The following is a 142,817-nucleotide window of genomic DNA, read 5'->3' on the forward strand; positions in this document are numbered from 1 at the left end:
TTCCTTATTAGATAGGTACTGCCAGTACCGCTACTGTGCTCCTGGGTATGTTGAGGCCGAAGGGGAAAGCCCCGCCACCGGAGGTGGGCACGGGGCGAAGGGAGGGTGGGAGCACCTCCCCGGACCCCGCACAGGCCCACCGGCACTCCCTGGGCTCCGTCCTGGGCAGTGCCGTCGTTCGGCCTGAGGCAAAGGCCGAAGCACCGCTGGCACATTCCCGGGAACGGCTGGGGCTCGCAGGCTTTGAGTGAAGCGATACCTGACCGTGCCAGGTGCAGGGAGAGAAGGTGGCAGGCGGGGACCGGGCAGGGTCCTGCGGCCCCTGGGGCTATTCCTGTTCGGGGAATAAGTGGTCTCCACCCAGGTCCCGCTGTGCTTGACCAGCGGCCGATTGAGCCCACAGAGAGAGGCAGGGAGCCGCGCGTTTGGGAGAGGAGCGGGCCGGCAGGGCCGTGCGGCCGCTCTCCCTGCCAGGCCGGGGGCCTGTCCGTCTGCCGGGAACTTTATTGTCCGCACCAAGTCCATACTGGGGGTAAAACACCGCTGCCGGCCCGTGCCCGGCCGGGGCTCTGCTCTCCTTCGGCCCGCGCCGCTCCCGGGCGGCTGTGGCCGTCGCGCTTGTAGGATGTTTTCACGATGGTTTTCTGTATTTTACAGAGACTGCATTGAATGTAAACTCGCAGGGAAATCGCGGGGAGAGCCCGGCCGCCGTGCTTGGCTGCGCTCGCCGGGCGCTGTCGAGCGGCGGCCCGCGGCAGGGCCGGTCCCGCCGGCAGCAGCCCGGTCTCTGCCGCTGCCGGGAGCGGCCGGGCCTCCCGTGCGGTGCCGCCGGCCTGGGGAGGCGGTGGCCATCATCCCCCGCGGGCTGGTGAGTGCAGCGGGCACGGCTCCTGGGGAACTGCCACGCACCGCGCTGCGCGCTACGGAGCAGCCGGGCACGCAGGGATCGAGTGCCCCGGAGGAGCTCTGCCTCCCCGCGGGCCCGCTGGGCTGCCCGGGCCATGTGCAGGACCGGGCCGCGCCCCGCACAGCGGCACTTGGGACGGCAGGGGCTGAGCAGGAGCAGGAGCGGTGCAGACCCCCCTGCAGCCAGCTCCGTGGGCACGAACACCAGCACAGGACCGAGGGGTGCCCGCGGTGGCTCATGGCTCCTTCGCCCCGGGCCGTCACCTCCTCCCGCGGCTCCACCTGCCCCAGTCGCGTGGGTCCCTCACAAAATCGAGCGGCCGAGCGCCGCACTCTTGGCAAGCGCAGGCTTTGCGCGTTGTGTAAGGTCTTTCCCCGTTATATAAATGACGGCAGGAGGAATGCGCACGGAGCGGGACGCGCTCCCCGGGACCGCACCTTGGAGCGGAGCCTCCTCCGGTCCCGGGGCCGCCGCCCGCCGCGGGGCTGCTGCGGGGGCCAGAGCCAGGGAAGGGGGGCTCAGGGCTGCTGAGCCGCCGCCGCTGCCCTTTCGGAGCGGCCCCGGGTTTATGCAACGCTGGCGAGAGATGAAAGCAGAAGAGCGAGGGGTGTTTTCTCCCTGCCCGGAGCGGACGTGGAAGCAGCCTGCCTCTGTCGGGGAAGGACAGAGTTTGATCCCCGAGGCTGAGCGGACTCCCAGCGTCCCTCTGCTGCTGCAGCCCCCGGGGCAGCGCCAGCTCTGGGGGATGTTTTGCCGCCGCAGCTTTCTCGTCCTCTCCGGTCCTTTGCGCAGGCCGCAAAGGTCCTTTGAAGCCCTGGCCGGGCTCGGAGGGTGGCAGAGCCCTGGGCGCCGGGGGCGCTCCCCGGCGGCACGGCACGGCACGGCTCGGCTGCCCTCTGCCTGCGGGCCGGCGGGAGCGCGGGGACAGCCGCCCGCAGCGGGATGCTGAATGAGGGACCCCGTGGGCTCTGTCCCGGCTCCTCTTGTCCTGCCGGGACCGGGAGCGGGCAGGGGGCGGTGGCTGCGGGCAGGACAGGGCCAGGCTCCGTGAGGAGACACACACAGAGCTCTTACCTTGAGCCCTCCCTCCCGCCCCGGCCGGAGCGGCTGTTTAGTACCGCCTGATTCCTGGTATTCTTGTCAGTGTTTTAAGTGGTGAAAAAGTCATTTCCAGTCCCATGGTCTGCGTTTCACCCTGAACTCATTGAAAAGAGAGTACGGGGTCAGGACTGTTTATTATACAACCAATTAAAACAGGAAAATATGCAAAGGCTTCATTCAGCGAGATCCGGCTATTGTTAAGCCGAAAACGATATTTTTGCTTCAAAAATAAAAAAGTACATTTGTTACTTAAAAAATCTCCGCTCTGCGTGTGTGACAGTCGGGAGCGCGGTGAGGTCCGGCGGCCCCGGCTCGGGCCCTGCCGGCCTGTGCGGCCGGAGGGCGGCTCGAAGGGGCGGGCGGGCACCGGCGACCCCCGTTCCCCGCCCCGCGGGGTCCGCTCCTGCCTGTTGGCAGGACGGGCCGGCCTGCCTCAAACGCGAGGGATCGGCTCCGTGCAGGCGGGCACGGGCAGCCGGCGTGGTGTTTTGGTCAACCCCAGACGGCGAAAAAATTATTGCGAGGGCTAAAAAGCTCGACGCTGTAGCGGGCTCGGGCAGGGCCGGGATAGCCAGGCTGGAGAGTCCCGCGAGGCGCTGCAGAGCCCAGTGTGGAGCCCCGGAGCGGTGCCGGCAGCCCTGGGCACACCGCGGCGGCCGGGACGGGCGCAGGGAGAGGGGACTCAGACGGGGCTCCGGCTCTGCGGCTCCCCTGCGGCTTCTCTATCCACCCATGCGAAATCCACCAGAAGCCCATCCCTGGGTCTGCGGAGCATCGCCGCCCTGGCAGGCTCTGCTCTGGGGCACTGTAACATCTGCCCCGCAGCCCAGGACAGGGAGGGCAGGGGGCTCCTCCCGGCGCGGCTCGGCGCCCGGGCCGCCGCGGCACCGCCGCCCGCCCCAGGTAGCCCTCGGGGATGTGCTCAGCAGCGGGCCTGGGAAGCGTTCACCAAAACAATCGCTCGGGCTGGCCTAATCCAATGAGTTTATTTTAGTCCTCGAGCTGTATTGAAAACATTCGCTCTGCTTCTTGTGGTTGTTTACAGTATGTCGGTCTCAACATCACAGCCGCCCTTCTGGAAAAGTCTTACAGGATTGAGGCAGAGGGAAACCAACACAGAAGTGACTCGGAAAGCATGATGGCAAATGATTAATCAAATCAGAGACAGGAAGGCGGAGGTAATCAATGAGTTTTCACTTATAGTTTACTTGGATTAACATCTTTTTCCTTTTTCTTTCCGTGAGTTTAGAAACCACACGGGGTTTTATTGCCCAAATAAGCAGCTGCAGGATTTGGTGGGCTGGTGGGAATTCGTTCAGAATCAGCTGCATATTTCCTGAAAGAATAATTCGGCTTTCGACAAAACCTCGTGGTTGTTCCCGCCCCAGGCACACGGCGCCTGGCACCGGGCAGGGCTGCGCCCCGCGGGACCCCGCCCGCTCCCCTGCGGGGACCTGCCCGCTGTCCCGGAAAGAGGCAGGCGAGGAGCACAGATCAGGAGCACATGGGCAGGGAAGGAGAGCCCTGCTGTCCCTCAAGTTGCACAGTGAGCAAAAAGCCTGAGAAATCTCATCAGGTGCGATTTGAAAGTGAAACACCGTCTGTCCCTGCTCTACCTTTGAGAGAGGGTTTGTGAGCTGTGTAAGGCCTTTTCCCGTTATAAAATGACGGCAGGAGGAGCGGCGCCCTGCCCTGCCGTGCCGGAGGTGCCAAACTCGGTTTTCCCTGAGGGCACATGCGGGTGCGGGCACACAGGTGGCTCCTGACACCGGCGAAAGTTTCTGTCTTCCCAGCTGATCCCTGCAAACCCTACGGGTTTGCTGGCAGATAAATTGTTCGCCTACTTTCGTTTAATTTCTTTCTCTTTCCGAAAGGAACTTTCCCCCCACCCTACAGGAATAACAAATTCGGAGCGATCACGAAATAACGGGACCAAATTTCGCTTTTGTCGTTGAGAGTAACCATTTTCGACGACATGAGGCAGCACGGGGACGGGGTGGCCCCGAGCCACGGGCTGGCCCTCGAGGGACATGTCACTGACAACTGATGGGCATCTGGCGTTTGGCTGGGGCAGGAGAAGGAAAACCGCGGAGTTCAGTAAATGGGCTCGGGAGAGGAGAAGGTTCGTGGTTTGTGGGCTCTCGGGGTAGCCTCCACTTCTTCGAGCAAGCAGTGCTAGTCAAGGTGAGGGTTTGGAGGCACGCTGCCGGCCCCGCCGCACACAAGGGTTACTGACCTGTTGTTTAAGATATGTCGCCCGTTTCCCCGTTTTCTGCCCCGCGATAACTGATTCTTTTCGTTACTATCGTTTTGTTCCTCAAAAACCCAAACAATTAATAAATGCAGGGAGAAGCTGGGCACAACACGAGGCTTAATGTTCTCCGTTATCAAAACGGGGAGGAAACAAAAAAGAGTCACTCGCTACTGATCTCTTTTTTTTTTTTTTTTTCAGGTGTTGCTTCTAACAAGATGTTCAGAAAAAAATTAAATCAGGCACATGTTGACCCGCGCTTTTTCTGCTCCTGGCTTTGGAGGCGATATCGCTTGGTGCTTATCAGCCACAACGTCTGAGGCATCTGGTACGTGGCTCCTGACTGCTCCCCGCACCCGGGTACGAGTGGTTCTTGCGGCACGAAGGTTGCCCCGCATAGAGCCCCCCGTCCAGCCCTCATCCAGCCCCACATCCAGTCCCGCATCCAGCCCCGCATCCAGCCTCTCATCCAACCCCGCATCCTGCCCTCATCCAGCCCTCATCCAGACTTCATCCAGCTCCTCATCCAGCCCCGCATCCAGCCCCGCATCTAGCCCCGCATCCAGACTTCATCCAGTTCCTCATCCAACCCCGCATCCAGCCTTCATCCAGCCCTTCATCCAGCCCCACATCCAGCCTCATATCCAGCCCTGCATCCAACCCTGCATCCTGCCCCGCATCCAGCCCCGCATCCAACACCGCATCCTGCCCCGCGTCCAGCCCTGCATCCAAGCCTGCATCCAACCCTGCATCCAGCCTTCATCCAGCCCCTCATCCAGCCCCTCATCCAGCCCCACATCCAACCCCGCGTCCAGCCCCGCCCAGGAGCTGCTGGCAGCCCCAGCGGGGAGTCAGAAGCGGCACCGGTAACAGCTCGCAGAGCCCAAACAACGAAATCCCGAGAAATGCTCGCCGTCGCTGGCTGCCTGGCTACCAAAAGTCCCCCCCGGGCCGGGAGGGGTTTCGGGGGGATGCAGGTTGCAGGAGCCTGAGGTTTGGGCGGCCGCAGTTCTGCCTTGCGTGTTCTCCCCGAGGTTTTGGGGCCGTGCCCGCCGGGCAGCGCGGAGCTGCTGCCTTCAGCCCCTTCTGCCTTCAGAGCAGCCCCAGAGGGGCAGGAGGGACCGGAACGGCCCCGGGATCTCCGCTCGTACCAGCGGGAGAGGGGCTCCCGAGGCTCTTCAGCCCATCCCGTTAGATCCTGCCATGGATCTGATGTTCCCTGCCGGGCAGCCAGGGCAGAGGCAAGGACAGGGGCAGGGACATGGGAAGGGGCGGCCTCTCGGTCCCCGGCCTTACGAGTCGCTTTTCTGCTTCCTATGAAGCCTCCGAGATACAGGGATGTTTTCAAAAACAAACAAACAAAAACAAACACCCCCCCCCCCGAAAAAAAACCACCAAAAAAACCCAAACCCCACAAACAAAAAGCAAGACCTCAAAAAACCCCAAAATCCAGGAGATTTCAAAAGTTAGCTGTATGACTTTTTAAAATACACATCAGTGATGATACCTTCTGTGGGGCAGCCTCCTGCCCGGCCTGTTGTAGTTCCAGTCTCAGGGAACAGTCCTCTTAACCTACTCTTTTCCCCAAATCAACGAGTTTGCTTTGGAAGTCTCTTGGCTCGCCTTTTTTGATAAACCACAGTTCATTTCAGCCCAGAGCAGCCAGTGTTGTCTGGGACAGTCACCAGTTGCCTTGGAACAGAAATGGGAACCACTTGTTTAAACATCTTAATGTCCTAAAATCTCTAAGAGCCATCACAGAAGGGTTTGGGTTTTTTTGTTCCCTTCCCGAAGCGAGAAGGGAGCGCGGGGATTACAGTGAAGAATGTCTGCTCCGGCTGCTGCAAGCACCAGAAGATTTTGGTTTGCCTTTTTTACCCCCCCACCCCCCCATCAGTTTTTCCATTCCTTGAGGAAAATTTTTCGGTATCTGAATCAAAGCGCATGATTCCAACTTTTTTTTTTTTCCCTGTTGTTTTGTTTTATCTCGGCCCTTTTTCGTGTTTTCATTTAAAAAGTGACAGATTTGGTAGAACTCTCAAGTGTTTCCCATTAGAGGCGGGGAGTTCACCAGTGCGCCTTTCTGATGTTGCACATGACACGTCTCGGGCTTTGAGGCAGGAGCACACCCTGAGCATTGCGCTTGGGCCGGTGCGGGGCCATGGCCGGGGCAGGGCCGAGCCCGATCCGGCGCTGTCACCGAGCCCTGTCCGGCGCTGTCACCGAGCCCTGTCCGGTGCTGTGGCTGTGACCCAGCCCTGTCCGGCGCTGTCACCGAGCCCTGTCCGGCGCTGTGGCTGTGGCCGAGCCCGGTCCGGCACTGTGGCCGAGCCCTGCCCGGCGCTGTGGCTGTGGCCGAGCCCTGCCCGGCGCTGTGGCTGTCACCGAGCCCGGCCCGACCCGGCCCGGCGCTGTGGCTGTGGCCGAGCCCTGCCCGGCGCTGTGGCTGTGGCCGAGCCCTGCCCGGCGCTGTGGCTGTGGCCGAGCCCGGCGCTGTGGCTGTGGCCGAGCCCTGCCCGGCGCTGTGGCTGTCACCGAGCCCGGCCCGGCGCTGTGGCTTGGCCGAGCCCTGCCCGGCGCTGTGGCTGTGGCCGAGCCCTGCCCGGCGCTGTGGCTGTGGCCGAGCCCGGCGCTGTGGCTGTGGCCGAGCCCTGCCCGGCGCTGTGGCTGTCACCGAGCCCGGCCCGGCGCTGTGGCTTGGCCGAGCCCTGCCCGGCGCTGTGGCTGTGGCCGAGCCCTGCCCGGCGCTGTGGCTGTGGCCGAGCCCGGCGCTGTGGCTGTGGCCGAGCCCGGACCGGCGCTGTGGCTGTGGCCGAGCCCGGCGCTGTGGCTGTGGCCGAGCCCGGACCGGCGCTGTGGCTTGGCCGAGCCCGGCCCGGCGCTGTGGCTTGGCCGAGCCCGGACCGGCGCTGTGGCTGTGGCCGTGGCCGAGCCCGGCCCGGCGCTGCCCTCTGCCGGCCCCGCTCCGCCGGGAGCCGCTCCGTGTCCCCCGCCCCGAGGCTCCGCGCGTCCCAGCGCCGCGGCCGAACCCGCCCAGCCCAGCCGGGGGCGGGAGGTGTTTCCCGGCCCGCGGGGCGCTCTCCGTGCGGTCTCGCAGCGTGGGGAATTCCTGCTCCAGAAACGCGCGGTTGCACATTTCTGCTTTTGCCGGCTCCCTTCCCCTCGCGGATTCTCCTTGGCTGCTGCCCGCCGTCTGTCGCTGTTAACCTCTCTCGCCCTCATTTCTGACAGCAGCCTTCTACCATTGCTCTGGTGTTCCATGCTTTTAACCACGGATCTCTCCTTGAAGGAAAATTTCCTTCATGTAACAAGTCGTTCTGAGTTCTTGTGTTTTGGAGTGTGCCCCGTATGAATTTTAATAAAGTGTTGTGGGAAGCAGCACTTGGTTAGCAGAACTAGAAGGTGTCAAGTGATCTTCATGGCCAAATTTTCCTGTAAATACATGCAGGATACAACCCTTCTTTGGCAACTGAGACTTTACAAACACAGAAAATGTGTGTGTACACACTTACTGACATTTTTGGTAGTAAACCTTCATTTTATATTACTGAGATCCATAAAAGTCACTGTGTAGTCCATTGAGCTTGAGCAAAGGGACATTTGTAATTGCAGAATGTGAAGAACAGGGTATGGGCTAAGGAAATATCCCTTTCCATACATTGCTCGCATCTGTTAATGCACGGACACAGGATTGTTGCTAGCTTATAGCAGCAGTTTGTAGTTTATGCAACAAAATCACCAGGTTCTGTAGTTTCCAACATCACGAGTTTAAGGCATTCACAATTTGTTAGATCCCACATGAATTCTAAAATTATTTATATGACCAGCTGTTGTCCTTTATTTGAAAAGGAACTATTTATAAAGTATCAGGAGAAGCAGGTTTGCTGTAGAAACTGGAGGAATGCAAGGAGCAGTGAAGTGATGCTGCATTAGAAGGAAGCCCTGGATTCCCCGTGCTGCTGTGAGCTCCCTGGCTGGCAGCTGGCAGCGGCCCTGCCCTGTTTCAGTTCTGCACAGGGGCTGGGCAGGGATTGTGTGGGACTGCAAGGGAGTCCCACAGCCCCTGGGCTGGAGTGGCCGAGGAAATGCATGGAGATGACTCCTGTCCTTGTGTCTCAGCAGCCAGCCGGTGGGAGGATGAGCTGTGACAGCCCCTGCCAGCACAGAAATACAGACTGCAAATGAATCCCCCCTTGGCTGCCCAGCCTGGCCGTGGTGAATCCAGAGCTCAGTGCTGCGGTGTCAATGTGCCAGCTCTGATGGCAGGGTGAGAGTTTGAGTGGCAAGGACTGAACTGGGGCAGCTCTCCTCAGTGAGCAAACCTATCTGCCTTGATTTCCAGGGTTGTTTTTCTCTAATCTTTTAATTTCTGAGCTGACAAAGACTAGAACACAGCTGAATTTTGGACTCACTGAGCACCCACAGCTTGAACCAGTGCAGTGGGAAGATGAGGAGCTGGCAATTTCTGGGAGGAAGGTGCTCACCTTGCGTTGGGAATTCCAGGAGTGGGAAATTTTTTTTGTGGTTTATCTTTGTAGCTATGGTTATATTTGTTTATTTGTTCAAGCAAGACTGAGGTGTTTCTGCAATACCACAGCACACAGAGCAGCCCAGCTCCTGAGAGCCCCCAGACAAAATACTCCTGTGATGTTTGCAGACTGTTGGCCATCCAGACTGAAGGGCGCCCTGCTCCCAGAGAACTTGCCAGGGCTGATGCTGGCCCAGTGCAAATCAGCACAGCAGAAATGAACCCAGTGCACCCTCATGGTGCTAGGATGGATTTCTATTGACATGTTAATTAATAGCACTTTTCCCTTTGTCCTGTGCCTCTCACATCACTGTAGCGCAGAACACCTGTCATGATTTAACTTTTGTGCTTCTTCCCAGAGAACTGAATGAGATGGACTGTTTTCTGGTGATCACTCAGTATGTTCTGGCTGGCAGTCAGAAATAAAACTCATCCACCTAAAGAGCCCTGGTGTTGCAGGAGCAGGGTGGAAAAGGCAAACCCCTGAGCACGGCTGTGCTCTCAGGCTCCTTGAAGGAGGGTGCCTGTGGATCTGGCACCAGTGGATTTGACACAATGTGAGGACTGTTTTCCTGTATCACTCACATTATAGTTGAAATGTGAAATGAGCTCCATGTGGCAGCAGCCAAAGGAAAGAAAAAGGGAAAAAAAAAAAAGGAAGCACTCTCCAAAAGTTTCGGTTATCCCTTGAAGCTATATTACAACATCTACTGCTCTAATTGAATCAGTGTGAGAACTTTTCCCCTCCATTTAGATCATTCCTGGTCTCTGTCCACTCTTCCCTGGAGATGCACACATTTGATACAAAGATGTGCCAGGGACACCCACGCCTAGGGTAGGATTTAATGTACAGTTTACTGAGTTAGGTGCTAAGAAGGAAATGCAAATTCTCACATGTCTTTGCCAGAATCCATTATGATGTTCCCCCTCTTCTCTCCCCTTCCTTATAGACTCAGTACCCAGGTGAGGCACAGGAGTTTTGTCTGAGCAAAAGTCTTAAGTGTACTTTGAGGATGCAATAGGTGAATGGATCATTTCTAGGCAGTTTGTTGGGATGAATCAGAAGCAGTGGTGGCACCTGTGACAGGTGTTAGCAAGGCTGATGGTGATGAAGAGGCATCGTGGTCTCAGTGCTGCTCAAACCCTCCCACCCTGCTAGCCCTGGGCAGGAGCTGCATGGGAGGGCTCCTTTTCTACCCATGAAAGCACAGCCCAGTCAGCATTGTGAGCTCTCATTTGTTACATTTAAAGAGCATTTTTAGCAGCGTGGAGAAAATCTCTGCATGTTTCAAAGTATCAATAATGTTACATAACCCAAAAGTACTTGACAGCTGAGAAAGCAAAAGCCCTGGGTGCCCAAATCCAGGTCTGCTCCCTAAGTGTTCACATGTGCCAATCAATACGTGAGCCACAGAAACATATGGCTCTTGTATCAAATACATGGAATCAACTTGAATTATGAAGACTTTGAAAAGGTCCTCAGTTTAAATGTACACGGCTCTCTGAAATGTCCAGCCAGGTTTAATGCAACAATTAAAACCAGATAGATTGTCAGGATTCATAGAGCAGGCGTAGAATTAATTCAGTATGAAAGAAATGAATGACTGGGAAGAAGACAGAAGAGCAGAAGCAGCAGGAAAAGAATGAGTGGAGGGATGAAATGCTAATATGGGGGGAGAGGGAATGGAAGGGGGGAAGAAAGAAGAGAAATTAAGGATAAAGAAAAAGATGAAGAGGGATATGAGATAGGAAAGAGAAGGAGAGCATCAAGAAAAATAATGACACTTTATTGTGTAATCTGTCAGCTTTGACTTTAGAAAAACTGAGCCTGCAGCATAAAGGCTGCTACTTACATCTTGAAAGTATGTGGGAGGGGTTTGGGGTTTTTTCATAGTTTTATATATATATATTTTTATATATATATATATATGTGTGTGTGTGTGTGTGTATTATGTATTTTTATATATATATATATGTATTATATATATATGTTTTATATGTATATATGGGGGGGGGGGGTGTCCATGTAATTATGTACATAAAATGACACAGAAATTTCAGTCTTCCCACTGTTCCCCGTACTATCAGTTTTCCACCCTGCCACATGTGCAGCAGCAGTATGCCCTTTGCCATGCCATGCTGTGAGCCAGGGCTTTCTGTTTAGTTTGCTGTTTGTTTCTGTCCTGCCCTCCAAGAGCTGGAAGTGGGGGTTCTGGCAGCCCCTAACTTCAGGGCTGTCCCTTGGGTTGTCTGAAATTGCTGTTTCCCCCTCTTGATACTCATTGACATTTTGCACTGACTGATCTGAAGGATATAAAATGTTTCATTGTTGAATTGGTTGTTAATTGATTTGGTGCCATTGGTTTTGACTTGCCTGTTCCTGTGCATGCAAGCTGCTAGTAAAATAGCACAACTTTTCATGGTTTTTAGGGTTAAAAGAGTCATTGAGTGATACTGAAACTATCTATTTGATGTCCTCCCCAAGATATGAGGAAGGTCAGACTCCTTTAGCCTTCTCCCACACATTGGAGAGTTTCCTCTTCTCCATAGGTATCCTCAGGTCCTCCCATGGTTGTGTTTACCCCTCATCCCTCCAGAGAGGGCTCCTTTTTGAGGAGTCCAAGGATTTTGTAGTTCAGTGATGGATATTTTATTTCCTGGTGCTGTTGGAAGTGGCATTTCAGCACTTTGTCAGGGACCTGTGTGCTTCATTCCCTTGCCCTGTCACAGCTGGCGTTGTTCACCTTTTCCAGGGTACAAAGTGTTCTAGCTCAGGCATGGATCCCAGGTTCATTAACACTACATGGTTAATCTGTCATCTTTCTAAAACCAAAAAGGCCTCTGGCCAATGCTGGACCAATTCTGGATGTCTTTTCTGCTGTTTTGTATAAGAAATCTGAGCTAAATTTTGCTATTCTCCCTTATCATTCCCCTGTTTCATTTCTCATAATTCTAATAATCCTGTTATGAAGACAAGAAACAGAAACATGGATGTTTAACGCTTAACAATGTGTTATTGTCTTACTGCTTTTGGAAAAGGGAATGGAAGAGGAAAAACCTCACATAGGGCTATAAACAAAACAGAAGGAAGTGAGTTCACTATCCATGGGAAAGCACAGCTCTCCTGTGAAGGAGATTTTTGTTTCAGTCAAGGGGAAATCCACCACTGGTCTGGTACTGAGCAGTTTTTTCAGCAGGCTGCAGTGCTGAAAAGAACTTGTCAGGAAACCCCACATATGTGGGCCCTGGGAGTGTTTCTGAGGAACATAAGGCCCCTGGAGTCTGAGGCAGAATCAGAACTGCATTGGAGAACTGGGGATGAAATAGTTAAAAGCTCCTTAAAAATTCTACAAATTTAGTGATCTTTGTAGGAACAGCAAAACCCCAGATTACTTAATGTCTGAAGTTTGAAAAAGCACAATTATAACTGAGCACCCTCCTTTTATTCCCTTCCTCCAGAAGATGGCAAAAGTTAGCTGGGCTTAACACAGGCAGAGGGAGGGAAAGGTTGCAGGGCTGTGTGCCCCAGTTTCAGCTCAGCAGCTGCAGGGATCGATCCTGCCCTGCCCTGAGTGGGGCTTGGAGCAGTCAGGCTCTGCAGCCCCAGCCCTGCTGAGATGCAGCTCGGGGCAGCAGGGGCTGCAGCTGCCCAGGAGCCAGGCAAGCCCCAGCTGTGGCTGCACCTTTCCCTTCCTCTGGGGGTGGAAATGGTCACTGACATCTCTATAGAGATCACAGGCAGAAATGCAGCTGGGAGAGGTTTAAATTTTATACAGCAAGTGTGGAGACACAAATTGCAGTATTTGTTAGCGTTCATGGTATGACAGAACTTCTGCTGAAGAAAAATCCCTTGAGATTCACTCAAGCACCAAAGAGATTAGTTCCCACTAAAATAGCAGATATTTTGGCTAGGACACGGTGGAGGATTTGCATTTACAAAGGAACCATGACTGAAAAAAGGCAAAAAATATATAACAAGTGTATAGAAAGAAACATCAGATTAAATACAGATTTGGCAATTAGGATTTTTTTCTTCCATCTCAGCAAGGTACTCTAGAAAAAGGAAAGAAATACTATTAACAAAATCAAAAGAGGCACAAAATAAGCTTTTATTTCTCCTGCAGTTAGTTTTGTTCCTATATTTAGCTTCTCTGGCAGTTTATAATTGCAATATTAGGAGAATATGAGTGTATTTGGTTAAAGTAATACACTGAAGTCAGGAGGCTTCCTGCCAGCAGAAAAGGAGAACTGGGGACTGCTTGTTTAAAGGTTGCACCTGAGGTGGCTCAGCTTAACCTGATGCTTATCCCATAGTGAAGTTCTAATTTGATTTCAAGCAAATTTGTCCTCACAACTCTTTGGCCTCAGGGTTTTGACAGCTGCTGTAGCTGCTGGATCGATGCTCAGAGAGGATTTATGCCCATGGCCTTGGGAGGGAAGGGGGCAATGGCCAGTTTGGAGGACGTTTGACAAAAGCCAGCACACCAGCCAGCTGTGCTAACAATTCCTCTCCTAAATTCTCCCTGAGAGGAGGCAGGCTGTGGCTCTAATTTATAGAAAGCTCCAAATCTCTTCTTGGAAGGGCAGAGGTTGGGAAAGACATGGAGCTCTCACCTGTGCTTCCTTCACATGGAGCTTTGGGTGTGGATGGGATGCTCCCATTTGAACACCCATTTTCTCCTTTGGACAGTGTTCAACAGCCCAGCCACACTGCTTGTTCCACAGTAAAGTCGTGGTTGTGTCTTCTGTTAAGAGAAAATGTTCGTGTCACAGTTCACTTCTACAAGGTCATATCCTTATTCTTCAGTCTGACTGGGAAATGTAAATGAAGTGATTCCCTGGCCCTCTGCTCCCTGTGAAAATGCAAATACATCAGAACAAAACCTTGATTTTTTTTTCCAGTTTGAAGTCTCTTAAAATGTCAAAATATTCAGTTTCCCATCCAGAAGCAGGAAAAAATTATGTTATCTCAACATTTTTGGCCGAGCTGAGTTTTCTGGGTAAATTCAAATGTGCAGAAGGAATATTGCCAACTGTCTGTTTTTAGCAGCATAAGAAACAATACCAACCACGGAGAAGAGCCTGCATCACTCCCACTGGAATGACTCAGCGATGCTCCTGTCAGGAGCCGGCTCTGATGGGCCAGGAGAGCCCCGCAGTGCCGGGGTGTGAGCTCCATCCCCGAGCTGCGAGCTCCATCCCCGGGGTGTGAGTCCCATTCCCGGGCTGTGAGCCCCATCCCCGGGCTGTGAGCCCCATCCCCAGGCTGTGAGCCCCATCCCCAGGCTGTGAGCTCCATCCCCGGGCTGTGAGCTCCATCCCCAGGGTGTGAGCTCCATCCCCGGGCTGTGAGCCCCATCCCCGGGGTGTGAGCTCCATCCCCGGGCTGTGAGCTCCATCCTTAGGCTGTGAGCTCCATCCCCGGGGTGTGAGCCCCATCCCCGGGCTGTGAGCTCCATCCCCTTGGGCGCTGTGAGCTCCAATCCCGGGCTGTGAGCTCCATCCCCGGGGGCGCTGTGAGCCCCATCCCCGGGCTGTGAGCTCCATCCCCGGGCTGTGAGCTCCATCCCCGGGCTGTGAGCTCCATCCCCGGGCTGTGAGCTCCATCCCCGAGGTTTGAGCCCCATCCCCGGGCTGTGAGCTCTATCCCCGGGCTGTGAGCCCCATCCCCGGGCTGTGAGCTCCATCCCCGGGCTGTGAGCTCCATCCCCGGGCTGTGAGCTCCATCCCCGGGGGCACTGTGAGCCCCATCCCCGGGCTGTGAGCCCCATCCCGGGCTGTGAGCCCCATCCCCGGGCTGTGAGCTCCAATCCCAGGGTGGGTGTGAGCTCCGTCCCCGGGCTGTGAGCCCCATCCCCGGGCTGTGAGCCCCATCCCCGGGCTGTGAGCTCCATCCCGGCTGCGTCAGCGCTGCTGGCCCTGCCTGTGCAGCAGAGGAAGCAGGCACACAATGGCTACAGCGGTAGGAAGCTTTCCAGCCTCCCCCCGGCTTCCTCCCCAGCAGGGGTATTACCTGCCTGCCCACCCCTCTCCGCTGGGGTCACCTTCCTGTGATGCCCCTGCTCCCGCAGCTCCCTCTGGGACACAGCGAGCCGTGCTCAGAGCCCCGCAGGAACCGGGCCGTTCCCCTGTGCTCTGCTGCAAGCTCTGAAGGAGCTGCTGCAGCGTTAATGGCTCTGCTGCTGCCAGATGAAAGGAGGGCAGTACTCAGATCTAATAAATCAACAGATGTTAAAGCGATTTCTGCCTTCTCTCTTACATTGCACATCACCAGGAACGTGCTAAAGTGCTTTTTTGTACTGTTTAGCATCTGACATTTCAGCACATCTTGTGAGTGTGCTTTAGGAGAATGGAATGTTACTATATTTGTACTTGCAGATTTGGAATGAGAATAAAATCTGGAGAGATGCAATGTGCACATGGGATGTTTTCCAGAGGGGTTGAGGCTGAGGAAACCCAGCACAGTGAAGTTTGAGCTGCCTTGACACTTCAGGCTGCAAATGCATGGAGTCAGAGTTTTGAAATGGAACTGAAAACTGTACAAACTTGTAGCTGCTTCTCCAAACCCTGCTTAATTGTGGGATCACAGATGCCATTGTAAAATACTGAAACAGTGGGTTTGATTTTTGCAGTTACTCTGAAATATCTTGTTCCTTCCTCATCTCCTCAGCTGGGTGATGTCCCTCTGGCTGGTGGCTCCAGTGGGGCTGTTTTTAGGGAAACCAGGAGGCTTTTACTGCTGAGACCTGGCAGGGCTCTGAGACAGCCGCTGCACATCAGCAGGATCTGCTCTCAGATCCCTCCTTGCCCACGCAGTGAGGTCCCTGCAGCCCCTCAAGCCTTCAGGCAGTGCAGGTGTGTGTCTGTGTGTCAGGGCCTGAGGGCACCAACAGGCTCCAGTCAGCCCAAAGAGCCTCCCCTGGGCCCTCCAGCCATCCCTGTCCAGGGCCCAGGAGCCTCTTTCTGCTCACCCTGGAGCACTCAGTCCTGACCTGAGCTCCAGGACAACTCCAGCCATGCTCACAGCTGTGCCACAGACTGACACTGTGGATCTGCCTGGGACACCTGCAGGCTGGAGCAGGGAGGAACCAGCACCTCGACTGCATTTTGACGTGGAAGATGGGTCTTGGGAGATGGGCCCAATGCTTAACTCACCCCAAGAGAAATTGAGCTCTGTCCAGAGGTGAAGAGACGCCTCTACAAAAGGTGCAGAAGCTCTTGCCTTGTAGATTTATGCCCTAAAAAGCAGAGACAAAATTGCAGAGGCAAAACTGGTGAGATCCTTCTTCCCCTCCTCTCCTGTATTTCTCCTCAATTGACTTGTTTGGATGTTAGCTTTCCTTTCTAGGTTCATTTCTCTTCTCATGCCCAGGCTCTGCTTTGTCTTTTTTAAGAGTTATGTCAGTGTTTCAGGCATCCTTTGCCCGCTTAGCCCCTGTGCTGTGCTGGCAGGGCTGTTCCCAGCCCAGGCTGCCTTTGCAGGTAGCAGGGTTCTGAGGCTGAACTGCTTTTCTCCTCAATCTGTGAAGCTAAAACGAGCACCTTAAACAAGCCCACAGCTTCCAGGGGTTTTCCACTGCAATTCAGCCACTTCTCAGGCCAAGGTACAGGAGGATGTGTCCCCTCCTGAGGTCCAGTCCCATCCCAATGCCCCTGTCCCCGAGACGCAGAGGCAAACTAGGACAATGCTGCACAGGGGCTGTGGCCAGTCTGACCTCACCAGGCGAGCGTTAGTGTTAGGGCAGCTGGAAGAACGGAGCCCCGCGTCCCCAGCGTGGTGTGACCGAGCCCGGTGCAGTGTGACCGAGCTGTCCCCACCCCGGTGCGACCAAACTGTCCCCATCCCAGTGTGCCCGAGCAGTCCCACCCTGGTGTCCCCGAGCTGTCCCATCCCGGTGTCCCCGAGCTGTCCCACCTCTGTGTGCCCGAACTGTCCCATCCCGGTATGCCCGAGCTGTCCCACCCCGGTGTGCCCGAGCTGTCCCATCTCTGTGTCCCCGAGCTGTCCCACCCCGGTGTCCCCGAGTTGTCCCATCTCTGTGTCCCCGAGCTGTCCCATCTCTGTGTCCCCGAGCTGTCCCACCCCGGTGTCCCCGAGCTGTCCCATCTCTGTGTCCCCGAGCTGTCCCATCTCTGTGTCCCCGAGCTGTCCCACCCCGGTGTCCCCGAGCTGTCCCACCCCGGTGTGCCCGAGCTGTCCCACCCCGGTGTCCCCGAGCTGTCCCACCCCGGTGTGCCCGAGCTGTTCCACCCCGGTGTCCCCGAGCTGTCCCATCTCTGTGTCCCCGAGCTGTCCCATCTCTGTGTCCCCGAGCTGTCCCATCCCGGTGTCCCCGAGCTGTCCCATCCCGGTGTCCCCGAACTGTCCCATCCCGGTGTGCCCGAGCCGGCAGTCCCGGCCGCCGCCGCCAGGTGTCGCCGCGGGTCGCAGGGGGTGCCCTGCGGGCGGTGCCGGCGCTGGGCCGGGGCCGGGACCGGGGCGGGCGGAGGGACCCGGGGGAGCCCCGAGGGGCCCGGAGAAGCTCCGAGGAGCCCTGGGGAGCCCCGAGGGGCCCGGAGAAGCTCCAAGGAGCCCGGTCCAAGCGCACGGGCTGCACCGTCTGCACTCCCACTGTCACTGTGTTACCTGTGCACACCCACTGTCACTGTGTTACCTGTGCACACCCACTGTCATTGTGTTACCTGTGCACACCCACTGTCCCTGTGTTACCTGTGCACATCCACTGTCACTGTGTTACCTGTGCACACCCACTGTCCCTGTGTTACCTGTGCACACCCACTGTCACTGTGTTACCTGTGCACACCCACTGTCATTGTGTTACCTGTGAACACCCAATGTCACTGTGTTACCTGTGCACATCCACTGTCATTGTGTTACCTGTGAACACCCAATGTCACTGTGTTACCTGTGCACACCCACTGTCATTGTGTTACCTGTGAACACCCACTGTCACCTGTGCACTCCCACTGTCACTGTGTTACCTGTGCACATCCACTGTCATTGTGTTACCTGTGAACACCCACTGTCACCTGTGCACTCCCACTGTTACCTGTGCACACCCACTGTCACTGTGTTACCTGTGCACTCCCACTGTCACTGTGTCACCTGTGCACTCCCACTGTCACTGTGTTACCTGTGCACACCCACTGTCACCTGTGCACTCCCACTGTCCCTGTGTTACCTGTGCACACCCACTGTCCCTGTGTTACCTGTGCACACCCACTGTCACTGTGTTACCTGTGCACTCCCACTGTCACCTGTGCACTCCCACTGTCACTGTGTTACCTGTGCACTCCCACTGTCCCTGTGTTACCTGTGCACACCCACTGTCACCTGTGCACTCCCACTGTCATTGTGTTACCTGTGCACACCCACTGTCCCTGTGTTACCTGTGCACACCCACTGTCACCTGTGCACTCCCACTGCCAAGGCTGCAGGCCAAGTCCCGAGGGCGCTGTTGCCAGCTGCAATGGAGCTGAACTTTCAGCTCCCTCTCTTGCTGAGGAGAAATCAAGTGTTAAAGGGCAGCCCTGGAGAATTGCTGCCCCTGGGTGTATCATTCCCACGGCTGACGTCCTTAGGGTTGCTGGCACATTCTCCACGGGGACTTAAAAAGGATCACTTACAAATACCCAATTGAATGTTCACTGCCCTTGCCCTGGGTGGAATCAGGCCAGATAATAAATACATGCACAATCCTTTTGGAGGAATCTCAGCTCAACTGAAATCTTGTGGGAATGAGTTCCATAAGTTAATTATGTGCTGTGTAGAAAAGAATTGTATAATTTAGAATGTTGCCTTTCAATTTGCATTGAAGTCATGTTGTTCTTGTATTATTAACAGAGGGTAACCAGTCAGCCCAGAGCTGACAGCAGGACTTATACAATAGGTGTTGGTGCCTAAACGTATGAGGCCTAAACAGGACTTGTGTTACTGCCTACTCTTGTTAATGTCCAGACTTTCTCTGGACTCACTTTAAATTTTGCTGTGAAAAGGTATTACTTTTCTTCAGCTTTGTGTATTCTACTCTTTCCATTTCCTTCTATAGCTGTGTGTTCAAACATCAGGACAGCAAAGAGCCAAGCTGCTATCTCCTGTCTTGAATGCTTCTATCAAGTCTTCTTTGACTCACTAGTTCTCTCTCCCGGGAAATCCCATCTTTCAGCCATCATTTGAAATTCCCCAGGCCCTGTGTCATCAGCATGTTGAGAAGGTGAAGAAGCTGACAGCTTCAGGGCTGGTGTTTCACTCTGAAGCAGGCAGGGCTGTAATCTCCCTCCCTTCCACTTAGCACTGCTCACGATATTTTTCCACAAGCTAAGGAGTAGCTGTTATAATAACAACATAATTACAGCTGTACAGTGCTCACATACCTGAGGTTCCTACAAAGACTTTATTGTTTCTCTGTCCTGTACCTCAAGCACCCAGGCTCCCTGCTGCCTTCATTGGCCACACTCATTCCCATGACAGCTCTCCAAAGCTGTTTGCAGTCATACCCAGGTAGATTTTGTACCAGCACCATTAGCTGTGAGCTGACAACAGCCGTGCCTTAGTGCTTTACTGAAGTACAATTATCTCTTAAAATGCCCAGACTGGGCTGGCCTTTATTTTATCCCTGTAATTGAAATTTGGCTTCAAGTGTAGAGCCAGTAAATAAAGGCAAACCCCAATCCCTCAGCAGTAGTTCATTCACCCATTGTCCAGCAATGTCTCCAGTGATTTATTTGATGAGTGTTGCTTGGCTATGGAGGAGATGGAGTGAGCAGTGGGGTGACAGGAGCATCGATGAAAGGGCAGGTTCAACTAAGAAGCAGCTAAAAAATTTGGAGAGTGCATGGGAGATGAGTGTGTGTTGGAGATTGGAACACACATTTCTCAAAGGACTAGGAGGGGATGGCAAAACATGTATTTTTAAATGAGCTAGCATCCAGATTTTGTTACCCTTATTTAGGGTTATCCCAACAGGCCAACTCTCAGACTTTATTGAAGTTTGCCCTCGTAATGCCTAGATTTTCTTCCTCTTTGGATTTTGTCCAGGCAAAGTAGGGAGCAGCTATCAGTGAGTTTCCAGTAGTGCTCTGAGTAAAGGGAATGGCCAGGACATACGAAAATAAGATAGCATTGCTCATTTCAAGAAGTGGCAAAATCTGGCCTGTAGATATCACTGCTATTTTCCCACTTATCCAGAGCACTGGTCATGTGCCAGCAGAAAAAGCTGCCAACTAAAATGTTTTCAGAAAGGAAACACTGTTGGAAGCCAGGCAGTAAATGTTTTCCTTCCCCTGAAATTTGTGCTGAACATATATAAAGAAGGAAGAATCAGGAGTGTCTAGTGAGGTTTAACATTCTGTAATCATATGGATGAATTTGTTAACATTTTCACACTTTCTTCTTTAACAGATGAACATTGTAACGAATGGGTTTTAGTTAGAAACAGTACTTAAACACTGAAAATGAGAGACAGTGCAATGCAGTGGGATAAATCCACTAAAAAGGCAGTAGTATAGCATTAAAATGCCAACACCATGAATTCTTTCTCGGTTTAAAATTCCTTTGCTGCTCTGCCACTTTCTTTGTTTCTCTCTGCTCCTGTTTTTCCTTGTGGCTGAAAACATCAGATGACCACGAGGGCTGAATGTGCAGCGGTGCTGCCTCCCAGGATGTGTGGCTGCAGCCTCTAAGCCCAGTGTTCCAGCAGCCAGGATCCACGTGGCCAATTGTTTTGCAGACACAGTGGTGGCGTATTTCTGCTTTTCTGAACTTGTTTTTCAGGCTCAGTGGCCGCCTGCACCGTGGAACTCTCTGCTGAACAACAGAAATGAAGCACTTGTCGGGCAGCAGCAGCACGTCAGGGTGAAGTGGAACTCGCAAGACTAAAGTTTACACGAGGCCACAACAAAATCTACTGTGCCATTCTGTGAGGCAACAAAGGTAATTTGTTATGCAACATAATGAGGACTTGTGTGGGATAGGCAGCAGTGGCTCTTGGTTACAGGGCACTGACATCAACAAGCACATGCAGAGCTCACATATAAGAGAATTGCTGTACATGGCACAGAATTCACAGGCTTGGTTGTTGTTACAGGGGGTTTTTCCATCTCAAAACTTGCAGAACAAACAAACACATGGAGACTGGTCCTGCAGTCTATGTTATGGGTAGGACCTTCCTCGTTTCCTTTTGGGTCGGTCTGTGTCTCAGACTTGACCGTCAGCCTGGGGGCCACGAGGGCAGGGTCACAAGTGTCACCCATTTCATGTGGCTCTGACACATTTGGCAAGCCTGCCAGCCCACACAATGACAGGGGAAGGGCGAGGGCAGCGGGAGAAGTTAGACATGGTCACAATGCTGTTTGCTGCTGCCCAGAAGTCTGTGATGTGCAATCCCACATGCCCCACTGCTGCTGCTCCCACATGCACTCCAGAAGGCAGTCATCCCTCCTGGTGGGAGGCAGGGGTCCTGCCCCTGCTTTGCAGCCTATCTGCAGTGTGCAGTGTGTGCACACAGCTGGGAATGGAGCCCTGGCCTGGAGAGCAGCGGGGCTCATCTGCTTTGCCATATCACCGCTCAAAGCAAATCTACCTGCTGCTGTGGTAGGGCCTCTTGCTCATGATGACTTAGGCTGCTCTCTGTCTCCAGAGCTGCAGCTAGACCCAAAGATCCTGTTTGCTGGCATTCCAGTGCTGTCTCACAACTGCTTGTGTAACTCACTGCTGGGTATGTGTTCTCCTGGCCCACGCTGAATGTTTCCCTTGTCATCCAGCTGAGAGAGTCTGCAAGCAATCTCTTCCTGAGAGCTGCAAGGGAGAGAGTGGGCTCAAGCTTCACTGATGAATTAATGCAGGAGAAATAAGGAATCAAGACTGTGCCACATGGCCTGCAGAGGACTGAGCTGAAATTGTGTTGGTAACCTTTGTCCTGGCAATCTGTGGGGCTGGTTCTGTTTCTTCACTGTACCTGTAACACTGTACCTTGCTCATGACACTTTGCAATAGTCATAGTTAAACAGTGTAGTTCCATGAGTGCTGTGTTAATCTGGAGTAAATGCTTGCTTTTTACCTCAAAACCTGGTTGGCCAGACCACGTCAGGGGAAGCTGCTCCTGCAGGAAAGTCAAAGACCCCCATTGCCTGGTGCGCTGTGCCTGAAGCATCATTGCCAGTGGCAGGATGTTTGAGTTCTTCTGCCTGTGCCAGTGACTCAACAAGGGCCTGATGTGTTTACTCCTGCTCGAACAGGAGCCCAGCTTCTTAGCACAGTTACAGCAGCAGTACAAATAAGGGTAAGCCACTGAGTTACCACTACCTTGGTCAAATCCCTTCTCAGTGACTTGGGGTGTACAGGATGATCATCACTGTGAACTTGCTCTCTGGTGCTCCAGGGTGTAACCAAGCACACTGAAACAGCTGAAGTGGTGAAACAAGCACTGTTCTAGTGCTTTATGATGTAATGTTGGACATGACACTCAGGTCAAGATACTCAAAGTAGAACGAGACTGAGAAAAATGTTGCTTTTGGTGCTGGAGAGGGACCTGTAGTGTGCCAGGTGCCTGCCATTCAGCAGTGGCCTCCTCACATTAAGAGGCAGATGGGTTTGTCTGGCCCCGTTCTCTAATGCAATTTTTTTCACAGCCTCTTGAACAATAGGGATCTAGTCCTGACTGAAATATTTTAGAAGCCACCGTGACAGAAATACTTCACGATGATACTGGTTATTTTAATTTAAGACATGCTGATTTAATTACCAACCAAAGTAATTAAATTAAGTCTAACCAAATTAATATTGCATCATAAGAAGCACTAAGATTCCATACTGTGAGGATAAGAAGCAAACCAACCAACCCTTTCATGCAGAAGATGCTATCTGGCATTTGCATAGATATTGTGTATGTAATTAAAGCCATCCTTAACGTGTAATGCTCCTATTGCAGCCCTTGCTATTTTGTAGCAGCTGGTAGATCCTATAATGAACGAGTATAAAAATATCCCAGGGACTCTAGAAAGCATTGCAGTGACTTTGCAGACACTGACCCTCTTAAATTCCGCAAGCATCCTTGCTGTTTCCCAGGGAAACACCTTTTTAGCCTCAAGGAAGCGCCGATCCCGGCAGTGAGGGCTCGCAGGTGAGCCCCGGCCGGCGCTGTGTGCAGCGAGGGCAGAGCGTGCACAGCGCTCCCGCAGAGCCGGGGCTGGGCCGCGGGCAGGGGAGCGGCAACTCCGGACAGCCGCGGGCCGGGCCCTGCGGAGGGGAGCGGAGCCAGCCCCGGTGCCGGCCGAGGGGAGGGGAGCCGGCCCCGGTGCCGGCCGAGGGGAGGGGAGCCGGCCCCGGTGCCGGCCGAGGGGAGGGGAGCCGGCCCCGGTGCCGGCCGAGGGGAGCGGAGCCGGCCCCGGTGCCGGCCGAGGGGAGCGGAGCCGGCCCCGGTGCCGGCCGAGGGGAGCGGAGCCGGCCCCGGTGCCGGCCGAGGGGAGCGGAGCCGGCCCCGGTGAGCGGCTCCCGGAGGGTTCGCGCTCGGCTGCGCGGCGGAATTGTGCAGCGGCAGCGATCCCGTGGCAGACGTGCCCCAGGCTTGTCTTTCCGCCTGAGTGCGCTCCTTGCGAATGTCCTCTGCTCCCTGCTCGGCAGCGCTGCTTTGGGAGCGTTCCAAGGTCAAGGCTGTTGGCAGCGAGCGCGGTGAGCGCGGGGCTGCCGCTCACGGCCAGGCCCGTGCTAAGGGTGGTTAATTCCATCCACCTGTGCAGTACCTGGTGCACGGCAATGTTTTCCCCGCAGCTTGCTGCTCCTGCCTAGCAGCAGCACGGTTCTTGTGACTTTGGCTGAGCTCTGCTGCCTGTCCCCCAGCATCAGGCACGGCAAAGTGAGGAACTGCTCAGTAATGTTCAGCTGAATGAAGCATCACACGTGGAACTTGCACTGTTGCCATCAGCAGATTGCCAAAATGAGAATGAGTGCAACTATTCAAAAGCAGAATTAACAGGGATTTTCACAGGTATGCATTTGGACTGAGAGCTGGTATGGTAGCAAATGGATGTGTGAAGTTGTGTGTTTTAGGCCTGTACTCATGTTTTCAAGGTGCTGCGTAAGGGTCAAGTTCATCTGGGTTGGGATGGTGGAATTTGCTCCTTGGAACGAAGCCTGCTGCCTCATTTCTTCCTTTGTGGATGGGGTTTTATTGCAAATGGTGTGTCTGTATTGCTTCAAAAGTCAGCGTTGTGCCAAACTGCACCTATAGAAAAGCCTTTTCAAGAGTCAGGAATTTTGACCATCACAGGATTAAGAGAAGCGGGAACTAATAGATATTCCTTTTTCCTGCTTGCAGCAGATGCTGCAACAGATGACTGTCAGAGACAGGGTGGGTGTGGCTGTCAGAGACTGACAGGTGACCAGCCAACTTTTGTTGACCAAATGGGTAGTTTTTATATTGTAATCTAAAGCCAGGTTCAAAGCGGGTGTGTTTGAGGTATTTGTCAAGTGTTAAGGCTTGATAACTGCTGTGAGTAAGATGAAACTTTGAATTAACCACTTTGAAAGTCATAACAGGTCGAGTATCTAATGAAAAACGAAAGAATGAAATTAGTGGGAACAGGAGAGTTCCCAGCAGGGCAATGACAGCTCCCTGGGAGCAGCGGGCAGCCCTTGCAGGGGCAGCTCATGTGCTCTCTTCTCACAGCTGCTTGTGTCTTCTCTCCTCCCGAGACTGCGGCTTGGCTTTGCTCTCACTCTGTTTGTTGTCAGTACAGGCTGATTTGAATATTCCAAGTGAAAACAGTTACAGTCTCAGGATCTGCCCCCGGGAGAGTTTCAGCTGTGTTTTCAGAAGTGGTCATGCAAACAGCTCTCTCCTGGTAGTTAGTCACCTCCTAGCCCAGCCTTTCTTATTTCTTAGCTACAGAGCACGAAATACTCTGAAATCTGCAGCGCTCACACCATGCAGAGCTCGCTCCCTGGAAGGGAAACGTTTCAGAGCGATGTACAAGTTTTCCCCAGCTCTTCCTTTTCCAGGAGCTGTGGTTGGCACAGGGTGTGTGTTCCCCCCGGGGCTCCCAGGCAGCACTGCCCCTGGGGCTGAGCCCTCTGTCCCTGGCCTGGCTCAGCCCCTGGGCTCCCCTGCAGCTCCCTGCTCATCCTGAGCGCTGCTGCTGCCTCAGGATGGCCACTCTGGGGCTGCTCCTCCTTTTCCCACGGCCAAAGCGCAGTGCTGAGCACCCCCATTCCCACAGGCACCCCGTGCTGGGGCAGTGAGAGCTCTTGCTGCTACTGCAAGGCATCAGCCTCGCGCTTCGTGTGTATTTGTGAGGGGGGTCTTGGCTGCTCTGGGGTTTTTTTGTGAGGCTCCAGACCTTCAAAGTTATGTTAAGAAAATTTCAACTGTAAAAAAATTCAATCCACCCCCGGTTTTGGTCTATATTAAAAAAATAAAGAATTTAAATTAATAATATAAAATTAAATATTATTTTTGCCCTAATGGTTGCACAAAAAATTAGAAATTAGATGCAGCTGTACCATAATAGTGTAGGCAGAAATTAACTGATAACTAATAAGGAAAAAAAATCGTACTTAAAAAGTTATTTTCATTATTTACATGCTAAGTGTTGCCAATATCATCTCTTTAATGACTAAATTCAAGATGGTAATACTGCTTTCTCCTCCAAATAATGTTATAACAATATGTAAAATATCTTTAATACTGTTAGTTCATTAGAATTGGGCAAGCATAGACAAGCAGAAAATGCAGAACAGCATGAAACCAATTCCTTGTGGACTTCACAGGACCATCAGGACATTCTCACTGCTTATCAGAAAATATGTAAATAGCTCCTGGCTCCCTTGCTTGCTCAGATAGGGAGGCAAGATCTTTTCCATAAGCCTTCTTCCAGGAAACTCACCCTTCTCAAGGTGTGTGGTGAGAAATGATAGTAAAACGAAAAAGCAAGAAGGATAAAAGGCAACACTAGATAAAGACAAGAATACAAAGGGATCCTGGGAAGCAGAGAGGGAGGGGCGTGGGTTGTCAGGATCTGAAGAATGCTGAATACACTGATAAGGTGAGATGAAACCTTGGCCAGGAGTCTGTAAGTTAGGCTGGGCAGACAAGCTGTCTGCAGGCTGAAAAATCCAGCTGTGGCAGTGGACACACAAACAGGATTCCTTCATGGCAAGGGCAAGAAAGTGAGCAAATGGGATTTGTTTCTGCAGTAGCTCAGTACCTATTTTTACCCCTTCAGGGGATGCTGAGGTGCCACAGCTGCATTGAGTGCATGGGACCAGCCTTACTTGGAGGTGTCATCATCTATACAGGGATGCATCATCTATACAGGGATGGCTGGTGGAGGGTGGAAAAAGGGAAGTGTTGGCTGTGCTCTGTGGCAGGAAATTGGAAATTTGGATTAAGGAACTATCTCAGAAACACTCAGTGAAGAATTAGAGCCAGCAGTGCCTTGCTGCTGGATGTTCTCTGAAATTTGACACATTGGCTCCCTTGACAGAGATGGTCATACCAGAATGTCCAAAGGAAGCAGAGTCCTTTTGAAGCAGGGTTTAACCTACATGTGCCATAACAGCTACTGAGAAAGTGCTGGCAAAAGTCAGTCGTGGAGAACTGTGCTTCCAAATCTGTAAATTCTGATGCAGATATAAACTCAAAAGCACCCACAGTCACTGAGAGTTACTGGTGCAAAACACTTCCTAAGGTCCTGACAGTTTTTCCTAGTTGTTCCTTCTCAGCTGCTTGGGTTTTGTCACATCTGCCATTGATCCATACGGGTGTTAGGAGAGGTGCCTGGAGGATGCCTCAATTCAGAGTATTGAACCACTACTTCTAGATACAGAGCTAAGTACTGTACCTTTTGTTCTGAAAAAAACCCAACTGAATATCTCCTTTCTCCTTGAGGAAGCAGTTGTTAAGAAGTCACAAGTACATTGGGAAAAGAAGCCAGCCACTGCGTTTTAGCCTGGGTAAGTTCACTCATCCCACATGTGCAGTGGGAAAGGAGCTGGCAGGGGTGGGAGGGCAGGGGCCATGCAGGGAGCACCATGAGTTGGCAAGGGAAGGGGATGTCTTCCTGTGGTGTGGGTTTATGCCAGGTAAAATTGGGACTGAACTCTGACTTCCCAGCTCCTGTGACTCCAGGTGGAAGCTGCATGCACAGCGTGCCCCAAGCCCTCCTCCACAGGTGAGGGTGAGTTTGCAACGTGCTGATATAACTGGTGGGCACAGGTGCTTGTCCAACGAGAGGGAACCAGCACCCTGCAAGAAATGAAAAGGAGCTGCTGCTACCTGGGTTTGTTCTGTGTCACCGGGAGGGACAGCTCTGCTCCTTCCAGAGAACAGGAGCAGGGAAGAGATCAGGCACTGAGGATCCCCAAAGTGCACTCATGTGCAAAGAGAGGAGCCTAGAAAAGGAAATTGCAGGGGGAGGGCACTTCAGGTTCCTTTGTTCTGTGACATTGGTTTTTCTGCCCTGCTCAGAACCTTATTTGTGGCTAGCACAGCTGTTGGAGAAGGTCTGGAGTTGCTACTGTTTATTGCAAGTTATTGCCCATATCACGCATTAAAAGAATGTCAGGCTTCAAAAATGTAATGTTGCCATGCTTTTAGCATATATTCCAACTTTGCAGGTTTGAAACTTCTTGTTAAACCTTTCTTGCAAGTATTAAAATTTACAAGAGATCATTAACTCAAGTTCCTCTGCTGCTGAACACCACGCTTGCTGCTTATGGCAGACAATAAAACAGGAATGCAATCAGCTTGCCCTGTGGCATGTTCCAGGTCTCCTACTAGGACATTTTTTGGATTCAGGCTTTTCTCAGAGACCACGTTTGACTTTGGTTCAGCAGTGGAGGCCACTCCTCCTGTGGGGTCTGCTCACTGTCCTCCTTTCAGCTTCCTAGCTGCCCCATGTCTGCTGGCAGATGCCTTGGGGCTGCAGAGCTGCAGAGCTCTGTGCTTCACCCCCCGACACGTGGCCAGGTGTGACCACTGGGTTTGCACATCTGTCACCACTGCACCTGAAGTTACAGGTTTTCATTTGTCAGAATGTCATCTCCCGAACAGTGGCCTGAACCTGGGGAAGGCTGGCACAAGGTGCTGCTGAAGTGAGGAGGAGAGTGAAGGCCTTTTTTGGCTGGAGGTCAGCCAGACACCTCCAGCTGTGTGGGCAGCTGGTTCCTGCTGTGCACTGGAGCTGGGCAGGCAGGGCAGGGCAGAGCATCCCTGGCGTTGCAGGGTGTGCCTGTGGGATGCCCGTGTCAGCCGCAGGGCTGCCCACAGCAGTTTCTGTGGCAGTGGGGTGTTTGTGAGGAAGGCAGCCCCGTGGGTGGCTCTTGGCTGCAGGCCATGCTGGGAGCTGGCTGAGGAGGAGGAGGAGGACAGGGATGGAAGGAAGCAGGGATGGCCTTGGCTGGCTGTGGCGGAGCCGGGCCCTCATCCCCCACATCACCTGCTCCTCCGAGGGAACCGAGGCTGGCATGAAAGAAACCAGCAGATTTTATTGCAGTAATCACCTTTCCTCAGAGAAGGAGATAAAGGAACAGCTGGGTAACATTTGGCATGACTCAGTATTTCACTAGCAAGTGCAAAGCCATGGCTGAAAAGATTATGCTTGTAAACTGAGGGGGCTGGCTGCTCCTCTGCCCAGGCCAAAGGTACAGCGTGGCGGCGGGGCACTGCCAGGCTGCCTGTGGCAGTGGCAGTAGCAGGTGGCGGTGGCAGTGGCGATGGCAGTGGTGGTGACGGTGGCAGTAGCAGGTGGCAGTGGCCGGTGGACAGCGGTGCCCCGGGAAATGGCCGTGCCCGGGCTGAGGAGGAGCTGTGCGGGCGGCACAGGGAGGGCAGCGGGCCGCGCCGGGCCCCGCGGTGTCGCTGAGGGCCCGGGGCCGGGCCGGGGCAGGGCGGGAGGAAGAGGCGGCGGCCCCGGGGCGGGGCGGCCGGGCCGTGCTGGGGCCGCGCTGTCGGTGCGAGGCTGCGGGAGGCACGGCCGGGTAGGAGCGCGGCTCGCGTTATTGCTTTGCTGCTTTTGTGACCTCCCCCGACCCCTGGCCGGGAGCGGGAGCCCCGCGGAGCGCTCCCGGCCCGGCACCGCCCGGAGCCCCGCCGCTCCTGCCCGCTGCCGGGGCCGCACTCGGGCGCGTCCCCTCCCTGTGGCTGCTGGCGCTTCCCATTCTGTGACAATCTCCGCAGTCCCAGGTGAATCCCCACTCCCTAGGGTGCTTCTGGGGTCTCTTTCTCTTTTCGGAGTGAGGAGATGAGAAGAGGGCTGGGGATTGAATAAGATCAGATGCTACTGCATCAAAAAGAAACCAGAAAAAAAAAAAAAAAAAAAAAAGCAGAAGAAAGAAGAAAAAATGAAATCAAACCCACCAAGGAGATGTGACTACCTACGGTAGCTAATTTACCAGAAAGCAAAGGGAACGGGGCCTCCCGCTGGGAAACTTTGAAACCTCAGCGAGGTCTGGCAGCTGCAGGCAGTGGGAAGTGTGGCTGGCAGCGTGTGCGAGGCTCACACCTCCTGCCCGCCGGCATGTGTCACACCGGTTAGGCTGTTAATGGCAAGAATTCACCGGTTAAACAACATTTCATCTTTTTTTCCTGAAATGTTTTCCACGTGTGCTGTCCTAAAGTGTAACCTCAAATTTTTTAAATGATGTAAAGCGTTGATGTTGTCTGTCTACCTCAGCAAGGTGCTTTCCTTAGCTGTGATTCATCACCCTGTTTTTCTGTTCCAATTAAGCTGCTCACTTAGAGCACTGAGACAATCAGTGTCTCATCCTGTGAGCTGGGCTCAGCATTATCAGTGACTTTGTCCTTTGGAGTGGGTTCTTGGTAGATCCGAGGTGTTTTCAGTTTCAGGCTATTGTATTTTACTGGCAATTGTGACACGAGGGAGGTCAGTGATCTGGTAAAGCTCGAGCACACTGGGAGGGGTCTGATAAGAGTGGAGCTTTTATTGCAAATACTTGTGTGCTTGGATACTTGCTTCTCGGAGCCCACACATCCCCTCAGAGAGCTCAGGCAGCTGCCGAGGCACAAGGATTTGCTGTTAGGGCTGTCCACTGCCCTCGGATCAGGGTCTATGGTAAAGGCTTACAATGCAGAGTTCCTGTAACCGTTTTTGTACATTAAACATGAGGGTCAGTGAGTTAATCTTTGATGTTGTCAGAGCATTCCCTGGGAACTCAGTCCCTCTGGGCAGTGAGTGGCCAGATACTGGAGCTGAGATGCTCAGGAGGGGAAGAATCCCCTTGCAATTCCCAAGCATGGAAGGAGTCTGGCAGTGGTGGGTATGGCTGCTGTTGCTGGAGCCTCCAGTGTCCTCTCACTCCACTTTTATGAGCAGCACTTCAGGAGTGCCCAGAAAGGTGAGGAACAGGCATGATCACCAAATATATTATTTTGCAGAAAAATTTAAAGTGAAGCACATTACTTTTGTCAACGTTTGCAGTAGATTTTCTAAAATTGTGACTACTTTTTGATTGACAGCTTTGACTCAGGTGCAGCCTGGCTTCCCTGGCCAGGCTGCATCCTGCAGTGGTGTCATCACCTCCCCTCTGAGTGATCTCACACCTCGTGGGAGGTGTGCTCTGGCAACTGAACCACAGCTCCGGTGAGGCACCACTTCAAAAACAAGGTCTTGTTGAAAACAAAAACATAGTAGGTCTTGGTGTTTTTAGAAATTAAATACCAGACAGAGTGAGGGCCTTTAATGGGAAGCTTTTTTTTTTTTTTCCCAAGGAGAAAGACACAATTTTCAATAGAAAAACATCATGAAGGGAGTTTTTTGACTAGCCCTGGGCAGCAGTTCCTAAGATCCAGTATTAATAGAGGGATGAGGAATTAAGGCAGTCAGTCTTGTCCATTTCTTGCCTCGACAGCATCCATGAGTGAAGCACTGACTGCCAAGTTGCCCTGATGGGGCACTCCCTTCCCTAGGAGTGGGTGGATGTGTAAATCTTTCTGCTTTGCCCCAAAAGTCTGCGTGGTACAGGTGCATACTGCAGCCCTTTCTCGCCTCAGTGGGTTTGGTGCTGGTTGCACACCAGTTGCCCAGCTCCTAGGCGAACGGAGCAGTGAGCAGCCAGGTTTGTTTCTCACACTTTTGAGGCCTGTATCAGAGTTTTTTTGGCTGTGGAAGTTCTGCAGGGGTGCTGTGTGCTGCACCAAGTGCTGTTTCCAAGGAAAAGTGCCATGAGCAGGTTCGAAACTTGATAACCATGGGTGTCCTGTTCTACATAGTGGATTTTAGTTCTTTCTTATGTAGTGGTTGTCTAACTTGGCAATGAATTTTAGCCAAATATTTCTGGCTTGTCCTTCAGGAGTTACATTAAAGTCTGTCAAACAGTGTGGCTGGGAACCTTCCTGTGCAGCATCTGGGTATGAGCAGTACTGGAAACAGGATCCTGGCAGAAACCAACCTTGTCTCTGAACCATTGTGGTTTCTCTAATGAGATCAGTTAGCCACCTGCATCTCTCTGGGCTGTAGCTATTTTAGAAATTTTGTAAGCGTATAAACAGCCTTCCTCCCTTCCATCTTTTGCTTTATTCTCCATTTCCTTCTCTTCCTCTCCATCCTCTCTCACGGTGCTGTGTCCTCGCAGACGTTCCTTGTTGCTGGTTTGAGGTGAGCATTGTTCCCCAGCTGTGAAAGAGCTTGCTGTGGGACAGAGAGCCCTCAGGATTTCACAGCAGCCCCTGAGCAGCACAATCAGCCAGGCTTTGGCAGCACCCTGGGTCTCATCTCTCACTCCTGAGCGTGGGTGGTGGCTCAGCAGAGCTCGGCTGTGCAGCCCTGAGTGCAACATCAGATCTGCTTCTCCAGGTCGTGAGCACAGTGGGCTTCATTGAAGAGCTGTGAAACAGTGAGGCTGAAATTCCCCGCTGGGTGTGGGATCCAGGAACTCACAGGTAATGCTGGACTAGTAGATTTCTTATTACATTGCATGGAAGTTGCTCAGATAGAAGGAATTTATGGTGAAGGCCTAAATATTTGGGATTATACTTTGTATTTATTGTCAACAGTCAAAACAAGATTGGCACTGAAACTTCTGTGGGAAGGTTGTGAACTATTAATTATTTTCAGTCTACCTGGCATAACATGAAGGATTATTAACATAACCAGTCTTACAGGTGATGATAAATTCAACAAGCATTACTTCTACTTTTTTAAGAGGTTGGTTTTCATTCTTATTAATCTTTCACAGAGATGTCTTATTCTAGCTGACACAAATTCCTTTTAGAGCTGACCTTAACCTTGTAATTTGCCAGGAAGTTAAGATATTTATTTAAAATCATTTCCCCTCTTTATATAGCAACCAGGGTTTTCCTTTTATCTTGTAGAAAGCAAAACATCATGACATTATCTCAGTTCTGCAGTTACCTAACGTTAAATTCTGTGTTTTATCAATCCATCTTAAGGGGAAGAACGTGTCTGTTAAATCTTTGTCTTCTTCAATTAAGCACTTCACTAGTAGGCCAGGAGGAAAATAGTTTTCAGTTGTTCCTATACATTTACCTTCAATATTGAGTGTAGCAGCCTGAAGCACAGAGGTCAGCCTGGGGATGGCTGTGGGGCTGCTGGAGGGCACGTGCACACTTTGGAGCAGCTGCTCTACCTGCAGCCTCCTGTGCAGGTTACTCTCAGCTCTGACTGGCACTGTCATGCACATGGGGGCATGAATTGTGAGCAGCTGAGCTTCTGTGGCTCTGGCTGACTCCTGCTCTGGAGAATGTGTGTGACTTGCTTGCTGGAACATGGCATCCAGGCCGAAATGAAAGCCCAGCTGAGTGACCTTGCTCGTTTTTCTGCCCCCTCTGCATGTGTTCAGGGCATTTCCGAGCATGGCCTGCTTTGCTGTGCAGTACAAAACCATATGGACTCCAACAGTGTCCTGTGGGCTCAATAGCCTGTCAGAATGGGGCAATGAAACACAAACTCATGAGAAAGCAACAATGCAAATACCTGTTATATTGACTGAAATGTATGTGTGAGAACAGTTAGCCTTCTAATAGTCTAAATAGAGAGAACTTGTGTGTGTGTGTGTGTGTAGGAAAGAAAAAAATGTCATGCTCTCCCAGTGTTATTTTTATTAATAGTAAGTATATTTATCTTTTCCCCCAGTGAGCAAGTGCAGTTAAAGTAAATTAATCTGGTTTTGCTTGTTACCCACTTGGTCTGGCACATCAGAGAGCGAGGGTCACTTCCTATGGCTGGAAGTACTCAGGCTGTTTCACACTGAGAGCACTGCTCTTCTGGTGAAAACACACCTTTCAGTACCCCACCCTGAGAGCTCTTTTATCACTGCCTTGCTGAACTTCCCCTAGTCTAAACAAAGCTTGGGTGCTACTATTTGTGTTAGTTGTTTTTGTTTGAGACACAATGTTTTTTTAGTTTCTCTGAAATCTGCCCCGTGTCTTCTGATACAGATGGTTTTGTGGTGCTTGATGTCATCCAGTCACAGCATCACAGGATGGTCTGAGGTGGAAGGGACCTTACAGGACCTTACAGATCACCTAGTTCTGACCCCCAGCCATGGGCAGGGACAGCTTCCACTAGAGCAGGTTGTTCAAAAAAGAAAATAAAATGAAATAATATCTGTAATGAAAAATATTCTTTATCCTAAACTGAATTGAAGCACAGCCCTAGTGCTCAGAGCAGAGTGCAGGGCATACCCTACAAGCACCTGTGTTATCTTCACCTGTCTCTAAGTCTTTTGGTTTCAGTTAGACAGACAGAAATGTGTAGCAATGTAAATAATTGCTTATATCCCTCTTTTCTACATGCCTCCACAATTATAATGCTGTAAGTATAAAAAAGAAATGGCTGTTTCTTGTCTTGACTTTTAAGTCAAGTAACATTTCAATGGCAAAGAAATGTCTATGCTGGCATTCATCTTTTGTGATGTGGTCCAGTGAGTAACAGTGTAAACTGTATTTAAACATAGCAATTACAGAGAACAAAGGGATGGCTGAGGGAAACTGGACTTGTCCATGCACATTACAGGGCTCTTTCAGAAGGCAGCAGAGTGTCCTCTCGACTTTGGTTCCTGAAATACAGATTTGGATGAGTTTCCTTTGCCCTAATGCTTAGCTCTCAGTGAGGGCTGCTTCCTCAGAAGGGCTCAAACCATCCTTGACACTGTAGGGAATTTTCTTAGGAATGACCTAGTGACTTCCTGAATTCCCCTCTCAATTTTTTTACTTGCATTCTTCTTTTCAGCTTTTGAGCTGCCTGTTTTACTTGCTCTGTTTTTGGTGGGTGAGCCAGGAGCACGGAAATCCCATTTTTCATTCCCCAGCTGCACAGCCAGTGTGTTACAGTTCCACCTGTGCTGGCAGGGATTTCCTGCTTTAGAAGATTAATTAGGGTTGAGAATTCCGAGTTCCTCTAAAAGAAACGATTTTCCTTTCCTGTGTGGAAGGGAGATTGCAGTCTTCTGAGGCTGTAAACTTGTTTAGACCCACTGATGTAGCAATTGGTACCAGTTAGAGATACTGGCTGGGTTCAATTCTGTTCCATGACATCAGTGTAAATCTAAGCAGCTGCTGTTGTTGTCTTTACCTCTTTCAGAGGTAAAGTGGTTCTTGCAGGAAGTGTTTTTTGTCCAGACAGAAGTTTGTCTCTTGCTCTCCCTTCTCTCTGAGTCAAAAGGGACCATCTGTATTGTACTGTATCTCCAGAAATGATTGCCCTTGTTGACTTCAAACCTTAGTCCTGCAAGCAGAAGTGGTTTCTAACATACCTTCCCAGTTTGGATGGCCCTAAGGATTCATGTGCACACAGTTTTCACTTGTTTTCTTCTTTTTTTTTCCCCGTTTTTTTTTCCTTTTTTCTTTCCCCCTGATGAGGTGGTCAAATGGCCAGCACTTCTGCCTCAGCCACTTAGTTTATCCTGGTGTAGTTCCAAAGCCAGAGGGTGAGGAAATGGCCTTTTTCCTCGGGAATTTTGCTTTGCAGTTTTTTTGGTCACATACCACATGAACTTGCTTGTTTCTTACCTTGCTGTGAAGTGTATTTGAACATCCCTTGTTAAGGAGGGCTGGAGTCTGGCTTCATACTCACTTTGCTGCTTTGGGGGAGGCAAGATGGGACATTCCTAGCTGGCAATTCCCAGATTTCCAGAGTGGCAGATCTTGGGGTGTTCTTCTCTGAATCCAGCACAAGTGAGCGCAGAGTCACGGAGCAAGATGTGCAGAGAGGGGTGACAAGGGACAAGGAGGGACAAGAGGAGGAAGAGGAATAAAGGGGACAGTGTGTCATCCAAAATGAATAGGAGAGCATGGGGAAACAGGAAGGAGCTCATGAGGGATGTTGAGGTTTCTGCTCTTGTAGGCAGGAGCTATAAAAACCTATGTATTCATCATATATGTCTCATATGACTCGCTTTGAAGGCTGGTAAGATTCTCCATGAATAAAACTCTTTGTTCCTCTCTCTGACCTGTCACACTTAATCTTTTCAAACAGTTACAATTTAGCAGTAACTGTAAGAAGATATCTGAACTGGTCTCCTGATTCCAACAGAGCAGTCAGAGGTTAATGAGAGCTGGGAGAAATAAACAATTTGGGCTGCGTGTGCCACGGATGCAGAACCTGCTGGAGATGGCAGGGCAGCAGAATCTGGGGTTGCTCAATACATTTTCAACAGAGCCCAACAAACCCAGATGTGGCATTGTTGCCTTGAGACTACTGTGGATTTGAGACTAAGGAAGAAAGCAATTCTTAATAAACACTTGGGAAATACTATTCAAGAGATTTAATTTTTCTCCCCCTTCTGTTTTATGTCAAGGTGCAATTTTGGCCACAAACCAGACTTTTGTGGTTTTTTTCTACTGTGTACTTCATCTCATGCAGTTTTAAGGAATTAGACTAAAATATGTCAGCTTAGACTAAATTGTCAGAGAATTAGAAATAAGGAATTAGAATTAGGAATTAGACTAAAATGTCGGAGAACATTTTTTAAAGTTTGATGTAAGAAAAATAATTTGATAATGATTTCAAAATTCTTGCTGACAAAACCTGGAAAAATGATTTGACAAATGACTAGCCTCTGCTAAATACCTTTACAAAGGTCACACTCAGCCAGTTTGGAGAAAAAATGTGGAAAGAAATTGGGTAGTTATTATCAAATTAAGATAGTTCTTTAATAAATTTCTCTTTAATATCATTTACTGGACATCAGATAGGAAAAAAAAGGCAAAAAGATGACTTGGAAACCTAGGAAAATTGTATTTAACTAGGTAGACCATAAACAGATGGGATGAATTGGAAAAGGGCAAAATGTACAGAAGCTGACATATGCTGGGGGCAGACTGGCTTGGAAAGAGCGTTGGACTCAGCAGGATTTCTGTGTGGGTAAGGTTACAGCCACTGCAGACCCAGAGTGCCAAACACAGTGTGATTTTCTGGGCATTGAAAAGGCAGGTTGCTAATTAAGACACTCAGTGTCTGTCAGGAAAGCTGCATGAGGCGAGCACAGTCACTGGGAGCTGGCAGTGAACCTGCCATGCACGATCAGTTTCTCTGGGTCTGCACTGAAGGCACTCCAGACAGTATTTCATGTTGGGACTCAGGTGTTTATTATTCCTTATCAGTAAAACAGTCTCGCTGCTGGGAGTTCTGCAGCTTTTCATCAGAAGGCACAAAATGGCCAACAATCTCTTGTTCCAAAGTCTTTTAAGACTAAACTATCCAATTAAGAACTGACACCTGGATTATTTTCCCTTTTAATCCAATAACTGATCCCTGGAAACCCGCCATGCAGACTTTTCTGCCCAATTACAAAACATCACCCAAACCCATGAAGAAGAAGGAAGAAGAATGTAAAGAACAACCTGCCTCCACCTTAAAACCTCCATCTTGCTTCATATTTATTTCTATATTCTAAGGCCCCAAACTCTAAGTTTTCTACCCTGTGATATTACACACTTCTAACCAACCACACACTCCTAATCCCAGTGCTATCAATCAGTTTTGGAAACCTTCTTCCCAACCTCAGGTCAAATGCAGTGTTCTCTTGTGGGTCTGTGCCTTTCAGCACAGAAAATTTAAAATTCTTAGCATCCAGGATTCCAACAATGCATAAGCCTGCCCTTGCAGTGATGCCATGCAGTGATGCCATGCAGTGTCCGCTGTAGCCCTGGCTGCAGCAGCCCCTGGCATGCTTGGGTGCCAGCCCTGGTGAAGGCAAAGCCTGTCCCTGATGTGCAGAGCACCTGTGTGCCATGGAGTGACACTCCAGTGTCAGCTGGAGCAGCAGCACCAGCCCGAAAAGCAGGGACAGGGCCTGTCCTGGGGTGAGGCCAGGGAGCAGCAGTGGTGCTCAGCTGGGGTTTCTGCAGGCAGTGCCGCAGGTGCATGGGCAGGTGTGTTTGAGAGGTGAGTCAGCCAGCCCAGAAGGATTTATTTTAAAAGTCTTTGCCCCAGACAAGGTGTGCAGCATGGGACACGGGCTTGTTCTCTTGAGCTAGCTGTAGAAGCACTGCCGGGTACATCAGAGCAGGGTGTGGAAAACCCAGAGTGTCACATGCTGCAAGGGACAGCCCCTGCAGGAGCTGTCACCGGCTGCAGGGAGGAACACAAAGCTGCTTTTGTTGAGTTCCCTGCATTATCATTCTAATTCAGCGTTTACACAGTGCAACAGCCCCACTTCTATCAGATACTAATTAGGGTCTGTTCACATTTTTCCATCTTTTGAAGGAGGTTATCACCTGATCTTTAGCAACTTGAAATAATCAGTTTTTTAATAGAGTTCATATGGCCAAGCTACTATGGAACTGCATGACTGTTCCCCCAGCTGTTGTTGTCGGGGAAGGAGAAAACAACAAAACAAAACCATGCTGTTTTTCAACGCATATTTTATGGATAATTGAGCTGAGCATCATCAGTTCTTAGGTTTGAAAATTATTAAGCCACAAAGTGTATTGGCATGTTCTTTGATAGAAAACCTGACATGCTGTAACAGGACCTTGTTTTTCATATCTGAGTGTATTTCTTTTTAACATATATCTGTGATAATGGCAGTTTAAGATGTGACTAAGATTAAAACAGGCGAAGTATGCATCTCTCTAATACTTTATTCTGACTTTTTCTCTGAGGAATATTTAGCATAAGAGTCAAGATTTAAAAGTTAAATAAACATATTTAAATTAAATTATCAAAGGAGAAGACTAATGGTTAACAATAGTGTTTGAAGAGGTTTTTTTGGATCTATTATATGAAGGAATTAGCATAGGATGGATTGGAAGTTTACAGGTGCTATTTCAGGAATTGAGACTTTCACTGGGATGTAGAGTTTTCCTGAATTGTGACTGCTCCAGGTATTTGCTCTGTTGTTAATGGTGCTTGAGAACAAAGGTGCTTGAGAGCTGATACTTGATGCTTTTTTTGAAACGCCTGAGTAGTCCTCACCACCATAACAGAAAATTGTGCTTGACAAGGGGAATTCTAAATGTAGTTTAATGGCACGGTGAGAATGTCCTTGAAGTTTCAGTTTCAATGATTGAGTGTTGGTGTCCATTGTGTGGGGGCAACGGGAAGGCTAGGAGGGATTTGTGTGGGCTGCTCTCCTGTGGTGGGCTCACATCAGAGTTCAGCTTTGGCAGCTCTCTGCTAAAGGGTGAGGTCTGGGTGGATCCCTGAGCTGGCACAGGTTTGCCAAAGTGCTCTGCTCCGAGCTCTGTGAGTGAGCACACAGCAATAAGGATACAGACCGTGTGCAGTCAGCTCTGTAAACATTTCCATTTGCCAATGTGTACAGCTGCCATCACCATCCAGTGCTGGCCCTCTGTCCGGCTCAGCTGTTGTCTGTCTGTGCCCAGACACGCGTAGGATGGTTCATTCAGATCAGGCTCCAAAGGACGAGGCTGGACTCTCTGATTTTTGGTCTTCAAGGTTGTTTATTATTTCTTATCTACAAAGTTTTCTCTCTGCCCAGCTGGGATCTGACCAGCAAGGCAGCCAAAGGCACTCTGACTGCCCACGGGGCAGTCGTGTCTTTTTGTAGTAAAAACTACGTAAATCATATTTACCTTTTGTCCCCAATACCTTTCACCCTTGTTGGCAAGTGCATCTTCACCATGAACCAATCCACAAATGCCAACATCACACAGAAAATGGATGACAAGAAGAAGAAAGAAGAACCACGAGACAGGCCCAAATTCCTCCATCTTGTCTCCATAACCCCCCTGTACCAAAACCTTAAAACCTGTGTTTCACCTTGCAAATATACTGTTTCTACACCATTTAAACCCCAGTGATTCTCATATCCTCATATGCAGGTGGCACATCCCTAGAGGGATCAAAGTCAAGCCACCAGGCACTTTTGGGAACATTCCAGAACCTCCGAGCCCTCCAAGGGCTCTCTCGGTAGCTCTGGACATTGGGAGCGATGTGCTGAGTTTCCACAGCCCTCCTGCTGGATGGGTGTGCTCCCAGCTCCTGGTGGCATGTGGGATGTCTGCAGAGAGGGCTGGGAGCCTGCTGCTGCCAGCCACTGCTTCATGTGTGTGACACAAGCTCATGGTGTGTGACAGGCTGAGGGCTGGCATTTCTGGCTGTGCTGAGAGCCAGACTGCTGGGAAGTTGCAGGAGGGTGGGTTATGCACATCTGTACGTGTGTGCAGTATGCACACCCAGGAGCCCCTCAGGAAAGCCCTCCTGGCTCTGTGTGTCCTGCTTTACCCCATGTGCTGCTGCTCTGGGGGCTGTGCCAGGTGCCTGCCTGTTCCCCTGTCCCTGTGGAGAGGGATCCAGGCAGGAGCTGGGCAGCACAGTCCTGCTTTGGGTGGGTGGAGGGGGAAAGGGAGAGTGCAAAAGCATTTCCTTTGCTGTCATCACATTCCTCTCTGTGAAGCAATATACAGAATAAATAGACTCCACAACCTGATGAAGTTATGAACCAGGTTTCTTAAGTAAAAGGTTAAAATTCAACACGCAATTCAACAAGTTAAAATTTAAATGCTTAATTCATATTGCTAACTCAAGTGAACTCCAAAAATCTCTATTTCATCTACACTAGGAATTTATACCTGGCCTTCAGTGCCCTCAGTGCCCTGGATGAAAAATAAACAGCTTTTCAGATGAACTTTTCCGGTCTTGAGAAGTCTAGACACCACTGGTGTTTCTGAGTGTCCACTTAGCCCTAACATTTTTAGAAGTCGGGGAATCAGTTATTTTATTAGTCTTTCATCAAAAAAAGGTTATTTCACAGCATAAAGAAGAATTAAGCCTACAGTGAGTTACCCTTTCCTAGAAAAGCAGCAGTGGCTGGCCAAAGCTTTCTCCAAAAGTGTTCGTGGAGGGGTTTGGTCTTTCCAAAAGTTCTTCTGTGGGGGAACTAAAAGCAGCAGGGAGTAGCATTTGGAAACCCTTTTCCAAATCACTCCTTACTGAGCACTGGCATTCCTGTGCTGGCTGTAATGCAGTCATTACCCATCTCCTGAGCAATCTTCAGAGCAGGACAGGCTCCTTCTGGCATGGGCTTTGCTTTCTGCCTGTCCTGATTAGCCCAGACAAAGAAATCAGCCTGTATGAGAAGTGCCCAGCAGTTTTTGTGTAGCTGTGACCTGATTTTGCCACGGTGGGTGTAATTTCAGTTCCCGTGCTCTCTGTGGTCTTTGTGCTGATGGTGCAGGTGTCCCAGCTGGGAGGCCTTGCTGCTGGGAGCTGAGATGTGGCCATTGCTCCTCTCCCAGATGTGGGAGAGCAGGCACAAAAGGCTGTGCTGTAAGCAGGGCAGAGAAGGCTTGGAGGAGGTTGTTCACTGGCATTTGTGCTTTCCATGTATTGCCCAAACAGGAGCATATTTCTTACCTATTGCAGTGACTTGGATCTAAGTAGTGTTTAGTGCTCACATCCTCAGCTGGGCTGCAAGTTCAATTGCCAGGAAAACAATTATGGAAAGGAAACAATCCAACTCAAGCCACAGCTCTCAGCCCTGTGCAGTTAACAGGCATCAAATGAAATAATTTATACTTGGAAAAAGTTATAGAAAATACCTGAGGTTACCTTCTTACTTAACAGCTCTGCTCAAATTTATTGCCCAGGCATTTTTCAGAGTGGAATTTGGTGTTGTTCCCTGGGAGTTCCTTGGATACTTGACCCTAGGTCAGTCTCTCCTACAGAAAACCCTCATGAAAGTACAAATGCCAGTGGAAAATCCCAGAAATTTCCTTGGGCAGTTCTCCCTTGGGACTAATGATTCTCAGTCTCATGGAGGTGATTCAAGAGCCATCTTCATCCCAGTGATGTGATTAACCATGTCCTCTTTTGCTCAGTTGGCTCAGAACTGCCTTTGCCCCCCTTGAGGAGCATCCCAGACAGTAAAGCAGAAGGAATTATTGGCATATGCAAGCAGTGGCCATGCCTAAAGTGACACTAAATTCCAAGGAGATTTCCTTTCCCAGATTAAAAAGAGCTGTGGCTCCCCTTGGGAAAAGATGTGATAACACATATTCTCAAAACTGGGGTGGGGAACACTGTTGGGCAATGATGGGAAGACAAGGCTCCTATAAAACATCCTTGGTGGGAGAGAAAACCCCCAGCTTGCTTCCTTTGGAATTTGTCATCTGTTCCTGAGAGGATTACCAGAAGTGCAGCTCCCCAGGGCCTGGGCTGTGGGACCAATAGAGGCTTTCAGGGAAGGCCATCTCTGAGAGAGCTGAGTTTGCAAGAGTTTTAAAATCTGCCCTGGAGATGGGGCAAGAGGAAGATTACCAGCCAATGTTTGGTGGGAAGTGCCTCATTAATAATGAGTTTTAGGTGCAGAAGAACTGAGGAAGATGTTTTTCCATTATCACTGGGGGAAGCAATACCAGTTAGGTCAAGGCTTGCAGCAGAAACATTTACTGGAAGTGTTTATATGTTACTTAATACCTTGACATGCATTATTCAACTTGTGTAATATCAGCTGGGGTGGAGCAGGGAGGAATGGCTTTGGCAGGAGAATTTGTTTGCTCCCCATGGAATATTTTCCTGCTCGTAGCTACCTTCTTTGGCAATGAGATACATTCCAGGAACAGAAAAAGTGTTCTTGAGCCACATTTTTATGAGCTGCTGGAATGCGCTCTCTTGTGAAGGTGACCTAACCTTGTCCAGATGGCTGCTCCTTCTCTGAGCACTGCCACCCTGTCAGTCTCTCTCCAGAGCAGAGCAGAACTGCAACAAAAGCCCGCAGTGAGCTCTCTGCAGTCAGGGAGGGGCACTGAAATGGATGCACTTCTCCTCCTGGAAACAAGCCCCACGTTCCCTCGCAGGGGGAGGCAGCAAGGGCACTCTCCTGAGCAAGCCTAAGGACTTTCTGAGCTGTGCCCTTCTGCTGGGGAAGAGTTCTGCTCCCATGAGCAGGGCTGCAGTCACACAGTGAAGGAGAGGAGAAGGAGAAATAGACTGGGGAGCGTGAAGTTCAGCAGGCATCTCTGCTTCCCTCATCCACACAGACAGCAATTTCATGATTCACCTGCTGGATGATTTTGTTTTGCTGACAAAGCTGTGATAAACAAAGACTTGGCATCATTTGCATAGTTGTTTAATCTGAAGGCGTGTGAGTCATATAAATGAAACTTTTGACTTGTTGTGATAGATTGCCAGGCAGAGGGGGTGAAACACACAGTTTTTGATTTGGTTAATCAGTACCTGGAAACTCCATAAAAAGTGATTCAGCACAAAGCCTGGAGTTTCCAAAATAGTAAGGCAGACTAAAATGTAAGGCAGACTAAATTTCTAGTTTTGAAACAAATTATAATATACTTGTATTCTTATACTGCAACGATTTTGATTTTTTTTTTTTTTTTGTGATGGCATCGTGCCAGACTTAGTCATTTTAACTTTTATGGAGTAAAAATTAGGATGATGCATCTGTAGCTCGAAGAAACTGTCTAAAATATAATTCCTAGAAATAACATGAGTCTTCCTGATTCAGTATGACTGGATGGTCTAGCAATGAAAGGCTAGAAAAATGTACTTCAAAAAATGTAATGGCATTTTCTGAGTATTCCAGGAATCTCTTCTGCACTGGTTGTGCAGTGCCCGTTAATATATCTGCTCTGAAATGTGCTTTTTTCCAAGGATGGGACTCATGGCTCTGGATTATCAGAAGTTTAGTAGAACTGTGAGATGAAATAATTTCTGTCTGCTGCAGCAGAGAACTGAACATTCTTGCTTCTCAGCAATTTCAGTGTGTGCTTGTGACTCTGTTTGCTCTGATTTAATGTAGGACAGTTTTACTGAAAAATAAACATTGAAATTAGTTGTACATGAAGTAGTATTAGACTTGAAACATTGTTAATAAGACATGGAAATGCCTTTTGAAAGCCGATCTGCTATATATATGCATTTTTGTTAGTCCTTTTAAAAATAGAAACTCATCAGTAGTATTAAAATTACAGCACAGTCACCAGAGGGAAGAAGTTAGAATCTGAGATTTTAGATAGAGATTCAAAATAATAGTCCATTTGTAGGTAGAATTGGTGTTTTTGAGGAATGATGATGCATATAGTATTTGCCATTTTTCTAGTGCTTATGGAATTTTTGAATTTCACAACAGCTTTTATAGTTTGCCCTGCTATGTAGGTATAGTGCTGATAAGCAATGAAATTATTGCTTTGATCACATTTTCCATGGGCTAGTGAAATGTTAATGCAGTACCTGTGTCTTATGGTAGCAGCAATATATCACATTTGCTTTTCCATCTTTCTTTGGTTTGCACATCACGTGTAACTCATGCCAGGTGGGTTGGAGCAAGTCTTTCCTGGTTTGCAAAGTTACATGGCCAAATCCTGAGGTGATGCCCACTGTGCCCTTCAGGACAGTAGATGTGTTTGACCCAAAGAATAACTACACCAGTGTCCTTGGAGGGACAAAGACTCTGTTTTCTCTCTTGTGGCAGTTCTGACAAAACAAAGTCTTGCTAACTGTGACTTACACCACTGTGGCTGGACAATGATATCCTCAAAGAAAACTTGACAAAACATAAGTTGAAAGTCTCCTCAAGGTGAAATGCTGAAATTGTACAGTGTTTCATATCCACAGTTATTAAAACGTGTGACAGCCTCAATAGTGTTCCTGATCATTGCTGGTTTGCACAGTTGTCACATCTGCTCTGTTATCAGAATTGCCTTAACAAGAAGACCAGCTAGAAAATAAATATGCAAAGAGGCTGAGAGAGAGATGGATTTCCTGTAATGAATCTCTTTCTAGTCTTTGCCTCTGGCTGAGAATAGTAATATGCCATTAACCCAAGAGATGTAAAACATGCTGTGCTGTGCTTGGAAGGGTGTCAGAAACTCCTCCTGTAAGGATGAGAAGATATTTTATTGCTATTCCAATTGTTGGTTAGCCTAATCATAGTAAGCATTTCTGAAAAAGGGAACCCCTTGTGAAGGCTGATGTTTGATTTTGGTAATTAGCAGATTGCAAAGAGCAGATTGCTGGTAACACAGATGTGTTGAGGCAGGAGGAGCAGCTGTTACACTTGAAGTGCTGTCTCACACATTACAACCTGCTGGACATCGAAGCCTATTTTTAGTAAAAGAATAAATAAGCTGGCTGTGCCCTACTTTTTGTCAAAATGTGTCATGGGACCTTTGTATTTGATTAGAAAAATCAGTAGAAATAACACAAGGGAACTCGGTGCCTCATCTAAAAACTGACATTTCTAACAAGCCAGTTATGTTAATAAAATGTTAATATTGGCTGTGAGTTCAGGCCCACAAAGTTAGCAGAGGAAATGATAGCTGGTGGGAGGCTTGTCTGTGTGGGCTGTGAGGTTACATGTGGACAGAAGTCCTGCCCTAGTAGGCATTGGCCTTTTGGATGAAAGAATTTGTCTTGTATTGATGGAACTGTTTTTACAAAGTCTGGGTTAGGAAAAATGAAAGACTATGTAAAGTGATTTGTGTATAAAGGGAGAATGTAGCAGGAAAGCCAGCTGGCCACTTCAGGATGCTGTTGATTGTTGTAAAGGCCTTACTCTTCCTAATTCTTAGTGGTTTTTTTAATTTTCACTTGCTGGTACAGATGGAGGCCCGCATATCTCATGAAAAACCTGTCCTGTAAAGTGTGACCATACCCAGAGACCAGAACAGATGCAGAAAAAGATACATTGGCTGTGGTATGGAATTAGTGACAATAAGTATTTCAGTCAGTTTGTCTGCAGAGTAGTGCTATTAAAAATTTGCTGCTTTATTACAATGGAATTTGCATAAAGTGATCAAAATGCCCCCAGAGTGGCTGCCTAGGAGCTCCTGCCCATGGGGTTTCTGTGCTTTGGAAGCTGTAGGACCAAGTGCCTTCTGGCTGTGGGGTGCAGCTCCCAGCCCTTCCTGGCACAGCTGCAGCCTCAGGGCAGAGGGACTCTGCAGTTCCCCTGCCAGGACCCAAGTCTGGGGAGCTCTGTGGGATCACCAGCACAGCCAGGGCTCCAGGAGAGCCTTGCTGGGTCAGACCTCCCTCCAGCTCAGGCCTGCTGCTGCTCACCAGCTCCCACAGCTTGTCTGAGCTGGGAAAAGCACAGGCAGTGAGCCCAGCAGAATCACAGCTGACTGCTGGGGATTCTGGTGTGCCACAGTAGCCTGGGAGGTTGAGGAAGAGGCCCTGTGTTTAAAGTGGCTCTGTGTTGTTTAAGCTAGGTTTAAAATTTTAAAATGAGAGGCCTCAGACATGGAATTCAGCAGGAACAGAACATCGATATGCCAGGATGGTGCCAGGGCTGCTGCAGCTGGATTTGAGAGGCTGCTGCAGCTGGCAGAGGGGTTTGCCTCTCTGCTTGCTGTATGCTCTAGGTTCTCAGAGAACTCTTCTACTGAATTTTACTCATGTTCAATAACTTGGTTTAGCAAAGCACTGTTAAAAGCTGCTTGTTCTGGCTGCAGGCTGGTGCTCCATTAGCCAAAGCCAGCATCCCTTTTCTCTGACAAGTGGTTTGCAGTCCGGTACTGCTTGGGCTGGCTGCTGCTGCTGCTCTGCTGCTGCTGCTCTGCTGCTGCTGCTGCTGCTGCTGCTCCTGCTGCTGCTGCTGCTGCTCCTGCTCTGCTGCTGCTCTGCTGCTGCTCCTGCTCTGCTGCTGCTCCTGCTCTGCTGCTGCTGCTCCTGCTCTGCTGCTGCTGCTCCTGCTCTGCTGCTGCTCTGCTGCTGCTGCTGCTCCTGCTCTGCTGCTGCTGCTGCTCCTGCTCTGCTGCTGCTGCTGCTCCTGCTCTGCTGCTGCTGCTGCTCTGCTGCTGCTGCTCTGCTCCTGCTGCTGCTGCTGCTCTGCTGCTGCTGCTCTGCTGTTGCTTCTCCTGCTGCTGCTGCCCTGCTGCCCCCCTGCACCGGGACAGCTGAGATGCCAAGGGCAGCTTTCGCAGACACCCAGGCTGGAGCTGCGTGGGCACAGGGACTGCAGCACTTGCTGAGCACCTCTGGGGGAGTGTCCTGCTCACAGCCCTGAGGTGCTGTGTCCTGCTCACAGCCCTGAGGTGGCACGTCACACCACGTCCCTCACCGTGCCATTAGCATTTCTCCACGCACCCCCAGAGGTCCTGGTGGCAATAGCCAGCTTGGGTTTCACAGGCTGGGCTGTCTAACAGCTGCAGAGATGGAGCAGGTCCAGGAGGCCAGCTTTCATTTATCAGCTGAGCTGGTACAGGACCATGCTACCCATACACTCTATCCTCTCTGGCATATTGTTTATGTGTGTTGCAGCACTTTAACCTAGGGCATGAAATCACATATTGGGAATCTCTTAGTGTTTTCCCTACAGGAGGTTAAATATAGGCTTTGACAGTCAAACCTGATTCTTGGGATTTATTGTACTGAACACATGGTTTGAAATAGTCACAGCCTGTATTATTCACTTGTTTATTAGCACTTCTTAAATTTCAGTGACTAATGACTCTACCTTCCAAATGGTACCAACATGCTATTTTAGGGAATAGGGGATATATTTTTTCTAGTCTAGATGAAGAAGGGCCTTCAAAGGGGAGATTAAAGTTTTGTTAACAGGCAAACTATTTTTTGGAGGTTACAAAGCAAACTGGCTTTTCTCTAGTGACTGCTGAGGAGAGTGACATGTTATTTGTCATACACAAGATGTTCTAAAGCCTTTTATTTGGACAGCAGTAGGCAGCAAGCTGGCAAAGGGATGACCATGCAGTGCAGTGGCCATTATTCTCTCTACTATTGCTCACAGTTTTGAATATAACTTTTTTTTTTTTTTTAAGAAAAGAATTACTGATGAGAGATTCTTGTGTCATTCTGTATTCACCAGAAAACATTCCTGTGCTTTAACCGCCCAAAGCTCATTTGGTTTGTAGATGTTGCCATTGTATCACAGTGTCAGACAGTAGCAAGTTGCTGTAAGTGTTTAAATTTTCTAATGAGTTCTTTCTAAGCATCTCCTGCCCAGTATTTTGCTGTGTTCTGGATCATTGTCCTTTAGATTTATTCTTTTTTTTTTCAAAATGGCTTTTTCTGCTTCAGGCCAAACATCCTTAACATGGCATTTCCACTTGCCTTTTTCATGTCTGGGTCTGCTGCCACAGTTGTGTGATGTTTGCAAATACAGAGACAATTTAGTTCCTTTCTTCTGATTAACTGCAGTGACACAGGATTCAAAGAGTGTAAACCCAAAAAACTGAAAATGACACATTTTCAAGCAGCCAAGAATGTGCCCTAGGTGTACAGCTGTTTCACATGCAAAGACATGACTCAGATCCAGCCTTTTCAGACAAAGCCCTTTCATTATACTGAGAACACATGTAACAATAGCCTGGGGGGCAGAACAATAGAACATTTGTTGTTTTGTGAAGGGGGGTGGGAAGGCAATCTAAAGATAAGGAAATTGAAAATTAAAATGATATTTGAAGTCTGGTGGATTTTTTTTTTTTGCATACCACATAGGATATAAAAATGGGTCTTTAAGATGTTTCAAGGCAAGTTCCTTATCCGTGTCACACACACTGTCTGTAACAACTCCGTGTGTGACAAGAGCATGAATATCATGCAAGCTGATCAACCATAATCTGAAATAACTTAATAACTACTGGCTGAGGTCTCTTTATTCCCCCTGCTAAATACTGACATTGTATTTGGAGGCATAATACAGAAAATGGAAAGGAAGTTTGAAATCAGGGATTACAACCCTGGAGAAAAACTCAGTGTGCTCAGGTATCACTGAAGTCTATTCACAGAAATTGTCTGTACAAGACAGTTTTAAAATGCTTTATGTGTGATAGACACTTCAATGCATCATCGGTCAATTGAAAAAGATGGCAGTAGAGTAAAGAGTAAACAGATTTTTAAGGCTCTGGATTGTAGCCCTCTGCTCAGTCCATTCACATCATGGCTTATGTTTTGCACAGACTGCACTGGATCCTGTAGAACAACCACCTAATGTCACAAGATCCAGAGTAAATAGCTCTTTTTAAAGAAACCTTATCAAGCCTTGCCAGTCACAAACCCATTTGTCATCAGTGAGGCCAACTACTGAGCCAAAGTTTCGGTGTCTAAGCCAAGACTATCTGGAATATTTAATGTCAAAACCACAAGTGTCAGAATGATTTGAAAAACTGCAGAACTGGGACTTTTTACACTACTGGATTTCATTAATACCTTATTTCTTCAGAAATATGTTTCAATTGCAATGTAAACTTTAAACAGGAGAAACAAGGGGCTGAACGTGCTGAACTTAACTTTGTTATGTAGAACACAATCCATTTGTATGAGTGGCACATTTGCCTGATAAACCAGTTTCGTTTGAACTCTACTTTTTTTTTTTTTTTTTTTCCAGGAAGAAGGGAAGTCAAGGGAAGTTACTACACTCTGTGGTGTGAAGTAGCAGCATGATGTTCAGGAGCAATGCCTGCGGTACTGGGCAGATTAAGGAACTGGTTAAAAGCAGGAAGGGGAGCTGTTAATTGACACAGGACAGACAGGCTGTGAAGGCAACTGACACACGGTAGGCAAGATTTCTCATTAACTTCTGCCCTTCCACTGAGATTTGCCTAGAGGTAGCATTGCATGATCACCATTCATGCAAAAATCCCATTTGCTGAAGTAGTAGGGGAGATCATTGTCCTTCCCAGAGATTTCCAGTTAATTGATGTTGTGGTTGGTTGGGTGGTTTATAAAAAACAACAAAACATTTCCTTGATATGTTCTAATCCAAATTTAATGGATTTTTAGTGCCTTGAGAATTGGCAAGTGAAGTTGAGGAAGTAAATCCATCCATCCCTTTTCAAAACTGGAATAACTGGAAAAATGAACAGACTAAAATAGACAAGCTTAATGATACAGCATGATTATTAGCATAGGGATGTTAAAATATGCATAATATGATCATACTCTTTGTGGACAGGGATGTGCTACGCCTCGCCCTGTGTTCACTGAAGGCGGCAGGAATGTTGCTGCTGATTTCAGTGGGTGGGGACGGGCCCGCTGCATGCAAAAGTTGTTTCATTACCGGTTACATTCTACCTTGCCTTCTTTAGATTGCTTCTTTCAAGCCTTAGAAAACCCCCTTTTCTAGGTACTAGTTCCCGTGCAATTATTCCTGACCGCTCAGCACCAAGACTCTTGAAATGAGGACGTATCGGGGAATTCATTGCCAAGGCTGCTATAATGAGCTCTTCCCTGCTGATTTCCAGAAGGCGCTTCGGGAAAGGTGCTCTAGGACGAGCCTCCGCAGCGTGCCCGGGGCAGCTGCCCGTGCTCGCAGTCCGACCTGGGGGTGCGGTAGCGGCTTCCGGGGCGCTGCGAGTGCGAGCCGCGCCCGGGGAGCGCCGTGCGGAGCGAGCGGAGCTGCGCGTCCGTCCGCGGGCCGGCGGAGCGCTCCCGGAGCGCCGGGGCGGCTCGCCAGGGGCTCCGCGGGGCGGGGGAAAGGCGGCCCCCAGCCCGGGCAGCGCCGGCCGGAGGCGCGGCCAGCTCCGGCGCTCCGGGGAAGGGGAGCGGCCGCAGGGGCGGGACGCGCCGCGCCATTGGCCGCCAGCCGCGGTTCCATAGCGAAAGCCCGGCCCGGGTTGGCGGCGGCGGCCCGAGGGCGAAGCCATCGCCTTGGTAACCCCGGCGGAGCGCAGCGCCGGGGCCGGTGGCGGCTGAGGGAGCGCTCCCCGCTGGTCCAGCGCCGCCGCGCTGGCTGGGGCGGCGCGGACACGGCGGCGGCCGCTGCCCGGGCAGGTGGGTGTGCGGGGCGAGCAGCTGAGTGTGCGGGGTGTGCGGGGCTGGCCGTGTCCGGGCAGCTGGGTGTGCGGGGTGTGCGGGGCTGGCCGTGTCCGGGCAGCTGGGTGTGCGGGGTGTGTGGGGCTGGCCGTGTCCGGGCAGCTGGGTGTGCGGGGCGTGCGGAGCTGGCCGTGTCCGGGCAGCTGGGTGTGCGGGGCGTGCGGGGCTGGCCGTGCCTGGGCTGCGCTCCGATCGCGACGGGACAGGACGGGGCGGACCGGCGGCGCCGCTCGGTGTCGGTGTGGCTGCGGCGGGGCTCCCCTCGGCTGCCAGCCCGCTGCTGGCCGTGCCTGCCGCCCCGGGCGCCGAGCTGCGCAGGAAGAGGGCTCCGCTCCGCTCCGCTCCGCTTGCGACACCGCGGTTGCTCAACTGCGCGGGCGGCTCCGCGCCCTCCCCGCGCGGGGGAAGGTTCCGGCGGGACGCGGCCGTTTGCCGGCGGAAAGGGGCCCGGGGCGGCCGGCGGGGCTGGGCTGGGCTGGGCTGGGCTGGGCTGGGCTCGGCTCTGTGCGGTGCGGCGGGCGGGCGCCTTTGTGCCCGAGCGCGCCGGGAACGGCCCCGCAACAAGTGGGCCTCCCGCTGCCTTGGGCTCGGCGGCGCTCGGGAGAGCCTGCTCCGCTCCCTGCTCCCCCCGAGCGTTCGCCGGACAAGCTTTGCGCTCTGCCTGGAGCTTTTCTGGTTTTATTTTTGTTGTTGTTGTTGTTGTTTGTTTTTTTTTAACCAAGCTGAGAACTTTCGGTGATTGCTCTGTGAATTTTAAGTGGCGTTTCTATTACTCGATACTGCCGGTTGTTTTCAGCTGGGTTTCTGAGCGTTGTTTTCCTTGGGAACCGCAGGAATTTGTATGGCCAAGCAGTATTTGGGAAATGTGTTTGCAGTCAGCTGCTCGCGCTGTGCAGGGCGGCGCACAGAGCGCTGGCTTTAGCGCCGCTGTCATCGGGCGCTCTCCTAACAGCCAGCCACACTGCCACAGACGAGGAGCGGCTTCTCTGCGAGGGGGGAATAAATCTTCATTAGTCCCAAAGAGTTCCTGAAAGAAAAACGGAAACCTCTCATGCCAGACTCGCTGGCTTGTCTGGCTGCAAGACATGTGGGCTTAGACTCGTGCTGGACACTTTCCAAGCTCCGGAAAACCGAGTTTTTCTTGGGGTGTACAGAATTTTTCGTTTGTTTTGGTTTGGTTTTGGTGTGTGTTTTTTTCTCCCGAAGTTTATGCACTTACAGTTTTCTTGTCACTGCATACACTGAAGTTTTGTTCATTTGGAATTGACAAGTGTAGCCATAACTGTAAATATTGGATACTAAGTCCTTGCTGCCCTTGTTGTGTTGATATTGAGCTTCATTCAGGCTTAGGAAGCTCCTGAAGCTGGAAACCTCAGCAATATGTAATTTATGTTCTCAGGATCATAGTTCAGGGTTTCAAGTGAGATGAATGTATGAAGGATGTCAGAGAAATTTGACTGGCCTCTGTTTTGCAGTATTAGCTAGAGACTCCCACAGCTGTGTGCCTTCAAAGATTAATTAAAAGGTGGAATAAAACTCTAGTGCATGCTTGCTTTTAGGGAAATTGCATATAAAGGAATATTGAACGTCCATATGCTTGGCAGAGGGCTGTGAAGTCTGAGGAATGCTTGAAGGTGGCTGGGAATCAATCACCAGGTCACCTGGAAACTTTGATCTGGAAGCTTCCCTTCAGACTGATGGTGGTTTCCAGGCTTTGGAGTTTCATGGCAGCAAGCAGTGCTTCTCAGGAGAGTCGGGGTTCAGGAAAGGATTACTGAACAAAAATTCTTTGGTAACTAGCTTACTGGCCTTTTTAAAAAGAATATTAGGCATATTGGTCACATCAGGAATGTTTTGATACGTATTGCCCTGGAAACATGCTTTAGTGGGGTTTTTAGCATTGATTAAATATTTTGGGGACGTTTGATTATTTGGCTTTTGTGTGGTTTTTTTCTTTGAATAAAAGAGACCTCCTCTATACGTGGTCCTAAAATAGTTTAGTTGTTTGTCTATTTAAGTATCTATTTTTCTTGAGTAAAAATCACTTCCTTTCAGCCAGGTTTCACTTCCTTGGAATATCTGATGTCATGAATTCACTGGTTCTCCAATTGTCTATGGACTTTTGGCAGAACTCCAAATTCTAATGTAGGAAAGCCTTCTTAAAAAAAAAAATCATTCCTTGACTCTTGTGATGTAGTGAAGAGAGAACATGTCCTGTTCCACTACTCCTTTCCCTTTAAAGCTTGTATATGTCTGTTATATGCTATATTTTGCAAATAATTTAAACCCAAAATCCAGTAAGACCCCAAGCTGTCAGGATGCTGTATATAGGAGGAGGGTGCAGAGGAAGAATGTTGTTATTTAGAAGTTGGGTGGAAATGCAGGCTGATGCTTTGGCTGTTTAATTAAAAGCTGCTGTTGTGTTTCAGTGACCGGGGCACACAGTTTAAGTGCATTTTCACAGGTCTAAAGATACACATGGAAGTGTTGCCCTTGGTTCTCTAAAGTGTTGCCATCAGTTAACTTACCTGAAAATAAATGCAGGGCTTGTTGGACTGCAGAATGTGATGCTGTATTTATCCAAAAGCTGCTTTGATTTTGCTGGACTTTCTGACTTGCCACTCTTGGGAGCGTTTCCCCACTGGCAGTTTCGGTGGAAGCAGTCCAGGACAGAAAAATCTGAAATAAGCATAATTCACACCGTTGCATAGAAAAACTTGCTTGTTTGTTTTGGTGGAGGTTTTTTTTTGTTTGTAATTTTTTAGTGAATGTGTGTTTTCCTCAAACCAGTACTCTTGTGTTGACACACACGGTGTTACACATTACATCTCAAATCGTTTGCCTCCAAGTATGAGGACTTTGAATCGTGGAGGCCAGAAATTCATACTAATTCATTCAAATACTAATGCCTGAGTGCATGAAACACTTTGTTTTGTGGCAGCTGTTAGTCCTTCTAGTCACTCACATGTGAAAGTTTCCATGTGTTTTGTTTTGATAATTAAATCACATCTGGGGGCAAAGATCGTCTTGGGTTAGAAATGTAACTTTTTTTTTTTTTAATTTATTTTAGTAAGCAAGCAGTTTTGCTTTGGTTAGGTAAAGTGTGTATTTACAATCCAGAATGAACGGCAGGTAGCTGTTGAAATAATCACAATTCAGGGAAACATCAAGGTGAAGGGTACCTGGATGTGGATAATGCCTGAAGTATCAGGTATTTTGTTGGCAACATCGACCAAATTGTGTTAGTCTATCAAATTTACATGGGTAAATCTTTTAATCCCAGCCTTTGGTGGAAGGAAATTCAGGAATGTGGTTTCATTTACATACATTAGGAGCTGCAGAGGAGGCCCTCATGTGCAAATGCCTGTGGATGTGTAGGTACCAGCATAATTGAATTTACATACTGGCTTCAGAAGATTCAGGAAACAAAGAGTGACACCGAGGTGTCAAGCCCAGCTTCCTTTGAGAAGTGGGGTTGGGCAGTTCTGCCTCCCCACTGATCATTTGTGTGTGGCCATTGTTACTGGTTTGATTTTGGCTCTTTTCTGCAGCCGGAGCTCCATCCCAGCCTGCTCCAGGCACAGACTTCTAGGAGCTGGCTGCACACAGCCGAGGATCCGGGCTGTCCTCACCTACCTTGGCCAGTTCCCTGCTCTGGCTTTTGGCCCAGCCCTCCTCAGTTCGTTGGAAAGGGAGAAGGGCACTTGCATCCATTTCTTACCTTGGGTGTCCCGACTTGGAGTTGGGAATGAGCTGAACTCGGGAGTAACTTTGTGTCTTTGGAGCTACATCCAGGTATACAGAAGTGTGCTTAGTATTTCAAAGTGTATAAGAATTAGGAGTACTAAACTTCCTTCTGACACAAAATATGTACATTTGGTACTCACAGCTTACTCGTGTTTTTTTCAAGCTTGTTAAACACGTGCATTTTTCATAAGTAGTATTGCATGCAATTGCAATCTGCATTGCAATTTTTGCTATGAAATTGAATTGTAAAGGGTGCTTTTCTGTTTCTAGAATATCCTGCTTTTGTTTGCAAAAGTAGTTACTCTGATTTTTTAGAACAGCTTTGTGAATTCATTGAGTTTCTTAAAGGAACTCCATCAGAGGTATTGATGTCTAATTTTATGCCTGTGTAGCTCAGCTTTATATGCTGCTGTAAAACTGAACAGTTTTACCTCCCATATTAGGTTGATAAATAATCTTTTAGTACTTCACTACTGGCTGTATAAATACAATTTTTGTTCCCGTTTTCCAGAAACTGTGATGATTTGGAGTAAAGGCTGTGTTGGGGGTTTAATTTTTGTGCTGGTATGTGATGTTATGTTTTGTCTTTTGCATCAATTTACTTGTAAGGGGAGGAACAGTGGCAGCACTGTTACTCCTAATTTCTTTTAATGAGACACAAGTAATCAGTGCCTTCTCATTGCTGTCTCTTTGGGTTCACTTTTAGGGGCTGCTAAAGGTTTAGGTTGATTTTAAATTTCTTTTCACAGTGCTCTTCTGGCGCTTTTCCCCACCATATTTGTTGTATGCAAAGCAGAAAGCAGAGGCATTAATTTGGAACTAATGGACAGTTTTAAGTGATGTGTACTCCATCAGAGCTTGCACTGCTTGCTCTCCCTTTAGGTCATTCCTGTTCTCTCCTTGCCCCCAGGCACCATATATCCACTGGATTTAAAAAAAATAAACCTCAGTGAGAGAATTGAGAGGTGAATTGGAGGATGTAAGCTTGGAGTTGGGCAGAATGTGGGCAGGAGCTCGTGTGGCTGGCAGAGGTAGATAAAGAGTTCTGTGGAAGTCATGTGGGGCTCTGTGGGGAAAGTTATCTGTTCATAAGAATTTGTAAAAATGCTGCTGTGCCTCTGGTTTTATGGTGCAGTGCTGCTATGAGTGCTTGCTAACTCTCGGTGTTTCTGGAAGTCCTTTGTGTGCAGGAAGGTATCAGGGCAATGAAATAATTAAAAAATAAGCATTAGAATAGCCAGTTGTGTATGGAAGGTGTCATGTGGACTGTGCAGTCACTGGTGGTCTGTACCATTAACCTGACACTGCCAGAGGCTCAGAGTCCTGCTGGCAAGTGGTGTTGTGACAGATTTAGTGGGGAAGACCTGTGCTAGTGTGCAGCTCCAGAGTATCAGAAGCAGTTTAAAAATCAGGGTAGGTAGGTGGTTTGGAGAGCATTGCACAAAATCTCTAGAAAATAGAATAGCTGGTAGCATTTTTTAGTGCTTGAGGTTCTTATGGGAGCTAGCTCTCAAGCAATTCCTTTTTTTATCCTTGGTAAATACAGTTCTTGAGAGATGCATTTTGATGTTGTTGCATCATTTTCTAAGAAGCAAAGGTAACATTTTTGAAATGTGCTGTTATTTTCACTTAACAATTGGATGTTTACGAGTTTAGCATGTTCACAGCAGAAGAATATGAAGCCTACATGATTTAAAAAACTGATTACATTGGTGTCACTACAAGTAACAGCCAAAAATGCTGCTTTTGAGTCCTGCAGAAGGATGGTTTTTAGTCAGTGGTCTCATTGCTGTTCAGTCCTCCAGAAGACTGCAGGTTGGTCTGCAGTTTGCATGTACAAACCATTGATATAGACACAGCTACAGGGGAGAACCAGGTCACCAAAGGCCAGTGTTGCCAGCAGAAACTCAAAAAGCTGAGTACAAAGTTGACCTGGTAGAAAGAAGCACATAAAATGTTATTTGAAAATTGCACTGAGCACTGAATGCCCTTCCTGCTTGGCTTCATGTCTCAAATTCCTTTTCTGGTTTTGAAGAGTACTTTGGTCCTTTTGCCTGTACTTTTTACCACTTCATCTACCTTTCAGTATTCCCAACTTTTTTACTTTTTTTTTGTACTTTATGGCACAAAGTTTACTACTCCTGGGTTAGTCCTTCTGCCCAGATCCTCCTTTTTTTCCCTCCCAACCCCCAAAGAATTTAAGTGTGTTAACCATACGTGACAATGTTATTTACTCTCTGCTGGTGTTGGGATATTTTTTGCATTTGGGGTTTTTTGTGGTTTGGTTTTGTTGTTTTGTTTTTTTTTTCCAGTTCTCTTTTTGGCTTAAATAGGTGTTGCTGAGGAAGGTGAGGCCTTTGGGATTTTCACACCACCACACACACTGTGTGTTGGAGTTTGAAAATCTCATGGGGGTCTTTGTATTTCTGACCTTTAGTGCTGAGCATCTTACTTTGTTTCTGATACAGGGAAAGAATTTCTGAATTTACTGTTTGGTTGTCTGTATGCCCTGCTAAGGATGCAGTTCAAGACATAAGAAGTTGAAGGAAGATTGTCCAAGTCCTAACCAGGGATCCTCTAAACAAGGAAGGGTCAGTGCTTGGTGTACAGCAGCAGTGACAGGGACAGTGCTGGTGTGTGTGTGCTGTCCACAGGAGCACGGGCAGTGGCAGCCCCAGCATGGGAGCAGACACAGCAGAGTGTTGGTCCTGCTACTAATTAATGGAGATGGACAAGACTGAATCCCCAGAAAGGGGTCCAAACCTAGTAGGAAATAAAATTTGAAATGCAGAATCCTAAAATGATTTGGGTGGAAAGGTTAAAGATTGCACTCCACTGCCATGGGCAGGGACACCTTGCACTATCCCGGGTTGCTCCAAGCCCCTTCCAGCCTGGCCTGGGACTCTTCCAGGGATGGGGCAGCCACAGCTTGTTTACAATTTTACACTAGAGCAGCTTTAGAGCCACCTGAAAGGAGCTTACAGCCAGGGGAAGGTCAGCCTTTTCCCAAGCACCAAGTGAGAGCAGGAGAGGAAACTGCCTCAGCTGCACCAGGGGAGGTTTAGGTTGGATATTAGGAAACATTTCTTCACCAAAAGCAGTATCTAGCACTGAAACTGCCAGGGAAGCGGTGCTCTCACCTTCTCTGGACGTGTATAAAAGAAGTGCAGATGTGGCACTCGGGGTATGGTTCAGTGCTGGGCTTGGCAGCCCCGGGTTAATGTTAAACTTGCTGTTAAGGTCGTTTCCAAGCGAAATGATTCTATGATTTTATTCTGTCCTATGGCAGGTTTAAGTGAAATTGAGGAATTGTGGATTGAGCCACAACAGCAGGAGGTGAGGAACACTCGTGCACTTCTGCTGAATTTATTTACTTGTGGTAATGACTGAGGTGTGTCAGTGTCTACAGAAGAGCTGTCTTATTTCTCTTTTCATGGGAGGAATCTGGGATGGATGCTGACCAGAAAGTGAGTAGTAGTTTCTGAACCCTCAGGGTGAAGAAAAACACCATTAGTCTGGCAGATTGTCAGCAGCAAATGGTACATTAATTTTTGGCACAAAATTGGCTAGCAAAAAAAGAGACTTTCCCTTCTGTTGTTAAAAATAAAAATGAGGAGGGACTGATTATCTATGCTCAATAGCTACTATTGTTCTGCTTTTTAGTATCCATGTAAGACAGAATACAATGCTTTTGACAAAAGTCCTTTTATATTTTATTAAAAATTAAAAACCACTTTATAATATACTGATAATCTGCATCTGATTACATATCTAACTTTAAATAATTTTATTATGTTATAAGCTTTTACAAGCTGTGTGCAAACAATTGCAAAATTTCCCATGTGTTTAGAGACAGAGATATCGCTCATCAGATGTGTAGAATACTGAGAGTCTTCATGCTAGGCCAGTTTTACTTCCCCAAGCACTTCAGAGGGTCTTTTTTACATCTCCTACTATTGCTAGTAATGTAGGGAAATAATATTTTTTCATAGAAATGTTTATTTACACTTGAATTAGGTGACCTCTAGCTATGTTGAAAATTTTAGTAAGCTCAGAATAATGACCTAACTCTATTTTTATCTGAGTAATAGTAACAGCAGTGACATTTTCTTTACTGAATTGTTGCTTTAGCTATTAGGATGTGGTTATTAATTGTTGTGGTGTTGTTGTGAGGGTCCCCAGCATGAGGTGAGAGATGAGAATTGACTCTAAGTTCTTAGAAGGCTGATTTATTATATTAAAAGAAAATTATACAGTAAAATTACACTAAAGAAAGAGAAAGGAGACATCAGAAGGCTAGCAAAGAAATGATAATAAAAAACTTGTGACAGACCAGAGTCCCAACACAGCTGGACTGGGATTGGTCATTAATTAAAAACAATTCACATGGAACTAATTAAAGATGCTCCTGTTGGTAAGCAACTTCTAAGCCACATTCCAAGCAATCAGGTAATTTTTGTTTACATTTCTTTTCTGATGTTTCTCAGCTTCTCAGGAGAAAAATCTTGGCGAAGGGATTTTTCAGCAAATATGACAGTGACATTAGAATACCATTTCTTTTTGTACCCAGTGTCATTCTGCACAATTAGAGTCCAGATAACATAAATGCATAACAATTGTTTATTTGCATTCTGCAGTCTGTTTTGATTACTGGGAGCTCCTGTTTCCTGTGGGTGCTGTAAATAAATCTGGTACAAGAAGAGCTGCAGTGAGAGGGAAGAGCAGAACAGTTTTGCATAAAAAGGAAAAGCTGTCTGTTTAGTAGAGTTCTCCAATAAAAGCAGGTTTGGCAAGAATGTGAGGATGTAACTTAACCAGTTGGAAAGAATGTTAAGACCATAATAAAGTCTTTTGGTCACAATTTCTTATATGAGTAGTCAATGGAGATCTGCAGCAGCTGAATGCAGATATTGGGTGCTGTCCTAGTTTCTGGCACTGCAAATATGCTGGGTTACAACTCACTTTCTAGTAAACCTGCTGGGCACCACAAAATGACAAAAGTCTTGATCTGTTCCTACACTTTGAATAAAGAACTTCTTTCTGTGCATTTGTTCTCATACTCCATCTGGTTTAACTGAAAAGCTTCAGCATTAATTTACATGGATGGGAAATACTGTGAGTAAAGCACTGGCTGGGGATTTGTAATAATTAGGTTCTATTTCCAAGTGTGTCACAGGCTCTGTGTGAGTTCAGAGACTCTGGCTTATCCTGGTGTGCTTTTATCTGTGCATCAAGGGTGGGGCAGGTTTTTTCCTTTGGTGTCTTTGCATGGTGTAAACTTGAATGGATGTCCTTGAACAACTGCAGTGGGTGTGATACTGAGGGACAGGACTTAGGGACAAGTTGGACTCCATCACCTTGGAGGCCTTTTCCAACCCTAATGATTCCAAGTTTCTCTGCTGCTTTTAGGATAAATGCAAACACTTAATTGGAAAGTACTTTGTAGCAGCTCTGGTAGTTGAAATCGATGACAAATAAGTTTTATGTGCTTTATAATAGGATGGGGAAAAGGTAAATGTATTTTTAAGTGGCCCCATTAAAACAAGATCCATTTAAGTGATCACATACAGTTGTTCCAGCTGATGCATAGGCTCGCTTTGGTGACTGTCAGTGAAAATGGTTTTGTCAAAAGAAAATCTCCTTTATTGTGTTTAAAAAAATAAAGGAGAAATTATTCTTAAAAAGTAGGTAGAGGCAGATTGTAGTGCAGCAGCTGAAGTATTTTTAAAGCATCATATCATAAGATTAAAAAGTGAGAGTCTTTAGTGAATTCTTGTCATGGGAATGGAAATTTGAGTGATTAACCCCTTTCTATTTATAGCTGTTTTCTGAGTTATTTCAGTTCCAGTTAACTTCTAGGTAAATTTCATGAGAAGGCAGAGCAATTCTTGCCTTAGTCTGTCTCTGCAGCTCATCATTTTAGTGTCCTCAAGTTACTTTCTTTTTAATGTGAATTTCAGAAACCACAGTTAAATTTTCAGATTTATTTGTAGTTTGATAACTTGTCAGCTTTTATTATGTGCAACTACAGGATTTATAGAGGCCTTCAGAATTTGGTGGCTCCTTTTGTCTTCCCATCACTACTTGCCAGTTTTTAAAATCACTGCTTAGGGGTGAATTCCTGGGGCTATTGCCTCAGGAGAATGAGAGGTGCAGGCTCTGTGTGCTGTGCTGATAAAGCTTGAAAGAACCAGACAATAGACACCAATTTCTGTGAAAGTTTTCCACTCTCTTGATGCCCTAAGTTGCTTCTTCATTACTGATTTAACTGGGACCTTTTGGCCAGGAAAGTAGCACCCTAGTCTTCAGGTGGTTTTTAGCTCTATTTGTGCAGTGATAAAGGGGTTCTACCTATGTAATGACAATTTTCTTGAAAAAGAGGCATGGCTAGACCCCTTATACAAGAAGGGTTCTTCAAAATGGCAGTATTCCTGAAACCTTGGGCTTGAGCACCTACATTTTGGTGATTCACAGACCCCAGTTAAGCTGAAGAAAGATTTGTTGGGATGTGGTGGCAAATGAAATGGTTTGTTGTTAAACTTTCTGTCGTTCTGTGATGTACTTTTTTCTTGTATGGGTGAGAAGTAAAATAGGATTTTAGAGGGGCTTTGTTTTCTTTCTGGCTTATCTTGGGAGAAAATTTGAAAGGAGTTTAGGGAAAGATTTTTTGAGCTTTTCTGCTGTCAAGTATGGTGCTGAGAAATTTCTATTTTGGTCAAGCCATCATTGTTTGTGTGAAAACAGAAAAGCCTTTGCTTTCAGTTGCAAGAGTCACTTTTTTGGTGTCTGATTTTGTCATATTTTAATAATTGCTTTCCTAAATATAGATGCTGCTGCTGTTTGTGTGCCCAGGTTGACATCCCCTGTGTCCTCCTGCCCTGCAGTTTGGAGGAGAAGCAGCAGGCTGGGTGCAGAATGCAGCGAAGGTGTCCCATGAACGTCTCCAGGGATCAGCTCTGGGAGAAGAAGGAGCTCGTGTGCACTGATCAGGGACAGGCTGGGTGTGAGATGCCTGTTGGCAGGCAGTGCTGTAAATGCTGGTGTCACGACTGAGTGACAGCAGGAGGATTTAATCCATGGACCATAATGTGTCTGCTGCCTGTGCTGCATCCCCCCACGGCCTGCATGTGAAAGTGCCCCAGGAGGTTCCATTTCTGGGCAGGTCACAGCCCCAGCCCTGCCCAGCCTCTGCTCCTGCTCAGAACCTGCAAGGGAATTTCTCTCTGGAGGGCTCCTGGCACCACAAAATCCCTCTGCTTCTCTCAGAAAGAAGCCTTGGAACAGGTAGCTGGTGAATGGAGTGAAATCTTTGTTAATGAGGGAAGCCAGAAAATGGCAGTAGTCTAAATTCCAGAGCTGAGCGCTGCAGCTGAGGAAAATAGAAGGGTTTGGGTTGGTTGGTTAGTTTGTTCTTACATCAAGTATTCTGTAATGTTAGGTGCTATGTCCAAAGGCAGTGTAAAAAATGTGAATACTATTCAAATCTGACTTTTGGATCCAAATTCAGGTTTAAACTGTTGGTTTGAGGACGGGAGGATTGTATTTTGTATTTGTTTTTCTTTTGTGGTGTGTTTTTGGTTTTGGTGGGTTTAGGATTTTGTTTTGTTTGTTTATTTTTGTTTTGTTTTTGTTTTTGAAACCAAGCACTCCCTTGCTTCTAGCCTGGGATAAGTTCAGATTTGGAGTTCTAAATTACATAGTATTATAAATTATCATGCTGAAATTATGCTTCATATTTTAAATATTTTTTCTATGAGGCCTCACTACCTGATAGAGGAGGGAGTGGGGAGCAAGAGCAGATTAAAATGCACACTTCTATTATCTGAAAGAGCTAATAGATTTGCTTTTGAGTGTTGGATATAGCTGGAGGTAAACTGCTTTTATTAGATGCTTGTATTTTTCCTTCTTCAGCACAGGAACTATTCTTAGTGATTACTACTAGTTTCAGGTAACATTTACTGTGTGCATGTTGTTAGTGGTGGAATGCTGTTATTATTTATTGTGTGGTAATATTTGGAATCAAAGAGCAAGTTGGACTGCAGCAGCATGTCTGTAAAATACACTTAGGTATTTCTGTGTTGGTTCATAGTCCCTTGCAATCCACACTTGGGAGTTTGTTTTAATCATAAAGATCAAAGCCTTTCAAGTGATACCTGGAGCAGGGTGGTGGGCAGCACCTCCACAAAATGGCTCAGAATAATTAATAACTGACAAATTGTTCAGTCTTGCTTTTGAATTCTGTGTTCTCATTTCTAAAAATTCAAATATGAGCACAACAAAAAGCAGAATTTGGGAACTAAATAGAAGTAAATTTGTGTAGTTTCACCATATTAGGCATTTCACAGAATGTAATTGGGAAGTGAAACGTGGGGACATGCAAATAGTGAAGAAAATAGGCTGCACAGATCAGAAACAGAAATCACAAGTAGTGCTACTAATTATATTTCAAGTAACTCAGTAATTGTGGTGGTGGGATCTTCACAGAAACAGGATGAGGACTCACTGCTGTATTTCTCTGTTTAAAGTGCAGGTAAATATTTATTCATGTAGTAATTTTTGGGTGGAGCCAGTTGGTGTTTTTGAGTGTTTTTATGTCTGTGACACACTGGTGAGTAGAAGATGCATCAGCAATAAGGGCCATGTTCAGGTGTTCCTGAACTCAGAGGAAGTGCTTTGTCAGTCCTTATGCTCCTTGGCCTTTCAGAGTTTAAGGCAGTCAGAGAGAAGGCATGAGAAAGGACATCATAAACTTTAGAATGGATGAAAATATCTCATTAAACAAATATAAGGTTTCTTTATTGAAAGTAATGGTGCAGGGGTAATTTTGTTCGAGAGCAAGTCCTTGTGTTCTGCCCAGTAATTAACTCTAGATTCAGGAGCAGCTTAAAAAACAAAAGTATGGGATGTGACTGTGTTGTGATAGAAGCCCAAAGAAACAGAAACAGGAATTGCTGTGCTGCTGGCTGTTAATGCCCCTGCCCTTGCCCCTGAGACTCCTGTCCTCAAATACTGCTTTAGATGGGATGAAAATCCATGCAGAATCAAATCTTTTATTATTGCTTGCAGCCTTTTGTAGGACGTGGAAAGCTGTGGAGGGCTGCTGAGGGTGTGCAAGGATGGCAGCCAGGCTGGTTGGGGGTTCATTGACCCTGCAAACATCTCTAGAGGTGTTACAAGGGCCTGTGCAGGATGCTGGGTTTGTCTGCACCTGCCTAAACTGCTGCTCAGTGCTTAGGCTGGCTCAGCTCAAGCCTTTGACTCTTACACTTCATGTGTAGGTGAGGATTTCTGGGAAGAGGAGCACTGCTCTGGGACCACAGCTTCCAGTTCTTCACTGCTCTCAGCCACAGAGGAAGAGAAGCTGCATGGCTGGCGTGGAGGTGGAAGTGATCAGTGGGCCCTGGGAGGAGTTACATCTTCACATGGATGAGTCTGTTCAGGGTGATCCATTCAGGTTTTTGTCCCAGCTCTGAGCTGCTGAGCCAGCTCTGGGTCATCACTTGTGCCCCGTGCTGCAGCGGAACTGGAAACCAGCTGGAAAGTGTTGCTCACTTGACTCTGTGTTTGTGGAGCAGTATAAAGCAGATCTAAGCACTTGTTTGTGAGTCATCTGAAATAACAAACACATTGCTGTTTTCACAAAACCGTCACAGCCGCCTTGAACTTTGTGCTTTTTGAACCGTGGTGTAGCAGACAGAGCCTGTCCTCCCGCCCAGAGCCTCTCCTGGGAGCTTCTCTTCCTCTGCACTTGGCATTAGGAGTGATCAGCACTGGCAGCCAGCCCTGAGTGCTGGGGGCATCGCAGGGTCTCCCTCAGCACAGACTTTGCCCATCTCCATCTCAGCACTCTGCCCTCAGGTCAGGGAATGTCTGGCTGCCTGGCACAGTGTGAGAGGAAAATTTGCTCTCTAGGAGCCTCTTTATGTTAAGCTTCCCTAACAGTGATGTGTTCCCTTCTGCTTTGCCCAGAGGCAGTTCTTTTGAAGGTGACAGAGCAGGAAAAAACCAAGTGAAACATTCTCGGAAAATAAAAATGAATTATTTTTGTTTAGGTTTCTCTTTGTTGATCCTAAATAGTGAAGGTGATTCCTTCCTGTCTGGAACTATCTGTTCCTTGCTGCTTTAATGGAGAGTCCTTCATTTTCCAGTGCCAGTACATGCCAACAGTCTTTTGCTCTTAAGTTTGACTTTATTGTAAGGCAAAAAGATTATTTGCCTCACATCCAAGTCCAATCAGATTGACTTCTAATATAGAATTAGTAGGAGGGTTACTGGATTACTAAACCTTGAGCACCATCAGGCAGGCTACATCACTGGGAAGGAGGGACACACCCTCCCACCCTCCCAGATAAATTCAAATGTCTGTAACTGACACCCTGTTAAAGAATCACTGTGTTCAAAAGAAACACTATGTTCAAAATAAAGGTGAAAACTTGCAAGGTGGTTTTGATGTTGTCTTGCAGTTCTAAACTGGAAGGGAACTCAGCAGCATGTGTAACCAAGTAAAAACATGATTCATTGTGAAGTGTATTAGTCTGTGCTTGTGTGAGTATAAATGAGTTTTAACCAAGCCTATTGGGCACTGAAGGGGATTTCAGAGGGGATTTCACTGAGGCAGAGCTTTGGGGAGAGTGAACAAGATCCCTCAGACTGTGAGTCACTGTGGTGGGAGACAGGGCTCCTGCCCTTAGTCACCCACTGCATAATTGTAATTATGGTATTGACTTCTTGATGGAGGCATAGCTGAATCTAGCTTCAAATCATGTTTTCATCTGTTTAACTTAAAGAATAATACAGGAAAATGCTGAGTGGTCTCTGCTTTGCCCAGCTTCAGGAATAAGAAAGGACACAAACTGACTTACAGTTCTGACATAGATGTCTCTTTTGAACTCATTTGGCGCTCTGCAATTTCTGTCTCTGCCTTTTTTTTCTTTTTCTGTGGCTGTTCTTGAGCAATGGGAACTTGTTGCTCTATGCCTGTTCAGTTTTGGTTAAAAGATTTTGTACAAGATAGTGGGTTTCCGATTTCAGAGAAGTCTGAGGCTTTTCAAAGGATATTACTGGTTTCTGACCAAGCACCAACACCTGGGAAAGTAGAACACACCATCGTCAGTATGGTGTTTTGTCACTTGATGGTCCTGCAGAAATTGGCCTTTCAGAGGTCAGAGCTGGTCTTTGCTGCTGAAGGGACTCTGGGCCCTGCATTGCTGGGGCAGTGCTTGTGTCCAGCTCTGCTCTCTGGGTCAGCTGGCACACACCACTGTGTAACAGACATGAAATGCTCCTTGCAGAGTAGGACTGAACTTGCATCTTCAGCCTGGGCACTCAGCTGTGCAGTGAGCAGAAGCTGGAAGTTGCTGTCATTTAGGCAGATGTGCACTGCTGTGAGCTTCTCTTCTCCTCACTGTTTTAGTTCCTGGACTTGAGCTGTGATGGCTTAATTATTGGCAGTGAATGCTCTTGAAGAATTCTGTGTCTGTTATTGTTGGAACTTCAGACTGAGCTGCTTTATATGTTTCAGTATTTTTTAAAGCTGAAGATACTTGGTGTATTTACTGATCCTTCATACTTTTTTGTCTCTGACTTGATGAAATGGCGAGTTTCTTCATTGCTACAGCAACCAATTCACTTTGGTATTCACTTGTCCAGTCTTCAGCACTACTGAGAGCATGAAATGCTTAAGGCAGCTTTGAGGTGACCAAAGCTCTAAGCCCCAGCTGTGTATCACTGTCCTAAACTTCTGCTAGTCTCTCCTGATGTCTGCCTCAGTGCTTTCTTCCAGAGTAAGAGATTTAATCACAGAGAAGTACCCAAGAAACTGCTGTGTTATGTCACTCAACTCAAAGTTCCTTATCCTGAAGTAAACCTGGAGCATCCTCTCTGACAAATGGATTTTTTGTGTACTCTGGAAGAATTGATGGAGCAGCAGCCTGTCTGATGGGCCTAGAAATTGTTATAGAGCAGAAGACAATAGGGCCACAATTAGCCCAGTAATTTCTGTGTGGCACCTTACATTGCTTATGAATGATATTTTTTTCTCTTCTCTTTTTCCTTTTCTCTGTCTTTGTGAGTGGCTTGTTTCCTTCGCTCATAATTGTTTTTCTTGAACATTATGCCACACAGGAATTTTAGGCAAAAGTTTCTTGTAGTTCTTCCCCCTTTCTTTTCTTGTGATTAATTTTTTTGGCAAGACATTCATAAGTGTAGGTGAAGAGCTCTGACAAGTTTTACTGTATTGTCACAGGCATTTTGATTGCCACCACACAGTTTATGATTGCTGAATTGCCTCATAAGATTGTTAATGTTTTAGAAAAAAACAAGTTAGGATTTACATAAAATCAGTATCTATGTAATGAGGGTGTGATTAAAGGATTCCCCAAAATTATTATTTTGCCAAATGCAATTTCTCATGCAGAGAAGCTGGAAAAGGATTTCTGTTGGGTCCCTGGTGGGTGCTGTCAGAAGAAGTCATATGGGTGTGGGCCCAAGGTGGTTTGGTGGTGTGTTTTTGGCTGAGGTCACACCCAACAGACCCAGAAGAGAGGCTGTCTGTAGTGTCCAGCTGCCAGTTCTGTTTTTCCCATGTTCCCCAGAGAGGTGCAGTGGGGAAAAGAGATGTCCTCAGAGAGTGCAGTTTGGGAGGCAGTTCCTCCAAGTCCTTCTGTGCTTATGCAGTTCCCAAAGATGGTGCTGGCAGGTTTGTGACGTGGTTGGAGTCCTCAGCGGCTGCTCACAGTCAGTGAAAGGCCGGCAGGGTTTGTACCCTGTCTGCTGGGTGTAACCAGCCTTTAGAAGATTCTCCACTCGTGGTGTGAAGGTGGGAAGTGTCGTGGCTGCCCATGTGTGATCTTCAGCCCTTCCATACCACCTCTCTGAACCCCTGCTCTGAAGAACAGGAAGGGTTGGTTGGTGAGAAAAACAAGGCTGCCCACTCTCATCCTCTAGTGAAGGGTTTGTTTCTCATGCTTGGCTGCAGCAATGGGTGCTTTGTTTGTGTACTTCAGAAATGGTTTAAGGTCTCCAGGGCTGGCTGATCCCCCACAGTTGGCTGTAGAGGACCAGCCTGTTGACAGTGTGATGTCTGAGCTGCAGAGATCCAAAGTACTGTGAGAAAAGGGGGGAAACAGGACAGGGTGCTGTGACAGGAGCTATTCACAATGCAGGGGTTTGTTTAAGCTGTACCATTTATAGACCCTGGGTAATTTTTGGACACCCACCATTGGTCATCATGTGTCCAGTTAGCCGTTGACCTCTAGAAGTTTGGAATATCCAACTGTAAGTCAAAGAGTGTCCTGCTCCTGCCATGGGGTATGGTTCAGTCACACACTGTGCGCCTTGTTTGAGGGGCCACAGGTCATGCAGGATTTCTTCCTTGGGTGGAAGTTCTGTTGTCATGCCTGTTAGCTATAGCAGGATGCATTTCACGCCCCCTCCTAAGATCCTGCCTGCTGGCCAGTAGCCTTTGATCGGGATTTTTCTGATTCCACCAGCACAAATATTGACGTGGCTGTAAAACATGAATTCCAGGCTGGTAGTTCAGCCTTGCTTCTGTGAGATTCACACTGTTACTTTGTCATTGCAGTTCCCAAATCACATAATACTGGCTTCATTTTTCTCTAGTCTTTTTTTTTCTCTTGTGTGTGTTCCCTGCTGTAGGCTCCTAGACATTAATTCTGAGAAGTTTTTGGACTAGCTTATGCCTCTGTAAATAAATCAAATAACTCAATGTGTGTGGATTGGCTTCTTGGACACCAGGTGAAAACCCATTTTGGGACACCTTTATGCACCAAAAGGTTGTGCATGGAGCAGTAACTTAATTTTTTTTAGACCTAAGTACATGAGGCAGTGTGAAAAATGTGTATTTTATGATTGGCTTTTTGCCAATATTAAAATGAATATTATATGTGTTGTGTTAGAAAGTTATGCTGTATTAATTCTCTTACGTTGTGTGTTAAATATTGTTTTAGGTTCTAATAAAATGTTAAAATAGAAACTCTGCTATGTAGGATATTTTTTTTTCCTAAAGAAAGGACTTAGAGAGAGATAGCAGTCACAGGGCACCTCATTCTTTCAGAGAAAGAGAATTTATTGCCCCATTATCAGAAGAAACGAACTTCTTCCCACCTTGCTCAGCCGTGATGACGCCGTCAGGATTCAGAGAAGCTGACACTGCCCAGCCAGAATCCTGTGTGTGAATGGAATTGATGCATCATGTTTGAGGTGGATGAATATGCAACAGGCTGTTGTTTTTAAGGGTTCATCCTCTGTTAACTTGGGGCCTTTTTTGGGCTTGTGCTGCCCAGAAAAGGTACCGGACATCTGTAACTCTTTGTTTCTGTTGTCTCATATTGTCTTAATCCAAACTGTCAAATTATTATTACTCTAATTATATTACTATTTTTATAACCATTTCATTACTATCAAACTTTTAAAATTTTAAAAACAAGTGATTGGCATTTTTCACAGGCAGTAAGTATTTATCCCTCAAAGCCACTGAAGAGTCTGAGTTGCTTCAGAGGGCTCCACCCCACGTGCCAATTCCCAGAGGAATTCTGCTCTGTGGGGGAGAGGCAGGGGCAGCCCTCCCTCCCTGCTGGTCACTGTACTGTGATGAGTTCTCACGAGCGCAGTGGGACCTGCCTGGTGTGGTTTAGAAAAAAGAATTGTTTATGGGAAGTTACATTGTTTATGGTAGTTACATATCTTGTGCTTTGTGGCTTGGCCTACAAACCTGGAGATAGCATCAGTTGCAAGCTGACAGCACTGCTTGGTGCTCAGGGGGATCGAAGTAGTTTTTGTTCACTTCTCTTTCCTGAGAGCATGATTTGCAGGGTGGAGCTGAGGAGGATGATGCCTTGGCTCTGTTGAGATGTTTTGCCCGGTACATCTGCAGGGTGTTGGTTGGTCAGAGACATTTGAACCTTTTGCAGGTTGAACTGTGAACAGGAATATGGGATCACTTGTGTCATCAGCTCAGCTTCTCCATAGTAGAGCTACAGATGATATTACACTCTTAAAAAAAACCCAAAACCACCAAAATACTCCCAGACAAACAAAAAACATCCACTAAAATCACCTTACAGCCCAGAGGAAAATGTGCTTAAGATAAGAAGGCAACTCTGTCTCCATTTTTTTGGCTTTATGCGCACTGGACATCTGCTGGTCTGGTTCAAATTGAGTGTACAAAAATTTGAAAATATTTATAGCAGCTAAGAATGCTTTTGACTAATTCATGATCATAAGACTTATTAGAATAAATTGCATATTCAAATTATTACTTCCTTTTTTGCCTTTCTGCTAGCAGGGTGTTTGTGGATTTGACATTAATTTGTTAGATTAATCACATTGTGCAGTGGGAATGTGGCGCTGTCGCATTTGAAGGCAGTAAAAAATAGTGTGATTATTTAGGTATTTCTGCAGAGAAAGTTGGTGCAGCTTTAATACCAAATACAAATTGCTGATTTTCTCATTTGGTAAATTACATTATAATGTGTTTTGCTTTTTTTAGATCACATTGAGGTCATCTCGTGGAATCTTCTGAAAAATCAAGAGTAATAGGAAGAAAATGTTTAATAAAAGTATCTTCTCTACGCAGTCAAACTGAAACAGGGAAGGTTCATTGCAGTAAGTATTACAGGGCTGGGGTTTTCTGGGGTTGTTTTCTATTGTCTTTTGCTTCTAAAGTCAGCATGGTTATTAGGCTTTTATTGTATTTGGCTTTGTATAGTTGCATTAAAAATATAAATGGGTGACTCTCTACTCATTTCAGCTGATCAGCCGGTAATGGACTCATGGATTGAACCATGGAAGTAGCTGTATCTTGGGAAATTGGGATGGGTTTCAGGTTTTTCTCTTGGCTGCTGTGTATGCTGCCTGTGGTTTTGAGCAGGGGGCTGTCTGGTATACATGTGATTACATATAAGCCTCTATTTGCTGGAAAAAGTTAAAGCACTGCTTATATTTTCCAGGGAATTTGAACATACACTTGTTTTTTTCGTCTGTAACTCTCCAGTCATGGCTCTTATGGCTGACTTTATTTTTGTTGTATCTGTTATTTGTCCTGTATTGCAGTCCCATCAGTCATCAAATTTGCTTAGATTTTCAGTTTATGAATATCAGAGACATCTTTCCTTCACTGTTTGTAGTTCACTTCCAGCTTTTGTGAATTCTGGGCTGACACGTGTGTCTCATTTCTGATAAAAGGAGCTTCTCTACCTACTGCAGGGACTGTGGATGGCACTTTTTGCTACCAGATAAATAAACATTTATGTCCTGATATAGTGTAATTCTTAATTTCTGTATCCTTCATATGCTTGAGATGGGAAATGTAATAATTTTTCTGACACTTTGCATCAGATTGTCAGATGTTTAAACATATTCTCCTTAGAACCTGGGCAAAAGCTGCATTTGTCTGATGCATTTTAAATTCATATGTCTGATGTAAAATGTAATATGTAAAATGCATAGTCTGATGCATTTTACTCCTGCTGTGTGAATGTAACTCTGCAGGAGACACTGGAAATAGTCCTGAATGCCTGGTTGGGAGTGAAAAAGATCTGGCCATTTTAGAACTGAGAAGTGTGAGAAGTCATTTTACTTTACAAGAAGTATATTTCAGCATATTGCTCTATTACCAAGAGGAAATGACTCCCCTTAGCTTCTTCTTTGAACACAGACATGTACAGGGTGTCATAGAGCGTCTGTGGAACCTAAACAGACAAGAAAAGCTTTTCATACTTGGTGTTTTTAACAAAGTGTGTTTCACTGGCAGAATAACATGTTTGGATTGATTGATTTCCTGTCTTAAAGGAAAAAATGTATAAAATTTTCAGTTCAATGTGGATTTAAAGCTGATGTGCGTTAGTTCCCTTTCTCTAGGTACTTGATAGAAATGCTACAATTTTTAGTCAGCACATTTAAATTTTCATCAGTTCCTGATCCAGGCCAAATGTCAAGTGACTGGTAAATACTCATGTGCAACATTCTTGGGGCACCTGATTCTGAATTCTGACCCCTGAAGTGTTCAGGAGTGTGTTATGTGGAGTTATTTGTCTTTTACTGCCTTATTAGATTACACAGTGGAAATATAGGCACCTGTTCACAAGGTCCCAGTACAAACAAACAAACCAGCCTATTTGCTGCCTGCACACTTAGCTTGACAAGTTAATTCTTGACTCTGGTAATCAAGTTACTGAAACAGATAAACAATAAAGTTACAACTGAGCTCCCCAAACAAATAAAATGAAGAATGTCCACTGGAGACAGCTTTTGTCAGTTTAAATCATTGTTTTTAGGCTTATGCCACACACAAAACTTGCTCAGGTGTTCAGTAGTCAGTAAACTTGTGTTTCTTCCCTCCCCCCCTTTTTTTTTTTTAAGAGACTCAGAGAATTCCATTGTTACAACTTAAAATTAATTCAGATTTTTCCTTTTTGGAGAAATGTTTTGCAACCCATTTGCTTGTTTTTAGTTGGAGTTTGTGTATTTTGCAATTGTTTTTAGTTTTTTGCTTGTTTTTAGTTGGAGTTTGTGTATTTTGCAATTGGAATTTTAAAATTCCAGTTAGCATTAAAATAAAGTCCTCTCAGCATCTCTATTCACAGTTAAAAAACCAGGTGGAGTTCTTGTGAAGTTTTAGAAGCAGATGCTGACTCTCACAGCTGGGGAAAAGTAACCCCAGGAGCAGTCAGGCCCTGCTGAAGGGATGCTGAAGGCTCCAGGGGTTGCTGCATTTCTGGGCACTGTGGAGCCTCCATCCATGGAGACTTGCAAAATTATGTGTGCAGACTCCTAAACAACGTGCTTTAACTTCAGTGTTGGAGCTGAGCTTGGAACCAGCTGATTCCCAGAGATACCTTTCAGGCTAAATAGTCTCTAATTCCTACTTAATCATAAATATTTTTTTGTCCTTGTGATGAATGGCCAGGGCTACTTTTAGCTTTATTACCTTTATCTTCATGACAAAAGGGATTTCTAGGATTGTGTTTTTCTACCAAATGGCATTGTATTTCAACTTGTCTTTATAAATAAGTTTCATGAAAAATATATATAAAATATATCTAAATATTTGCATTAGAGTTGTTGGATTTCCTTCAGTGTTTGCTCAGTCCTTGACCAGTCCTGTCCATGTAACAAATGGCTGTGTGCAGCCACCTCTGAATCTGTCATGGGGGCATTGAATCTGGTGTTGGAAGAAAAATAACTGCAAAAATCCAGATTATGTAAGAAACAGAACCCATCAGGAAGAATGCCTGGCCAGATGAAGCATGTAAAATCTATAATTTTTTCCATTAAAGGGCATCTTTCTACTTTGTAAGATCCATGGCATCTTTGTATTGAAATAAACAGGGCAGGAGATCGTTCTCCTTTTTAATGCCTCTATTGAAAATGAGCTCTGGTGGGAAGAGCCGATGGGTCGCGCTCACGCCGCCGCTGCTCCCAGGAGTGGTGAGGAGGAGGAGGAGGAGGAAGAGTGCAGCTGTGTCTGTTGGTCTGCAGGCAGAGCTGGGGCTTCCATCCTCCCCAGAGCACCAGGACATTCCCCCTTTTTCGGTTTGACATTCAGGGTCCTCTGTCCAGCCGACGTCTTTTAGGTCAGGGTGAGGGGTAAAAAGGATCTCAGCGGGCACTGGATTCTGTTCCTCATATCTAGGCATTGGTTAGATCTCTTAATTTCATGTTGGCTCGTTGATTTTAGGGGTTTTTGCTAGATTTGGTGAGGGGTTTCCTCATTTGCATGCCATCCTCCAGGCAGCAACTGGCCCAACCTGTGAACTCTGCCACCTTTAAAAAAATGGGTAACTTTTCTCCTCATAACATGTATGAGACTTAAGCACAAGCTGCTTGTGTGTTTTGGGCTGTGTGCCCTCCTTGTAGGTGAAAATTTCACTCCTCCTTGATACTCAACTGCTTTTAATTATTTCACTGGTTCACCTCCCTCTGTAGATACATGCAATCTGTCTGCTGGAGAATAATCCCCTTTCCTAGAGGTTTTGATCAAAATACCAGAAATAACTAAAAGGTGAATCTTTTAGTCCCTGTGTGAAAAGGTATCCACTTATAGGAAAACCTCCGTTTCTGTTTTTAACTTTTTTTTACAGTAGAATGTTATCTAGATGTAACATCTTAACAGCCAGCTCCTAGTGAGATGTGATGGTCTAGGTTCATTTGTATAATTCCAAAGGAGAGGAAATATGAACTATTTATATATTTAAATGTCTTATAAGTGGAATGTTTCCTTTGTGTTTACAGTGGAATAAAAAATTATTTTGAGTGGTAGAACAGGCAAGGAGATCCCAGAGAGCAGAACTAATCCTGGTTTATTATTTCTTAGTTTTGTTGTGGGACTGTTAAGAAGTCAGGTACAATTCTTGTTGAGCAATGAGAGGACAGGGTCTCTACAGTTTACTTAACAATAAAGTTTTATTTACAGTTTACTTAGTACAATAAAGTAATAAAAGCTCAGATTATTAATGAATCTTTTCAGATTCATGACAGTAGTTTAATAATAGCTTGGGCTGTTAGAAAGCCAGGCCCTTAGGCTGTGGTTTTGCCTACAGTTTGAAGTTATCTTAAGAGCTGTCAAGTGGCCAGGCAGCCCTGAGGCTGCGAGGAGCTGTCCCTGTGCCACTCCTCTTGCACCCTCACTGTGCAGCTCTAGAGAAACACCTTACTGCCTGCCTTCAAATGACATCTTTGTTCTGCTTCAGCTCCTCCTGCTCCTTTCCCATTCAGTCTGACTGTCCCTCCTCCTCCTTCCCTTGTGCCCCCTCCATTCACCTGTTTTTGTTTGCTTGTTTAAAACATCCCAGTGAGTGTGCCATCATTTCAATGTTTATTCTTGGGACTCAACATACCCTAACATTTCATGCTGGCCTCCTGATGCTGTTTGGTTTTTGCCTTTTTTCTTTTTTTATTTTCTTCTTTTTTTTTTTCATAATTTTTTAACGTGATCTCTCCATAACTGCCCCTGAAGGCCGTCAAATAAAGATCTGCTCTTATGTTACCTCCTTGCTAAAATTATCTCGAGTGTCATTTCCAGGCTGGGAAAAAGGCAACACTCCCTCTAGTTCATGAAGTATCTACAGTGCTGTGCAGGGTCAAAAGGGCTGAGAGCTGACCAGTTCTGATCTGTTCCCAAATCTTTAGTCTCACCTTTCTGCATAGGAGCAGGACCTCCAAATGCATTGCCCCTCCTGTCAGGGCCCACTCTGCCTGCTGCTGTTGAAGTTTTCCAAAATATCTAAGAGAGCTGTTTAGAAATGCTTCTAAAAGTGATTCTACCAGATGTTTTCTCACAGCCCAGTTGATACAGAATACTGAATAACTGGCCTGGGCTTTTCTTCTTTGAGCTTTTCTCCTTTTTCTCTCCCAGGCTCTGTTGGTGAAGGTGTCAAATGAACTGTTTCTCACATGACAGTGCTTTTCTGAGCTGCCGTTTTCTTCCATTCCTTTATAGTCCTTCCTTCTCAACCATGCAGAACTGCATTCCAATCGGCTGAAAGGGAATGTTCTCCCATAGTGTCCCCAGCTTGTGTGTGATCCGGTGATTGTGTGAAATTACACAGCAATACGGAAATGTGAAAGGAGTTTTTCTTCTCCCTGTGACCCAGTCTGCTCGCACAATTGAAATGGATGGCCTGAAACTGTTTCCATTTTTATGTGACTATGCAGTGATTTCAGGGCAGAGCAGAGGATGGCTGTGGAGTGGCTGTGGGAAGCTGCTGTGTTCCCGTTTGCTGTTCCAGAATCACATGCTGCCTGGGCATTGGCAGAAGTCTATCCGAAGCTGGGATTTAAGTTTTATTCCCTTGTTCAGCTCCTCATGGATAGTCTTCAGAGGGAGCAGCAGATGTGTGTGCTTGCCTGAGTATAAAGTAACAGGAAGTAAGATTTGCCTTCTTGTTCAAGCAAAGTCCATAAGTTCTTCTGAGCCTGGAATACCACTTCTCTATGTGTAGACTTCTTTTCCAGGAAAAAAAATTTCTGAAGGCAGTCTCATTCACAGCAAGTTTTTAAGTTATACTTAAACTGAATTGTAGAATAATTCTTGTAAAAAGGGATGACTAGAGGTAATCTAATCTAACCATCTGTTCAAATGAAGTTACTTTAAATTAAATTAAATTTTAATTCGTAACCAGTTAACATGCTTGCATTTTTTTCATATCTCTGAGTCCTGTGTAAGTCAATTGCAAATTTAGGTGCTCAGCATTTCTTGAAAACTGGGCCACTTTTATTTAGAGGCATTAATATTTGAGTAGAAACTGCATTCGTTTTGGGTTTAAAATCCTGACTTCAGTTTTTAAAATTTGGTGAATAATTACTATGGGTACACTAGAGGAATAAGGCTACAGGAGATGAACAGGCAAAATAATCACAGACCTGGGACAAAAAAAAACCCAAATGAAATTATCTTTGTTTGTGGAAAATTAGTGAGGAAAATGAGACAATCTAGACTTGATGGCTGAGAGACCACTCTTGGTACCAGTGTGAGCACTGTGAGGGATGGAGGCCTTTGAAAAAGGCCTTTTATGTTTTCTGTACATAGATATTTTTAGAAAACTAAATGGTGATATTTTTATTCTGATTTCTGGAGAAACCCTGACTAAATGGACATTTAATTTTCCATTCCATAGGGCCAGCTCATGTGGCAGTTGAACTGAACTAAACTGCTGGGAAATATTTATAGTACCACATGATCTTTAAAAATAGCTTTCCAGTCTACTTTGTAGATGTCTGGAATTCTTAAAATCTTTGCTATTGTAGGTAGATACCCGTGACATTTGGGGAGTGGAAATATCTCTGCTTTGTTGATTTAGGCATTTGTATTTATCATCAAGTTGTATTTTGGCATTTGATTTAGGCAAGTTGTATAAAATCAAGTTGATTTAGGCATTTGTATTTATCATCAAGTTGATTGTATTTTATTTTTAGATTTGGAAGCAGTTTGGATGGAAATGCACCTGTGCAGCTGTAGAAGGCCAGAACCTTAAGTGGGTTCACTCTAGGGCTAAATGAGAATTGCCGTGGAGGGTCTGCAGGGTTTCCATGGTCTGAGTGGCACACAGACCACCCTGGAGTTACCAGTGTTCTGGTTTTAAAAGGGTCATTACTGGTCCTGTGTGAGCAGAAAACACAGTTCTTAGCAGCTCAGTCACTGCTGGAACAGGCGGTGCTGCTCCTGTCGCATGAAACCTTTAAACAAACCTCTGCAGCTCCTGAAAGGTGCCTGTGCTCAGCTGGGGCTGGGCTCTGTCTCCAGGCAGCACTGACACAACCAGAGCACACAGCCTCAGGCTGTGCTAAGGGAAATACAGGCTGGATGTTAGGGAGAAGTTTTTTACAGAAAGAGTGATAAAGGTCTGGAATGGCCTGCCCGGGGAGGAGGTGCAGTCCCCATCCCTGGGTGTGTTTATAAACAGACTGGAGTGGCACTGGCTGCCAGGGTTTAGGTGAGGTCTTGGGGCTGGGTTGGATTTGATGATTTGAAGGTCTCTTCCAGCCTGTGGTTCTGTGATTCCCGTTCCCCCCGGTGTCACCCGTGGCGGTTCCGTGGGTGAGGGCCGCGCTCTCACCGCGCCCTGCTCCGCTGCCGCTGCCGGGCCAGGCCGCTCGGGCCGCGGGCAACGGGAGGTGCTCGTGCCCGGGGCTTCCATTGTGTGCCCGCGGGTGGGACGGGACCGCAGGAGGGGGGAACGCTGAACAGCGCTGCGGGCTGCCCTCAGAGAGAGCTGCCCTCAGAGAGAGCTGCCCGCAGAGAGAGCTGCCCTCAGGGGGGGTGAAGGGACCGGGAGCCGTGAGGGGATGGGAACGGGAGCCGTAAGGGGATGGGACCGGGAGCCGTGAGGGGATGGGAACGGGAGCCGTGAGGGCGTGAGGGGATGGGACCAGGAGCTGTGAGGGGATGGGGAGGGAACGGGAGCCGTGAGGGGATGGGACGGGAGCGATGAGGGGAGGGAACAGAACTGATGAGATGAAACGGGAGCGATGGGAAGAGGGAACGGGAGAGATGAGGCAATGGAACTGATGAGGGGATGGGGCAGGAGCAATGAGGAGAGGGACAGGGCTGATGAGGAGATGGAATGGGACTGATGGGGAGAGAGAATGGGAGTGACGAGGGGAATGGAACAGGAGCAGTGACATGGAACGGGAGCGATGGGGGCAGGGGGTAGGAGCGATGAGATGGAAGGGGAGTGATGAGGGCATGGAACAGGAGTGATGAGGGGATAGAACGGGAGTGATGAGGGGATAGAACAGGAGTGACGAGGGCATGGAACAGGAGTGATGAGGGGAGAGGGTCGAGCTGGTGCCCAAAGTGGCCCTGTGACAGCCTGTGGCAGTCCCAGGCAGCCCCCAGACACTGCCCTGGGCTGCAGAACAGCTCCCAAGAATTTGGTTGAGGAACAGAAGAGGATGTGGTTCTACAGAGCTGTGAACTGGCCCTCATCTAATGCATATATTTGTCTTGAGTGTCTTCAGAAGAAATCAGACTTTTTCAATCTTTTTAAAAGACTTTTTTTCTAAAGGCCTTCTAAGTTTCGTAGGATATAAGTCTTCCTGCATAGTCAGACTCCTTCTCCATCATTCTACTAGGTTCTTTCCCCTTGTTTCTTCTCAAATATTTCATCTAAAGCTTGCTCATCCTTTTATAGTACTAGATGTTTACATGGTTAGAAAAACGATTACAATGGTTGTGTTGTGTAAGTTCTTAGTGTTTCTCCTGCTTAGACTACGTGATGTGCTGCTGCCATTTCCTAGAAAAAGACTGGTCAGATTGTCATCTCGTCTGTTCTGCACAGTGAGATACTGTTCAAACACTGTTCTTGTGTGTCTGCATGGGCTGGCCCTTTTCACTACTGCAAGACTTCTGGTTTTTTTTAGCCCCTTGACTGCCACATGACAGAGCAAGCAGTAGATAAAGAGCTGTATTGATCACAGTGATGATTGTCTTGGATGTGATGCTCAACAGTTGTAAAAACTTATTACATAAAGCAAAAATCTGGATGAGCAGAGTGCCCTTAGTTTTTGCATATCCAAAACAAGTTTGCTTCTGATACCTGTCCTTTATGTAAATATTCATAGGTATAGTGAAAAAGAAGAGTAAATCCAACTTGAAGAGCTGTAGATATTTTTGTGCCCTTAAAATGCACCCGTGTTTTGAAGATGGGTGGTGGAAAAGAAACTTACTCCTTATGGAAAGTTACTTTTCGATATATAAATGATCTTCCCCTCCAACCTTTTGCCATATGTTTGGGATGATAGCATACTGATTTCATCCTGAGAGAACTGACCACATTTCAGGGCTGGGTGACATCATTTCAGATGGAAGATAGCTCTTCTAAAGACTTTTCCAAAGGCTTGGTGCTCAGGAGAATAAATACTATGAGAGATAACAGGGCATCAAAATTTTCCTCTGACACTGCATTATGTGTACATTTATAATTACCACCTTCTTTGCAGCTACTTTTACTTATGTTTGATTAGTATTCTGTATTATAATTCAAGATAAAACATTGAACATTGCATTGGATTTTATGTTGGCGTTCTTTTAACAACAGAAAAACAGATCTCAGAGGATGACTGATAGGGGATTTGTGGTGAGTTCAGAAGTAAAGGATTTAATGACACAGTGTGAGTTTTCATAATTGCTGCATTCTTCAAGAAGTTGGTTTTAGAAGAATTTATCTGATGCAGATAAATGTTGAGTGTTGATGACAATTAAAGTGGATTTTGTACGTTTAATGTCTAAGTCTTTTGCTGATATGATAAATTATTTTCGAAGGAAAGTTCATTGCATTGTTATTTCATGTCTCATTTTTTGCAGTGCTCCAGACAGACTCTCTGTGAGCATGTTCTTGGGCAGCTCTCAGCTTCAGGGTAACCTTACAAACTCCCTCCCATGCTTGTCCTTTGTATCTCCTTGGTCAGCACTGCCTGATATTTGCACCACCTGGATTTAACTCCTGTACATGTGCAAGTCAACTACCCAGGCCAGGTAAAATTGATTTAACTTCTGTACATGTGCAAGTTAACTACCCAGGCCAGGTACAATTGATTTAACTCCTGTACATGTGCAAGTTAACTACCCAGGCCAGGTACAATTGATTTAACTCCTGTACATGTGCAAGTTAACTACCCAGGCCAGGTAAAATTGATTTAATTCCTGTACATGTGCAAGTTAACTACCCAGGCCAGGTACAATTGATTTAACTCCTGTACATGTGCAAGTTAACTACCCAGGCAGGTAAAATTGATTTAACTCCTGTACATGTGCAAGTTAACTACCCAGGCAGGTAAAATTGATTTAACTCATGTACATGTGCAAGTTAACTACCCAGGCTGGTAAAATTGATTTAACTCCTGCACCATGTGCAAGTTAACTAACTACCCAGGCCAGGTACAATTGATTTCTCCAGCTCTGGCTGCAGTGTGGGAAGCCCTTGGAGCTGGGTGGTCCTGGGCTCTCAGCAATGTCCTGAAGGAGTCATGATGGATTTGAGTTTGGCACAAGATAGTCTTGCCTGCCTTCAGGAAAATGGGTGGGTGGTTTAGAAAGAGAGCACAGCCCCAGTGTGAAACCACAGCCTCTGAAATCCTACTGATCCTTAGTCTGAAACTCTGGGGATGTTCTGGGTGCCTGGGTTTTGTTAACTGGTACTGTGCAATGCTCCAGTGGTTCTGCTGGTGGCCAACACTTGCTGGAAGTGTTGCCTACATTTTTTTTCCTCCACTACTTTTGTACCTGCTCTGTATGACCTGGACACATGATTTTAGGGGGAAAACATGAGGGGGCTGCAATTCGCATAAAAATATCTGCAGCTTACTTTTGACTGTGTCTGTCCTTAAAGTATTTTAGAAATCAATGAAGAAGCAGCCTGCTTCTGGAGGCTCTTTTTCCTCTTTGTCAGTTTTTTTCCTTTTTTCCTTTCCAAGTCTTGTTGATTAAATGAGGAGATGTACTTTTGTTGGGAGGTGAGGGGAAGGCTGTAAGGTGTCCTGGCTTCTGGAATGAGGCTCTTAGCACCAGAGCAAATTCTTTTGTCTGCCTAGAGATGGAAAGTCCTTTAAAAACCACAACAGCAACACCCAATTGAAAAATCCTGTTTTAGGGCTTCTTCTTTGTATGCATTAAATAAATAAATACCAAGATGAGTGATAAATTTCCTTCTTCTGCAGATGTTCTACTCATCTGTGTTCCATTTCTTTCCATTAGTATAAGCAGCTCTGACAGAACTGCTGGTATATTAAAATACAAATTGATTAGGAGGAAGAGTGTGTGGGCACATACATATATATGAATCTGACATTTGCAGGTTAAAGCCTAGAGAAAATGTACACTTACATGGGGAGGTTTGAATGCTGTCTGTCAGTACTACCTGTACCTTAGAAAAGCATTTTGTATTGGGTTTTGCTCCTGTGAAATTCGAAGTCATTGATTAGACACTTGTGGAGCCAAGGTTAAGTGCTGGTTTAATTACTTCCTTCTTTTGTAAGTGAGCTTGTTGTTACTGTGACAGTGGGCAGGAGTAGCTATGAGGTTAACAGCCTGAAATAGCTTTTTATTATTATTTGAATTGTTGGTTTTTTCCTTTAGCTGGAAGTTGTTTAAAATGTCTCTGGTGCTGTTACTCTCAATCCAGATGGCTTTTTGCCTTTGTTTCAGTTCCTAGATGTGATATTGAGAGTTAGTCACCACACATGTCCCAGCTGGGGCTGTGACTCATCCCTAGAGCTGCTGTGGGTTGGCAATCTTGAGTTTCTCAGGATAAAACCTGGTTCTCTCTCGCCCTGTGATGTCAGCTCTTGGGGCAGAAGGGATGCTGGCTGCAAAACACACTGACCTGCTTCCTTGAGGAAGGAAATGTTAAGTAAGTGCCTGAAGGCAAGAATAGCTCCTCAGCATGCTCAGATTGGTCAGATGGCTTCTCTTCCCTTTTTAACTGAAAATGCAAATGGAATTTTAAAAGATTCTGGTGTCTGTGCTGGAAATCTGTAATTGTAAACAAGTATCTTACAAGAACTTCATAACTCTGTGTTGTGGTGGTTGGGCTCCAGGATATGGAGCAGCATTTTTAAGGCTTGTTTCTTTGAAGATTTTAAACTCTTGTTGTTGCACTAAAGGGTTTCAACAACTGCAACTGTGAAAAACATCTGAAAGAGGATGAAAACAGAAAAGATACACTGAAGTAAAGGAGGAATGAACTGTATACAAAATAACTACATAAACCAGATTTTCTTGCTGCTGTACCCATCCAAGTAACGCTTTGTATTGGAAATACCTCTTTATTTTACCCTCATGACCACAGAAAATAACTGCAAATGTGTGTATCCAAATATGAAAAATGTTCAGTATTAGGATTTTTCGCTGACTGCTAATTTCAGTTACAACAGAATTGCAGCCAGCATTTTATGAGTACCAGTAACTGGATGGAGGAAAACAAATAGTATCCCACTAAAGTAGCAGCTTGTGGAAAATATCCTGATTGGTAATGAGGAATTAGACATTTTGTCTGGGTTTGTTTTTTTGGGTAGATGCTGTGTTATTCCAATAACGTAGTCTGTGCTGGGTGTAATGACGGGGTAACATTTTACTTCTTTCCTTTAGACAGCTTAGAGCTCACACATCATGCTAAACTTTGCATGTCCAATGATGAATGGATAGTTTTGTAAACTGTGGTAATTCATATAAAATACCTTCATATCTGATTTGTTATTTTTACCATACTACCACCTCTAATTACTTCTGCTTTAGTTTAATCTGTTCAGTGTAGGGGATTTTTTTGGGATGAAAATGTAGGCATAATGGTGGTAAAACTATTTTTTGATGATGGTAGAAGCTCCCTAATTATTGCTTCTATTGAGAAAAAAATGTTTTTTCCTTATGTACTTACGCTTTCTGAAATGTACAGGTGTTTTATTTGGCATTAATGAAAACTCTTCTATATTTTATCTAGTACAAGTGAAATGTGATCCATGCATTAATGTGGTTACAAGATATGTTGGCAGCTTCTGCTGGTCCTCACAGCTTTGCTAAGGCCAGGTGGAAAGGTGCTGGAATGATCTGGGTTTTGTTTTTCAGTATATTTATGTGGCAGTTAGAGTGGGATGGAGTGTGTTATCAAATACCTGAGGCAGCTTTGAACTGCCAGGCTGATTTTTGTGCTGCTGGCATCATGTATAATCCATTGTGGGGAAGGGAAGGACTAACAGAGATATTGGAAAGCTGCAAGTGGCGTTGAACATTCCGACATTTTCTTTTACAAAGGGTGATTTCCCACATCTTGCGCTGTCCAACAAGAATTCAAAAGATGCAGGTGTAACTTGTCTGTTAAAGTGCCTTATTGTGTGTTTTCCAATGCTCTCCATCCCTTTGGCAGCTGAGGAGCATTGTCTGGATGAGGAAGAAGGTAAATGATTCAGTGAGCCATGGCTGAAGGAAAAACTCAGCTTTAGAGAGTGGTAATCACAAAAGAAGACTTGGAAGGTCAGAAAAACCAGTGGTAGCATTCAGAGTAAATAGGAATGTGCTGAAGTACAGAGGACAGGCTGCAGGAAGGCAGAGGAGTGAGCTGCAGGAGACCATGGGCAGGGTTTCCTCCTACCCTGCAGGGATACAGTTCCCACCGTGGGTGGAGTTCAGTGATCGTTCTCGAAGGGTGAAAACAAATTGAGATAAGTGTCTTCAGAGCAAAATGGCACTTCCTAGTAGTGTAGTGTGTAGTAGAGTCAAAGAAACTTTTCCTGCTGTTAATACAGACTTTCAAGTTGAATGTCACTGGCCACATTCATGGACAACTAAGAGGAAATTTGCAGAAAATAAAATAATGAAACTGATAATGAGTTTTCATATGAAATATTGCCACTCCTCATCCATAAAGTTTATTTTGGTTGTGTTTTACGCAGGTAAAGTTTTAGAGAGAACTTGAAATTAATTTCTAACTTTGTTTCAGCAAACCTCTAATTAGTTTTTTCTCCTATTACTTAGTTTTAATGACATAAACATCTCAACAATAATGCTTTGCTAGGCAAATACTTTTATTATATTAAATATCATTAATGAGTAAAAATATGATTATGTGTTTGTAATACTGGCATTTGAGACCTCAGAGTTGTAAGCTGAGCTGTACAAAGCAGGCTTATATAAACCTTCCAAAGACTTTAAAATGTGTGTCTAATTATAGAAGGTTAAGTATACTGAATTTTAGTTGTTTTTTTTTTCCCTAAGGCCATGTGGTTATGATATTATTGAGATTCCATAATGCCTCCTGCCGTGACAGACAGCCTCGACATCTGGGCAGTGGATTCACAGATTGGTGCTGATGGCTCAATATCTGTGGACTTCCTGTTGCCCACTGGAATCTACATCAACCTGGATGTCCCTCGAGATGCCACCATATCTCAGATTAAACAGGTAACACCAAATGGACAGTTAGCTGAGCTTTGGAATGAGGGCTGGTTCTGATTTTGATGTGCCCTCTGGCAAATCAAGTCATGAATTTTAGCAGACATAGGAATGAGGTACTGAAGGTACGTGCCCAGCAGACTGACTGATAAAGCAGTGTGTCTGGGGGGTTAGCACTGGGTTTGGGCAGATGGCACGGTTTGGAAAGTGGCTTCTTGCTGATAGTTACAGTTCAGCAGAGGTTATTCTAATAGCTCTATATTAATACTGTACTGCTGCTCTGAACCTTTTTCTAGCACATTGGCAATCCACTGTTTGCTGATCTGACATTTCCCCGATTGGATTTTTAGTGCAGAAGTCACAGATTGGGCTCCTGCTTCTGTTGACTGGCACCAAAGATAATTGCTTTAAAAACTGTCTGCCTCTTCTTAAAGGTTTTGTACAAATTGGAGCATCACTTCAAACATGATGGAATGTCCAAACAAAGTGAAGGGGAGAATGTAAGGAAGTGAGCACAGACACTAAAAAGCAATCTACTGACCTTTGATCAGATAATGGCCATGTGAGGACATTGCCTAATTCCTCAGTAACTTGTCCCAGTGAATGAATTACAACACAGACTAACCTACTTCTAATATATCAAGTGATTTCAAGTGATAAAGATTTTGAAAACAAATGTGTAAGTGACAGCAATAAGGGATTGGAACTAAACTGTCTGGTTTCCTTGCTGCTTGTGGCACAGGGAAACTTGACATGCCATAAATAAATATTGTTGATGTTTAGCTATTTTCCAAAGAAAAGGAATGTTGATGCTAACTACGGAGGTCTGTCCTGGAAATCACTCAGGATGGAGACTAGAAGTGAGACAAAGTAAACATACAATGATTTATAGTGGTAAAATTTAAACAAGTTAGGAAACATGTTTCTTTTCTATTTTTTGGGGAACATAAATGGAAATGATTGTTACCTTCAATGCCTTAAGGTATGTCCCTATTTTCTGGGTTTGGGTTTTTAAATTTCATTTATTTCTTTGTTTTCATTGCAGCTGTTATGGAAGCAGGCACATTCCTACCCACTCTTTCATCTCCTTATGGAGATTGACTCTTACATGTTCTCATGTGTGAATCAGACTGCTGTACATGAAGAATTAGAGGATGAAACACGGAGACTTTGTGATGTTAGGCCCTTTCTTCCTGTCCTTAAACTAGTGACAAGGAACTGTGATCCAGGAGAAAAGTTGGATTCCAAAATAGGTGTCCTTATAGGCAAAGGTAATTCCATTTAATTTTTTTTGAAAAATGAGGTTAAACTTTGTTGTGTATGAGGATTTTAATTGGGCAGGTAGGAGTCGATTTAAAGAAAAAACTGTTAAAAATTCAGTATTTCCCTTTGTCAAACAAATACTGATATAATTGGAAAGAATTTAAATACTCAACATGAAACACATGCAAGTTATTTAAAGCTACTTTCTGTGTTGCATTTCAGCATTGTATTACTACATCAATCAGGAGCAAATTTTATTTTGTAGATGAGGAGAAAGTATATATTATTATTAAGTGAAGAACAGCATAATCCTTGAGCAGTGTTATGATAAATAACCTACCAGGAAACTGGAAACTCAGAAGGAACTAGAAATTATGATGATTTTATTATACATGGTGTATGAGTTGGTTAACAATGATTCTTGCTTTTGCTCTCAATTGTGACACTAATTTTCATCAAACAATGAAAAGCTATTTTTAAAGGTTTCACAGTAACTTATTCTTGATGTTATTTCAGAATTTTCAGCTTTTAAATCTACTCTGCTTGGTTATACAATCAAGATTGACAGGGTCATATGAGGTCATACCTCTTGTTTTAAAACAATGAGCCATTGTTAGGTCTCTTATAAAGACTGCAGGTTTTGTTTAGATTTCAGCAGTACATTGTCTGCCTATTTGTTAGAGCTGACAATGGAAACAGTTGGTCAGTTTAACCATTCAGACAGATCCTGACAGATTCGGAGAGATTCACATTCTGTGACTGAAATTTGGTTTATCAGAGCTGTGTGAGACCCTGCTTTAAGCAGCCCCTGTTCTGTACCTTAGCAGGGAAAAAAATGTGTTCCTGTCTGAGCTTCTAAACTTAGTGCTTTGTTCTCAGAAGGTGCTGGGTGCTTTGTGTGGTTTGGACAATGTCCTTCAAAGTTCACCAGTAAAGATAAAGACACTGGCAGGCCCTACATGTTCTGAAGTACCAAAAAGTCACAGCTTTCCATTGTATCATAGAAACATGGGATGGTTTGGGTTGAAAGGGACCTTTTAAAGGTCACCTCGTTCCACCACCCTGCTGTGGGTAGGAACATGTTCAGCTGGACCAGGTTGCTCAGAGCCTGCCCAGTCTGACCTTGACTGTGTCCAGGATGAGGCATCTGCCACCTCTCTGGGCAGCTGGTGCCAGTGTCTCACCACCCTCCTTGGAAAAAATTTCTTCTTTACATATAATCTAAATCTACCCTCTTTTAATTTAAGAACTTCCCAATCTTGCTTTTCTCCAGGCTCTCTCAGCCTGTCTCCATTGCAGAGGGGCTCCGGCCCTCTGAGCCTCTTTGTGGCTCCTCTGGAGTCTCTCCAGCAGGTCCCTGTCCCCCTGTGCTGGGGGCCCAGAGCTGGTAGCACCCCACTGCAGGTGGGGTCTCACCAAAGCAGAAAAGAGGGACAGAATCTCCTCTCCTGCCCACCTGCCCTCAGAGATGCAGCCCAGGACATGTTTGGTTTTCTGGGCCCTGAGTGCTCATGGCCAGGTCACGTCCAGCTCATCCACCAGCACCCCCAAATCCTCCTGGGTAGGGCTGCTCCCCATCTGCTCATCCCCCAGCCTGTGTTCATCCTGGGGGTTGCTGTGACCGAGGTGCAGGACCTTGCATTGACTTGTTGAATCTCAGTGAGATTCCCCCGTGCCCACTTCTTGAGCTTGTCCAGGTTGCTGTGGCAGACATCCCCTTCTTTGGGTGTGTCACCACAGCCCTCAGCTTGGTGTCATCTGCAGCTCTGCTGAGAGTGCCCTCAGTCCCTCTGTCCATGTCATTAATGAAGCTAGTTAATAACACCGGTGCCAGTACACCCTGAGGGACACTGCCTGTCACTCATGTCCGTTGGGACTCTGAGCTGGTGACCGTGACCCACCTGACCAATTCCGCACCCACTGCTCAGTCCCCCATCAAATACATCTCTTTCCAGTTTAGAGACGAGGACATTATGGGCCATGTCCAAGGCCTTACAGAAGTCCACATCCACAGCCATCCCCTTGTCTTTCTGATGTGACTCAATCACAAAAGGCCACCAAGTTGGTCAGGCAGGACTTGCCCAGTGTATTTGTTCTTACATGGTTTGGAAAAGGAGCTATACTGGTCTTGGATTGGTAGAAATTTCAGTCATGTCATTTTGACTTGAGTAGAGGATTTTCTTTTTTGACTTTAAAAAAAATTTAAAAGGATAATGTCATTTTTCTGGGCAATTAAAGAAATCCTATCGTTTGAAAGTACTTCTGCTCTGTGGTCTTTATGATGCATTTGCTGTCCTTTTAAAAATTTGCTCTTGTGAGGAGAGACTTAAAACTTTCCAAAGTACTTTGAATTCAGGGTAAGATTGGATTTTCTGCTTCATAGTACCTAGGAGATCCATTGTTTAAAATAAACACTCATGCCAGCTTGCATGGGAGTTGTGCAGGTAACTTTGGAAGAACGCTGCTGCACAGGACAGTGTAGAACCCAGCTCAGCTGTGAGCATCCATTTTGGATGGGATGTCTGAAGGAAACCACCCGTGTCACCTTAACTTAAAGATAGTAACAGTTTAAATGGGATGGGCCGTATTTTTACAGCTGTGTATCCTTTTGCTTCCTTGAATTCTTTCAGGTCTCCATGAGTTTGATGCCTTACAAGACCCTGAAGTGAATGACTTCCGAGCTAAAATGAGGAGAATCAGTGAGGAAAAGATTCAGTCACTTGTGGGTCTCTCCTGGATGGACTGGTTGAAGCACACTTACCCACCAGAGCAGGAGCCTGTTATCCCAGAGAGCTTCCAAGACAAGCTCTACAGTGGAAACCTTGTAGTGGCTGTTCATTTTGATAACTGCCAGGTAGGAATGATTGTTTATGTTTCATGAGCTTGATCCAGGTCTGAATTGGCGTGGATTGCTGAAGGATGTAAATGAAATAGAGTGCTTACATTATGGTGTTTGCAAAGTCTTTCAGCAAGATCCTTGACTCTTGAAAGAAAGTGAGGATGTGAGCCCACGGTTGAGAATTGAACTTCTAAAGTCTAATTACAGTTCAGCTTCTAGAGGCAAAATGTACAACTTGTATCTTCTGCATTACTTCACATTTGTTTAAATGTAAAACATAATTCAAAGTTGTCGGGTCTTGTTTTATCAACTGTTCCTGTGTTTTAAGCTCAGTTCATCAGAGATTGCTGGTAATTGGTGGGCACCATGTTCAACACACTTGTCTCTGTCTGTGACTCACTGAACATCTTTGAGGTTGATCTGCTAATTAGATTGAGAAATAATTAAAAAAAATTAAAAAAGAACAATCAGTATTCCCTTTACTAGAAATGCACGTAGAAAACCAAAACACTGAGACTTAGAGTTAGCTTTTCATTAAGGCTAGCAAAACCATAGTTTATTTTTAAAATAAAACTCCCTTTAGTTTCTACCAGGAAAACCTGAAATGTTTTAGCATGAGTTTTTATGATGTTGCAGTTGTTCTGACTGTGCTTGAATCCAGTATTCCCGTTACCCTTTTTTGTACTCTGTTCTTTTGGAGAACCATGAATGATCAGCATTGGAAACCTTAAAAATCTTACAAGTGTGTAAATGCATCAGGCTAGATTTGGTGTCCATTTTGACCCAGGTGCAAGAGGCTGATTTTCTAATGATTCAGATGATTTTAGTTACAAAGCTGAATTATCTAGCGCTATCTTTTTAAACTTTAAAGGTTTAAAGGGGTACATACATCTGCCTCTGGAGACACTAAATGTAGAGGTGAAAGCTAAATTGGGTCACCAGTAACCCCAGCTGATGTTGAATGCATAGGTGTTTTATGACAAAACATTTTCCAGTCCTCTTCAGCTTAACAGAGAATTTGCGTTGTCCAGGAGTGAGATTATCTTCAGCCCTAGATTAAATACTGCATCTATATGCCTATGCTGACAGGACAAAAGCAGTGCAACAGTTCTTGCTTGCGCAGAATGTATTTGCCTGGCACTATAATAGCTTAGGCTGCTGACATTTCAAATGTTTCAAATGCTTCTGCTGCCAGCTCTGACCTTCAGAGCTATTAACAGTTCAAATCTGAGCTGCTTTTTAGAGCAAACTTCCAGACTTTACTGCTTGCACTGAGCACTGGAGTCATCCCAGGAGAGTAAGAGAGGAAGGTGTGGGGACTGTTCTGTCAATTCTTGCAGCTGCAAGATTGAGAGAAGGAAATACTGAAGTAGCTTTTGTCTGGAAGGTGTGGGTGAGCTGTAAGGGCTTCATGGTTGTCTCTGGAGCAGGAGAGACTGCTCCCCATCTCTATGACATGTCTGTTAAGATCATCTGGGGAGCAAGGCAGCTGTCAGAGAGCACCAGCTTCCTGTGAAGAGAAAGGGTTATTCCCTGTCTGCCACTAGCAGTTATGGCAGGAGGAGAAAGCCTTCACACTGTGGCAGCTTTCTGAAAGGGGAAGCTGTTGTGAACCAGGCAGAAACTGAGAAAACGCAGAATTAATTTGCTGTGACTCTGCAGAGTTTGCTTGTTCCATTGGGAGCTTGGCTCCTTACCAGTCTATATAAACAAAGCACAAGTCAAAAGAATCTAAGCGGACAACGTTGCACATTTGTCAATAACTGGGTTTAGGGTGCTCACATCTTCAGAATTGGGCATGTAAGTAAAAAATAAAAAAGCTTGAAAAACATAAAACAACAAAACCTCAGTACCTCCTGAATCAACCTTTGCAAATAAACCTGTACAAAGCATATAGAGGAAGGGAGATGAAAGATTTCACAGAAGATCTTGTACTTTAGGAACTTGAAATTAATTTAAACCTCCTTTTTAATTTACAAAAGAGAGTACCTTCTTACCTTTATCTTTTTAGAACACTTGAAAATTAGAGATACTTTGGAAATAGGTTGATAGTCTCTAAGGGGTTTAATTAAAAACTTTCTTTAAAAAATGCTGTCTTTCCACATTGTGTTCAGAATGCTACAGGTATTGGCCACTACTCCTCTTTTCTGCTCTCCTCCCAACATGGTGGTGGTTTTCTACATAAATTACACTCACAGTTTCTTCTATTTTCTTACTTGAAGCTTTTTCTTCTGAGTTCAGTGATACTTAAAAAGAGGATAACTTGTTAGTGGCCAGAAAGATGAAAAATTAACACATCTAGTACTGCTAAATACTATGAAATGCATCATGACTTACTGTCTCCCTCATTCAACATTCCAGATCAATACATTGCTCTAGCAGTCTTTAAATCACTGCTAAATCAAATAAAGGCCTATGTTTTTTAAAGTACTTCTGATAATATAAAACTTTGGGAATTAGCATCTTGCAGCTTTTAGGATATGTGTGATTTTGATTGCCCTAAACATACAGACTCTAACAGTTAAAATAGTTTGGATTTGGCAGTTATTATTTCTATCTGTTTTACTCTGTGTGCTACAATTTCAGCCTTGTGTGTCTGCCTAAGACAAGTTTGATCTTCATTATTCCTGCTTGTGTTTTGTTAGGATGTATTTAGTTTCCAGGTGTCTCCTAACATGAATCCCATCAAGCTGAATGAGCTGGCAATCCGAAAACGTTTGACTATCCATGGAAAAGAAGATGAGGAAGTTGATCCTGCTGACTACGTGCTGCAAGTTAGTGGAAGGCTGGAATATGTCTTTGGTGATCACCCATTAATTCAGTTCCAGGTACACAGAATTTTTTGGAACTTGATGTAACAATTCCCTGCTGCCTTTCCCAAAGGTGCCTCCTCCCATCCCTCCTATCCCATTACTGAAGAGTAACATCCCCCTCCTCGTGTCTGCAGCCCTCTGCAGTTGTAGAACACATGAGCACCATTCCCTTTGTAGCTCTGGAATGAATTCTTTGTTTCTGTGGTTTGGAAGTTGCTGTAGGAACAGTCTGCTGGCTGCTAACAATTCCTTCCCTGGGCTTTCAGTATATCCGCAACTGTGTGATGAGCAGGACCCTTCCCCAGCTGACCCTGGTGGAGTGCTGCACCATAAAGAAGATGTGTGAGCAGGAGATGATTGCCATAGAAGCTGCCATAAACCGAAAATCCTCCAACCTTCCTCTTCCTCTGCCACCAAAAAAAACAAGAGCAACAACTGTGAGTTCGTGGGGAGAGTGTCTGATACCCAGAGGGAGCAGTGACTTGTGGCACATAAATCACAGTCCCTGGGCTTTGTGCTGTGACTTCTCTGCTCCAGTGGAGGTCACCTGGCTCAACTCAGAGCCTCCTCTTGCTTGGGAGATTCACCTCAGAAACATAAATGTGGAGAGGTCTTTGCTCTATTACACACTCTGGAGTTATTCAGAATGAACAATAAATTTTGAATTGTCAGGATGTTGTACATGATGTATGTTCTCACCCCCAGCTCTCTTCCAGCTGAGTTTTTACTTTGTCTCCTCTTGTAGCTATGATCTATTTACCAATTTATCTTTGAAGATTTCAAATTTATATTTTTAACTGCACTTTTTTCCTTTGTATTTGATATTTTTGCTTAAAATGCTTGGCTTACAAAATAGGTCTCAATGTTACAGTGGTGAAGAGTGAACTTGTATCTTTGTTTCTCTTCTTAGAGTGTCTGGGATATTTCCAACCCTTTCAAGATTATTCTATTAAAGGGCAATAAACTAAACACAGAAGAAAATGCCAAAGTAAGTAACTGTGTCTGGTATCAGAAGACATTCTGTTCATCGTTTTAATGATTTTAATGCTAAGTAAACTCAAAATCATACAGATTTCAGCATTTTAAATTATTCCCAGTTGAATTGGTAGCATTGGTCAAAATCTGGCTTTATTGCTAAAATATTCCTTTATTGTCTGAAGCTGGATTTGTGCATTGGAACATTGCAATCATTGTGCCAGTATGACATAAGTGTTCATTGGTATTTGATTTTTTTACAACATGGTTTATCTAAAGTGCTGATAGTGGTGTGAAATGAGCTCATACTAAATAGATTGTCATAAACACCTTACACAAGTAAATGAAATATTAAATGTTTTCAAGTGCAACATGGTATTTTTGTAGTCCTGAATATGTTCTGTATGTCTGAACTTGGACTGTGTGCTTCTATACAATCTGTCTTTTATTTTCTACACATGAGGAACACAAAGAAAGAAAGCTGGAGTATCATTTCCTGTAAAAATATACATGACTGGGCTACTGACTGCTGTACAGACCACAAGTTGTTAACACGTGGGAATTTATTGCACAGCTACTTTAATGCCTTACAAAACACTTGCCTGTGAGGTAGAACAACATTAAACTCCATTATTTTGTTCAGAAATCAGTAAATTGTGTAGCCAATCCTGTAGATAAGGAAGATACCTAGTTAACCATTGATATTTGCTGTTCTCATGTTATATTCAGGATACTTGGTGGATTTTTTTCTTTCAAAACTGTTGTTACAATCTTGTAAATTAGCAATCCTACATTTTGGTCAACACTAAAAAGAAGTTCTTCATTACAGATAAATGAGCCATAGTTACATTTTAATACCTGAGACACTGTGGTTGTGGAAATTGATGGCTACAAATCCAGATGTTTCACTCCTTTTTGTCTAAACCATTATTTAGGTAGTTCCAATATCTTCTTAGCCCTGTTCTGTAGACCCTTAATTTTTTAAAAGGAAAGATAAAAGAGCTGGTGGATTCTGGAAGGAACATAGTTATCAGGAGTTTCTAGGGTGGGTTTTTTCATGCTTAGAAAAGTGACATTTGGTTAATTTCAGTATGCTTTTAGGAGAAAAACAATCAAAGTATTTTCTAAGCTTGAGAAGAAACAGGAAAAATGGGCAGTTCTTTCATACTGGCACCTGTGGGCACCATCTAAATGTTATTTAGTATTTTGAATGCTTTTCAGTCTTGAAAAATTACAAGTCCTGTGGGTAACTAGGACAAGAATGAATGCTGTGACACTGCAAACCTGTGCATGTTTCCCTGCCTTGTCTGTCTACAGTGTTACAAAATTGTCAGTATTGAGAGTGTATTTGTTTTCCAGTCCCGATTCTAAGGCTGTTTAATTCACTGCCATTGTTCCTTTAGCCCCACTGTGCTGTGGATAAGCCAATATTCATCCATTTCTGCTGAACCCACCACCAAGGTTCACAAATGCAGTGTTTGTAGTGGGGAACAAAACATTTGTCAGCTGGGTAGCACTGCCCCAGTGGGAGCTGGGTTGGGGACATCCACCTAGGGCACAAGTGACCTCACCCAGCAGTCCAACAGCCCATTTTCCAAATACATGACATTGAAAATTGCTTTTCTTTCCTCTTGGTCTTTGGCTACCCCATCAGTACACACCATTTCATTCAAAAAGGGGCATGTCAGAATGAAAAGAAAAAAATTGGGGTTCAAACCCTTACATTAGCAGGATCAGAAGTCATAGAATTAGAGGGGTGAATTATTTTTTTACCCAAAGCCACTATCAAATTTAATCTCTCTCTCTTTCCATTGCAGTGCTCAGCAATGTTATGATAGCTTAAAGGGAATGTGGGGAAGGTTGATTCAGGAGCAGAGGGATCCTGAAACATCAGATCACTTTTACACATTTAACATTGAGGATTTCTTTTTGGTGTTGAGCCAAAAGATTACATTTGTGGGTTTTTCTCTCTCTGTGTCTCTCTCTCACTGATATTTTGGAAGGCTACCTAAAAGAAGTTGGCACATTTCACTCTGCAGTTTTCTGTGTGTATATGTATTGAACAGAAATGTAGAAATGAAGCAGAAAAATGAAGAAATGACAGAAAAACATCTTAGCATTGACCTGTAATGAGTTTAATTTCAGTGCCAGTAACTCCAGCTTCTTTGTCTAGTTGTCCTTCTCCTTTCCTGATCCTTATTTTAATTGTTCAAGTTACCTGGTTTTGTTGGTTTCTGGGTACTAAAGACAAAGCAAACCCTGGAAATCTTGCACATTGTTATTAATATTACAGGTGACTCCTGATGTTAGGGTCAGCAATGTTCCCTCTGTACATTTTTAGAAATAGTTTGAATGAAAAGTGAGTTTTTTCTTAAGCTGAAAAAACATTTCTCCCCCAAACATTTCTCATTTAGAAGCACAAATTGGTTCTACTTGGAGATTTTAATTTGTATTCAGAAAATCAGTCTTAACTTCTTTACTGTGCTTAGTTGTTTGTTTGATGGAATTAATATATGTGTGTGTTCTGTATATTATTCTTCTATGCAGAATTCTGTAGGTTCTGTGACAAGCTTAAAACCTCTCATTTCTTTATGGCAGGTTCATGTTAGGGCTGGTCTGTTCCATGGCACAGAGCTCCTTTGTAAAACAATTGTGAGCACAGAAATATCTGGGAGAAGTGACCACGTTTGGAATGAAGTGCTGGAGTTTGAAATCAATGTCTGTGATCTGCCAAGGATGGCAAGGCTCTGCTTTGCTGTTTATGCTGTCATGGATAAGATGAAAACGAAAAAGTCCACCAAGGCAATGAATCCTTCCAAATACCAAACCATTAGGAAAGCAGGAAAAGTGGTAATTATCTCATTTGTTTTTCTTGAGTGACCTCCTAATTATATCAAAATGAGCATCCAGAAATCTTTCCTTGTCCTCACTTTAGTGCTCAAGAAATGCAAAATGAAAAGATAATAAAAGCAGTGTATGTATTAAGAATTGCACATCTTGGTATGAAAACTTTTGATACTTCTCAGTGATTAATTTCTTTTTTGAAAGGTATTACCATTTGAAAAAACTCCAAGCCACCCTCTCCATTTTATGTATTTGCAGTGTTTTCTGTATAGTAACATTTGCTGGCATCTTCATTTCCATATGACAATTCTTTCCTTTGGCAGCATTATCCTGTAGCCTGGGTAAATACCATGGTGTTTGATTATAAAGGACACTTGAGGAATGGAGAACTGGTACTGCACAGCTGGTCATCATTTCCTGGTAAACCTCAGCTTTTCAGATTTGACTTTGGGTGTGGGAGAGAGTGGGATCCAATAGCAGAATATTTCCTGTATGCATGTTCAGTTGTCTTGTAAAAATCTCTTTATACTTGTAATTTTTATGTGGGTATATATACAACATTTTAATCTCTTTCCTAAAAGTGTTGTTTAGCAGGAAAGAGCAAGAGCAAGAAGTAGTGTTCTAAAAGTTTCATCTGTTATGGAAGGAAAACCACATGAAATAGATGCATGTTTATATCTGGTTTTACTTGCTTTTAAGGTACAGTTTAGGTTTCATTTGGTCCCTGTGCCTTGCACCCCAAATTGAATAGATTTATTATAATGTAAGTGATAATATTTGCATCAGCAAAAATTGTGAATTGGAATTTTGTCTTGTTCCCTGATATTGAGATCAATTAGTGGGAGTGTTGGAGCCTCATGTCATTCTGATTCCATCCTGAGGAGCGCTGTCCCAGCTGGCTGGCCTGAAGCTCTGCTCTCCATTTGATCCAGAGAGTGTGTCCTGCTTTACAGAAGCTGCAGATCTCACTGGGATTTGTTTCAGTGTAGGGATAGCTCAGCTTCCCTGGACTGTTATGTTTCCTTTAGGAAATCTCATGGGTTGATAATCTAACATTTGGGAATGCAGGTGGCAGGTTATGCTGGAAATACAGAGCATTGCACTAAAAGTGCTGTGCAGAAAAACATGCTCTGTCTATTTTATAAGTGATTTCTTACTGCATGCTGGCCTGTAATATTAACTGCTCTGTCTGTGTTTCAGATGAACTTGAAGAAATGTTGAATCCCATGGGAACCGTCCAGACCAACCCTTACACTGAAAATGCAACAGCTTTGCACATTAGATTTCAGGAATATTCAAAACAGCCTATTAATTACCCTCCCTTTGATAAGGTAAGGGATGTGCTAAAGAGCAGTCATGAATGCTTATGTGGAAATAGCTGGTTTTTCTTTCTTTCAGCACTGCCTTTTCCAGTGAATTCCCCTTTTCCTGCCCTTTAGTCACTATACTGCAGTTTGTTAAACTTGCACTGCATGAGTGGCAGTGCTTGACTTCAGGGTCTGTTTTGAAGATGTACACTTTTAAAAGTTGTCTGTACATGGTCTTTTGAAGGTCAAAAGCAAATCAGTTTCCCGTAGGAATGATCTTACAAAAAGCTAAATTTATCTGCTGTTCTGGAAACCCTCAAACTGTTCTTGTCTGTGATCTCTAAAGATCTGTTCTCTCTTGGTACAAATGTGTGTTAGGCACTCTTTGGGACAATGCCCTGTGAGCTCAAGTCCTTTAAGGGATAAATGGACTCTTAACACTGTGTGCAAAGGGATTTCTGAAGGTCTGCTCTTGGACTAAATCCACTGAAGTGGCCCTGCAGTTTTCTACAGATGAAGATAATCTGTCTAGAAAGGAAGTGTATATTTGGAATATACGTGGTTATTTCTGTAGTGTGAAGGATGGATGGAAAGTTGTTTAAAAACTAGCAAAAAAAGCTAAGTCCTGGAAACAAGTAATGAAATAAGTCTTAAAACAGACTGCTAATGATATATTATAAAAGTCAGGCTTGACTCATCTACACATTAGTCTGAATTTTGGTTTGGGGAAAGTCAGTAACAACCTAGAGAAATTGCTTCTTTAGCTTTTTGGAGGATTTTGCACCTTTGGGAGGCATAAATAAAAAGACCAAAATTACCAAGTTTTATCATCTTGTTCAAAGGCAGATTTGGGATTTAAGGTTCATAAAAATGAAATCAAGTAACAAGACAGGGTTTCTTTTGTTTAAGTTTGGGTTAATAGTGTTTCCCTTTCCTTGTCATCACAGTACTTTTTCTTTTATTCAAACAGCATTGGAAATGCAGTAAGAGCTAAACCAGTACTGACCAATTGCTGTTTATTTATGGCTGGCCAGTTAATGCTTCATGGCAGACATATTTTATCCAGTTTTGGCATTGCTTTAAGTGTTTTGCTCATTATACTTATGGGTATTTAATTTTTAAAGAAAAAAATTAATGTACATATTAGACAGACTAAGTAAAAGTGTGTCGCTTTAGTAATCACATATTTGTTCTGGCTCTGGTGTTTCTTTATTTTGTCTCTGCAATACCAAGTTCTCAGGAAGTTAAAACTGGGCTGAATGCAGCCAATAGAGAAAGAGTGTAGTGACATTGAGGTAGGGTCTAATGGTCTTCATCCCTTGTGACTTTCAGCTTCACTGAACTCAATCTCCTAAAGATTCTCTTGGTGAAGGTTCTGTTGAATGAGGAGTGATGTTGCAGCTGCTGGAATTACATCAGCTGAGGATCTGTCTCTCACAATGCTCCAGCTGAGACTTGCTTGTTCTATGGCTGCTTCTCATTTTCCCGGTGTTGTTGCTGGTTTTTGCCAAGAAAACAAAGAATGACAAGCCAGATTTGTGTTTTGAGCCCCATAATGTTTAAAAATAGATTAATCTTTTCAATCATCTCATCAACCTGCTTGCACAGCAAGCTGTGCAATGCTGCTTGCACACCGAGGAGCTTTTTGGGGCTGAGGGAGCAGAAGAGCCTGGAGCAGGGATAAGAAACTTGTCTGAGACAAGAGCCATGTGTGGGGCTGGTCCATGGCCAGTGCTGCAGGCACATCATGGGGCTCGGGTTCACGTGAACAAAGCTGGACTTGCAAAGACTTTGAAATTTTATTTGCACACAGAGTAACTCTGCAAAGCAGGGGGAGGAGAGAATCAAACGTAGAATTAGGACACTGTGGTTTTGTTTATGCATGTTTTCACACACAGTATGTAAATAAGCTTTGTAGCCAAGTAGCAGATGTAATACATGATATTAATGAGAGTTTCATATAGAGAAGAGAAATAAAACAAGTTAGGATGCCTTTCCAGGGATTTTCGCTGCTGGGTATTTATGCTCTGATTATTGCAGTCTTTTGTTGTTTCTCGTGTTGTCTGAGTAAAGACAACACAAGTCTTGATGGACCTGTGACTCCCAGACCAGCTGGGTGCTGTTCTATTCCTGGGCGACAGGAGAGGCAGAGCTCTCAGGGAAAGGAGATGCTGGAGTTCCTTAGACTTTTTTATTCATTGAGATTTTATTTCATTACTTGTTCCTCAAAGCAGCAGCATCTGACAGCTGTGGACAGACATACCTGGCCAGCTCAGCATTGTAACACCTGCCTTGGTTGCAGTAATGTGCAGAATGCACTTTGAAGAACTGCATTTACTTCTAGACTTAATTCTCCATTATGGGTTATTGCCTGAACTTCAAAAACCAAGTCAGATGTTCAAAAGGAAAAAAATAAAAAAGGAGAGGAGATCCAAGATCTAGAGAAGTGCATGGACACACTGAGTGAGATCATATGGGCAGTCTTAGAGCATGGTGAAAGGACTGGGCTTGTGGAATCTTACTGGGATTGAGGGCTAGAAGGATCCATGGGCATGGAAACAGTGCCCTTGGAAACTGCACAAGTAGAGATGAGAAAGCAAAGGATAACTTAGAGTTGAAGAACTGATTTTCTGTGGTGAAAAATAAGGAGGAAATGCAGAAATAGACAGCAAGATGTTGTCAGAAGGCTGTTTAATTTAGCCCAGGAGTGATGAAAAAGGAAATAATGGAGGTGATCCTAAGCACTGCTGTTCCTGATCTCCCTAGTCCTGCAGGTGAGAAGGGGGACACTGCACACAAGTCCACATTATGCCACTGGATATACAAAACTACCTAAAAGATAGCAATATCTCCTTACCTGCTTCTTTTCTGTAATGCTTTTTCTAGCAATGTGGTCAGATTTGGGGTTAAATCTAATGTATTTTAAACCAACTTCTTGCAGATACTTGAAAAGGCAGCTGAGATTGCAAGAAACAGTGACAATGCTGCAATGGCGGTGAGCATCATCTAAAGACTACTTTTAAATTAATTTTCTCGGTTTATTTGGTTCTTATCTTCTGCATCAGTCTAGAAATAAATAAGTCAACTGCTCAAATAGCAATTCTACTGGCTCTGTTTTCTTATATAATTCACTTTGATGAACTGCTTTAAAATTCAGATATATATCTGCTTTTCCCAATATATTTTGGACTTGTCTATATTTTGTCAAAAAGCTTTACATACTCTGGATTTGGAAGACAGCTAAGATTTACATTAGAGCTGAAAAACAATTTAGGACTAGAAGACCAAAATAAATGTCTGTCTACTTTGCAAATGTGTTTTCTTTTGATTGTTGCAAAAGTATTTTTTTCTTGCTAACGAGAAGAAATTATTATTTATGTATCTAAATTTGCTCATTTGAAAAATAGAAGAAAGTATATGCATCCTAAACGAGAGTGCTTCATGTTGGAGTTGGAAAACAGAAATATTGCCATCTAGCGTCCTTAACCCTAAAGTTGAGTTATTTTTTCAGAAAGTTCTGCACACTGCATTTGGAATCTGTTACTTACAGTGTCTACAGTAAGGAAAGGCACAGTGGTCATTTCCCTGTGTTTCATGAGCTTTTTTCTGGTGTTCTTTCTGCTGGAGTGTTGCTGGTATTTGAGGTACCATACCAGACTCTTAGTGAATTTATCCCATTATACATGTCTCATTTCCTAGGGTCGAGGTGGTAAGAAGTTTTATGTTGTGCTAAAAGATATAATGGAAAGAGATCCTTTGTCTCAGCTTTGTGAAAATGAGATGGATCTCATTTGGACTTTGCGATATGACTGTCGTGAAAATTTCCCACAATCGTTGCCAAAACTGCTGCTCTCTTTAAAGTGGAACAAACTTGAAGACGTTGCTCAGGTAAGGGAAAAGACAACGTTGGTGGGGCAAAAAGCTTCAATTAAATCATCAGAAAATAGGATTTCTTTCCCAAGTGTAGCCGGTTTGAAGTGGTGCTGTTGTGCAAGCTGGAGCTCAGTGTCTAACTTCTGCAGCCTGGACACGTAAAGAACTTATTCTCTCAAAAAAAGCTCCATAAACCAAAACCAAAATGCATTTCAGGGGTCCTCTGAATGACAAGAAAAGCACAGTGGATATTTATACAGGCTGATGTTTAAACCTTGTGCTCAAATTTGATGGTAAAAGCACGAATTTCCCAGACTCATCCAGCGCAGCCCCATGCTCCAGCACGGTCAGCCTGAGCTGGGCTGTGTCCAGCTGAGTTGGGAGTACCTCCACCAGTGGAGACTCCTCAGGCTCTGGGCAAAAAAGTCCAGTGCTTGACCACCCTCACAGCAAGAATGTTTTTTATAAGGCTCTTCTAAAAAAAACTTTGTAAATCAAGATCTGAAATAAAACTTCTTGTGAAAATTGTTAAGCTACTATAAAATCCAGATCTCAGACTGGGTAATTAAAACTCACCAAGGCAGACAGATAGCTTCTCAAAGAGATGTGAGACCCACCAGTGCTACAAAAAACATCATTCTCATCTTGTCTCTTGGACCAAATGGTCTCTTTAAAATAACTTTTAAGGATGTGGGGCTGGTGCTGTGATACAAGGTGCATTTTCAGTAAAATTGATTCATTTGTTTGCTGCACAGATGTGCAAGGGTATTTCACTACACTGTAAAGAAGTTGGTGTTGCTGCCTTTTGCTGTATTTACCCAAATAGAATCCAACTCTTGGGGCACTTTTTGAGAATAGTTTGAACTTTAATACAGGAAAAATTATATGAGCTCATAGTAAGACCATCCCTGCTTGATAGACTGGTTTTAAAAGTAATAAAGTAACAGGTTTCTGGATTGGAATTGAAGTGTTTTAGTCAGATTGTGTACAGTGAAGTTTGAGCCAGATTATGAAGTCTGGCCCAAGTTACCAAGCACTGGTGTTGTTCTGGTCTTCCTGACAGAATTCAGATATAAATGATGCTCACCCTCTTGGTCAGACCACTGACCAAGACCACTGAGATAATGTGCATGGTGTTCCCCAAGTCTCATTTTAAAAATTTTCAACTACCTTTTTTGATTATTATAAACTTGGAGCTAAAAAGCATTTGCTGTGAAGGATTATGACTGAGGGTAGAAAACTCTATTGCCCCTTAGTATTCTGACCTTCACCTGTTCCAAGTTAAGTGTTCTTGGAAGAAAAGGCAGTCACTCCATGAAAATCTATCTTCTGTCTATCCATTATGTGATTTTTGTGATTATCCAGCCAGGCTCTTATTGTGCTCCAGCAGAGAGTTCATTTTCTGCTACATCCTTCCTCCCAGCTAGATGTGTAAGTTCTGTGAACTTCTGAAAATAAATGGAATTTCACCCCAGCTCCTTGTCTGTGCCATGAACACTATACTAACAAAATGGAGCACCTTGCTCACTTGTGTTCTTTCACGTGCAAGAATCCCATTCCTTAGTAGTTCCATTACTTCTGAATTTATTGTTCATTATTAAAAGTTATCTGCAAATCAAAACTGTAGAAATACAAGCAGGCACTTGTTTGCACCCTAAAATATGTCAAGGAAAAGGCATTCTGAGTTCTGGAGCTTTAAATATGGCCCATGGTGGCAGTTCTGAAAACTTACTTGGAGTAGGATATTAGCTGACAGCTCAAAGTCCTTTACACTTAGAAACATTAAATATTATATTTGCATTAAACTTTTTATTTGAACAGATGGCTGAAAATATGTTTTTGTCTTGTTACTGTGTACTTTCTGGAAGGAATATAGTGTTTATGTTTGCTTATCTATAGACAATAGTGCAGTTTATATCATAATATTGGTTTTGGCAGCATGGAAAGTCTCTCTGAAAAATGAGATCTTACCTTAAACATGCAGAATATTTCTGTACTACATAGACTCCTAATGATTTACCTTTTCAGGTAAGGCAAGACAGCCTCATTAATTTTAGGAATTCCAAAATGATCAGGATTTATAATTTACTTCCCATTCAAATTAAATACTTGCTGTAGTAGCTGTAGTTGTCTGCTACCATGTGCTTTTGTACCAAAAGTTGTTTCAATGCCCATATTTAGATGTATTGCAGTAAGTCTTGACACTTCAAGAAACCCCTAACACAAATACAACAAAGCAACAAAACTCTAAGAAGCAATCAAACATTAGCTGTTTACAAGAAAAAGCAATCAAACACCGGCTGTTTGTAAGCAAATGGACTTAATAACTGTATTCCTGTTTTTATTAATGCAGCTTAAAAATAGTAAGGCTCTTTTAGAAATGGACTCTCTCGTATTTGATTGTAGATTATCTTTAATCTGTTAGTTCAGTGGTCCCTGCAGTTATGTTCAGTGGATTCAAGCAGCTTTCCTGAATTATTTTCCATTCTTTCCCAAGCCCCTGTTGGATTTGCAGGATTTTAGCAGAATGGTTGCACTGAAGGAATTGCTCTTACTGCTGCCAAAGGCTCCCTGCTCAGCAGAGTAGCAGGGTGGCAGAACTTGTTACGAGAATTCTCAGGCAGTATTTATTCTCGAAGCAGAATTAAAACAAAAACATTAAAAGAAATTTTTTTTTAAATCCACTTGCTTTCAGTGAAGTGGCACCATCATTAATGAGAAGTAGAGAAAGGACAACTGGAAATAATTGGAATAAAAATACTGGCCTGGACTTAGTTGTATTGTCTCATACAGTCTTCTTAGGGAAGAAGTTATGGTTATTTCTTTACAGAAGAAAATATTGATACACCAAGGCCAAATTCAAGTTTTCTCTGAAACATGCATTGTTCATTCTCATTGTAACCACCTGTGCAATGATTCCAGCAAAGGGAGGAGCTCTGCATTTTCAAATCTTCTTCCCAGTAAATGTACATGCTGTGGACCATGACCTTTACTGCCTGATGTACGAGGCATGTGGGGCCACATGAGCTCATCTTTTCAGACTGTTTCAGTTTCTGCATTTCACTCATTCAGTATTAACAAAAAAGCTCTATATTTGTGCTGGTTCTGCACCTGATTTACCGTAGATTGTGTAGAAATTCTGATAGTTTTGTTTTGGAGTCTGTGACTGACAGGCAGAGCTGCTGTTTGCATTTTCAGTGTCTGCCTTGTGTATTAAATATGTGCTCAGGGTTATATTGCCTGCAGAGTTTCAGTGCCAGTGGTCCTGCTATGGAAATGCTGGTGGCTGCAGTCAGGACTGGCATCACTGATCCTTGATGGGTCAGTAGATTTTTGTGTGTATTTTTGAGTGTATTTTCCTGTGGGAATGTGACATCTATGCTTAAAACAGCTTTAGTTTTATTTTACATCATGTGTCCATACCTGTATTTGCCATGGCTTAGTTGATCCTTTCCTCCACTTGTGGAGTTTCAGCACAGCCCTGTCTTTGTGATGTGATTCATGCCCATTTCTTGCCTTCTGGATTTCACAAAACTGATGGCTCAGTTCAGAATCTGCCCCCAAGGTGTATAAATGGTGTTATGAACATGCCTGTTAAATGTGGACTGAGAGTGTGAACTCATGTTTGTCCTACTGGAACTGGGACCAGGAGTTGATAGGTGACAGAGTAGAAATAAAGGTTTTTCACTGCTGTAAAGTCATTATGAAATCAGGAGAAAAACAAGATCTTAATTATTCAGCTTTTATAACTTGCTATTGAAATATAAAATAACCTGTGTTATCTAATTTGTAGGGAATGGTATTATTATCATGACTTGTTCCTACAGAAAGAAACATCTTGTGCTGTTGATACACTGAATTTATACTAATATGCATTTATATTAATGTGCATGAAAGTGTTTATTTGTATCTATAGTGCCCTCTTTCAGTGATACAACTCTATACATATTGCTCTCAGCAGGTAGCTGTGAGCTTCATAACAATGCAATAAAATCAGTTATTTTGTGAGGCCTCTAAATGTTGTTCTTTTTGGTAGTCCAAATTTATGCATCGCTGCATTCTGTAATTTTTTTCCAGCACATTATTGCATCAATCTAGAGATTCTTTATTTGTTTTAATATCTAACCTGACTCTTTTTTTTTTTTTTTTCAATTTAAGCTCATTAATATTCACAGTGAATGTTCAAAAAGGCTCCATCACTGGAGGTCGTCAAATATTTTTGGTAAAGAAAGCTCTCTCTCAAAAAACCCTTTTTTTTTATCCTTAGTAGAAAACTTTAACTGTTAGCAAAATGGTTATATATTTATGAGAGCCCTTACAAAACATCTTCATTTTAATGAATTTCTGTTTTTAAACCATACATATCTGGTGTTGCCTAATTTTTCTTTACTGGGAATTGTGTCTACATGTGAAGAAATGGGTTTTTCAGACTAAAAATAATCTGCATCATTTTAAAGAGGAAGAAGCATAATCAGAAGTGGGCCCAGTTACCCCAAATGATTTTTCTCCCTCCATCCCATGCCAGCTGGTCACCATCCTCTGTTCATTTGAGTGCCTTTATGAGCAGTGAGACCCACCTGTGTCCTTACCTGTCACCTTTTTTTTGAACAGCTCCAGGCCCTCCTGCAGATCTGGCCCAAGCTGCTGCCCAGGGAGGCTTTGGAGCTGCTGGATTTCAACTACCCCGACCAGTACGTCAGGGAATATGCAGTGGGGTGTTTGAGGCAGATGAGGTAGGTGAGGGTTTCTGGGGTGCCAAACGCCATTCTTTTTGCTCACAGGACAAAAGAACCCCAAGAGGGAAGAGCTGAACACACTGCCTGCCATGAACAGGTGGCCAAATAAAGCAGTCTGATTTCTGGGCAGGCTCACTGGCAGCTAAATAAAACCACCTATTCTGACACCTTGTAGGAAATTATGATTATTTTCCATGTTGCAAGAGAACACCAGTGCACCTTTGTCCCAGAGAGGACTGGGTGTTCATCCCTTTCTTGGGCAAGGGGAGCGAGAATCTCTGAGAGTTTTAATAACAAAGGGAGAAATATTCCTGGAGTCAAGTACTGTAACTCCTGGCACCCAGCCACCTCCAGTCTGCTCTAACATTTAATAGGAATGTGAGCTGCAGCATGCAATAAATAATCAGAGAATTACTGATTTGGTTTTGATTCACAGAGTTCTTCATTCTCTGCAGTTCTTCCCTTATTGCATTTCATTTGCTCTCCTCTGTAACCTAGGGCAGGACTTGTGTAACATTATCATTACTGCACATTTCCTGTCCTTGAATTCTGAAGTCTCTGTGGTGAATAGTTTAGTGAGTAATTTTTAATGGTCAAGGATAGACATTTGGCGTAAAAAAAAAATTATTTTGACTTCTTTCAAATCCAAACAAGAAATTTGGCTGCTTAGAATTCTCTCCTAAGAATGCATCTGGAATTACTTCCATCTGGAAGTTGCACTAAGCTGTGTGTTGTCCTTCTTTGTGTGATGGAAAAATTGGGAGACACTCTTGGTATTGAACCAAATCCTGTAACTCTTGGGTTTGTCATATGCACCTGAATTTCTGAAATACCACTAATCTAGCTACTCTCTTACTAACTGCTTTTATGTGCCTCATTCTAGTGATGAAGAGCTCTCTCAGTATCTTCTCCAACTTGTGCAAGTCCTGAAGTATGAGCCTTTTCTGGACTGTGCACTGTCCAGGTTTCTCCTGGAAAGAGCGCTCGGCAATCGGAGAATAGGACAGATGTTGTTCTGGCACCTGAGGTAGGAGATTTTCCTTTCATCTTTCTGAAACTATTGAGCCTGATTGTATGATTTCGTGAGGATTTTTCTAAATGAGCCATTATCATAATGCCCACAACTCTGTTTGTTTATTTTTGGCATCTATGGATCAGACTTCTCATTAAAAATAAATTAGAGTGGTCTGTAATCTATCCTTGGATGAAAGTATTCCAAACTGCATTCAGCTCTGACTACCTGATGAGTTAGGTTTGTAAATACCCCAGTGTTTGTTTTGGCTGTGGGTGCAGTAAAAGAATAATATTTATATCTCACAGTTGGGAAAAATTATTATTGTTGCAAGTCTAAGAGAAAGTAAAAGCTGTTCTGTGTATTCTTGCTACTTTCGATGAGCAGTTTCATGAATGGCAAAAGCCTTGTAGAATGGACTGGAATAGGTTGGATAGGTTGATTCTGTCTTTAGAACACAATTAATTTAAATATTTCTAGCTAAAAAGAGCAAGTGTTACATGAAAATGTTTTGGAGGATAATTGGCTCTGATACAAAGTTCAGTGGTTTGTTTCAAAGTGTTCTCCTTCGGGCAAATTGGGCTTTTCCCTTACAAAGGTTGGAGAATGTGTGGTTTAAAGTCAGCCCTTCAGTGACTTCTCAGAGCTGCTCTGAATAAAAGGGGGTCCTGAAGCAGGTGTTCATCAGCACCTCTTGGCATGAGCCCCCAGAGCAGTCCTGGGCTGGAAACAAGGAGCCTGCACCCAAGCTGGCCTGTCCTCGTTGTCTCCAGCGCTGAGGGCTTCTGGCATCTCACCGGAAATCTGGCCAGTTTCAGCTACATGACCATCAGGTGTTTTAATGTTTGATGTGCCCAAGGAGGGTTTTACTGTTATGGGGTTTGTGTTTGTTTGGGGTTTCTGAGTGGCTGGAAGGATGCAGTTGTGTGGATGCTGTGCTCTGCTGAGCAGCTTTTCCCCCGGCAGGTCAGAGGTTCACATCCCCGCCGTGTCGGTGCAATTTGGGCTGATCCTGGAGGCTTACTGCAGGGGCAGCGTGGCTCACATGAAAGTGCTGGCTAAACAGGTAGGGACTGCCTTCCCTTTCCTGTCACCCTGACCTATCCAAGCCTGGAACTCCCATACTTACTCCATTGCTCCTAGGTGGGTATTGGCTGCCTTGAAAAAGTTGGGCAGTGTGGAGGAGAAGGAGGTGTGAGTGAGACAGGGAATTAAAAGGGCTGAGTGAGGGAGCAGCCTTCATGGCACAGAAGGAAGCCAGGGCTGAGGGGCCTCAGGGAGAGACACCTTCAGCACTGTCTGTGTATTCTGGACACAAGAGACTCTGGATTAACTGGAGAAGAGCTTCTGTGCATTTCAGGAAGTTTTTCTTCCTGTAAGGGTAGCTTTTTCAAAATTTTACTTAGATTACTCCAGGACTACTTCCTGCAGTTTTTGCTTTTGTTAAAAGGTGTTGCAAATTACCCAAATACTCATTTCAGTGTTAATATAGGTCTTTCATTTACACACACACATACACACACAAAAAGAGAGAACAAAGGAGAGATATGTTTGCTTTTAAATACCCTCATAAGTACGAGAGGTTTGCTTTTGAAAGCACTAATAATTGTATCACCAGATCACTAAGAGACACTCACAAATCATGTTTGAAGTCTCTAATGTGGTTTTAGTGAGTTAATTTAGATTGTGATCTTAAAAATATTTGAAAATTTGTCTCTCTTTGGAGTTGAAGTATTTACAGTATCAGGCCACGGAGTTTCACTCAGTGGATGAGTAGGTGATGGTGGTGTTTGTCTGCATTGAAACTGCTTTGGGAGCATTTGGAACAGGGATGTTCTGTTGTGCTCTTTATTGCTGCAGCTCACAGGACATGGAAAAGACCATCTCTTCCATTTATGCTCGTTAGCATTGTCAAAATCATGAAAAGAGTAGGTGGTGAAATGCTTTAAGCAATAGATGTAAGGTCAGTAAAGTTTTTGTGCACTTTACAGGAAGCAAATGTCAGTACAATCAAAGAAGGGGCAAAAAAATTCCCAACTGTGCAAACACGGAAGAAATTCAAAGTAGAAATACTTCAAAAAGTTCCTGTTTGTACAACACAGGTTCCATTTTGTTCCCTTGTCACTGATGTTTGTACAGCTCCTAGAATAGTGGAAAAGCAGAGTCCTTTTGGTTTTGACAGATGGCTGACCTGGCAGCTCTCCACTGCCCAGTTTTATAATCAAACTCCATACAATTTCCACAGCATCCTGCCTGGCAGGGTTCAGGCTGTGGGAGGGGTGAGTTTTGACTCAGCAGCTTGTAAGTCAGGCTAAAGCTTCCTTGTATAGAAAAGAGCTTTCATAATTGTTACAGTGCTGCTGTTTGCTCCAGAATCTGTGTATTGCTCAGCACCTTACTGGTGCAAGCACAGCTGGTTGTTAGAAGAGTTAGAAGGTTGTTAGAGTTGTTATTTGGTCAAAAAGTTGCTTAGATGTAGAAGATGTATTTGCTGTATGTGCTATTTTGTCAAAGGGCTCTGCTCTGTCAGTATTACACATTTACATCACCAATTTCCTTAGAGATTTTGGAACAGTAAAAAACTTTGCAAAACAGAAGGGCAAAAAGGAGTTAAGTCCACCTGTATTGTTGCAAATAATTGCCTTGACTTTTTACATGCTTCTAAGGTAAAAACTTAGCTTAGTTGAGATGCTATGATTTTAAACACCTTAGCCAATTAAAGCTTTTGTGTTCTGCCTGACTTCAGCAGGATTTTAATGACACACATTTAAGACTTTGTTCTCTGAAAATTGTCTCATGTAAGTGGTCACATGGTCATTCCTTGTTGGATGCAACCTAATGTGAACAATGAAGTATCTGCATCCACAGCTCATCTCCTGCAATGTCTCAGTTTGTTAGAGTATGAAATAATCTGTATTTCTGTTACTTCTGTATGCCTAGGGGACACCTATGTTATGTGCTTGGTTGAAATAGGGAACTAAAACTTGTACTTTGAAGAAGGAATTTGTGTTAATGTGTCATACATTAAAATGCCTCATTCATTTTTTTGGAAATGTTAAGTCATGCTTTTAAAAGTAACTCAAAGTTTAGGAGCTTTCATCTCATCAGTGTCTCTGTTAATTATGAAAATGGTATTTCTGAAACATGAGCAACTTAATTTCCATCCATTATTTCCATTTTTAAAAAGTTGTAGAATTATTTAATACTTGGTTTTGTTGTGAAAGGGGATTTCACATTTCCTTACATCTCAAATAAAAGTAGTAACTCTTAGTGATAAAATATCTCTTTCAGGTGGAAGCCCTCAATAAAATGAAGACTTTAAATAGTCTAATTAAGCTGAATGCCATGAAGCAAAGCAAAGCAAAAGGCAAAGATGCAATGCATGCGTGTTTGAAACAAAATGCTTACAGAGAAGCACTTTCTGACCTCCAGTCTCCTCTGAATCCTTCTGTTATACTCTCAGAGCTGCAGTAAGTAAAGAATGAGTGCAATTTCACCTCAGCTTTGCATGGAAACAGTAGAGCAGGAACACATTCGTGTCTGAACTTCTCTGGCTGCATTGTTCAGCACGTGCTGCCACAGGGAACTTGTCCTGTAGTGACAGAAGCTCTGCTGGGCATCTTCTGAGGTTAAGCTATCAGTTAAATTAGAAGACTTTTGTGATCCACCATGACACTTAATACTGTCTTAGTCAATGCATTATCATGGCTACACATATTTAAATGTAAGCCTAAAAGTGAATTTGATTGCATTCCTGGCTTCTGTTTTTTACAATAAGCACAAAGGCTACTAAAACCTTCTACAGCATTTAAATATAAAGTCTAAAAATTCATGGGAAAGAATATAAAGGAAACTATTTTCTCTGACAATGAGGGTGCTTGATTTAAGAAGTAGAGATATATTCACCAGTTGGTATCAAATACATTCCACATGTTACAAATGCCTTCACAGCTTGGTGAGTGCTCATGACATAGCAGCAGAATGAAAGCAGACAGAGCATTTAAGTACTTCCAGACTGGAAGTCTACCTGTTCTCTTATGTTCTGAACCATGTTTAGATCTTTTCAGGTGAATTATTCCTATTTGACTAGGACTTCTGTCATGTTTTCTTCCAGTGTTGAGAAGTGTAGATATATGGATTCTAAAATGAAGCCTCTCTGGATAGTGTACAACAACAAAATGTTTGGAGGAGATCTTGTAGGAATCATCTTTAAAAATGGTGACGGTAAGCAATACTAGAAACTTTCCATTTTTCCTTTTCCTTCTTCACTGCATGTTTGCACTTGAGTTATTTGGTATTATTCTGCATTGTCATCATGTAAACATGGATTACTCTGACATCAGTAAACAAATTAAGCACCTTCTGACTGAATTTCCAAGCACGGACACTGCCAGTCAGGATGCAATTATGATTAATACCACTTTAACCCTTAGCTGAGGGAGTATTTTTAGATCCCTTTTTCTGAAGGCCTTGGGAGCTGGAGGAAGTGTGAGGAGCTGAAGCAGTGGTGTCACCTCTCGTTGCAGATCTCCGGCAGGACATGCTGACGCTGCAGATTCTGCGCTTGATGGACATTCTGTGGAAGGAGGCTGGCCTGGATCTCCGGTAAGGAGCTCCTCAGGGCTGCTTGCTTTGGATGGAGGGGCTGCTTTGAGAAATAAAGCTTTCCTTGTTAGAGCACTTTCCCCACTGTCCTTTTTCTACACATCTGTTGGGGTGCCCAGAGGTTCCAGCAGTCAGGACCAAGGTGAGCAGGCTGTGGGGAGCGTTACCTCCGCTCCTTCCTGCTGGGAGCAGAGCCCTCATTGCTGCTCCCACCAGCACTGATGGCCACTGGGAACATCTGCAACTCTGAAATCACTTTCTCTTGTTGGTAAAACACTGCTTGGATACCAGAATGCATTTTTGCAGCCAGAAATATCTTTGTATCTTCCAAAGTCTCTTGTGAAGTAGCTTTCTTGCTTTTGTATCCTTGGTAAGGTAAATGTGATTTCTTTGAATGAATACTGGAGTATTCCTAAGAGCTGCAGTATCAGTCATTGCTCAGTGTTATCACATGACCCTCTAGTACATGGGAAGCCTTTCCACCCAAATTTATGAACCAGTTTTAGGTAACATAATTCACAAATTCTAATTGCACTGTAGGAAAGTAATCCTAAGGAAGGTATTGGGTATCATATTATTAGAAACCATTTTTAGCCATAAGTTAAATTTTGTATGCCTGTTTCAAGAGCTGTACTCCTCTTTGTTTAAGTTTTGTTTAAAAGTCTAGAAGTACTTATTTAAACATTGCCTGAAGTACTTAATTTAGATTCTTGGAGCTCTTTTAAAATTTTTATGGTTCGAGTATGGTAGTGGGAACTACATAAGGCACATAATATCAGCACAGGTAAGTAAAGTTATCAACTTGTTACTTAGAATGCTTAAGGAGTGGTGGAAATGTGAATTACAAATTGTTTCTGGAAAGGTATAGTTGTGATGATATGGTTGAGTGTGTGTGAAGTTGAACACTGACTTGAGGAAACCTTAGGTCATTTATGTCATTATAAATTGACTTTGAGGAGGCTGATCCAGCATTTGGGGGCAAGGACAGCCTCTGGCAGCTGTGGAATCCCAGATGAGGCATTCCTCAGTAGCTGCCTTCCCAGAAGCTGTTTATGGTTCCAGCCTGGGCCACACACCATGCCTAGCAAACAGGAATAGTGATGAGAGTCATCAAATATGCTTTTCCTGACTAAGCCTTTTTTTTTTTTTTTAATGCAACAAAGGAAAACAAAAAAGTAGCTCTGATGTCCAAGATATTTCTTAAAACACTGTGAAGAAAAAAAAGTAGAAAGGGGAAGTTCCTAGTGAGAATTGAAGTTCTATATTTGGCCTCTTCAATTTGTTTGCTTAACTGGGAGCATCTTCCTTCCATTCATCCTGTCATAGTTACCATTATGAAATAAAATCCTGGGATTGAGGCAGGGTTACAGTTCAGTGTCTGTCAAAGAGATTAATCAGGCACTTGCCAAGAGAAGGCTCTGAAATGACCTTCCTTGAGAAGAGAATTGGCCAAAACAGCACTGAGAACACGCAGAGATGAGGGCAGCCAGCAGGGTGAGGCTTTGGCATCTCTGTGTTTATAGCCTGCGTCTCTCTCAAGAGCAGACAACTCCAGAATCCATGAGCCAGCAGTGGTGGCCTGAGTTCTTTGCCATGTTCGTGAGTCAGGAGTCAGTGGTTACTTTTTGCTTGGGTGAGAAGCATGGTCTCAGCTGAAAAAGTAGTGTCAAAGAGCTGCTTTCCTGAAAAACACAGTGCCACATGCCCATACCAAAGGGTGCAGTTCTTGCTTGCTGCCCTTTATCATCCTTAGTTTCCCTGAAGTTATTTCCATTTGTGGATGCACAATGGATTTTGCACTTTTCAACGTTTTTCCACTGTGGAGAGTCTGGTAACTCCATCCAAGTAAAGGCAAGGCTTCAGCCATGTCAGTGGCAGAGCAGCTCTGGCTGCTGCTGCTCCCCATCAGGCATGCTTTGCCACAAGCACATTGTCCAGCTTCCATGAGGCATGGATCAAATGGCAGCCAGTGCACCATTGAGCTGGGACAGGATCAGTTCCCTTCTAATTGCACTGCAGTCCACACTCAGTTCTAGCAGTGATTGAAAATGAAACCTAAGCTCAGCCTGTGGCTAAAGCAATCACAATATTCCCGGTGGGATTTCTCAGCTCTAGAGAGAAACACCAATTATATATTGATTTTGAGAGCTGAAGGAGGAGAAATGTTTGCTTGTTGGTTTAACTGCCAACAGATTTGTCTTGGGAGTGACAAACAGGGCAGGGGGTGTATCAGAGGGGACACTTGTGTGCAGGAGGATGGCACCATGTGCTCCTGTAAGTCCTTCATCCTGAGCTCTCCCTGCATGGGCACAGCTGAGGAAAGCCTGGGGTGTAGGGTGGATCTGCTTCTCAGAACAAGACCAGCACTGACAAACACTGACACTAGGAGGACTCTGCCTTTGGTCAGTCTACCTCAAACATCATCCAAGTAGCAGAGAGAAATGAACAAAGCCAAAAGTATATTTTTTAGTTAATCTCCACACCTTAATTTCTAGGACAAACTTGTACCTGAACACTGAGCAGGAAGTAGATGGCCTATTACATGTCACAGCAGAGGAGCACAACATCTCTTCCCAAGGATGCTGCACCTCTCAGGAAAATCCTTGTGTCAGAAAGTGTTTGGGCTGCTTTAGCTCTGTTATGGAATCAAAGTTGTGTTAGTGGAGAAATGACAAAAGCAACAGCAACAGAAAATCATGAATTTGAGGAGTTTGATCTATGCTGAGTCACCTTTGCTGTGGTAAATTTTCATAAAAGTATTTAATACTTTATTACTTTTTGACCAGATGCAGGACATTCTCCAAAACACTTTTTTGTTTCAGTGCCTGTCCATAGTAGGCTTTCATTTCTGTCTCCCTTACGTGTGTGAGATCTAAGGTTACGTGGCTGTGTATGAGTGAAATCAGAGTTCACACACATGCTGGAAAATGTATTTGTTTCAACTCTTTAATGTGTCATCATTTTTAAACTGTTGGACCTGAAGTTACAGAGAATGTGTTGATAAATCACCAGTATTTCGTGTGTGTTTGGAAGGGCACTGGTTTAGTGAATTAAACACTTGAAATAAAGAACAGTTTGAAATGAGTGAAGAGAATTTTCTGTCCTACTCAGGATTTCAGTATTGATCTGTCCATGGCTTTTGCTGGCTTTAAAAAGCAGGGAGCATATCCTGCTGACAGATGCTGAAGTCAGAAAGACCAGGATGAGATGGAAAGGGCCCAGAGGATTTGTCCCTAACTTGACTCCTGTCAAACTGTCTCTCTGACAAGGATGTTTTTTCCTGCAGTTGTAAGCACACAGCCCTCCAGGGGCTGCAGGCTTTCATCATTGCCTGCTTTTGAAGGGGAAGCTGTTGGCCGTGTGCCCGGCTCAGCCCGAGCGGGGTGGGTTGCGGCGCTGTGGAAGGAGGCCAGGGTGCACTTTAACCTGGCCAGCTTTGGCTGCCATTTGTGCTGTGGTGATAAGGATGGGCAGAGCTTCCCCGTGTCCAGGGGCAATCCCAGCCACCCTTCTGCTCCTGGGGACAGGGCTGGGACTGGGCAGGACTCAGAACACAACCGGGAAGAACCTTCCAAGCCTGCACTTCTGCTGTTGTTTTGAAGTTGAGTCCTCTTGCAATACCCTGCTGAATCTGGTTTTCAGTGCACATTGTTGCCAGTAGGGAAGGATCCCAGTCTATATCGTTACTGCTTCTATGCCTTAGGATTTCAGCTTTTCTATTTTTCAGATCCTGTACTGCATTAGTGCATAACTCTGAACTCCATACAGAGTGTCAGTTACTGTCTTCACATTTTGGTCAGACAAAACAATTCCTCTGGGCCTGAAGCTCAAGGACACTTTACTGTCTCAGGCCCTGAAAGTACAAACAAAAGTGAATTGGGGGAGCAAACTGGGGGTAAATGACTTCATTAGCTGAAGCTGTAATTCGGGGATTAACCCCTGGTATGTAAATGAACCAAATTTATAATTGTCTGAAAAACTGGTGACCATTGTCCAGCTTGGGTGTAGCCTCTGGAAGGCTGTGACTGCCCAAGGTGTGGCTGTTGAAGGCCTTCAATAAATACCACTTTATTCTCTAAATCTTGTCTAGCCTCTGTTCCAGGCAGCCCCTCCAAGGCATCACTACTTGCACCACTTCAGTTGTGTTATCCCTTTGGTGGAGAACTGCTCAGTTCCCTGATAGCTATAAGGCAAAAAAGTTGTGTTTAATTTTGTAAGGAATTTTATTTATTTTTCTTCCATGGCTTGGGATAATAGGCTGTGTCAGTTAAGAGATGCAGTTACGCTTTGTAGCTATTAAATTTAGTATCTTATATTAAACTTTATGTATATATATATATATATATATATATATATATATATAGTTTTATATATAAATACAAATGACAGCTTTACCAGCAGTGAAGCTTTATATATATGTATGTCTGTCTGTCTGTCTGAAGGTAGTCCACACATCCGTTTTTATGTCCTGCCGTTGTTTTATACAGCTCTGTAAGTCAGTGAGTGCTGGTCTATACCTTGTGTGTGCAGTGTAGATTTTTGTTGGTATTCATTCTCTTATCCGTGGACCATGACCATAATTGAGATCATACTCTTGGCCTGAGCTGCCTGGCACAAGAGCATTCGTCTCAATTTGTGAAGCATTGCCTTTGAAAAGTTTGCTGTAAGTTTCCCTTGCAAATGCTGAGCTCCCATCTCATGGGGTGTTGTCATTCTCTTTAGCTTTTTAAGCATCTGCAGGGAGGAAATGTATTGGGAAAAGATACATTTACCTGTTTATACACATCTCTCCTTGATTTTCATTTTGAACTGTGTCTCACTGTAATGCAGTGACATAGTAAGAGGTGTTTTCACTGGTCACAGTGTGTGAATGCACTGGTGTGGTCTGAGATACCGAGCCAGTTAAGAGATGTATTCCTGTTTTCCATTGGGTTTCTATGCTTCAGTTTAGTATGAGCTGGAAAGCATTCTTTATGTTAATATTAAGAAGGATTTATAGCATTTTCCTTTGAAGTAGGAAGATGGTGAAAAAGGATAAGATCCTCTTTTGCATTTCCAGCAATAATTTATACTGGAGCAGGTCAGGGTCTGCCCGGGCAGGAATTCACAAATGCAAGCACAGGGCTCCCTCTGTGGCTCGTCCTGGGAAGTTACAAGAAACTGGGTTCCAGTAAAAAGGAAAAATTAGGCTTTTTAAAGTGTCTCTCTTCTTTGCATCTATATACAAAATGGGAAAAATGAACGTTTTAAATGTATTGCTGGTCTTTAACCTTTACAAGCAATTCCTGTATATTGCCCCTGAGAGCTTTCTGTTCACGTGAGCATTCAGCCATCTCCAAACATTGAATACACTAAGGAAGCATTTTGCTGGTTTAGGTTCTGACATGATTCTGTGTTTCCTTGCAGGATGTTGCCCTATGGCTGTTTAGCAACTGGAGATCACTCTGGCCTCATTGAGGCTGTTTCTAGCTCAGAAACCATTGCTGACATTCAGTTAAACAGCAGCAATGTTGCTGCAGCTGCTGCCTTCAACAAGGACGCGCTCTTGAACTGGCTGAAGGAATACAATTTAGGGTAATTTCTACACTTATTCTCTCAGCTATTGTATAAGCTGCAAAATTCCTCTGAAGTTTCTCTTTCAGTCTGGAGGAAGGTGTGGTTTCTTGCTAATTGTTTTTCTAGCGTGTCAAATTCTGCCTGAGATTCATGGTACCCTTGGCCCTGGCATTTGCAGCATTTTAGCTGTGTGCTGTTGAGTCAGTTATATTAAATTTGGCAGCACAAACAAACCCAAGGGAACGACATGGGTCTCAAGCCTTGATGCTGCCTTCCATACTGCTTGTTCTCCACAAGTACCTTTACAGTATTTTTTTCTCAAGTAATTCTGGTTTTGCAGCATTCTAATTGACTTCTGGTGTAAACAAGCAAAAATCCTTTTTTGAGGCCAAAGCATGACATGAATTCCATCAGTGTGCACTAATACAATTTTCTCTGTGGTTACAGAGAGGACTTGGATCGAGCCATTGAAGAATTTACTCTGTCTTGTGCTGGCTACTGTGTAGCTACATATGTGCTGGGAATTGGTGACAGACACAGTGACAATATCATGGTCAGGAAAAATGGGCAGGTAAAAAAACTCTCTGTAGGCAGAATGCCTTTGGTGACCTTGGTGTGCAAGAGTTCTCTTGAGAACTTGTAATTTCTTTGGTGCCTTGAGGGAAGGAAAGGCACACACGATTAGAACTGATGTTTGTGGTTCACTGAAGGTTGGAGAGAACTTCAAGGAAAGGAAATGTCATGCTGGGGGAAGGACAGAGCACAGCCTGGTCCATCAGGAATTCTGTATGGAGAGAGGCTGTTCTGCAGAGCTTTTACAGAACAACCAAGAGGCTTATAGTGGTTCAGATTCATTGAATTAAAGTGGTTTTAGGGTATCTTTCAAAAGACCACCCTTAAAAATCCATGAACTGCATTTTGGAGCAATGTAGTTTCCCTGAAGTGAGTCTGTGCAGCTCAGCCCTGCAGAAATGCTCAGTGTGGAACCCAGCACTCAGAACCCGGGGGAACTCCTAGACATCTGCTTTGTAAATTGTTAGTCTGTAATGTAACTTGTCTGATTTAATTTAAATTATTCTTCCTAGAAAAACAGCAAGGGTTATAAAATTGAGAGCTTTACAGACATCTGCAGTATTCTTTTTAAGTTTGTACTTCCTGGAAGAAAGCTGGAATGCCCTTAACCTCAATTCTAACACGGGGAGCTGCCACAGGGTCCTTCAGATTAAGTCAGCTCTGCTCCCTTTGCCTCTGTCCTTGTGTGGGAAGGCCTTGGATGTGATGATGTTGAACCTTGTGGGCTCATCCTTGGGCTCATTTTTGTCTGATGCTGCCACCAAGCTGTCTCTCTGTGGCAGCAGCAGCTTAAACCTGGGAGAATCTTTTGCTGCAGTGGTCACTCAAAAATGTATGGATGTTATTATTGACTTTAAATATTGAAGTGGTTTAGAATCAAATTCTCCCAAAAGGTTTAAACCACAGGTTTTGGAGAGTCACATTAGGAGTTAACTGTTCTTGATACCTTCATCCTGTAGAGATATTAGAAAAATGACACATTTTGCTAGAGAGATTATTTTTCACTTGTTTTTTTTTTTTGTTTGTTTGTTTTGTTTTGTTTTGTTTTGTTTTTAGCTCTTTCACATAGATTTTGGGCATATTCTTGGAAACTTCAAGTCCAAGTTTGGAATTAAAAGGGAACGGGTACCTTTCATACTCACCTATGATTTCATTCATGTTATTCAACAAGGAAAAACAGGGAACACTGAAAAATTTGGTCGGTGAGTATTACTTTGATCTATTTGTAATTGAGATAACTTCCAGCATACCAGAACCAACCTGGGGTTGGTTTGCTCATTTGCACTTGTGTGGAAGTGTGCCAATGTGCATTTACAGGGCTATCTACTGCTCTCCCTGAGCTGGAATGCCCACAGATAACTTCAGGACCAGAAGCTGCAGCTCTGCAGTTGATCTCCCACAGCAGGAGGTGGCAGGTTCTGCTGGGCTCAGCTCTGCCTGCAGCAGCTCTGGGATCCAGGCAGGGCTGCCAGACTGCTGTTCAAGCCCTGCCCTTAGGAAGAGGCTCCCTCTGCCCTTCCTGTCCATCAGGGCATGCTCAGTGTGCTGGACCTGCTTGGATGTTTGGCCACGAGGAGCCACCTGCTCGTGATCCACCGGCCCTGGAAGCTGGCTCAGTTTTGGCCACAGAAGGAATTAGAAATGACAGAGATTAGAGGGATTGCAATAGAGCTTTGGCTTTTCCACTGTAGCCCACCCTGCAGGATCATCAGGGCTTTTCACCTAATGAATTCTCAGGGAGGTGGGACCATGACCTCTGGCACTTTTGTTCTTTCTGAAGAGCAGCTGGTGGTGTTTTGTGTGAGGGCTGGCTGGGGAGACGTGGGATGTGTCTGTGGGAATGCACAAACAGGTTCTGCAGGCATCTCTGTCTCTCTGTGCTGTGTTCCACAGCCTGTGTTTGTCAGACAGATCCCAGATTGCAGATAAGAGTTAACAGATAAACAGAGAGCAGGTGCAGACATTTGCAGTGTGTGACTCCCCCGGTGTGCTCCCTGCCCTGTGCCCAGGTTCCGGCAGTACTGTGAGGAAGCCTACCTGATCCTGCGCAAGCACGGCAACCTATTTATTACCCTCTTTGCACTGATGCTGACTGCAGGGCTGCCAGAGCTCACTTCTGTCAAGGACATCCAGTATCTCAAGGTACAGTAAGAGCTACAGCTCAGCAGGACTCAGCATTTTTCCAGGATGTGATTTTTTGATTCCAAGATTAATACATTTTCATTGGTTTTCATTTCTGTGAAGATTTCCACACAATTCCACAGTTTTCTTTTTCAGCTGTATAGGACAGGTCTGTAGTCAGGCCTAGTGCTCAGAGAATGAGTTCAGGATCTGTGCATCTTTAATGGAGTCATCTCAGGGGTATTTTACATCTTGGCTCATGCACAAGCATAGACCTGGAAAGGTGAAAATTATTTGCTTCATTCTCTTTCAGTTTTATCTTTAAACGCAGGAAGATTTAGTATTTAAACCAATTGATGTATTGCTCAATGAGTAGTAAGCAGAAAAAGTGTCAAAGGAGAACAAAACACACTGTGGCTTGTGTTGAAAGGTGAAAGAGGCTTTCACTGTGCATTTTAAAATTCCTAACAGTCTTTGTTTCCCTGTTGCCTTAGGACTCTTTGGCCTTAGGGAAGAGTGAGGAAGAAGCACTAAAACAGTTCAAGCAAAAGTTTGATGAAGCTCTGCGGGAAAGTTGGACTACTAAAGTGAACTGGATGGCTCACACTGTCAGAAAGGATTACAGGTCCTAGGACATGCTGGCATTTGCACTAAGCTGAAGGTTACCTTTGATAAGTGTTTGTAAAGGGTTTCTGTGGTATGGACCAACAAAACTTCAGGAAGCGCTGGGACAACACTCTCAGGCATCTCAGGCACGGGATGGTTCTTAGGGAGCCCCACCCAGGGCCAGCAGTGGGACTGTGATCCTGAGGGGTCCCTTCCAGCTCAGCACATTCTGTGATTCTATGAAATGATCCAAACCAAGGAAGGAAACGACAGTGAGAACAAATGGACTGAAATAATTCCTGAGTCTTTTGCACTCTGCTTCTGAATGCTTGATTCCAAGACTGTCTCTACAGTTAGTGAACATCCTGGATAATCAGTTCCTGCTGACTTTGCACGCTGAGAGCTACTAGGCATTTTTAAAAATTCTTTGGTACTTCATGGAGGTGTAAATATTTGTTTTTATACGTTAGGGTAATGTGCTCTAACATATCCTTGGGAGGTTTGAAGACCTCTGGCAGAACTGTTCTTCATTTAAAGTTAGGACTTGAAGAGTAAATTTTTTATTTTATATCCTAATCTGGCTAAAAAATGAGCGTATTGTGTATATTTTTCATATGACCTCTGCCCTACTGGCACAGATGCATTAATCCTACTGTAAATAGCAACCACAATGTCACTGTACTGCAGGGAGCTGCTTCGTGTCTGTGCTGCTGCCCAAGGAAGGGTGGGGGAGACCTGACAGATGTGATGCAGCATCCAGATGTTCAGGGTTGCACAGCTTTGTTCCTCTGACTTAACACACAAAAGAAACCCTTCAGAATGAGGAAGGTTAGGCCAATTCCAAACGTGCCTGAGAATCCCTCCTTGGTTACAGTCTCCACTCAGCCTCTGGGGCTTTGCTTTCAGCTCCCAGAGAGGCACAGTTTGGTTTGGTTCCAGCAAGAAGCTCTTTCCAGCCTTACACTGAAATTCCTATCTCAGATCAGTCCTTCCCTGTGAAATGTACTGACCTATGTAAGGGATGTTCTCATTAAATATACAACACAAAGTGATTTTTAAAGCATTCATACCAAAAACCCCAGCTGGTTGGAGAAGCAAGAGTTTATGGGGAAAGATCATTCCACAGAACACCAATGCAGTCACTGATCTTCTCTCTCTATTTATTAAAAGCTTGCAGGAATGTTGCTTTACTGAGATATATATGTTGAAGATGGTTGCTGAAGAAACTGGATTTGTTTTAATTTATTTAGTGAGGTACCAGGCTTTTAGGTGCTTAAATGGAGAGCAAATTTGTTATGTGCAATAGGGACCTGCTGGTTAAAAGATGTAACAAACTGTTCCTGAACATCAGCAAGAGAGGTTTAACTACTGCCTGTTCTCCAAGGAACACTGGTAGCTCTTGATTCTTGTGGACATTTGAAAGAGAATTAAACAGATATATTTACTTTTTGACTAAACAGTTGTTCTGCATAGAAATGTTGGATGATGTATGAATTTAATTAAAGTAGGTTTTACTTTGTTGAGAGTATTTTTTTTTTGTCGTTTTGGGGTTTCCATGTTTATTTTAGAGGTTAAGAACTTACCTGGAGTCAGTTCTGTGTAGGGCATTGATTCTCTTCTCCTCACCCTATGGGCTTCTCGCTCTGAAAAGACTTCTAGAATATTCTAAAAGTAACAAGTGTTACATGGGTTGGTTTTGTTGGGTTTAGGGCTGGTTTTTTTTAATATACAGCATAGTAGCATTTCAAGTGTGCCATGTCTAATTTTTAATTATTATTATTTCTATAGCAGATAGTAAGAAAGTTAAAAAGAAACTACATTGCAGGTGACAGCTCTGAAAAACGTAATGGCATCTTCAGGTAAGTCACAGCATAAAGTGACTTTGTATAAGGAGCTGTTCATGGACACGTTCTGTTTTTCGGTGGGACAGAGCACTTGAACATCTCTGGCCTTGCTGAGGGAGACATCAGCTTTTCCAGGACTGTCAGGTGAAGTTGCCGAGTGCCCCTTGGCTGCCTGGGGCTGGTGTGGATGGGCTCTGGCAGGAGGGAGCACAGTGGCATCTCCCTTTCCTTTATTTCCTTAGCTCCAAGGGCAGCTGGGTTCCTGTGCCACCCAGGTGTCCTGTGGGGCTCGGGCAGGCAGCTCCAGGCTGTGCCTCGGGATCCCCTCTGCTCCCCTCTGTGCCTCAGGCTCCCCTCTGTGCCTCGGGATCCCCTCTGCTCCTCTCTGTGCCTCGGGATCCCCTCTGCTCCCCTCTGTGCCTCGGGATCCCCTCTGCTCCCCTCTGTGCCTCGGGATCCCCTCTGCTCCCCTCTGTGCCTCAGGCTCCCGTCTGCCCCTCTGCAGGTGAGAGTTGTGAGCTGCAGGTGCAGGAGCACCCTCCCTGCCTCCAGCAGGGTACTGCACTGAGTCCAGAGGGGATTTTTGATGAGACTTTAATGCAGGTTATAAAAGTACTTGAGATGGTGAGAAAATCCCATTGCCTCTGTTCCTTGAGGAATATTTAGAGGTGATTGGGAAATCCTGCTTCTGCTCAGTGTTTGTGTTGGTTAATAGCCCTTCCATGGCTGTGTTGTGTTTGCTTGTCTTTACTTTCTCTATGTTTACTCTTGGCAATTAATTAACAAGAATGGGAAAAGAAAGTTAGAGCTGAGTTAAATGGCCTACTTTTGTGTTTGGCAGCAAAGACAATGAAGTGTTTTGCTCCTGTGAATTGATCTTCAAATAGCTGCGAAGAGATCCCATCCCACAGCAATGCTTCCCAGGCTGACCCCTCAGGGCTGAACCTGGCAGGAAGCAGCATTTACCACATCACCAAAGCTGAGTTTGTGATACCTTCGTGTTAAGTTTGGAGCAGAGTTCTGCTTTGCTGAACTGTACTAATAAGATCATCACTTTCCCTGGGTTTCATCATACTTGCTACAGCCTGTGGCATACAGACTTTCATTCAGAAAACAAACAAAGTAATAAATGAACTGCTTTGTGAAAAGTCAAAGGAGACTTTAACTTTACACTGTTTGTCATCCAAGAGAAGACTGGATTTTGGCACATCAGTCCATTGATTGTTTCTGTACTTTCCTCACAATATCCAGCTCTAATACTAAATTGGTAAGTTAATTTGGGCTGATTTGGAACATACTATTTTAGACTAGTTTCTGAATTCACAAGTCATCAAATGGTTAGATTATTATAAGAGAATTTAAAGAGTTTGTGTTGAATCTTCAGTTCACATGGCCTCATGTTAATTACCTTTCTTTGTATATGTCCACTGGAAAATGACTTTTCCTTCTCAAGGCCTTCATTGTATCTGGCAGAGGGGAAAGCTGCCTGGGCTGCTCTAAAACCACAGCTGAAACTGGGTATATGCAGTGTGTAAATGATCTTTATTTGTTCTGGTTTATTAGTGATTGTATGATTGCTTGATGGGTTTGCTTTCTACCTTGAATCTTTGATTTTGTGACAAACGGTGGCAACTGCTGCTTTCACACTCCTGCTTGTCCTGTCTTGGAATTCCAGGGAAGGAGCTCCCATGGATTTGCCCCTCAACTGTGGAGCTGCTTCTTTTCCCTCTCGTGCTTGTATTGGTTGTTTTGGCAGTGGGGTATTGGTTGTCAAGTCACTCACACTCCAGCAAATGCCTTGGACAGAGCCCATTCCTGTATTCCATATAAAAGAGTCCAATATTCCTCTTTAATCTCCCAGAGCTATTGAAATCAGATAATTAAATAGTAGAGACTCTTAATAATTGGTATGTCAGGCTATATTGTAGCTTTGTTCTGTAGGATGGTTTCAAGCCTACATCTTTTAAATGTGTAATCAGTATTTCTATTATTATTCTTTCACAATATAGTGTATTAGTGTAATTATGTGTCTGAGCCAGCTTTAAAATCTAAGCCTGAAATCCTCTGCTAAGATGTAATGATTTTTAAAATGACTTGTCTGGCATGACACTCCAAGAGCTGAGGGAGCAGAGCTGTTCTGGTGACAAGTGTCAGTAGGTGCTGCCATGTGAGGGGTCAGTGCCCTGCTGCTGTTGGGCCTCACTGTTTGCACGGGGTTTGGGGATTTTGGAGGCAAAAGGGGCTGGCTGTGGTGTGGCTGACCAGATTGAAGCCAGGCTAAACTCAGGGGGTGGTTCTATTGCCTGACCTCACTGGGCACTCACTAACCTGGGTGTGGTAGGAGCAAGCACAGCACCGGGCAGGTCTCTGCAGCAGGTTTTGGTAGGCAGTGCAGGCAAGGAGCAGTAATTCACAGCTGCTGAGAAATCAAGGACAAAACTGTTGGTGCTGCCTCAGTGCATAACAAAAACGTTGTAGTTACTCTCCCCAAGCATGATCTATGTCTGATGGAGGAGAGGGAGGTGCTCCTGCCAGGAGCATGGTTCACCCTGGTGTTGGCAGCTGTCCCTCAGCAGCACAGCACAGCCCAGCCCAGCACAGCTGCATCCATGGGGGCAGGACAGAGCTGTGCTCAGTGAGCTCCGTTTGCACCCTGCTGCTGCTGCTGCTGCTCGGGTGCCTTTCCAGCCTCATGACCCACATGAGGAGCTTGTTGTGTCCTTCAGCAAGCCACACAGGAAATCCTACCAGGCAGATGCTGAGAGAGCTTCCCATGTTCTGTCCCCTCTGGAACACTTGGATAAAGGCTTGGTTGGGACCCATTTGAACTGATTTCACTGTATAGCACTGAGGGATTTAAAATAATGCTGTTGTGATGAGCTTGTCCTTCATCCTTTCAGTCTCCCCTTGCTCTTCCTCAGGTGATTGTCTGGAGCAGTCTCCTCTGGATTGCTTGATGAGGAGGAATGGGGTTACATTTATATTTCTTAAAGTAATGGTATGGCTTTGGGAGAGCTGTAAGGGGTCCCAGTTTAGGAATAGCAGTCCCAGAGAAATGTGAAAGGTTAATTCTGGTTTGCCAGGCCCTGGTTGGCTTTTGAAAATGAGCAGCAGTGACAGTCAAGCACCATGGAAATATGGCTTTGGTGGGATTAAGGCCCTTGTAGCACAAGGGTGTTTGTAAGATCTCACTTCTGGCTTTAGAAGTCTGCATTTGGGCAGGAAATCTGGGCAATGTGCAGGACCAGTCTGGGCAGAAAGGAGGAACCTGGCAGCTTTCTCCTACATGAATTTCCTAATGGGCTTTGCCCTGGGAGCTTTCAGCAGCTCAGTCTGGTGTCTGAAATGATCTCTGTACCTCTTGCATGAGGAGCATTGGGCGTCAGACACTCCACAAAGGGAGCTGAGCACTGTTGTTCAAGATACTCTGGAGCACAGAATGTTGTCTATGTGGCTCTGAACTCCTCCTGCTGAAACCCTTTTCCTGGGGGGCTGGAAACAAAACATGAGAATAGATGTCATAGCCCAGTCCAAGTATTCCCTAGGGACAGGAAAAAAATCTGGATTCCAGTCACCTTACCAGACATTCATTCGAACAAAAATGGAACAGCTCCTAAAGAGAAGTGGGAAGGACAGAAAGTCCTTTTCCCTATGGACTTGCTACTTTGGAATTTAGGAAAAGGAGAGATGAAATGAAGGTCCAAACGTACCAGCCTGTGTTCTTCTGCTTGGCTAAATAAAGAACCCTTAATATTAATGGCTGTGGGAGACTAAGTCTGTTTAGCCTGTTCCCTACCAAAGAGCAAGGAGTTAATCCTAGACATAGATGTGTGCCCCTTGGCATGGGAGGAAAAGGTGCATGCTGCTAGACTTGGGACCATCTATTCCCGAGGCTACTTCCACCCCTCACCTCTGCTTGGGAATTCCACAGTGGTAAAGTCTTCTGTACACTGGAGCTTAATGCCACCCACCCCTGCTGCAGAGCCATGGCCTGGTGTCTGGAGATGTACTACACTGTTTGAAGAACTGCTTAAAAATACAGGTCAGGCTTTAAGAGCTCAAGGAAGGCTTAAAAACTTTGTGAGTTGGGATTGTTGTTGCTCCTTTTAAGGCAAGGGGCAGGATCACAAGTGAGATATCAAAACCCTGTGAAAGTTTGGAAATTCTAGGAGGGAATTGGGATGTGAGCTGCAATCCTTGTGGCCAGGACAGCTTTTAGAATCCCCTTTCCCCCATAAAGTTGCTTCTCAGAGGTAGTTAATTTAGAAATAAAACATTTAATATTCCAGACCACGACACTGAAGCAAACAAAGGCATTGCAAGTGGCTCTGCATGTAATCATCACGGTCACGTTTGCAGCTCAATGGGATAATCTTTGTTTCCTTGAGAGGAGAATGAAGGCTCTGGAGAATATTTCTGAAACAATTCCCTGTCCTTAACAGCTGAGAAATGTTTAGGTTACAGCTCTGTTTACCGGGTTTGTGCTGGTTAAATGAGCGATGCGTACAGACTGAACTGCAGGGCGGCTGCGGCCGGGATCCGTCAGCCCAATGGATCCAGCCTGGGGTTTGGGATGCGCTCAGGGCCGGGATCCGTCACCCCGATGGATCCAGCCTGGGGTTTGGGATGCGCTCAGGGCCGGGATCCGTCAGCCCCATGGATCCAGCCTGGGGTCTGGGATGCGCTCCGGGTCCCAGAGCCTCCGTCCCCGGCAGAGGCTCAGCGGGGCAGGGCTGCGCTGTCGTAGTGGTCCAGCAGGCTGTGGGCGATGAAGGCGCGCTGCGAGTGCAGGGTGCCGCAGGGCCGGCAGAGCAGGATCTCGCAGCTCGGGCACATCCTCCCGGAGCGCCGCGGGGCCCCGAGCTGCGGCAGCGAGCACGCCTCCTCCTGCCGCCGGCAGCCTCTCCTGTGCCAGCACCTCCGCTTGTCCTCTGCCAGCGGGCTCCTTCCCTGCGGGCTGCAAGCGGCACACACAGAGGTGACAAACTCAGCCCGTGCACTCCTGCATGGATTCGGGCAGCAGAAGGATTACTGAGTTCCTCAATCATTAGATTTACCAACCCTTCCAGAGGCTGTACCTGTGACACCCTACGAATTATTGAATTATTGAATCATTTTTGTCATTTAAACAAAACCATTGAAGAGTGGCATCAGCTACGGGTAGGAGCTGATGCTTACCTGTACTCCTAATGGGGTAGGAGCTTCAATATGCAATTCTTCTGTGCATGATTGTGGCATGAGCCTCGTGTGTTTGCATGAAGACAAAGGGCTCTGTGTGTGACCCCGTGCTCCCCTACAGCATCACAAAGGTTCCTGTCCCCCTTGTGTGCACCAGCAATGCACACCGATGCTGGCCAGCAAAGCCAGCACTGCCACTATGGCGCTGGCCTTGGCCAGAGATGGAAGAGCTGAAAGGAAAGCTCTCCTGATGGAATTATACACCCTTCTGTTCTACCTACACACTCCCTGACAGAGCTCATGAATCAGTGCTGCCTGCAGAGATGATCTGGTTTGGCTGCACCGCTGGGAAAGCTCTGTCAGCCCTGATGGCTGGAATGCATTCAAAGCCCACTGCCATGTACTGTGTCTGTAGGAACAGACCCAGGAAAGTCTGAAGGCTGACTCCCTCTCCCTTAACGTGCCAGTACCATGGGAGGTTACTAGATTACCATTCAATTTTTAATTTTTTTTTTCTTTTAGCTCAAACTGGGGAAAATCCATATTTATCACTTACAAATAAGGGTGAATGTTCAGAAAACAGGCTTTTACTGTTTCAGTTGTATTTGTCTGCCTCCTGAATGCACTCTTCAGTGAAATTATGAATAACAGACAACATTTCACAGCAGTAATTCACTTCTTGGATGTTTGACTGTGTTTCTAGTCCAGTTCCTCAGCAGTGCAGCAAGAAAAATCCCAAAACCAAGCCCCTGGTATTAATTGTGCTCCAATTAGATCAGAGGGAAAAATCTGGCTCTCAGTTTCATTTCTTGCTAGTGTATTTTAATCTTCTGTGGAGCCTGCAACCAGCTGCCGTGGCTATCAAGGCTAATGCAGTTAGCTGAGTAATTGTGGAGACTTGTGTGCACTTCCTGCTAAGACGGTAATTTCATGGTAATTACCAAAGACAGACTCCTTTTAGGAGATCTGTAGGGAAAACAGCTCTTGGATGACAAAAGACATTTTTTGGAAACCCCTCCTTGATCTTAGCATACACTCAGTATACTTCATGTTAAGAAAGAAAAATACCAGGGAGAAAGACCCAAGAAAAGAATTTCAAATATGATAACCCAAGACTAATACATTCACAAAGCAGTAAGCTCTAAGTAATTTTTGCCTTTGCTTACTTTGGTTAAAAAATGAATTGTCATTATTTGTCTTTTTATTTTGTTTCTCTTTTTCTCCTTCTAACTGGAAAGAGTAAATATAAAGGCACTATTGCAGGAACACAGGCATTAATTATGAATTTTCAGAAATTTAGTATCATTAACTTTGTTGAACAGTGATTTTTGCTGCTGCCCATGCACTGACATTTTCCATTGCACCCCAGAGTTACAGCTCTGGTGCAACAAATAATTTTATTTTTTTTAAAGTTACTGCTGGAAACAGTGGGGTTGTCCCAGTGGCAGTGCTGGTGTGCCTACCTGGAGAAACAGAGATGCTGCTCCTGCTAATCTCTTGCTCGAGGCATAGGGAAATGGATATTAGATAAACACACAGGCACACAAGACTTGGAGAAGTTAATTTCATCTCTAGTGCTGCCAGAGACTTAATAGTTTTTAGCTCAAGTTGTTTAATTTGCATCTGTTTCCTTGTTAGTGAAACAGTTCATCCAATGGAGGTGACAAGGTGCCTGTGGCTCTTCCAAAGCTGCTCTGGAAATACTCAGAAAACTTATGTATGCAAAATATAATCTTGGATGTACTTACAGTTTATTTTTGGGAGACCCAGAGAAGAGGCTCAGTCGAGAAAATCTCTTCTTGAAGAGGCGCTCTCGCTTTTTTCGGCCGTGCTTCCCCTCTCCTGCGCTTTCTTCTGTCAGTTCCTTCTTTCCTTGGTGCCAGCTCATTTTATCTGTCATACCAACAGCACCTGCTTAGCTGGAAGCAGAAGTCTGAGTCTGAAAACCTCTGCTTTGCTGGGTTGTACCTGGTGAAGTCTGGATCTGCTGCTCTGCAGACCTGAGAGGGTCCCAGGCAGGCAGGAGCTCCGTGGAGATCACTGAGCAGCTGCTTTCCATCAGATGAAGCAAATACCTGCTCTGAAAAATCCTGCAGGCACAAAGTGCCTCTGGATAGTCTTGCTCTATTCCAGATAATTATGGGAAGTAGACTTGGACATTAAATAGAATGAATATTCCCCTCTGCATGCTCTCTTTCATGACTGAGGAGTTCCTTAAACCGAGAGTAGAGGCAGTCGTGGCACACAAGCGAAGAGCAGGAGCCAGGGAAACAGCTCTGTGCAGGGACCAGAAGCAGTGAAACAAATGTGAGATGGAACAAACGCTGCCTGGCAAAAAACAGATCCCTGAAAAGATGAAGAACCAACTGGGGATTTTAGTTAAGGCTTGGAAATGGTTTCCTTTTTCTTTTGATAAAGCACTTGATTAGCCGGCATTTCCGCGTTGCAATGCTTTGTCTCCCAGAATTACCCCTTTGGCCTCTCTGATCGAATTAGTGCCTCTGCTCCACATTTCATATTTGGTAATTGCATTAACTTTTGGTTGCTTGACTTGGAGGGTCATGCTCCCCCCCCTCCTCTGGCTGTTGTCTTGTTCCTGCCTGCTACAAATATTTCCCACAAATCAAACCACTCAAAGCTCGTAGGCTTATAAACAAAATTGGCAACCATTTTTAACTTTTCTTCTTTTAATCTTCTTCTCCTCCCTCCCCAGCCCCTCATAGACTTTTAAGCAGAGTTCCCTGTCCCACTTTTTGCCACAGGGACACACACAGGCAGGAGGGACTGGGCCTCTCTGTGCAAATGCTTGGCAGGATCGCAGCTGCAAAGTTTTCAAAATTATCCATTAATACACATTAACAAGGAACTGTAAATCCCTTGAAGGAGCACAGAGCATCACACCTTGCTACTCAGGCTTGGTAATGAGCCACCCAGGGTTTTAACAGAACCCAGGTAAGCTGGACCTAGATCTCTCAGAGAAATGGCAGAAAAGACAATTTATGAGAGAAATTACAAATGCTTCACTGACCTGTAAAGGGAAATTATCACTACAGCACTAATATGCTGTGAAGGAATGAATAGAAGTTGTGAGTGAAAGAAAATGACACACTCCACAAATACAGACTTGAGGTTTTAATTTGTGACAAAATAATCTGCAAATGCAAGACCCATTTTAGGCAGGCAGCGGTGCTGAGGTGAAGTTCTGCAGAACAGAGCACCTGTGGCTAATAAAGGCAGCAACTGGGCAGGCACCATCTGCCTCACATCTGAGAGGTGAGCTCCAAAGGCTGGGTCATTCACTGCCAATTCCACTTCTCTAAAAAGTCAAGAGAAGAAAACAAGCCATTTAAAATAAACATGTAGAACGTGGTGACAAATGATTGAGGATACTTAGAACAGGTATTTTCTTAACCCTTTCAGACGATAGTTTCTGAAAATTTGTACTTTGCACATGTATAGTGTCTCATTTGTCTTGAAAAGATGGATTTGTCTGGCTATGCTGAGTTTCCAGTGTCATAAGTTCTGATGATTTAGGGGGAATTCCTCCTATATTTTTTTTAAGTCCATTGCCAGATCAGAAGATGTGAAAATGCAGCATTTGAATAATTGATTTATTTGCCTTGCTTTTCTTCTCTGCTTAAATCTTGTGAAACTTAATTACCATTGCTTTCTGTAAACCAATTAACTGCTCTCACCTTTGTTATTTGGCACTAATGGTGTTTTGTTTGGTGAGCCAAAGTAACGGGTACCGGTGTCACTGGGGCTGGCCCTGAGATTTACTCTGTGGTATGGCTACTCCATAAACCTATGGACTACACGATGACCCTTCTGAGTGGGGATCCCACCTGCAGATCTAGGAGAAAATACATTTCCCTCAGGTGAAGATCACGTAACAGCAGCACAGAACATTTTCAGGAGCCTCAGCATTCCATCTCCAGGCTGTCCCTAGATAGCCTGAAGCAAGCTCTAGCACCTGCAGGGCTCCAGATGCAGAATTGATTTCCACTGATGATGGCTGTTGGTGGCTTTCATTGTGGAACATCCTCAGCAGGGTGTTGGTGGTTCTGAAACTGCCCTCATAGACAAAATTATGCAAGACACAAATTGTGGATGGGGTAAACCCCAACAGTTTGCATATCCAGGAGGGGCAGGCTGAAGATGCAGGAAGTTATTTTCCAAAAGTGGAGCATTTCCATAGCCATCCCTCCAACTGCCCCAGCCCTGATCCTGCTGTTGTTATCATCCCAAAATGAGTAAGAGGAAAATCTTTGTGGCAGTGCAGACAGACAGAGCAAAAGATGCCAGACAGGAAAGGAGGTCTGGAGAGAGGAAAGTACCTGAATGGCAACTGGGGGGACAATTTCTGATTCAGTTCAGTGACTTCAATGAAATTTAAGCTGTTTCAACTCATTCTGGTCGTATTAGTTTTGCCACCACAGGGTGTCTCTGCATCTCTTCTAACACCAGAGGCTTTGGTGGCCTTTAATGGCAGTCTGCAAGCTCCAGGGAACGTGGGGCTAAAGGAAATGTCCCCCAGGTCAGCTGTGGATTTTCCTCAGGATCATGAGCCTTCTTGGATTGGAATGGTGATGCCTTCATTAGCTGGTAGGAAATTCTATTTTTAGCAGCTACAGTGCAATGATGTTGTTTAATTTGGTTTAGAGAACTCTCTGGCACTGCTCTGGAGGAAGCCATGGCCAGATGATGTGGGGCACTGGTAGCTTCAGCTGATTCTGCACTGAGCTCACAAGGTCTGAGGTGTTTTCCCTCTAGTGGAACACTTCTGCTAATTTCTGATTTCTAATTTTCCTGACTGCCATTTCACCTTTATGCTTGTGTGGATATTTTCTGTTCCCCTTCAATCAGGATAAAGCTGCCGTGGGGTCAGCACAAACACTGTACCATTTGCTCTGGACAGTTTGTATAATAAAACATTTCAATAGGTTGGGTTTGGAGTCTTCCAGGTTTTTGGTTCAGGGTTTTTGTTTTAGTTTTTTTTGAGACTTGTGAGCTTTGGTCTAGCACCAACACTTGTTCATGAAATAATGACTGGAAGTGAGACCACAGGAAGGGCAGGAAGGTCTGGTGGAAAGTCCCTCTGTCCCAGAAGCTCCTGGCCTCACAAGCCAGGCATGACTTGTCTCTTTCTCAAGATTCAGGTGTGGCTTGGGCTTGAAGATGAAGGTGAGAATGTCCCTGGTAGCAGGAGGTGCGTGTGTTTGCTGCCAGCCTGAGTGGGGGTGCTGCTGTGGCATCACACAAATAATCCTATAAACGTAGCATATAAACAATCATATTTATAATGCATGATACAAATGTATCTTTGTCTAGGATATCTGGAAAGTAAACTCTCCTTGGGAGGGAGGAGTTATGCAGGAATTCCAGATGAGAAGTACTGAGCTAAGTAATCTGTGGGTGGATGAAGCTTGAAGGTAGTTGGGAACCTCCTGATTGTCATCAGGGTAGGCCAAATGGTTGAAACTCCATCTTTACATAGAAAAAATACAGCTTGAAGTGTTTTCTACTTCCATCAGGAAAAGTTTCTACGGCCAGGCTCTCATGAGTGTGATATGTGAGCAAAAAACCCAAGGCTCAAAGTGCTGCCCAAAGTGACATTTATTCATTCATGCAAACAATTGGCTCCAGCACAAGGGACAGAATGCAGTGGCAGGAGGTGTGAGGAGTCTCCAGTGCAGTGAGCAAGCCCTCAGGCAGCAGGGGAGAGGGGAGAGGGGTTCCTGTGACTGTCACTCTGAGAGTGCCATGGTTCTCCAAGGGGCTGGATCCCTTCAGAGCTGACAGCCCATGGCTTGCATCTGAGTCAGGCTGTGGTAACACCTGAGCCTGGATTTGGGCAATAGCTGTGTCCTGATGTCTGGGCTCTGGGTGATGTCACATTCCATGGCTACATTCTGCATGAAAATGCTCAGCTGCTGGATAACAAGCTGAGAAATGGGGATTGATGCCTTGCTCACCCCCAGTAGCTGTGGGGCCTTTGCCTATTGCTTTGAGGAACAATTCACCTTTTCTTAGATTTCCACATCAGAAAACATAGATTTGATCTGATGACACTGTTGCGCTTTGTTCCCAAGGGGCACCCCAAGATTTGAGGTGCAGATACTTAGCAAAGCTACTTGCCTTACACAAATGCCTGGTTTGAATGGCCACTGCCACTGCCACCCATGGAAAATTAGTGAAGGCAGCGACAGCTGAAGCATCTTTTTACAAGTGAACAAGGTACAGTTGGGGCAGCTGTGTTAAATGCCACTTCTTGAAAAACCACGCTGACTTTCTTATTCCTTCACCTCTCTTTAGAGCATGTGAAGGCCTTGGTTTGGATGCAGAGGAACAGGTTCAGAGTTTCAGTTCTGCACAGGGGAATGGGCATGCCAGGGAGGTGCTGATGTTCATGGAGGGTGAGGCTGGATGCCTGCATCGAGGGCGAGTGTGAGCTGACGTCTAAGCCAGGAGCACGGGCTGTACTTCCCCTGACACACAACCTTTCCAGAATCAGTGCCTGATCTGGTAGCTTATCCGTCTCTGGATTTGCTCTGTGGGTTTTCATCCACGAGTGGATGAAACGACACGCACGACGGCGTGGGATCGAACGGCAGCACCTTCCGTCATTCTTCTCCTTTTCAAGGATGTTTCTTTCTAGCGAGGAGAGGCAGGAAGAGGGTGGTTGGACAAACACCCGGCGGTTTCCAGCCGCCCCCCGGGCTGCCGGCCGCAGCGAGCCCACCCCGGTGCCACACCCGGCGCTGCGGGCGGGCCGGGGCTGCCCCCGCCGCCGGCTCCGGGAGCGCCGCCGCGGGCGGGAGGGTGTGGAGGGACACTCCGAGCCTCGCCCCGCTCCCAGCCTGTGATGCGAGGCGCAGGCATGCTCAGTAGCCGGTGCCTACCCCTCCTCTCCCGACAACAGAGCCTGCAACAGTAGGAGCCGGCTGGCAGCAGGCGCGGAGCCGAAAGCCATCTTTGCCGGAGAGGGAGCCAGCACAGCCCGCTCGCCGCCCGCTCGCCATGTGAGTACCGCGGGGAGCCGCACCCGGCTGGCCCTGCCGCACCGGGGCTGGGCACGGACACGGGCCGGGCGTGGACACGGGGCAAGGATGGACAAGGGCACGGACCGGGGGTGGACACGGACCCGGGGTGGACACGGGGCAAGGATGGACAAGGACACGGACCAGGGGTGGACGCGGCCGGGGATGGACGCGGCCGGGGATGGACGCGGCCGGGGATGGTCACGGACCGGGGATGGACGCGGCCGGGGATGGTCACGGCCGGGGATGGACGCGGCCGGGGATGGTCACGGACCGGGGATGGTCACGGACCGGGGATGGACAAGGATCGGGGATGGACAAGGACCGGGGATGGTCACGGACCGGGGATGGACAAGGACCGGGGATGGTCACGGCCGGGGATGGTCACGGACCGGGGGTGGACAAGGACCGGGGATGGATAAGGACCGGGGGTGGACAAGGATCGGGGATGGTCACGGCCGGGGGTGGACAAGGACCGGGGTGGACGCGGCTGCCAGGGCGGGGGCTCGGCAGGTGCCGCGCTCGGAGCTGCGGCAGCACCTCCCGTCGGACCCGCTGCTGCTGCTGCTGCTGCACCTGAGCGCACGGATGGGCTCTCTCCGTGTTTATCCAGCAGCCCGGGGGTTACTGACACGTTTCTAGGCGGATTCATGCTGAAAAGGGAAGGCTGGGCCAAGATCTTCAACAGGTTCGAGGCAGGGTGGTTCAATAGCATGAGTCACCCGGCGCTGCTGCTCCCGGCGCACGGCTCCTGTTTCTTTTCCGTGTTTAATGAAATGTCCTCTCGCAGGCAGGAGCTGTCTGATCAGTCCAGCCTCACCTTCTCCAGGGCCAATGGCTTCCTGTCAGCAGCGCTTGACAGTAATCTGTTCCTTCTTGTTCCCATCTCTCCAAATACCTGTTCAAGTTTTTACGTGGAGCATTAATGGAAGCGTTAGCGTTCTCTGCTAGGCAGCGATGAAAAACCCCCAAAGTCCATTCTGAAACCAGAAATGTGCTGAGCTAAATAGGAATTGATCAGACCCCTCTTCATTCACAAAAGGATTCAGGCAGCTGAATGCATCATTTTACTATTGCCTCAATTCATTGCTCATTCCCAGTGACCCTTAAGGGAGAGCCCAGGGAGATGTCTCAAACACACAGTCATTTGTGCTGGTACTGGGTGATCCTGTGAGGACTGGAGCTTGGTTGATTCAGAGAACATGAGGAGTGCACTCTGTCTTGGAAATCTGTGATTAAATTGCTTTAAAAATATTTCCAATAACCAACTGTTCTTCAGGAGGCATTTTCAAAATAGAGTCTGCAATCACATATTCTGAAATGTTAGCTTTTGTCTTTAATCCTGTTTTCTATATAATAGACAAGAGGTCTTTGTTCATGTTGTCCAAAATATTCCTAAAGCAAGGAACTCCTTGGAATTCATAAAAACCACTTTCTAATAGAAGATTCCTTGTGCAAACAGGGAAGCCAGTCAGTTAAAGCCAGTTCCTTGTCGGCTCCTGTTGCCTGGCTGTGTTTCTGTTGAGCCAGATGATGACATCAAACACTTTTATTTGTACGTGAGCTGTTCCTCAATGATTAATAGATGAGTTTGCTGCTGCAGTTTTGTACAATCTGAGCTGTTCTGATGCTAAGCAATAATCAGATGATGTTTAACGTAACCTCTGTGTGTTTCAGTCTTGGTGTGTGTAGGTTTTCATGACAGTATTTGTAAATTAAGTAGAAAGGGTGGTACTGATATAACTTGGTCATACTTCTTCTGTAGGGGCTTTACATCAGACTTCTGACAAAAATTAGAGGAAAATGGGAAAGCAGGTTTTGTCTAATTTACCCAAATGGACTTTCAGTTTGATAATTGAAAGAAAACCAAGACAAACAAGCACCTTGTCATTGTCAGTGTCAGCTGGCTTCTGTTTCACTGCCAGGTGTTGTAATGAAACCTTTCCTTTGAACATCTCCATGGATGTCATGTCCCAGCAGCTGCTGAGGCACAGAGGTGAGTGTGGGCTGGCTCCTGCCGTGCAGCAGCAGCTGGAGCTGCCTGGCTATCAGACACAGCTGCAGCTGAGCACCAAACGCTCTCTGGAGGTCCCTCATCCTGCTGTGCCAGCTGTGGGAGTGCTGGGCTCCTCCTGTGCCTGTGCAGACCTGTGCTGACACTCAGGGTGCTGTCACTTACTGCTGGGATAAAATCTGCCCTGGGCCAGGTGCCAGCCCCACCCAGCCCTGTGCTGTCCCTGCAGCAGCTGGCAGGGCTTGCTCAGGGCTGTGCTGAGCTATTCCCAGGATGCTTTCCCAGTTTGCAGCCCAGGAAGAGGGCTGCAGCTTGGGGAGTGTCTGAACCTTGGATGGGCTCTTTGTGTTTCAGGTTTCTCTGTGTTCCATTTCTCCTGGTGGGCTTTGTTCTCTCAGTAAGGTGTCACTTGCTCAGCTGTAATGTCCTGGGGTGAGGAGCTCTGCAGTGTGTGGAAGCAGCTCCCTGTTGGTTTGGAGCAGGTTCTGCCTGATCTCCCTCTTGTTTTGGAAGCCAGAGAGCAGTGTTCCTTACTCACTGTGTTTTCTGTGACCCGTGGTTGTGTGTCACCCCAGCAGAGCTGCATCATCCACATCAGGTGGGAATCTGTGCCTGTGGCCTCTCCCAGGGAGCACAACCCAGGGCAGGTGAGATCCATGCAGGTAACAGAACTTTCACCTTCATGCAGGCAGAGGAGGGGAAGCTTTCATTTCATCAATGGAATGAAAGGAGAAGGACATAAAAGGTATTTAAAGCAAGAGCAGGGAAAGCTTAGAGCTGCCAGTAGAGCTGGGAAAGTTGTTCCAGGTGTGAGGAAGAGCACACAAACTCATTTGGAGGAGATGTGAGAAGCAGTGAAGGACAAAATGGTGCTGAGAGTTGAGGTGCTCATGGGCTTTGTTCCTGGCTGGAAAACAGGCCAAGAGCAGCAGGTGAAGTGGTTTTGTCTCATTTCCAGTGGTCACAGCTCAGTGGGCAATCCCATACAACAGCAGCTCAAGGCATCATGTCATCTGCTGTTGAGCCAGGTCAGTGGCCAGACTGCAGGGTGCCTCTGACTGCAGTAATGCAGCACCAGGGGCTCCACTGCAGGGGACACCTTCTGTGAGACAGCAGCAAAGCACCTGGCTCCCCCCGGGGCAAAATCCTCCCTCATTCCCCAGGCAGCAGTTAGAGCTTCTTAAAAAGATTATTATTGTGCTTGTTTTAGAGCAGCAGGGAGGGATGGGTGGGATTAAAATGGTTCCAGCAGCAGCAGTGAGTCTGCTCTGGTTGAGTGTCCAGTTTCTCTGAGAAGAATGTGGTGACTGTTGTCTCCTGTTGTTTGAAGAGCAGCACTTAGCCCTGCTTTTGTGGGCATAATTTTATAAAACTTGTCAAAATCTCCCTGCCCTTTTCTTGTACTAATCAGCAGAGACAAACAATTCAGTGTGATCCTCTCCACAGTCCTGGTGCACTGCTTGCAGGGAGCTCAGTGCCTTGCAGGAGTGCACTCAGCCAGGGCATGGCCTGGGAAGGTGCAGCCAGCAGGGATGCACCAGCAGAGCTGCAGCTGCTCCAGGCTGGGTCTGCTCCACAAGGGCTCTGCAGATCAGGGTGCAGGAAGATGGGAGAGCCCTGGAGCTCTCAGGGTTTCATGGCAGTGCCTCAGGCCCAGCCAGCCAAGGGCAGGGTGACATTTGCTGGCATTCTGCCTCCTCCTGCAGCCAGCCAGAGAGGATGGCTTGAGGCTGGCTCACACAACCAGGGCTGTGGAGCTGCTCCTCTCATCCAGGGGATGTCATGGAGCTTGTAGGGAAAATGCCCAGGCTGTTCTCAGAGCAGCAGGGCTGTGTGCATTGGGGAGGATGTTGAGGCGTGGGGAGCACCCCATTTTCAGCACAGCTCTGTCCTGACCCCTGTGCTGGTTCTGAGGCTCACAGCTCTCAGTAAGAGCCTTTAAGGAGTGGGAGCTGCTGTTTAATCTGCTGCCCAGAGACGTCACCAGGGGCATTCATGTGTTTTATTCACTGTGGGCTTCCCCTGAGTTGCTCTCCTGTGGCATCACACAGACAGATCAGCTTCATTATTGCAATAGGAAGAAATGCTCCCAGCTCACATGAAGTGTTGTTACTTGTGCTGGTGTTCACAGGGGTCCCAGGGTGAGGGAAGAGATGAGAAAGTTGACTCCATGTTTCAGAAGGCTTGGTTTATTATTTTATTATATATATTATGTTAAAACTATACTAAAAGAATAGAAGAATAGATTTTATCAGAAGGCTGGCTAAGAATAGAAAAGGAATGAATAAAAAAGGTTCAGTCTGAGACAGCTGGACTGTGCTTGGCCATTAATTAGAAACAACCACATGAGACCAATCCCAGACCCACCTGTTGCATCCCACAGCAGCAGACAATCATTGTTTGCATTTTGTTCCTGAGGCCTCTCAGCTTCTCAGGAGGAAAAATCCCAAGGAAAGGATTTTTCATAAAACATGTCTGTGACAGTTCCTCATACACTCACCTTGCCCTTTGGAGTAAGGGTGGCCCAAGTAGGTCAGAAATCTTTTGGATATTTGGGTGATGAAAGTGTAGAGATCAAACTGTGTGATGTCTTGAGGGCCTCAGCCAAGGAAGTAATCTCAGAAAGGGAGCTGATGGGAAGGACATGTGACAAGTGCAGGCAAAGATTGTGTCCTAATAAACACTCTTCCAAACAGGCTGATATGAAGTAGATGAAACCCAAATGCATGTAGTTTGGAGATCCCTTTCCCTGTGACTTGGCTCTCCCTTGCTCTGCTGTGCATCACCACAGCTTGTTCCCCTTGACTCCCAGCGTTTTCCACAGACAGCTCCAGCTGTGGAGTGACTCACAGGGCACTGAGAGTGGCTGCAGCAGCAGATGAATTGGTCTGGCAGAGGAACACTTCTCCTTCTTCAGGAACTATTTCCATAATTAATGTCTTCCTGAAGAATCAGTGATCAGGCTGTAGAGCACCAGGCAGAGTTTGTGTGCAGGTGTGTAGAGAATGTTCCTGGGTGGGGGATGAACAGGCAGGGCTGAGGGGAGGAGAGGAGTGGGCTCCATGTTCTCCCTCTCCTTGGCTGCCACTGGGCTGTGGAAGGCAGGAAAAAAAGAGACCAGTCCAACCAAGCATCAACTCTGTGCACTCGAGTCACTGACCACCAGAGCAAGAAATCAGAAGTGCTGAACAGCACCCTGCTCCTCTGCCCCACCTGGGGTGCAGAGCCCCTGGAAGCTGCTCTGACAGCCAAAGGTGTGCAGCTCCAGCACAGACGGGCACCAGGGAGTTCAGGCTGCCCAAACTGTTTGTTTGAAGCAGTTCCAGCTCGGAGGGAGAATATTGCCTCCCCTACGTCACTGAGCACTCTCTGCTGTCATTATTCATGGCCATTACCTGCAATTAGCCGGCCCGGGTTTCTGTAATGATGCAATTCCTTTTCCCTGGCTGTGGCTGAGCACTCTAAACCCTTTTGCATTATTCACTGCAGAAGCATCAAGTGATTGCGAGGTGGGGTTTTTTTAACTGCTCAGCTATGACAACCTCGTGTTTTTTCAGTGTAAATTAGTGAGTAACTCATTGAAATAGAGCTGTCTGTACCTTTGCAAGTGTTTTGTTGGTTGCAGTTATATTGCTGCTTCTGTACCGGGTGATATATTTAGAATGGAGGTTTCTGACCAAATCATCTGAATTATTTGATTCCTTGATCTTTTTGGATGAAAAATTGAATAAGTAACCCTAACCCTGTCCCATCCCAGGGTCTCCGTGGGCTGGAGTCTGAGCAGGCAGAAAATGTCCACAGAGATTCCAGAACTCCCTAGGTGAGCTGGAAAAGGGCTGAAGAGAAGAAGCACACAGTGATAAGTGTTGGGTTGAACTCTTCTCAGTGCTGTGAAATACAAAGCTGTGTTTGGTGTCTGGCACAGAAATGCAATGTGTGTATTTGTGATTGTGATATGGGTGCACACCGACCATGGGACGGCTGCAAATTCTAATAATAACTGAGGAAAGTAAAGCATGGAAGAAGGCCTCTGAACCCAGCCTGTGTTTGCAATTAACCTGGATTGATTTAGGAGCATTTGAATTACAGCATTCAGGATGTTGCTCTTTGCTTGTAGTCAGGCCTTAAAGAGTGCTGCAATAATAACCTTTTGAAGTATAATTTTAAAATATTGTTTGTATCCTTGAAACTATAGCTTTGGAATATATAGAAAGGAAATGTGCTTATCTCAGTCCTTAACAAAACTGAGAAAAACAGCTTGAGAAAGGAAGATGGACATCATCTCAAGGATTTACAACTCCACCAAGGGAAGCTGGACATCACTGTGGTGAGATTTACAGTCATTGTAATACCAAGGGGGACCCACATCTGGGGAGCTGGACATCACTGTGGTGAGATTTACAGTCATTGTAATACCAAGGGGGACCCACATCTGGGGAGCTGGACATCACTGTGGTGAGATTTACAGCCATTGTAATATCAAGGGGGACCCACATCTGGGGAGCTGGACATCACTGTGGTGAGATTTACAGTCATTGTAATATCAAGGGGGACCCACATCTGGGGAGCTGGACATCACTGTGGTGAGATTTACAGTCATTGTAATACCAAGGGGGACCCACATCTGGGGAGCTGGACTTCACCAGAGGGGATTCGTCATTGTTCTTGCGGAAACTGGACCAACGTCTCGGAGGCTGCCACCACCATCTGGGAGTCCTCCTTTGTTGGGACACATCCTGAGAAAAACTAAATCACAATAGTGTCTAGAATTGTGATGTAAACAAGTAGAAATAGAAACTGCTGAGAGAGCTTCTGAGTACCCCTATAAATACCTGTAAGCCCAAATATCGGTGTGCAGTTGGAGGGAAAACTGCCTCCACTGTACCCAGCGCTGTTTTGCTCATATTTTACCATAATTAATGAATAAATTGATTGTTGCTTGAATATTGGCCTAGTCAAGCTTCTCATTTATAACAGTGCTTGGTACTGGAGAGGTGCTGGTTTTCTTTTAAGATGCTTCCACAAGATCTAGGTGGGAATTTCTATATTGAAATTTTACATTTTTAATTAGTAATCGAAATTTGAAAAGCAAACAGTATTAAAAATGCACTCATTGTAGCAAAAGTGTTTTTTCTTATTTCTTATTCTGGAAAATGTGTTGTTACAAAATTATCAAAACGCTTCTTTGCATTCAAGGAAATGAAGTTGGAAAATTTGGTTTGAAATAACTTCTGGAAGGACTTCTTGCAGTGCCTGTGTTGAGGAGAGATGTTTTGAAAATTGTTTTGGGAGATAATGAAAGGTCTGACTGGATGGTGTCCTGAGCAAGTCCATCTAATGGGCTCTGCTTTGAACAGATGGTTGCACTAGATAATCTCCAGAGGTTGCTTCCAGCCTCAGTGCTTCTCTGGTTCTGTTTGAAAAGGTCACTCATAATTGAGTATGCTGCAGTTAATTAAACTAACATTTGGCCGTTTCCCAAACATTCAAGATCCTGACGTTTCATCCGTGATAACTTTGATTTTCAACCCATTGGCAGTGGATGCCACAGAAATCCCTCTGCTAGAATGGGAGAACATATGGTATTCAGGAAGGGAGGGGATGGAGGAGCTTGGAAAAGTGCAGATCACTGGAATGCATTATTAAATTTGTCTTGAATGCAAAAGTTTCTGTTCTTCCCGCAGAGAACAAAACCCAGATTCTCAAGTGAGCTTTCTCATCTCCCATCTCCAGAGCAGGCTGCTCCAGCCTGGGGTCTGCTCCCAGCTCTCTGCAGGGTCTCACAAGGCCCTGGGAGCCTGGGAGAAGCCATGGAGCTGCTGCCTGGAAGTGCTGCCTCAGCAGAGCAGAGTGGTCCCTTCAATAAAACCAGATGTGTTCACAGCAAAGGAGTGTTCAGGCCCCAGCAGAGGAGAAGGAAATGTCCCTCACAGCCCAGGGAGTGCTGCTGGCCAGGGCAGGGGGTGCCTTGGGGTGGCTGCCCAGAGCAGGGGCTGGACAGAGTTAAAAGAATAAAGTGGGTATTTATGGAAGGCCTTCAAACAGGTTCACCTTGGGCAGTCACAGCCTCCCAGGGGCCACACCCAAGCTGGACAGTGGTTACCAGTTTTTCAGACAGTTATAAGTTTGGTCCATTCACATATCAGGGGTTAATTCTCCAGTTACAGCTTCAGCTAATGAAGTCATTCACCCCCAGTTTGCTCCCCCCAATTCACTTTTGTTTGTACTTTTTGTTGCCTGAGGCTGTGGGGTGTCCTTGGATCCCAGGCCCAGAGGGATTGTTTTGTGTGACCAAACTGTGAAGGCAGTGACTGACACTCTGTATGGAGTATGGAGTGATGCACTGATGCAGCACAGGATCTGAAAAATAGAAAAGCTGAAATCCTGAGGCATCATCAGAGCCTGGATGGATCCCGAGCCCAGGACTTTCCCTGCCTCTCCAGATCTCCTTCCTCATACCAGATTATTTTGGAGGAGGTGAGCAGTGAGTGTCCCATGCAAGCTGCATTTCTTGCTGAAATCAGTCTCTGAACCCCCACAGGGAGTGATCCACCCCCGTGCTTGGCTCCCAGTGTGGAGCCTGGGGAGGGCAGGTGTGCATCCATGAGGGAAAGCTCTTGGCACCTGGCCTGGGCTTCTCAGCATCCTCCCCTGCACACACAGAAAGCCTCTGGGCTGCTGTGATGCACTCTGTGCTTTTTCACACACTGAGGTCTGGGACCATGTGAAGTGTCAGCATTTCAGAGATGTAAGGATCCTGATAAAGCTTTCCCAGAAATTATGAAAATTATTAATTATCCCTAAACCCATTTCTTATCTGCTGCAGGAGGCCAGTGGCTGGAAATTGCATTTGTTCCTTTGAATTCACACACAAAAGCAGCTCCTCTCTATCTGCTGGTGACTGCCCTGTGCAGGCCCTTAATTAAATGTGCTGCAGCAAGGCAGAGGGCACAGCCTGCTCTGCTGGCACAGCCTGGGGCATGGGGCAGTGTTCTGGGCATCAGTCTGGAGTTCAGAGGGGGAATCTGTGCCTGTGCATTCCTTACTGCTGTCTGTGAGCCTGGGCAGTGCTGGAAGAAGAGACAAAACTCTCTCATCCCTCTCCCCCTCACTCTTTCTAGGCTGACTTGTGGGAGCTGAATTGAACTTGTTCCTGAGCTGAACTTGTTTCTGAACTGCAGCTGGGTTTGCTGGTAGCTCTGACAGATTCCCCTCACACATCTGCAGCAGAATCCACTTCCAGCTGTGCCCAGACTCAGCAGCCAGCACCCTGTGACAGTCCAGGTGGGGAAAGGGGGAGGGAAGCAGAGGAACAAAGAGCTTTAATCAACAGCAGCAAAACCATCCCAGGGCACTGAGTGACAGAGCAGCCCTGGGTGCTGGGATGCTTCCTGCACCTCAGAGGGTGATCCTGGGGTTTGGGGTTTGGTGTGAGCCCTGTCCCACTGGCTCAGGCAGGGCTGGAAGGCAGAATTTGCTGAGCTGGAGTCGGTGCTGGGAGCGTTTCTGCTGATGGGCACCTGGGGGTGGGCGCTGCCAGGATGAATCAGCAGATCTCCTCCTGGAAACCACTGACAGCCTGGATACCCCAAGTGCTCAGCAGAGATCCCAGCAGGCTATAAAAGTCTGCTTGTGAAATGTTTGACTTCTTCTTTCCAGCAGGGAGCTGTACAGTCATTCCCTGACAGCTGAGCTGCTCTCCCACACGCATGGGAAGATCACACAATGACATTTTTCAGCAACTTTGTTTACTAGATGATACAAATACAAAAATATTTCGAGCCACTTAACACCTTGATGCTTTTTTTTCTTTGCATGGAACATTTGAGGGAGATGGGGGAGGGAATGGGAAGGCAGAATGTGCCCCACACCTCTTGGCATGTTGGCAGCAATGACATTTCCACATCAGTCTCACTGCTGCCTGTACCTGCAGCGATGTGTTCTCTTGTGTTTCATGCCTGTGACTGATGTGTGGCTTCAGCAGCAGCAATGTTTCACACAGACCTTTCCATCAGCATCTTCATTGCCCTTGCACTGGCAATCACTTTTATGCACTTGACTCTGGGGGAGAATGAGCAGATTTGATTAAGTTCTGTGCAGACTGAGATGTCTTGGCAGTAGAATGATCTCCTAACAGAAATCACAGCTGACAGGTGCTTTTCTTGTTTAGCCCCCACCTGGCAAAGCCAGTTGGGCACTGTGCATTTGGAGTATTGGGAATAAATCCTGCTCAGCCCTGATCTGCCTGTGCCAGCCCTTCCTGCCCCTGGAGCAGCCTGGAGGGTGAAGCCTGTCATGCAGAAAGGACTTGGAGCAAAACATAACAATTGGAGTCAAACATGAAATATTTGGGCAGAAGGAAGAACAGCCCGAGTGTTTGTGTGTGTGAATCAGGAGAGGGTCTGCACCTTGGAGAGGGAGACAGGGACTCCAGAGAGCAGAGCTACCCTGGAAAACCTTGGAGAGGGAAACAGGGAACCCACAGAGCAAAATTTCTCTGGAAAAACT

The 142,817-nt window shown here is 45.6% G+C and overlaps 1 protein-coding gene across 9 annotated transcripts; it reads left to right on the plus strand.

The window, feature by feature from the left end:
* Positions 1 to 20,673: 20,673 nt before the first annotated feature.
* Positions 20,674 to 119,900, plus strand: PIK3CB (phosphatidylinositol-4,5-bisphosphate 3-kinase catalytic subunit beta). 9 transcript variants are annotated; one of them, XM_084212601.1, is made up of 25 exons: positions 20,674 to 20,719; positions 48,536 to 48,703; positions 69,218 to 69,333; positions 82,934 to 83,119; positions 84,156 to 84,381; positions 87,004 to 87,227; positions 89,858 to 90,040; positions 90,292 to 90,462; positions 90,936 to 91,013; positions 93,599 to 93,850; positions 94,168 to 94,264; positions 95,045 to 95,175; positions 98,093 to 98,146; positions 98,851 to 99,039; positions 103,636 to 103,757; positions 104,644 to 104,787; positions 105,739 to 105,838; positions 108,064 to 108,242; positions 108,887 to 108,996; positions 109,299 to 109,377; positions 114,784 to 114,951; positions 115,381 to 115,504; positions 116,563 to 116,708; positions 117,516 to 117,648; positions 118,122 to 119,899. In XM_084212601.1, the coding sequence occupies exons 4-25, from the start codon at positions 82,967 to 82,969 to the stop codon at positions 118,257 to 118,259; spliced, it is 3,201 nt and encodes a 1,066-aa protein (XP_084068727.1). In that variant the 5' UTR covers positions 20,674 to 20,719; positions 48,536 to 48,703; positions 69,218 to 69,333; positions 82,934 to 82,966; the 3' UTR covers positions 118,260 to 119,899. The 9 variants fall into 9 exon arrangements, with proteins under 9 accessions (XP_084068727.1, XP_084068725.1, XP_084068724.1 ...); XM_084212599.1 differs by lacking the exon at positions 20,674 to 20,719 and adding an exon at positions 28,704 to 28,762; XM_084212598.1 differs by lacking the exon at positions 20,674 to 20,719 and adding an exon at positions 28,748 to 28,967.
* The last annotated feature ends 22,917 nt before the right edge of the window (positions 119,901 to 142,817 follow it).

Source organism: Fringilla coelebs (assembly GCF_963513975.1).
Source record: "Fringilla coelebs genome assembly, chromosome: 10".
Lineage (NCBI taxonomy): Eukaryota > Metazoa > Chordata > Aves > Passeriformes > Fringillidae > Fringilla > Fringilla coelebs.

Coding starts and splice junctions, on each gene's coding strand:
- PIK3CB (XM_084212601.1), top strand. CDS start 82,967: ATGCCTCCTGCCGTGACAGACAGCCTCGACATCTGGGCAGTGGATTCA. Junction 90,041..90,291: donor ACCCATTAATTCAGTTCCAG/GTACACAGAATT, acceptor CTGGGCTTTCAG/TATATCCGCAACTGTGTGAT. Junction 95,176..98,092: donor ATTACCCTCCCTTTGATAAG/GTAAGGGATGTG, acceptor AACTTCTTGCAG/ATACTTGAAAAGGCAGCTGA.